Here is a 144,179-nt window from a genome sequence, read left to right as displayed (position 1 = left end):
AGAAGTTTAGCCAACACTTCAGCCAACAAAGAAAGTATACCGAAGAGCAATGGACAATCCTCAAATGCATTCGAGAGGAAGATGAATCTTTGCCAGACTTCATCACTCGCTTCAACTCAAAGAAGCTAAGTCTGGGTAATATCAGCGAAGATCTTGTTCGCGCTGCTTTCATCCAGGGCGCGAACGACCCAGAGCTCATCCGCACCTTAACGGGTAAAGATGGCATTCCATCCACATGGGATGCCATCATGACAGCAGCAAAACGCTTTGCGGAAACGGAGAAGCAACTGGGTAGAGATCTCCCCCAGAGCACAAACCTCTACACCCAGAAAACAAGAGAAGACAACGTCCTTACCGCCCGACTAAACAAAAAGCGGAAGCTAGGCATTTGGCAGTCAAGGGTAAACTTTGACACCTCATCCGGCTTGCAACATCGGTTAGGCGGAAGGGATAACGTACAGTCGAACCAGAACTCCAGATGGACGCCACTCACCAAAAGCGTCACCGAGATATTCGCCACTGAGGAGCTCCCATGGCCAAAGGCTCCAATAATCCGACATCGTCACAATGCTGATCGGAGCAAATACTGTGACTTTCACAGGACAAAAGGCCACAACACTGAAGAATGCATAGACGTAAAGGATTTGGTCGAAGCATTTGTCAGAGATGGGACGCTCGCGCACCTCGTGGCGCAATGAACGCTGAGCAGGCTGATGCGTGTAGAACCCCAGTTGGGGAAAACACGAATAAAATTGCAGCTTCAATGTTGGAGACTACATACTGCGTAAACAACGAGATCCCGAACCAGGTGCATATCGGCTCGATGGCACTCCCATCCCAACAACATGGAAGGGAGCTCAATTACACAGTTTGCATGTAGATCAATTCCAAATTTGTAAAGGCCCAGAGCCACTTCTAATGGAAATGATTCTCCTTAGAACATCGACGCTGATGATTTTACATTTATACTTATGAACTTTCCACACGGATATGCCGGTCTTCACCGCATACATAAGTGTGAAAGAAGTCGTTGCGTGGGGAAGGCGGCAAAACCCGCATAAACCCAAAAAACGGCAAACCTTCACGTAGGTCAGTTAAGGGTAAAGTTCAGTCATCCCACTAAATGAAAGTGTCGGTCTATCCGCACGAATCATGATAGAGGAAACTGAACACTAACCTATTAACAACCGCGCGTCGAACGGTTAATTTATTCAACACTGATATGCCGGTTTTCACCGCATAATTACGTGGAAAGTCGTTGTGTGGGGAAGGCGGCAAAACCCGCATAAACCCAAAAAACGGCAAACCTTCACGCAGGTCAGTTAAGGGTAAAGTTCAGTCATCCCACTAAATGAAAGTGCCAGTCTATCCGCACGAATCATGATAGAGGAAACTGAACACTAACCTATTAACAACCGCACGTCGAACGGTTAATTTATTCAACACTGATGCCGGTTTTCACCGCATAATTACGTGGAAAGTCGTTGCGTGGGGAAGGCGGCGAAACCTGCATAAACCCAAAAAACGGCAAACCTTCACGCAGGTCAGTCATAGGTAAACTTTGGTCATCCAACTAAATGAAAGTGCCGGTCCTAACCGCACAAATCATGAGAGGAAACCGAACCTATTGACAACCGCGCGTCGAACGGTTAACTTATTCAAAATACTTTAGAAAATTTCTAACAGGATGAGGAAAACCTCCACGCAGGTTAGATGTAGGTAAAGTTTAGCCATCCTACTAAGTGCAAGTGACGGTCCTACCCGCACAATCACGAAAGAGGAAGCAAAACTCCAACCTATTATCTACCACGTTCAAAGGTTAACTTATTCTAAACACTTAGAAATTTCTAAAAAGATGAGGAAAACCTCCACGCAGGTCAGATATAGGTAAAGTTTAGCCATCCTACTAAGTGCAAGTGACGGTCATACCCGCACAATCACGAAAGAGGAAGCAAAACTTCAACCTATTATCTACCACGTTCAAAGGTTAACTTATTCTAAACACTTGGAAAATTGCTAATTTAAACTAAAGTATGCATGAGCAAGTCATATAACGTTTATAAAGCAAGTAATCCAGTGAAAGTAGCGGTCTTACCCGCACAAAGATTTATATTTCATAATATTCATTACAAGGGCCGGGTAACTACCCGCCTACAAGAATATAAATCTATACAAGCTAAACCTATCCTAACAGTGGGAAGGGATCTTCAGGATCAAGCTTCAGGACCACTTCCACTTGGACCCGCACCATCAGTAGAGTGTGGCGGTTCAAGAAAAGCTTTAAGGATAGCTAGCCCATCATCAGCAGCGGCAACTTCGTTTACCTTCTCCACCACCGGATGCGGGAAGGCGGCATACTGATTCACTGCTTGGTCGTATACAGCTTCAGTATCCACATCAAATAAAGGGAAGTTGGAAGGCGGGATGCCTTTCTCAACGAACCCTAGACCAAGCAGGAAGCCGGCCTTTTCCCCATCCTCATGAGAAGCGTTGAGGGCTGCGCTCATAGCATCGTCATAAGACGTATCCGCAAAGACCCGATGCACAACCTACAAAAAGAAAAAAATACAAGTATCAAAACCTTTTCTATTTACAAAGAAAAGCGTAAAGACATTATGAAGTTAAGCTTACCTGAGACAACGCTTCTCGAAGAAGCCATTCCTTGGCAACCAGAGCCTCTTGGAGGGCGGCTTGAGCTTGGTTACGGGCCCGTTCGGCTTCACTTTTATTGAGGTTGGCAAGCAACACTTCTTTAGCCGCAGCCTCTTCAACGCCCTTTAGCTTCCGCTCAGTATGGTCAAGCACCCCCCTCTGGTCCAAGATCTCTTGGAGCTTCTTGGCGTCTTCCATCGCCAAGGCATCATGAGCCTGTTGGAGCGCCTCTAGTTTGGCTTTGAGTTCCTCATTCTCGAGGCGTAGAGGCTCAGCAACAGCTTCAGCCTTGGTGGCCCTCTCGGTTGCGTTCCGTGCAGTTTCCTTAGCCAGCCGAAGCTGTTCGTTAACAGCTTGGGCAGCCTTGGAACGGGCCTCGAGCCGGGCCTGAACTTCAACCTCGAGGGCCTTGAAGGCCTTCTCCTTTTCCGCAGCCACTGCGGTAAGCCTCCTATTCTCCTCCCGGACAGCCCGCGCCTGAGCTACTTCTTGAATGCGAGCTGCTTTTAACTTGTCGTTTTCACGACAAAGCAGCTCGACGCGCGGCTGCATCCGGGCCAGGAGAACCCGAAGCTCATTGGTTAGCCTACCCTCCTGGTAGCTAGCCATGGCTTCCCCCAACGCACCACTGGGAGCTGCGTGACGAGCCCACTCCACGCACTCCACAGGTGTGCGAAGGGTTGTTCCTCGGCGGATGTTCCATCGTGGAACATACACTTCATTGGAATCCGACACTGCAAAAAACAAAAAGCAGTCAGGAAAAGATGATATATATAAAAAAAAAAAAAAAAAGGCCAAAAGAACCCTACGCACCTGTAGGGTCGACAACAGGCCGATAGCCGCCAAACCCATCACCTGAACCCAAGGGAAATCCGTCCAAGAGGTCAGGCAGATGGGAAGGAGGCAGAGGTTGGCGAGAAGCCCCAAGCATACCTGAAGGATCGGTCGTCGTTGCCGATGACGGAGGAGGCATGGTGAAGGCCGCCGCGGTAGTAGAAACCAGCGGAGGTGAACTCACCGTAGGTGAACTCACAACCGTGGTCGCCGCTGCGGAGTCCGCAGAAAAAGTCACCGCCGGCTCAGTGAAAGATTCAGTAAATATGGCACTGACAGCCGGCGGTGATGTCATCACAGTTGGAACAGTTGGCTCAACGGGGTGAGCAACTGAACCAACGGAAGCAGGCGCAGCCGCCTGGGTCGTCGCCTCAGGTAGGCTGACCATGCCTACCGTCATGGGTCCGGAGGTACTTCTCCCCGCTCCACCCTGGAATGCGGTAGCATCCACGCCTGCACAAAGGAGATAAGTATTAATGATGGAAAGCTATGAAGTTAAAAATAAAGGAAGTTTGTACTTACGGGTTTTCTTGAGCCTAAAGGTGCGGAGAGGCGGGGACGAACCCGATGGAGCCGGCCTCTTTACGCCGCTCACCGTCGTCATCCTGGGCTCTCCGGAGGTGACAGTCGTCGCAGCCTCCGGAGCAGTGGTCTTATCACCACCAGGGTTCCCCGCCACCTCCTCACTCTCGGTCTCTGAATCAGACCGAGGCACCGGATCGGCATTGGAGGCCACCTTCGCCTTCCCCTTCCCGCCGGCAGCCTTCTTCTTCCGCACCAACGGAGGACCATCTGCGGATTCCTCATCAGAACACAAGATTAGAGGAATTCCAGCAGAGGTTTCAGCTTTGAGGGGTCGGGGGTTGAATAACGCCTTACCTGGCCGCCTGGCGCTCAGGATCTCGTGGCCTGGCGGGTAGACCTCCACGAACCGGTCCGCCGTCTGTTCAAGGATGGGCAACTCGTTCTCATCTAGAGCACGAGTACCCATCCGAGCGGGACTATCAGCCTCCCGCGGATACAAGAGCGACTGCAAGTCGTTCCCCTCTGAAATAAAAGAAAAACAGTTAGAAGACAAACATATACAAACAAAGAAGACAGAGCATACCGTAAGGGACAGAGTTCAAACCGTATTCAAGGACGATCGGGATCTTTTGCGCCTCCGCATCCTTCCACACCCGGCTCATCCCGAGCATCACCATCCCGGACTCCGCAAAGCGGTAAACCGGAGATTGGACTCGGGAAATCTTAGAGAACCATTCCGCCTCCTGGTAGTTGGAGGCGTGAAGGCTGGGGAGTGCTTGCCCATTCTTGAACTTCAGGGCAAGGGGGATGGCGCGAGCGGAGATATAAAAGAACTCCCGCTTCCATGAACGAAGACTGCGCTCGGTTGCGCAAATCTTCAAACCCTTGATCCGGGTTATCAGAGTATACCACCCCTGGATGCACCTCCAAGAGTAGAAGGTCATCAGGCGGTCGACGAAGGGCTCAACGCCCAGAATCCGGCACACCTACTCGAAGTGGCGAATCTTCGCGATCGCCATCGGGTGTACCTCGGTCAGGTGTACACCGTGCCTCTCCAGAACACGGTACACAAACTTCTTCAAGGGGAACCTAAGATTCCCATAAACAAAGAATGCGGCATATACCCCGATCTTGCCTCTGGGGGCATCATACACCGTCTGATGAGGTTCAGGAAACTCAGGCTCGAAAGACTCGAGCATGAACTTCCTGACGATGTACTGATATAGATCGACAGGCAGAGCACACTGGCACTCGCCAGCAGTACTCTTGTCATCGGCGTACACCCCAGCCTCCTGGGCTGTAGCCTCAAGATCGTGAGAAGACATCTTGCAGATATGAAAGAGAACGATTTCAAGAGAATGCTCGACTGAAAAGGTGAGTATTCGCCGGAAATCGTTTTGAAGATGAAGAGAAAAGTGAAAGTGTGGATTACAAAGGACCCTCTCCCCCTTTATATACTAATCGCAATTAATGCGATGAATTTAATGCGGAAGAGAGAGAAATCGCAGGTGCAATGAAACTATGACACGTGGCAAAAAGCAAGCTGGCAACAGCTGTTGAAAGGACGCGTGCCATTAATTTCGCGGCCACGCGCCCGAAAAATCGCGCCCACGCGCCTGAAAAAGCGTCTGGAATGACCATGTACTGTCACGTCGCCATAACTTCCTGCACGTCCTGACACAGTCAGAAGAAACCGTCGGACGACGTTTCAATAGTTTGGACTGTTCTTATCCTTTCACCAACTCTTCGAATTTCAAAATTTCAAAAAGATTCAAAAGCGGGAAAATACCCCTTACCTTGGCAACCAAGTAACTGTAAGACAGGTGCGGGTACAGTGTTAAGGCAAAACCCTTCACATACTTAGCACCTGCAGGGAATTGAAGCCAAGAATTCCACGGCAACCAAGTAACTATAAGACAGGTGCGGGTACAGTGTTAAGGCAAAACCCTTCACATACTTAGCACCCGCAGGGAATTGACGCCAGGAATACCTTGGAAGTAAAGTAACCGTAAGACGAGTGCGGGTACAGTGTCAAGGCAAAACCCTTCACATACCTAGCGCTCCGCAGGGAATTGAAACCAAGAAGGATCTTCTGGGCAATGCTTGCGGAAACGGGAATAACATCCCCGCATAGCGGGAACGTCGAGAACCACATTGTTTGAAGCTTCAAGATGGAATTGGTGGTTTTAACATAATTGATCACTGTGTTCAAAACTACCAAAACCTCATGGAGAATCCACACAAGTGGGACTCAACGCTCCTGACTTGCGAGGAGGTTACAGACCTACCCGCATCATACCCAAAGATCAAGCAGGAAAGTCGGGAATTTCTGCAAGTGACATAAGGACTTCCGCGGGAAGAATCCCCATGGAAAACCTTAAAACTAAACCCTTTTCAAAACCCTTTGCTTAAGTCCAAAAGTTCACCTCACTTTATTAAACATTCATGAGAAGAACATTGGACTGGGGGGACTTGAAGAGGTAGGTCCCAGCAGAGCCCAGTTGGACCCGCAGGACTCACCTTGAAGAGAGACGTCTGCGCAGAAACCAACTGGATCTGCAGGACCCACCATGCTCAGAGACGTGACGTCCTTACGCGCAGTACGCAAGCTGTTCCCGCAGGAAATGCCTCCCAATGGTGAAGTACTCCGCCTGTTCCCGCAGCTGCGGATACAAGCCATCAGGGAAGGCCACCCGCGCAGCAAGGCTACACGCACAAGGCACTTAGCTCTCAATAATTCAGTAGTCACCTGAAGGAATGAGCAAAGCCGGGAACAATCCCGCACAAAGGCGGGAGGGGGAATACTCCCGCCCAAATGAGCCAGTCCGTACGATACGGGAAGATCTTTTGTACTGTACCTGACGAGGTACGGGCAAAAGATCTGACCAAAGATACGACAGCCCATTGACAACAGTATGGCGAGCAGCATGCTCTTGTACTGTATGTCACTATTAGCCGCTACCTACTCACCAACTCCTGTCATACCACGTGCATAGCCGGCAGTTGGTGGAAAAGGAATAGTACACAGCAGGCCTGGTCACTGTCAGCCGCTGCCTACCCACCAACTACCAGCATGGCACGTGCGTAGGCCACAGTTGGTAGAACAGGAATACTATTCAGCCGGCTACACCTTCTTGGAAACCTACCTTCGGCTATAAATACCCCAAATGGTATGATCATCTAATCCCATCTCGTATCTTACATATTATACATGATAGCTGCTCTAGCAATCTCTTAATATATACTTATATTCAAGAGCAATCTAGTCTGATTCTCATGCCGGAGGGTGGTCACAAGGAGGAACCCCCCCTTCTCAGTGACGAGCTCACGGTGTCTGTTTTGCAGGTTATCAGAAGAACCATCTTTGCCGGATCTAACCCCTCGTGGGAAACATCTATTTAACCCCCAGATTACCCGGGGTAGATTAGTTCACATTTAATAAAACCTTGATTTTTACAGCCATGACAGATGTCCTCCACTCACCCTCTTCATCTTCTCCATCCTCAACACAAACCCATGACCCCACATTGTCTCTAAACCAAGAAATTGAAGAAGAAGGGGTTTCTAGGGTTAACCAGAATAATAATAATAATAATAATGAAAATAGGAATAATAATACTGATACTAATAATAATAATCAGCAGCAGCAGCAGTTGTCTTTGTTAGCGCTTTTATTGACTCTGTTTCGGAAGTCTTTCTTCAAGAACACGGTGGCGGACCAAAGGCTGGATCTTTCCCGGATGGAGATTGGCTGGCCCACCGATGTCCGCCACGTGGCACATGTTACGTTTGATAGGTTTAATGGGTTTCTTGGCTTGCCTGTTGAGTTTGAACCCGAAGTCCTCAGGAGAGCCCCTAGTGCCAGGTGTGTGATGAAATTGATTGATATTGTGATAATTGAAACTGTTGTTTGAATTGATAATTTGGTAATTTGTTGGATTTTTATATAAATTTCTGTTGAATTGTGACAGTTATGGTAGTTATGTTTATGGTTCACAGTGAATAAATTTATCACAACCATTTTTATAAAATCTCAAAAATCTTGGTTGTAACCCTGAAGGCCTAAACACATGCTTTATGCTTGATCATGATTTTATGAACATTTGATGTTTTTTTCTTGATGAGTTTATTGTTTTTTATTGAAATTTCGCTAGTTGAATGTGATTCTTTTGATTTCCATATCAAATGTTGTTTGTGGCGGTTATGGTAGTTATGTTTATGGTTCTCAATGAATAAGCGAATCGAATGTTTACAAAATTCTCAGAAATCTGATTTCAGCTGTATACACATGCCCTTTGCTCCAAACAACATTTGTTGATTGAAATTTTGGTGGTAGAATGTGATTTTTAGGTTTCCATATCAAATGTTGTTCATTTTTGCTGTGATGACAGTTATGGTAGTTATGTTCATGGTTCAATAGTCAATATAGATAATCAAATTTATGCATTTTTTACAGTTTTTGACATGATCATAAGAATCTTTATAGCACTTTCGGATCTTATTTTTAGTTCCCTATGATTGAATTCATGTACTTGAAGTCTTGAATGTGATTATTTCAGTGACCATATTATATGTTGTTGAACTATGTTGTCTGTGACACTTATGGTAATTATGTTAATGGTCAACAGTGAATAAAAACAAATCAAACTCATGGACTTTTTACAATTTCTAGGATACTTTATTCTTGTTTGTTGATGATCATAATCATATAAATCTCTAATTATGTGAAATGTTGCCATTTTTCTCTAATCTTTATTATTTGCAGCTTGTTCTTGATCTCTTCAAATATATGCCTAACAATTGGTTTCTTTCAATTTGCAGTGCTACTGTTTTTGGTGTTTCAACAGAATCAATGCAGTTATCATATGATTCCAGAGGAAATAGTGTCCCTGTTATTCTCATACTTATGCAACAACGTTTGTATGGTTTAGGCGGTCTGCAGGTCTGTTAATGTTTGTCCACCTTTTTTTCACACATCAAAACAATAACTAACGAGCAAGCGGTTGAGTTTTTGACTTTCATTGCAAACAATGAAATATTTCATCTCCAAATTTAATCTTCTTTCTCATTGTTTTTTCAAGAACCGTGGATTTTTTCAACAAAAAGCCGATTATAAATTATAATATGTAAGAAAAGACTTTAAAAACTGCTTCTTGAAACATTGAAAGTGCTTTTTTTTGTTTTTTTGCTAAGTAACCATTTTTCTTGCAGAAATGTCGAACAAACACTACAGTTTGCAAAAATAATTGCTTTTGGACAAAATATAAATAGTATATTCTTGCAACATATTTTGTCCAAAATACTTTATTCTTGCAACTGTAGTTTTTTTTATTTTATTTTTGAGTTGATTACATGGATGGTCCTTGTGGTTTGCTCATATTGCATTTTTAGTCTTATTTGTATATATATATATATATATATATATATATATATATATATATATTTGTTTTTCATTATAGGGGTATTCTGGTCATTTTCTAAATACTAAATAGAAAAGTTAATTTCCATCCACTGTGGACCATTTATGTTACTTTTGGGTGAAAATGCAATATGGGCAAACCACAGGACCACTCGTATCATTAACTTCTTATTTTTTCTATCTTTTTTTTTGTTTTTAACATATAATTTCTATATTTGTTGTGGTGTGTAGGCTGAAGGTATTTTCAGAATTAACGCAGACAACAACCAGGAAGAACATCTAAGAAACCAGTTGAACAGTGCTGTGGTTCCGGATGGTATTGATGTACACTGTTTGGCTGGTCTTATTAAGGTAAATAATTAACTAATTATCATTATATGTCATGTTGCAATTACTATTTTTAGTTTTATAATTAACTTCATAAGCTGATGATAATACTAATACAGGCATGGTTCAGAGAGTTACCGACTGGAGTATTGGATCCACTTTCACCTGAGCAAGTAATGCAGTGTCAATCAGAGGATGACTGCACCGCCCTCTGCCGCCTTCTGCCCCCAACAGAAACTGCCTTGCTCGACTGGGCCATCAACCTGATGGCTGATGTTGTTCAATACGAGCATGTTAATAAGATGAATTCACACAATATTGCAATGGTTTTTGCCCCCAGTATGACTCAGGTTTGTTATTTTAATAATTTTGTAATCTTTTATTGTGTGAAAACCAAAAAACCGAGCCCAAACGTGAACAACTGTTTGACTTTATGTTGTTTTAGAAACTGAACTTTCGGTTGGGTCTTGGTTATGCATGTGATTAAAATAGAAAAAAAAAATTTTAAGTGATTTATAAGAATTTAATAGATATGTTACCAAACGTATGAAAACTGATTAGTTATTAATTAAAAAAAGTTTTAGCCCAAATTCATTATCATGTTTTTTTTGCAGCCCAAAAATTTTAAGGAAGAATTAAATAAACTATTTGAATTTGATTGACCTTTTATTTTTCTTGCAGATGGCTGACCCGTTGACTGCATTGATGTATGCGGTTCAAGTAATGAACTTTCTGAAAACACTCATCACGAAAACCCTTCGAGAACGAGAGGATGCGGTTATCGAATCGTCTCGTGGGCCACCACAAGATCCACCTTCAGATGAAAACGGTGATCAGGGGCCGAGATTGAACCCACACGTGCAGCAAAACTATGATGAAAATGAAGAGAAAGAACATGAATTCATCACTGATGATGATCATCTTGGATACTTGACCGCCAGTGAAGAATCTGATGGAACCATGTCTGGGTCCAGTAGATCTTCTCCCATTGAGCCGAAGACTTACGTGGTTAACTGTATTCAGGAACCCAAACAGGTGGCTCAGTCAAGTGATCTGGACAAAAGCCGAGCTTTAGTCAGCAATCTAAGTTCAATAAATTCTGAAACCGAGAAGATTGAACCATGGTGTTGACCGAAAGACACGTTTGTATGGTAAGATTTGTTGAGTTCTTGTAATCTTGTGGTTTTTATTTCGAATGTGTGAAAATCTTTGAAACTGTTTTTGCATAGATTTTTCTTTCGGGAGTTGTGAATGTTATCGTGTAGTTGACTTTTGTTGAATTCTTTTTTGTGATCCATAATCGCAGTCCATAATGTTGACTTTCTGTATACTTCATTCATAGTGTGCTAACGCTCTGTTGATTTTGATATCATCTATAATCTTATCTTCATACGTCTGCATTCTGTCCCGTATAAGTGAAAACCGTTGACTTAGTTAGGTCAACTTGTGTATGATTCTTAAATACTGCATGTTTCATATTGTTCAGATCTCAGTTCTATGTAAGCAGCAATATACTATCTGGGTGGTTAGTAAAAGAGTGAACTCTTAAAATTGTGACCAAGATATCACTTAAAAATTAAAATAGTGTAGTGGTCAAGTTTTGAAAAAGTACTCGAGCAGAATGTCACCACATCAGCAGTTCAGCACCACTCCCCATCTCTCTCTCTTCGTCCTTCCTCCTGTCACGTTCATCGTCTGCTCACGTTTGGTTTTCCAGACGTTTATGAGTAGTCGAGGAATGGGGCAACATTAAGAGTAAATCAAGAACAATATTTTATGTTGTTCTTGAATATCTTGGTGATGTAATGTTTGTAAGATGATAATTTCGGAAATCTATTTTTTTTTGTTTAGCAAATACATGGTTATAAATTTTATATCATAGAATATCATTATTTATAGTGTAATTCTCGTTATAGTTCACGTCATTTTAATTTTTTCACTAAAACTTTTAATAGCAGTAATCCAAACCTCAATTTGATGGCACGAGAGAGAGTTGTAACGTTTCTAAGTATTTAAGATTGTATGCATAGAGGTGGATCTTAATGTTTTCGTGAAATTAGTGGTATAAGACCGAATGTAGCAGTAAACTATATCGTTTTAGTTATTTTTAAGAAAATAATATATCTAATTAAGTTATGATATTGTTAACAAAACATAGTGTTAAGTTGGTATCTAAACTTGATTATAGTAAAATTTTGTCAAATACATAGTAAGAAGAAACAAACCGTACATTTATATAATAATAATAACTATATTTAAACACTAAACATATTGCAACATAGTTGAGTAGAACATGATGACATGCACGTATTTAGGTAAGGTTATGAACCACACAATGTCTAGAGTTTGTGAAAAACTAAAAAAAAAAAAAGAAAATTGAATCTTAAACTGTTGCTACACGTCCCTCCTAGAATCCAACCTTTTATTTCAAAAGTTAAGACAATTTATACTAACTAGTGATTTACCCGCGTGTTGCGGGTGTTGCAGTGGCTGGTTAACGTGATTCCGATTGGCATTGACTGTTTATCACGGTACCGTAACAAAACCTAAAAAGTAATTAGTTAAGTTAACATATTTGAAATAGGAAACCAAAAAAAAGTAGCGGAACTCATATAACATATTATAAAAAAATTAACATATTTATTTGGTCGTTAAAACCCGACCGTTACAACGATAAGTCGACAAGAACTCGGTCTCTCAAGCCAACGCGGACCCGGTTAAGACAACATAGTCTTGTCAGAGTGGGACAACAGGGATCTCCAAATTGGAGAGGGCGGTGGCGCAAACACAAAAAAAGAAAGTCGTCGTTTTAAACAAAAGACATTTATTCGATCGGTAAAACTCGGACATTTTAACAATTGGATTTACGTAAACATGTTTTAAATACTTTTTAAAAAAAAAATACATTATCCACATCTATGTTCTAGATATTTGTTAATCAAATGATGTTTTTAAACGGGTTTAATTGCCCACCACAATGATGCAATGCTAGAAAAAAAATTGGAAAAAAAGAATTGTCTTGGAAAGGAATTGAACCCGGTCAAGTGAAGGATAAGAAAACATTATCTAATAGCCACTCATCCAACACCACCCTTTTTTTTTGCACAAATATCTTATATCTATTAAAAAATCTTTAAGCGGTTCCACCTTTAGGCACCGACCGTCAACTTTACTATATACTACATTTTTTCCCGCGCGCGTTGCGCAACGAATTCTGTTTTGTGTTGTATGTTAAGTTATATCGGTTTAGCTTCTAATAATACTGTTATGAAACCAACACACCGCATAGCAACCAAACATACATTTGAATTGAAGATATAAAAACGAATATTGTTATTGGTTAAAATAACACCAATACTAATGCCGGTTTTTTAACGGTGTTTTCCCATACATGAACTTTCAGAAGAATGTAACTAAATTATCATGAATCTGCAAAATAACCTAAATTGTAAAAAACCTTAAAGAAAATAAAATCCCAAGATTCGAACAAAACTAAGCCAAGCATGTGTGGTTTTGAATCTAAGTCAACCCTCGTCAAGCCATTCAACCAAATCACTTCGTTGGTTTAACTAATACTCTTTTAGAATGTATACCAAAAATAAGACTTAAAATTTTGTAAAAAGTATATGTTGCACCACATCAAAAAGAGGGAGCTTCGAACTTGAGTCCAACTAAAGAGTACAAACTTTATTTTTTATTTATTTAGCCATGTTTACTTTGGCCACTCCACCAAACAATCAACTTGCTTCTACTCTCTTCCTTTCAAGATATATAAAGAAATGATACTTAAAATATTCAAAAAAATTAAGAGAAAATTCTCAAAATGATCCAGATTAGAAGAGAGAAAAAAAAAATAACCCTAACTATATCAAGATTCTCAAAATAACTCTTAAATATGTACTAAGAAGACGCATTTGGAAAATAAACGACTATATTTTTTAACCAGTCAAAATGTGACACGTGTGAAGGTACTGACACACCAGACGAGATTTTTAAAAATCTCGTCTGGTCCGACCATATTTTTAAGTTAATTAACTTTTTAAAAACCGTCTCTCCAGACGGTTTTTTTATGTTTCTCGTCTGAAATTATTATTAATCCTAACTTCATGAACTTCATCTTCATCTTCGTACCTACAAGATCTAATATCATTAAAGAGGTTCTTTACACTGATTCTATGGTAAGTTTGTGATTAACCAACTCTATTATCATCCTTTTCAGTTGGTAGTATCATTGTTAACTGTAAATGTGTAATGTGTTGGTTACAGGTAAAAGAAAGCTGCAATATGTGTTCTTTTGATAGTGGTTTATCTCAGAAGTTTGACTCACATCTTTTGGATAAGCTTAATGAATCTCAATCAAGTGCAATTAGGCCGGGCAGCTCTTTGTAAAACCGAATGCTGTCACGGTTCTTTTGTGGAGCAGATATGGGGCCCGCCTGGAACGGGGAAAACAACAACAACTGTTGTTTATTCTTTTGCAAATGAACCGTAGGACACTTATGTGTGCTCCTACGAATGTTGCTATTATACAAGTAGGACATGAGGAAAAAGATGAAGATGAAGAAGATGAAGTTAGATTAATAATGATTTGAAGGGACTAGACGAGAAACATAAAAAAACCGTCTGAAGAGACGGTACGGTTTTTTAAAAAGTTAATTAACTTAAAAATATGGTTGAACCAGACGAGATTTTTAAGTGTGTCAGTACCTTTACACGTGTCACATTTTGACTGGTTAAAAATATGGTCGTTTATTTTCCCAATGCGTCTTCTCAGTACATATTTTAAGAGTTGTTTTAGAAATCTTGATATAGTTAGGATTAATTTTTTTCCCTCTCTCCTCATTTGAATCATTTTGGGAATTTTCCCAAAACTTAGCTGCGGCCCCAGCAGTGTCTCTTCCTCTATACAGATAATTGTGCTGATCGTTTTATTAAATAACCTTAATTTGGCTTTTTTTTTTGCTAAAAATCAATTTTTACTCATATCCATCAATTTTAGTGATACCTGAACACTTAGGGGTGAGCAAACGGGTCTTACCAGCAATACTTGATCCGAACCTAGTTAATGGCATTTTCAGCACCTGAAAATCAACCATATTGTAAATAACAATGTCTAATCGGTTCGGGTCTCACGAGTCTTACCTGGTTTATGCTCACCCATATGGACAGCAAACGCGTCTTACCCATCGTACCTGATCAGGACCCGACTCGAAACCGGTTAGTGATATTTTTAAAACCTGGTACTGACCCTATTATAATATAACCGGACATGATAAGGTCAGGTCTCACGGGTCACAAGTCACAACTCAAACGTGGCAAGTCTCTATCAAAGTTGACCCCCCAAAATACCATTGTTTTTCTTTTTTATCAGCTTGGTCCAAATTAAACCATGCAGTTTCGTTTACTTGCGGCACCGTCATCTGTCAATTGCACCGGAATCACCTTCTCTCTCCGTCGTAGCTACAATCGTAACCTCATTTTCCGTACCGGCACTTCGCCTGCGCTCTGCCGCCATCGGATCATCGTTCCATCCGCCGTCTCAAACAATAACCAGCAGGATCATTACGCTCTTCTAGGCGTATCAGCAGACGCTTCAGCAGCGGATATTAAGAAGGCGTATCGTCTACTTGCTCGAAAGGTAGTATATAATATTATATATTATATATCAATTGCAATTTGTTTGTGTGATTTCAGTTTATGTTGTTACTTAGGATGATCAATTTGTAATTACGCGTCAGGTTAGGGTTAAAATCAATCAACATTTTGTTGAAATTATGTGAATAATGAGAACCAGGCTTTGATTAACAGTTTGTGTCTGCTTATTTATATCAAATGTGTAGACCTTAGCCCCAAAATCATTGAATCCTTTAATATAGAATATGCTCATTAAGTTAGATTTTGATTTTTAAAAGGAAAGGTAATAAAAAATATTTCTAAAATCTGCGTGTGTCGTAACCATAGCTGTTGTCTGTTGACCTTTCTTTGACAATTTTATCCGTTTTACGAATGTCCTTACTGGAAACAACCTTGTTAGTATCTGTTATCCGCGTTCCAGAATCACTTTCAACAAGAGTCTATGCAAGGTTTCGTTATCAATAATAACGTCTTACAGATGTTAGTAGAATATCAATGTACCAGGTCTTACCAATGTTAAAATTATGAAAATAGTATCGGGCATGTATTGACTTGCTGTTTGACAGCTTATTGATAAGCTTTCCATTTTCTGTACTCGAGCTCATGTGATGAGCAAGAAGCATCTTACTGTATGCAAGCTAACCAAAAAATCCTTGACAGTTTATATCTACCATGTGCTTTTTGCTATTGTTTTTAGATGATATTGCAAATGAATATTAAACAAGATAACATAAAAACCACAAATATAATAAGCAAAGGCCGTCACTGTTGATGATTTCAGCTGACTAGAATTCTGTCAAGATATGTATTATGTAATCTGGTCATAACTGATGCACATAATGATGTGAGTTTATATTTCATTTGATAGTATTTCTAGTTAGCATGTGGCCATTATTTTTGTTCTTCGCGTTCCAACCACTATGTTACTTGTGGGATAAGTACTACTCTGGTACTTGATTTCACTTTGTATGGTATTTTCTGCTTATGCTTATTCTTTCACTTATATCACTTCAAAATGGGAACAATATTTGTTAGCCATAAAGCCATGTGCTCTCATTCAGCTCTCTTTCGTCTAGTCTTATATGGCACACACACGTGATAAGTATTACATTTGTCGTTATTAATGATAATCTACTCATGCCAGTATCATCCAGATGTTAACAAGGATTCACAAGCTAGTGAGGTGTTCAAAAGCATCCATCTTGCATATGAGGTTAGATTCTGTTTTTTGGATTTTAATATGTTTAATATCTGTATTTAGTATCACATGATAAGGAAACAAACTAGAATCCTTGTAACACTTTTTATTTAATCAACATATTTTTTCGTTAATGAGGCGTACCGAAGAAAACAGTAGATTATTAAGTAACTTAAATTAAGCAAAAGATATTACCCTTCGTTTAAAAGCATTACATTCTTTCAACTATTTAAAATCTGGCTAAAATCTGGCAGGTTTTATCTAATAACACAACAAGAAGCCAATATGACAAATCTTTCCAATATCAACCAAGCTGCAGCCCCCCATGGAGGACATACAACATTAACTTAGAAAATGAAATAAAATCTCACCAGTGGTCTAGTTTAAAAGAGAAAATGAAATATCACAAAGGGCGTGATTTTGATGTCACCAATGAAAGAGGTTCCTTCATTGATGTTCTAAGATCTGCATTTCTTTCTATATTCTTGCTGAAAACTATAGGGGCAAAACTGTCATTAACTTTTAGCAGCGTGACGGCTTTGCTTGACCCAGAACTGGACGGTGGGTATAAGGTGGGTTATCTGGTTGCATGGATGCTGGGGGGTAGAAATGGAATTTTGCTTAGTCTGTGCCTCTCGTTTGCTAATTGGGTGTGCGGAAAAGCAAGCGGTAATGTTGTTGCACAGGTGGCGGTATCGATGTGGGTCGGGTCAAATCTTGCAAGGTTTGCTCCAATTCCACAAGGTGCCATCCTTACCCTTCTCTACATGTCTATTAAGCTTCAGGCTGATCTAAACTGAAGCTACATCATAGTTTTCACCTTTTTTTCTTAGAGTAATGTTTATAATTTCATTGACAAAATTATTTGTATATAGTTAAAAATGCTCAGATTATGTTACTTATGAAAAAAAAAGGTTTTTTTTAAGTTCATGGTTACCTCATGATTTGACGTTCGCATGTGAAAATGCAAGACTGTTAATTAGTGGTTACTTCATGATTTGAGGTTCATATGTGAAAATGCAAGACTGTTAATTAGTGGTTACTGGTTACTGATGATTTGAGGTTCACATGTGAAAATGCAAGGCTGTTAATTAGTGGTTACTTCATGATCTGAGGCTCACATTTTGTTCAATTTTGTTAATAAATAGGTACAAGTTTTTTTTAAGTAAAAGAAATAATGAGGCTGTAATCAAACTATTCGACAGCCTTTTCTTTTAATTTGTTTTTACGTGACCCCGATACTGTGTACATGAAACTAGAAAAAACCGACCCATGACTTAACTAACCGAATCAAGCAAAAATTGACGTGGTTTTACGGTTTTGCATAAACCAAATTCTTTAGTTCGGTTTTGTGTGTAATTAAAACCGAAATTACCAAACCGAACCGACTTTATGGATTTTGATTTTTAATTATATTTTATTTTGAATGTTAAATGATTTGTGAGAATTTAACAAAGTGTAAACCAAATCTTTTAGCCAAAATGTAAAATAATCAATTAATTATTAATTATAACAAATATTTAGGCCAAAATTCTTTACTTTTGGTCATTCTTTTTCCGACTAAGGATTTCAAGCCCAAATGTAAAAAGCCTGAAAAAGGCGAAACCAAAACCCATTGGTTTTTAAAAACTCAAAGCCCGACCCAAACCAACCCCTAGCTAGTCTATAGTCCAAATTCACCCATTTATAAGCAAACATGTTAAATAAGATTATCTTGATTCTTGAGATGGCTATTAACATTAACTTCACATAAATTTGACAATTTATACATTGATGATACTAAGAGAAGAAGTAGGTTTGACTTTCTTAATACATGAAAACGTTATACGATAACGTGTTATTTTTAGTCAAACCCAAGGTTTAATGATTCTAAGAACTCTTCACTTTCCCATCTTGCCTAATCTGGTTTAGGTTCCTCCATAGATACTTTCCACTAGCCATGTCAACAAATCTCCATAATCCATTTTGAGCCATCTGAAATCCCATTAACACATAAAACAATGTGAATATGTTGTCATAGGTAGAAAATGGTCAATTCATGGAACAACAATTACCTTGATGATGCTAGATTGTTTGTTAATCGACGAATCATCGTCAAAAACATCGTTTTCGGTCTCAGATGAGGTTTGAACTGACTTCCAGGCCATGTAGCCGGCTAAAATTGCTGAGAAAAACACCAAAAGAAATCTCATGGGACACATCTTTTTGTTTTGTTGTTGATTGAGATTAGTTGTTTTTCTTTTAAGGTTGTGGTAGAAAGTAGGATATGATTTTGGAGATAGATTGATAACAGTTGGTGGTTGTTAATATTTGGTTAATCTTTTTGGTATATATTATAGGAGTAATGTTAATGTGTAGAGTAACGCGTCTCTGTATCAGTGGATTTGGTTTTGAATTTACGAAGTCAAAAGTTGGCTACACGGCCTACACCTACTACTCTTTCCTACAAGGGTACTAATGCCATTTTTTATTTCTTTTTGATATAGTCTTAAAACGGGTATTATTAACTATTAAATATTACACGTTATCTGAAGTGGTCCAGACTGGCTAGTCGAGTTACATAACTGGTTCAGTTAAGCACATTTGAAGCGGTCACGGAGGTGATTGTTTGATAAAATTAGAGAAGATTAAGTTAATGCAATAAAGGAGGTGAGAATTACAGGCTTAATTGATAATTTTGGTTAAAGATGTTTCTAGTGTAGTCTTGTGAATTTTTATTAAAGATGTTTAAATATTTTAAAATAACTTAGACAAATTTAATATATATATATATATATATATATATATATATATATATGAGTTTTGGTTATTATCTATATTTATTTATATAGTAAAAGAGAAGGTTGGCGCTACAAAACTGAAATAGTTTTAAGGACTTTCATATATATTAGATATTTGTGCAATTAAAAAGTGAAGTTGGTTCTGGTCTATTGGCTTTGGTGATGTTATTATATTAGATGGTGTTTTCTTGACTTGACCCGGGTTTGATTCTTGGCAAAAGAAAATATTTTCTTCATTTTATTCCATCTATGTCATTATTGGTGGGTCATCAAACCTCTTTACAAACATGAAAGCGGGCATATCAGAAGTGAACAACCAGTATTAGAAAATGTTGATATTTTATTTCTTGATTAAGTTTTTGATGTATACGTACAGAGGTTGCTATATATGTATAACTTAAAATGCATAAAACTTTCCTTTCCTTTGCTTTAGACCTTTCGTGTTTCATAATCATTTGTTTTAGTCATGTGTTATTCTTGGATAATTTCTAAGTTACTTCATGAGGTATAAATGTTTGGTAACTTATTTCCGAAACACTAATTGAACCATTTGAACATGCATTCTAATTGAAGAAGAGCCGGTATCTGAAAGTTGCATTTAACTATTATGTCTTTAAAGTCAAGTATTATTAATGATGATTTTTTAGGCAGATTCCTAAACACAATTTGGGTTGTTTATAACTTTATATGAAAGGAACGTCACTTTCTACGATGTTACAACCCCTGCGTTTGCAGCATAGTGGTGAATATTGGAAGCATAGAGGCACGCTTCACTCTGATTTTGCAGATTCCATTTGTAATATAGGTGGCGAGGAAATTTCGCTTTTTAGCGTGGCAACTTTTGTTGCAGCCATGTCTGGAACCTAAGCCTTGGGGAATTAGGTTCATTTGCCACTAAGTTAGCTGCATAGTGGTGAATATTGAAAGCATGGATGTATACTTCACCCTGATCTTGCAGAAAGAGTTGTAACATCATTGTTTTCTAACCTATGATGATCAACCTCGAGAGGAGTCAATTGACTTTCGGTCACAAGGATTACATGCCCGCCGCGGGTAAAAATACTAGTTGGTAAGTATAGTTGACTTGATGTGAAGGTACTAGCCAAAACAAATTATTAAATAATAACCAAGTTTCATAATTGTTTAATTTAAGTTAATTTGAATAAAATAATTATTAAATAGTAAACGTTATTCAAATATGTTTTATTATATTTTATTTGTTAGGTCAAATTATTTTACAAATTGGGACGAAAATGAGAAAAATGAGAATGATTTATAGCCACACAAAAAAACTTATTAAAATAACCATAACTCAAATTTAATAAAAAAAACAAAAAAAGTAAAAACACAAAAATGTTTTCACCATCTTCCTTGATAAAAAAAGACACATTGTTGTGAGAAAAATGTTATTGTGTCTTTTTTTGTTTATCATTGTCTTTTGTGTTTATTTCGTCATTGATTGTCTTTTTTTTTCGTGACACTGTGTATTTTTTTCTTGATATTGTGTTATATTACTCAACATTGTGTTATATTTTGCGATATATCATGTCTTCTTTTTAGTTATAATTGTGTCTTTTGTTCATTTTCGACATTGTGTCTTTTCATCGTTTTTTTTTGGACGAGAATGACGGAGGAAACATTTGAGTTTTTAATTTTTTTTCGTTTTTATTTATATTTTGAGTTGTTTTTTTTTAATTATTTGTTAAAGGGTTTTTTGTGTGGCTAGAAATCATTCTCACAATTCTTATTTTTGGGTAAGTTTGGCAGGAAGCTTTTAGAAGCTTCTAACTTTAAGTTTTTAAGAATAAAGTCTTACTCAATTAAAAACTTTGTTTAATTTAAGAAACTTGAAACTTTTAGGGTAGGAGAAAAAAACTTAAAGCTTAAAGCTTATAATAGTAGCGTTTAAAAAAGTTACAAACTTTTAGTATTTTAATTTACTTAAATAGCATTCCAAAATAAATATATTTACTGTTATTGTTTTTAGTTATGCCAATTTTAGTAAGTGGTATACGTTTTACTAAAATCTCTAACTATTCTGCCAACCATCTAAATATATTTAAAAAACTACAATTACCAGCTTCAAGCCACCGGTCACTAGGTTAGCTAGCAGCTAGTTTTGTCTTCATTTATATTTTAACCTTTTCTTTAGTTGTCTCACTTAATTTTAAAATTTATAAAATAAATCATTGAAATACTTAATAAAATCAAGTGACTCTATAGGAATAAAAGAAACACATCGAACCACGTTACCCTTCTATAAATTGAATCCAAAATCAATGCATTGTATTCGGCATCTTCTTTTGACTACTTGGCGCCTACCATATTAACCAAAAATCAATCAATGCATGATTTTTTAATACAAAACTGTGCAAAAATCCAAACAAAAGTCCAATCCGAAGTTGTTGATTTTGGTTCACATTTTGATCCATCCAAAATTGTATGATCAGATTCACATGATGAACGCCCCTACCATTCATTATTGATTATGTGATTATCGACTTGTTAATTTGTGGAAAGCGACTCGTTCAATATCTACTTTCAACCATTCATCTTGAGCCGACTCGTTCTCTTTCTATTTTTCCCGATCGAACCACACAGTGGCGAAACTTGACGAAAATGCCAGGGTGGATTCAATACGTATAAAAGAATTCATAATTAAGTGGGGGTGGCCGACTCAAAATCTCGGACGAAACGGATAAATTGACCCTACGAATACAAATTTTCAGACGAAACACGCATAATTTACACTACTGAGCAAGAAAATGGAGGTGGCCATGCCCATCCCGAGCCACAATACAAGCTTCCCCCTTGGAACCACACAGGTCGTGACCGTTCTTTCTTCTTGCCCATTTTCATTTTTTCTTACTTGGTTTTCTTGCTTTCTTTATTTACTGTTCTTACTCTAACTTGAAAATGAGCTTCTTTCTCTTGCTTGAATTCTTTCTTGCTCTTTCTTCTGTCAAAGGATCAGATACTTGCTTCATACCACTCCTGGTGAACTTGCTATCTAGTTTTATGGTGAACATTCTACCGACCAACTTGCTGACCAATTTTCCTTCCTCCTGGTCCACTTGCTATTCAGGTCTTCTTGCTACATGCCTACTTGATAATCGGACCATTTTACTTGATTTGCTGATCAAATTTTCTTACTACTTATAGAACACGAACTTGCAATCAAATAATAGATTCATAACGATCCGTGATCATAATACCCAAACCCTTGCTTGTAATCATGTTTCTTGAACCTAAAACAAACTTGTGATTTCTTTTCTCCTCCTTTCTTCACATAGCCCCGCAACTATCAGGGTTGCTCCCCTACTTTTTCAAAACCTCCAAACTCTGATACCAATTGTTGAAAATCAGGCCCATAAACACGAACACATAATTTTTATCTAATCCAAAATCGACTATTTTTTTATTATTATTTTTGACGCTTTAACCCGTTCAAGTTTTTTTTATCACTCTTGCTATTAGATTAGCTTTCAATGCATACAACACCTTGTTTTTTGCGATGGCCCAATAAGTTACACGAGTTTATAACTCATAATGTTTTATCCTTTTCACTTATCACTCAATTTTTCTTATTTTATTTTATTTAACTATAATAATAATAATAATAATAATAATAATAATAATAATAATAATAATAATTGTAAAACTGTATTCATAACTGGATTTATTTAGCTATTTATTTGATTCATTCGCCATATAGGTTCACTCTAAAAGAAAGTTTAATGCAAGATATATATTTAATTAATAATACCTTATCTTTTAACACAAGAAGGGTATTCTACAGTGCGTTATTTCATGTCCACAGCTTGCTTATCAGCGTGAAGTACGTGAAGTTTGTCTCGAGTGATAAGCAAGCTCTACAGCAGCTGTGGATGTACAATTTGTATGCTTTAAGACCATGTGAGTTGCTGAAGAAACACTAATTAAGTTAACCACAATTTTTTCACAAGTGAATTATATGTACTTTTAAAAGTCCAGTACATTCCTAGGGTTACATTTTAAAAGTCCACTACATATAATTCACTCATGAAAAAAGATTTATTCACGAGAAAGCTGAATACATTCTTATAGTGACAAATATGACATTGACCAATTCCAAATGTTGAATACAATTCATTCACGAGAAATACAAGTATATATTCTTGTGGTGACAAATGACAATCCTTTATTTAAGATAGAGGATTCATGAGGTTGTGACACATGTCCAGGAGGTAGAAAAGGAGATTCCAGATGGTAAGTCGATGATAAATGTTGGTAAAATGAGTTTATGTAATCCGCTATTTCAAATAGAGGATTCCACGTGTCAGATCCCGTTGACATGGACAAACGGTTGTCGAACAATCGTCCGACTTGGAGACACACGTGGCAAGCATGCTTGCGTGTACTTGTAATCCGTCATCTCAGATGAAGGATTACCTAAAAGCACTTATATTCTAGTCTACTACCTAAAATCACTTTTTTTTCTCCAAACCACATAAATCATCAAAAAAATTCAACCCTAATAACCATCGTTTGATCATACGATTATTCTTTGTAGTTCATAAAAAACTCTCTCAAAATTCCATACTTAATTCTTGCTTAAATAATTTGAGTTTTATCCTATCAAAGCATTTGGGAACCACAACTTATTTTGATCTTAAGAGTATAATCACGACTCTCAGCACACCCCTTGTTCGTCCGTGCTCCACATCCCACAACACAAACTTTGTGGGTGCTCTTAGTCAAACATCTCGCCATGTAAGTTAAAAGGAGGCGTCAAGAGGGGAGATGTAACCTAGTTATCACCCAAGAAATACAAAGTGATGGGATCCACTACCCTCCATCAATCATACCGGCTCTATGTGGCTATTTCATGGTACAACGTTTGTACGTAGGGCCTATTTGCTTTTCTGCTATGTTATTTGTCTATTACAAGTTGGTGTTCTTTGAATAATTTGGATTCAAGCTATTTGTTATTTATGTAAATGTGGCATGTCCACTCTGTTCCTATATTTTTATATTATAATTGAGTGGTTTCATTTGGATTGTTGTTGTAAATTATAATTTGTTGCTAATTTGTTTTACATAATTTTACATGTTCATTATATGGAAAACAAATCTGTTTTACATGTAAAACAAATCGGTTTAACTACACGTAAAAAGTTTGGTCTTACTTGTAAAACAAATTGTTAATAGGTTCTTAGCAGCAATACATGCACGTAGATGGGAATATGAGAACTTTCATACCGGTAGGTTTGATTGAATTTTAACAAGATTTGTGTTTTTGAGTTTGATTTGCAAGCGTTTGTTGTACGATTTTGTAATGTGGTTTTACCAAGGTGAGTTAAATTTTGCTAGTGATGAAATTATAGGGGCAGACTTTAATTTCGTTAAAATGTTGACTGAATTATTGGATGAGTTAAACATTGGTGCTTATAATACAAGTTATCACTTATTAGTAGAGATTACTGCATGTACATTTTTCATTTTTGTAATAACTGTAGCTGTCCTAGCTTATGACACAAAAAAGTAACGTTTAAAATCAAAGAAGATGTAAATCAGAAATTGGATTTGAGCATATTGGATTTCTATTTGAGCGTAATTATATTTGAGCATAATTAAAATTTGATCTGTTGATGATTTCAATTACTTCAAGCTTATCAATTTGAAGTTGTTACAATTTGCTTTAATAAAGAGTAGTAAAAATTGAAGAGATATGATCCCGGATCTGGCTCGGATCCGGGCGCAAATTTAAATTTGCCAAAAATGTCAAAAGTGAAAATGCTCAAAAAGGGGAACAGACGAGTCCAAGAATGCCATACATATAAAGGTACATCCGGAACCACCGTTAGTACCAGAGCTATGTGTACTAATAAACACCAACAGGGTAGTGTCACTTGTACCTCAGGTATGCATGAAACTATTGCGACAACCGCCCAAACGAGACAACATTACTAAGCAATGGGCCCTGTGCAAATTAAAACGGCATCCACTATGACGGTTGTAGATGGACAAACGGTATGTTTCCATGACATGTGGCCCAATAAACATTCCATACCCGCGCCTGTCATGAGGCTAACAACGTTGTTAGTTTCGTAGATCACAACATACTAATTCATGGATTCAAGATTTTCGGTTCACCACAACCAATAAAAACACCCATTTAGACACTACTAGAAAAATAGATGTTTTTCTACAACCGAATTGTAGGAAATTTGTTGGAAAAATTCAGTTTCTAACAATTTTCTAACAAAAAAGTTGTTGGAAAAACACATGCATGAAAATTATTTTCAACTGTTTTCCAATAACTTTTTTTACAAAATTGCTACAAAAACATGTGGTTGTAAACTTCCTACAACTTTCCTACAAAAACTATTCATAATCTTTATTAGATAATATTGTAGTAAAGTTTGAGCGTATTTTTTTGTTGAAAATCTGTTGAAACTACTTGTTGTAGGAAATTTGTAGGAAGTTTTTGTAAGAAAATGACTTGTTTTCTAGTAGTGAGACCCCGGTCAAACCCGCGTTTCTTCGATTGTTAATACAAAACTATCAGAATTAAATAAATAAATAAGTATAGTCTAATCCATAAAGGTTTATTACTGGATATTGACATTGATGCTATCCTGAGCTGTTACTTTTTCCCTTTGGAAATCCTCAAGGCCTATTTAAAGCCATAACATGAAGCACTACCACTACCACAGAGTAACCACTAGTCTGTAGTCATGACATTAGAAGACATTCTTCATATGAATAGTGGGAGTGGAGATTCAAGTTATGCCAACAACTCCATTTTTACGGTCTCTTTTTAATCTCTAAGTCAAATTTTTTGAGCATGCTATTAATTTTTCTAACTTATACTTTTAATAATGGGTTTGCTAATTGTTTTATTCTTACTTTCTTTCTAGAATATTGTGATGCAAAAAACGGCACCTTTTTTAAAGCGTACAATTAAGGGTATGGCAAATCAAGATATCTTCTTCGACCATTGTTTCATGGTTGCAGATTTAGGATGCTCCTCTGGCATAAATACGTTGTTGGTTGCACATGACATTATTAATACTGTCCATGAGTTGTGTCAAGAAAATAAACGTAAGACACCACTGTTTCAAGTGTGCTTAAATGACCTCTTTGAAAATGATTTCAATAATCTTTTCAAATTACTACCCGCCTTCTATAAAACCCATAGAAAGGACAAGTGCGAAAAAATTGGGCCTTGTTTCGTTTCAGCTGTTCCCGGAACCTTCTATGGAAGACTCTTTCCAGACAAAAGTTTGCATCTTATTCACTCCTCATATAGTGCTCACTGGCTTTCTCAGGTTTGTGTAGTATCTAACTAATGATAGAACATATGTCTAGAACATACATAAGATGGAATTAAAATATAATATAAGAGACAAGTTTTTTGAGAAACAAATTTGCATTGATGTGTTTTGCAGGAATCCTATTTAATCGATATCATATTTAGGTTATTTTGTGACTGTTTTAGATGATAAACTTCGGTTCATGTAATATGTGAAGGTACCTGAAGGCCTTGAAAATAATATGCTAAATATGTACATAGCGAAAACAAGTCCTTTAGATGTATTGCAAGCATATGGAAAGCAATTTAACACCGATTTTACAAAGTTTTTACGACTACGCTATGAGGAAATGGCACAAGGGGGCCGCATGGTTTTAACATTTCATAGTCGGAGTAGCCTTGATCCAACTAAAGATGAATGTAGCACTTTCTGGGAGTTACTCACCATGTCACTTCTCGAAATGCTTAAAGAGGTATAAAGGTTTCATGTATCCATATATTATATACTAACTTGAATTAACGAAGAATATGCTAGGCTAACTTATGCTTTCACTCACAGGGGTTGGTTCGAGAATCAGATATTAACTCATTCAATCTTCCATTTTATTTTCCACACGAGGATGAGCTTAGAAACATTATTGAAGCAGATGGTTCATTCGCTCTTGACGACATGGATATTTTTGAAGTCAATTGGGATCAGCATGATACTGATTGTAGCAACCGTGTGAAAAAGACGACTAAATTGATAAGGGCTGTTACAGAACCATTGTTTACTTCTCATTTCGGGAACTCCATAATTGACGAGCTATTTAAAGAAGTATGAAAAGAATGCGGCTGAACATTTAGCTACTAACGAAACAAGACACTTAACTGTCGTCATTTCATTGATAAAAAAATGAATGACAAATGTTCAGATGGGTATATGTTGTTTGGTTAACCTTGACAAATTCAAAGCGGGTCATGGATACGGGTCTGAAGCGGGTCAAATGGGTTGCAGAAGTTGGGTTATTTTATTTATTACGTTTATTTTATGTTGTATCAGGTCTATGATTGTGGTTTGAGTCGTTGGATGCATTACTAATTTGTAGGAGTCTTCTATTAATTTGTTCTCGTTTTCCAATTTCATCAATGAAGAGAGTCGATCAATCAGTTTGATCAATATATAGCTGTGTTATTGTGTTTTCTTATTAACCCATGATTAAGGTTTGATATCATGTTGGATTTCACTTTTTAATGATACGTACTAGAGGGTAACAACCAAGATTATTTACCTTCTTTGAGGGAGGAAATAAATAAGATTTAACTAAAAGCAGTATCTAAAATATCCCCTACTTTGAGGGAGGAGGTTAAGTTGAGTTCTTAATAATAAGATTTTTTTATATGTCCAATGAATATTTAATTACTCAACAAATTTTCCCTCTTCTTTTTGTTTATCCACCGCTTTTTATATTTATCTACGGCCGGCAATTTGTGTTTTGACAGGTATAAAGCGACTCACTTAACAAAAGTATCAAACATGAATACGACTTGTTTAATTACTTTATATGGCATGACTATAAGACAATTTTAAGTTTCATCTACCAATAAAGGAAAATGATGGAGTCTAGCCTCATTTATTTAAAAAAATAAAAAAATCACATACCGTACTTTTTTGATTAACAGATCTTATAATGTCTTAAACAGGTACCTAATTGTCATCCCTAATTTATGGTACGTACACGTAATCATACTATAAAATACGTAATAACTCAAAAAAAAAACTTTAGCTTTCCCAAAGGAAAAGATAATAATTTAATTGTCATTCAAAAGGGGTTGCGACGCAGCTTATTGCCCGCTTACATGTCTCTCTCGATTGTAATTGAATCCTTTTGTGAAATTATAAACACTACTGGTCGCTAATTAAATGAGCTAAATTGTATAAATCCACAAAGAGGCAGCCTCCACTTCCACAAGGTGTCATTCTAATCTGAAGGTTTCTTTCGATATAGTTAACATTTTTGTCATACCTGTCCACCCTAATCTCTATATATTTTTATTAAGGCGAATCAAATATGGTGACTTGTGATCCTCATCAAGTATTAGGTACCAACACAGGTAGTAGATCATAAACCAATTGTTGGTTGATAAATGAATCCTTTATCATAATTTTTAGTATGAATACTATGCCCAACCTGAAACTTGTGATTGGGCATAAGCACGTGCAATAGTACTACGTCAAATCACTTATTCGATAGGCTTTCAATTCTCCTTTCTTTTATTGACTTAATCTTTTTTTTATCACAAACACAGAGTCTAACATAATTAATTCGAAATCACAACTGTTTTGCTCAAGAACAATACATGAACAGTGGAATACAAATGAGAACGAGTGAACAACCAAATTGAGAATATTAACGCAACGATTTGACCAAATCAACAAAATCATGAAACTTTCAATGAAAGTCTAAATCCAGTGATAATTATTATTTTTTTCCATACCCTTGATATCTATTGTTTATATAATTAACAAGCTAGCCCATTAACCAAAGCAGCAAGCACCAGCCCAGCATCAAAAGCCGAAGTTGCCCAACATCAAGCTTAAGTTTATGTCTTCAGCTTTCAAGTCCACGAACTCTCCAAACACCAGCCCAAACACAGGAAAACACCATTAAACATCAAATCTGTTTGGATATAAAATTGATTGATACATGTTACATTTTCAACATTCTTAATTCTATCAAACAATCATGAAATTACAACCATCCTCATAGCTTTAAACACGCAAGATGTCGACAACACCATTCTCCTTAATTAATTCACAGTAAGTTACAGTATATTGAGTTATTTGATTTTATAAAGCATACGCCATGTCCATATGCATCACTATAGTTTTGGCGGTTGTAAGACGGTGGGCTCAAACCACCTTTCTCTTCAAGAGTTCAAGACACCTAAAATCAATCTTAATTCACTTTCCAATTTTAGATATAAAACCTAAGGAACTTTTAAGTTATTATACACCTTCAACTTGGATGATTGAAATTAACAATGACATAGAGAATATTTAATTAATGAATTAATTAACTACTGGTAGTATTGAAATTTATTTTTCTAAATTTTTTAATTTTGGATACAAAGTTGATGTAGCTTGGCATGTCCTTGAACTTTTGTAAGGTTTTGATACATATGCTCAAACATAACATATGGGACACCAAAAATGGTGGAAAGCATTAGTCTTGTGAATAAAGCTGCCCCCTTTATTCATTTCACAAGGAGAAAGAGACACCCACCCCATAATAATGTGGCCCCACAAATTATGTCTTTACCATGAGTTTTCTTTTTCTTTCGTCACATCTGAAAACGAGCCTAAACGGCTAAACCTAACTTTGTTATTAAAGAACAGTTTCGTTTATTCAACAATCAATATAAGTTGTATTGTATAGAGTTCGGTTACCTAAACGGCTAAACCTAACTTTGTTATTAAAGAACAGTTTGGTTTATTCAACAATAAATATAAGTTGTATTGTATAGAGTTCGGTTACCTATGATGTAAAGGGATTGATTTGACCGGTAATCTATATTAACATCTACTCAGTAGGACACAATGTTAGAGCTATATACTATTTTCTTATCCGAAAGTTAGTGGGTTCCTGTAAACCTGCAACCTACATACTAGGTATCTCTGGCTCGAACCTATTACATTTGACAATACACATGACCATGTATAATTAACTCTATATTTTAAGCAGTATCAAGTACATTAAAAGTCTTGCATCCTCTATTTCGACGACTTGGATCTTACAATACTAACCAAAATCAATGTATAAGAATAATTCGAAAACTATCAAAATGTCCAAGCCAAATCCTATATGAAGTTGAATTTGGTTCACATCGTGAACAAACCCTACTTAACCAAAATTTTATAACGCACATGGCGAGAACCCATGTCCATTCATTATTGATCATATGATCATGAGTTATTAGTTTGTGGAAGCCTGTTTAAAGCATTATTGCCATGAAGAACATGCACGTACAACACACCCCACCACTAACACTGGGACACGGAAAGGACCCATGCCATTAGCAGACATTCTTCATATGAATATCGGTGACGGAGATTCAAGTTATGCAAACAACTCCCTTTTCACGGTCTCGTTTAATCTCTGTGAAATTTACCTTTAGTATAATCAAAACGGTTCAAAGTTATGCTTTCATCAAGGGTTTCTCAAGTCTTTTATTCTTACGTTCTTTTCAGAAAATCGAAATACAAAAGGCAGCACCATTTATAATGCGTACAATCAGGAGTATGGCTAATCATGATGTCTTCTTTGACCACTGCTTCAGGATCGCAGATTTGGGATGCTCCTCTGGCAAGAATACATTGTTGATCGCGTCTAACGTTATTAATACAATTGAAGAGGTGTACCAAGAAAATAATCGTAAAATACCACAGTTTGAAGTGTGCTTAAATGATCTCTTTGGAAATGATTTCTACAACGTTTTCAAATTATTACCTGACTTTTATAAAACCCTTAGGAAGGACAAGGGAGATAAATTCAGTCCATGTTTTGTTTCAGCGGTTCCAGGCTCCTTTTATGGAAGACTCTTTCCCGACAAAAGTTTGCACCTTGTTCATTCATGTTATAGTATTCATTGGCTTTCCAAGGTTTGCGTAATATCCGATTATATATAACCATAGTGTGCGAATGATTTAACTAATTATAATTACCAAGAATAAACTCTGGAAAGAGAATTATACACTATTACACACTGGGTCCTTAGACGAAACATATATTTTGGATCAAAAAAATTGTATACATTGTGTTTATTGTTGATCAATTCCTCATAGTGATAATGGAAAACATGAATAATATGATAAACCTATAATTATATGTGTACCTGTTATAGCATGGAGAGTACTAACCGCATCGGAGAAGGATGTAGACGACATAGTTGTCAGGTTGATTGAATTCCCCTTTAGGATGTATAGTTAAGGATGGTGTTAGGGTTCTTGAGAGAAACCCGGTTTAGGAGAGAGGAGACACACAAATTGTTATAATGTGTGTGTGATTAGGTTATGATGTTATTTATTCTCTCTATATATATACACCCAAGGGAAAACCCTTTATTAGCTATTAAGAGTAATATGACCCATCAACAATTACCAAGCTAATATATAATAAAGTATAATTAATTATTTTGATCTATTATTATATAAATGATAATGATGGCCACATAAATAAATATATAAAATATATTTATTCTTACATTCTCCCAATTGGCCGAGTAATCATTTATTATGAGTACCTTCAACATATAAGTTATTTGGAGTTTAATAAAACTTATGAGTCCACTAATAAATATTCAATAACATTATTGAAAACAACGTTGTAGTTAATCAACATATTATGTTGTTATGACTTAGGTTGTTGTTATCTGTTCATTATGACTCCTTCATGAGATAGATTTATCTACTGACATAAGAATATATCCCGAAAATTACATTTTCTTATCTCTGAATTTGACAAAGTTTAGAGTAATATACCGGTTTGAATTCTCACTTCTTCTTTTAAATTATAGTCTTTCGTTTCTTTTAAAGATATTTTAATACTCTTTTAGATGTTTCACATTAATCTAGGCATATCTAGTGTGTTACAATTTTGAGTAATATCTGAACGAGTATAGACTTGAACCTACATAAGGCTTCTACTTAATGAAGCATTAGGTAATAATCTCAATGATCCTATTATCCTCTAAATAGAGCAATATTGTTTGTTACATGTGTAAGGACCCATTTAAGATAAAACTTATAGAATAAAACTAATGTCCCTTTGGGTCTATCTCAGAATGTTATGATATCTATTATGTAAGGGATATCTTTGAGATATTTCATATCAAAGTGTGTGAATAATGCTTTGACTTATGTAACATATACTTGTCAGAAGAATGTCATATATATAAGGACAAGTTTGTTTTTAGTTGCTTCAACTCATCTTGAGGTAGGTACATTAATCCACTTGGTTTTTGATGAAAATAATTGTATAAATATTTCATCAAATTTTGATGTTTGCATTAACCCATATATGGATTTTATTGACTTATAGACTAATCTTCAGTTTATAACATTTAGGTTGTTTTATGAGCATGTAGATATGTGAGTCAGTTATTAGGGAAAGTTGTTTTAATGTTCTTCTAACGTAGCTCTTTAACTATTATAAGCTACTTGAACAGTGATGATCCTCAAATAAATGTTTTATAATATAGGTTATAAGATTCTTTGATGATTTATTCCCTTTTGAATCTAACCTTTAATAATCAATTATGCTTCTTAGTGTCTTAACGTTTGTGTTAGGATTTAGTTTAGTTAAGAACACCTTTAGGTGATTCAACCAAATCTCAAAACATTAGCGACTTATGGAGTCAATTATGATTGATGATAATGGTTTAATTATAAGGGGTATGATCATTAAAATTTCCAACATCCAATTCAACTTTAGTTAGAAAGGTTACATAAGCATCAAATTTAGTAGGTTTTAAAACCTAGATGGCCTCCTAAGTTGATTATTGGGTAATTTTAAAAGTCTCAGTTTTATGGATTAGCTCTTAGTTAGGTTGCTATCATTTTCAGGATTCTAAGTGTGTAAGTTTGGCGCAGTATGGTGTACAAGAGGTGTAATTGGAGTTAAATTTGGAGTAAAATTTAATGACTCTCTTCCCCTGCCTCTTGTACTTTTGCCAAGTCATTATAAACACTTTTACTGCTCCTACTGACCTTAGAAACCTTTAGGAAATTAGCATACTTAGGGTCAGTATTTAAAGACCAATAGATTCTAACAGAGAAACAAGTTAATAATATAAGTTGTTGTAGTTTCTCTTGGTGAGGATTAATTTAGTAAGAAATCTGAATTTGTCCACGTTTAAGCAACAATGAAACTTTTGTAAGAGTAGTAGTAAATTCTAAAGAGATAATTTTTGATGGAATAGTGTTATGACGGAGCAGTGTCTTGTACAAGAGGTGTATTTGAGATAATATCAAGTTTTCACTCCCCCACCTCTTGCAAATCTTGTAAGTTATGATTGAGACACTTAAGGCTTCCACTGATCTTTAATATCTCTAGGTAAAATACAAGAGAAGTTTCAATGATGTACATGACGTGGGAATCTGTCATATATATGTTAGACTTGATTTGATTCCATTAACGTCCAGATGTCATAATAAACTTAAAGGACATATTTAGAAGAAATCGTATTAAGTATATATGAATGGATCTATTTAAGACCGCAGACCATAGAATACTGATTAGATACAAGTAAATAGCATTTTAAATGATAAAAGAATTATGTCTGAATATTCCGTTTGAATAAGTTTCACGAATGTCAGTGAAATATAACTTATGGTAAACCCATACTTATTCCTTAAGACAAGTAATGTTTAGGGCATTTAACACATGATTTAAAATCACTAAGAATGAGATTATATGAAAAATCACCCTCATCAACCATGTCATGATTTCTCATGAAATTTGGTTTTAATAGATGAATATTATAGGTCTCATTTGTCTTTCGTTAAATTTTTAGTTGCATTATAACAAAAGTTGTGAAAGTATACATTATCATCTAGTTCTATTTTATAAATGTTTCAATCCAGATGTTGATAACAAATAATATAAGAGTTTAAGGTAAGAGTGACTTTATGTTGGCTATGCAAACCTTATAACTGTCATAATGTAACTTAAGTATTGATACTAAATTCTGATTAATCTTCAGAATATTTAAGGTATCATAAAGTGTAATTAAAAGACAGTTTATCATGGTTCTAATAACCTTAACATTTAAAATTGTCACTAACACTCATGTTAGTTATTTATTGATTTCGGGTAAACATATAGAAGTAGACTCAACAAATCATGTGTTAATGGGAATATTAGGATTAGCATACTTATATATCATTATTATACAACTATCAATTTTAGCCAGTTGTTCTTTTGAATTATGGATAGTCTTGTAATGTCTATGCCTAATCTAATGGCATATTTTTGCAATGGAACTTCTCATTAAGAAACCTAAAGCTGGAAGTAATACTTGTATTTTGTTTATGAACCTTAGAATTATTCTCTTTTAGGTTTTTTGTGGTAGTGAGTTGAATATATAACATCTTATTTCTAGCACTAGACATTTCTTTTCTTGTACATATGTTGCTGATCAACACACTCATTTTCCTTTGGTACTTCTGAGTGTTATAGTTGATTCGTAAGGCACCAAATTGTACTGCTGAAAATTTTAGTATGTAATGTACTAAAAAATGTATTTATTTCCATGTGTAAGCCCTTAATTTTATAGGTCATGGTATTTTACATTATGATGTATTCGGTAATGCCATTTAACCTTATAGTTAGAATTTTCAAGAAAGAAGGCATGCATCTTATGAGTTATTTTGATTAGTCTTAGGAAAAACTAAATCAAGAATAACTCTAGTGATAACATTTATTTAAATAAATTATTGATTATCATTATTATAAGAGACATTATGATTGACGCATCCAATTTGTTATGCTCTAGTTTTTAATATAATGATTGTTATTAGAAAGAGCAGTAGGATAGCCATATCATGTCTTAATGAATAATTAAAATTGAGAAGAGCTAAATGTTATTAAAATTCTTTATGAGACAAAATTCAATTGTATTTAAAGATTAGAGTGGATGATTTGGATGAGATCGTTATTTATGAAAAAAAATATAGTGAGTAATATTATGGGATATTAAAATAATATAGATTAAAGTTTATGATCATTAGATTAATTAAGGATTACTATATTTTATTGAAGAACTGATCAACATGTGGTATCAGAGGATAATTATGTTTTATTGAAGATGTGATATGTCTATTATTAACATCAAACTGATAGACTATAATTAAAAGTTCTACTTAAACAAAAAATAAATCGCCTTTGGGCAGAATTAAAATTTATTTAAGTATGTGTGCAAAACAATTGTATCACATCACCTTTGGGCAGAAGTGAGACAACTTGTTCTAATTAAGCACGGGCTAGTTTTGCTAGATAAAAATGTAGCACATCACCTTTAGGCAGAAGTGAGACATTTGTATCATCTTAGGCAAAAACTAACAAAAGCTTTAGTTAGACTTGAATGATAGGGTAGATGTAACACATCACCTTTGGACAGAAGTGATACATCAAAATTCACTCAACTTAAGCTTTTTATGTTTTGTAAAAGGTTTTTAAGTTATAAGTATTTACAAAACATTTAATTAGTTAATAATAACCTGTTTAGTTTAGAAAAGTTTTGGTTTTCGGTTTTGTAATGAGTTCTCGATTCTAGTAATGAGTTATCTGTCAAATTATGAGATCTCGATTTTTATCAGGTTTTCGGTTTTTAATAAGTTTTCGGTTTTTAATGGGATCTCGGTTTTAATGAGATTTCGGTTTTGATAAAATCTCAGTTTGACCGAGATTTCGGTAAGTATTAAAATCCAAAAATTATTTAAGGTAATAATATTTTGGTTCAAATTGTTAGAGACTAATTTTATCTCCAAGATTTGTTTTAATTTTGAAATTTATATTCTTAATAATTATTCAGATTTCAAAAAATCTTTGGAGAAGTGTTTTTCAATTATTTTAGGAAAAACACAATCATAATCTAAATTTTAACCAAAATATGTATTATTTTAAAAAAACCCATGATGAACACGAAGAACATCACCGAAAAACCATAAATTTTTAACAGGTTTTAATTAGAAATCGGGTTCTATAAGTTTTAAAAAATTTATTTATAAACCGATTTCAATGAGTACAAGCATAAAAAAATTCAAAATTAGGTTTTATCAAGACTTTAGATTCAAGTTTTCCGGTTTAAATCCAGATTTAATGAAAAACCACGAAGAACCGATTAAACAACATCGCTTTGATACCACATGTTGATCATTCCTCATGGTGATAATGGAAAACATGAATAATATGATAAACCTATAATTATATGTGTACCTGTTATAGCATGGAGAGTACTAACCGCATCAGAGAAGGATGTAGACGACATAGTTGTCTGGTTGATCGAATTCCCCTTTAGGATGTATAGTTAAGGATGGTGTTAGGGTTCTTGAAAGAAACCCGGTTTAGGAGAGAGGAGGCACACAAATTGTTATAATGTGTGTGTGATTAGGTTATGATGTTAATTTATTCTCTCTCTATATATACACCCAAGGGGAAACCCTTTATTAGCTATTAAGAGTAATATGGACAATCAACAATTACCAAGCTAATATATAATAAGGTATAATTAATTATTTTGATCTATTATTATATAAATGATAATGATTGCCACATAAATAAATATATAAAATATATTTATTCTTACATTTATACATAGAAATTTAGCTAGCCAAGCAATCCAGATCATATTAGGTTATGTTATGAGTTCTGACTGTTTTGGATAACTTTAGTCCATGCAGTATGTGACCAGGAAAATAATAAGCTAAATATATACATAGCGAAAACAAGTCCTCTGAATGTATTGCAAGCATATGGAAATCAATTTCATACTGACTTTACAAAGTTTTTACAACTACGTTTTGAAGAATTAGTATGTGGTGGGTGCATGGTTTTAACATTACGTAGTCGTAGTAGCCTTGATCCAACTGGAGATGATTCTAACAGTTTTTGGGACTTACTCACCATATCACTTCTCGAAATGCTGAAAGAGGTAGCTTTAATTTGTGTAGCCAAATTTAACTTTTATTAAGAAAGAATATGCTATTTAGAGCTTCTAGTTAGATCGGCTAACTGTTATACCTTAACTACCAGGGTCTTGTTCAAGAATCAGATATTATCTCGTTTAATATTCCATTTTATTTTCCACATGAAGATGAACTTAGGGATATTATTCAAGCAGAGGGGCCGTTTTCGCTTGACAACATTGATGTTTTTGAACTCAACTGGGGTCAAGATGATTATACATATATGAATGAGTATACTCATGAATCCAACCACAACCAAGGAAAGAACACATCTAACTTAATAAGGGCTATTACGGAATCATTGTTTACATCTCATTTTGGGAACTCCATAATCGACGAGCTATTCAAGAAGTGTGAGAAGAATGCAACAGAACATCTAGCTACTAATATAACAAGGCACCTAAGTGTAGTCGTTTCATTAACAAAAAAAATGAATGATTCTGTTGTTCATATCATTTTGTTGGTTTTTAGGTTTTATGTGTATTCTATCATTTCTTATATGTATCTTCAACAACCTATCTATAAAATGTATTTATGTTGGTTAACTCAAGAGTTGTTAAAGCAAAAAATATCTCTACTAGCATACCGGTACCGGTGATACAAAAATAAATTTAAATGTTGGCCGACTTAAATCAATCAAATCATTTTGGAGACCAAGGTTCAATCTTCACAAACAATTAAAGAAAACCGAGATCTTTGTGATCTTTAGTTCGATCATAATGGCGTCCAACTTTTATCACCGGTGGGGTTTCGGGCGGGTGAGCTTTCCCAGGAACAGGAGATAACTTTGAGGAGCTTAAGGGCTCCGTACGGCTGGGTATGGCTAGCTTGCGGTGGCCTTTGCTATTGGGTCACCCCGTACGAAGTACCTAGGCAATTCTTTGTTTGTCGATCGTTAAAAAAATCAAATCAATCATTTTGGGCCATACTTTATTTATTTATTTTATTTGGGTCAAGTGAAAGCATTTTATAAATATTTGATCACGTGTCTAAACTATTAATGGGCCCAATATTAAGAGAACTGAATATTGAAACATTCAAATGCAAGTTGTACATTCATTTACATTTACTTGGGTATATATATACAAACAATTATAATCATCATAAAGATATACAGCCATACATTCCATAAATAAAATATTCTCACAATCATACTATAATGAGATGATTTGAACATATTCTCACAATCATACTATATTGAGATGATTTTTTAGGTCCCATGACCGGATCAAACAGCAAAACAAACTAAGTACTAGTCGTTCTTGGATCAACCTCACAACTAGTTGGCGGAAACAACTAGTTGGACCGAGATCTCGGATCTTGTACGTGTTAAAGAGAGCCGAAAATATAAAAGAAGGTTAGAGAGTTGAGAGTGTTTTTGGTTACTTGGATAAAAATGAAAGATGCAAGTGTTGTATTCACAATGGTTGGTTATGGAGAAATGGGTTAAGTGACCCTTTATATATAGGGTCATCATTTCTCCAACAATTACATTTTATCCTTACAAAATGAACGTACTGAGGTACGTAATACACCGACTCTAAGCAAATATAAAGACATACGCAATCCTAAAACTAATATAATAAAGAATATTGGCCCTACAATCTCCCTCTAGGATTGTGTATGTCTAGAAACCTTCAACAAGTTCCTTGTTTCGTCTTTATTTCTTGAAATCTAGTAGTTGTCTTGATCCAAGAGCTTGAACGAGATTGGATCTTCACAATTCTTTATTTTTCGATCTTGAAGACTTGAACTTCAATCTTATTTTCTAGGAAGGATCGGCAGCAGCAAATTTTAGAAACATCAAATGCGGGAGGCTCGACATCTAATTTTCCTTTGTTGACTTTCTTGTGTCGACTTGTTTCTTTGCTTTGTCTTCTGACTGATCTTCAACCGCCAACTGTCACGTTCTCGTTTTCTTTTAAGCGCTTCAGCATCTGCAACTTCAGTCTATGCAGCCCAGGTCAATTGATTTTGATTTAACTATCCATGTACAGCTGCACAAAAGTAAAAAACAAATAAGATTCGTTCACAGACCCTCTTGAGGGTTAAAGAAGAATTTTCCTATTCAAAGTATGTTCTTGGTATGAAGTGTTTGCCAGATAATTATGAAATTTTATTATATCTTGACTTTTCATAAAATACCAATTTCAGTCTCTCGACTTGTAAATGATCTGTTTAAGTCCTAGGTTTCCAACGAACTTTGCATAAACGACCTTGACAACAAAACACATGATTTTGAATAAAACAAAGATTTAACAAAATATGTTCAAATACATAAAAACTTAAAATCTTTTTGGAATTTTCATATATTATAATATTTTGAATATATATATATATATATACATAATATATTAAATTTGAAACATAAAATAAAACAAGAAAAAGATAGGAGTAAAGATGAAATTAATATTATATAACCATAGTATTTACAAAATTTTCTAACGAATTTAATATTTTTGCGAGAAAGATCACAACATGGAATCACATTGTTTATAATGTCCTAGATCACACTTTTATTTGGATATTATTATGCCAAGAACCCAAAGTCGATTGTAGATATGTTGGTCCACTTTAAACTTAACAAGTATTTTGATTTCACCGTGATACGTTAAGGTATAATTAGACACAATACTTGTGTGGTCCTCTGTTAATTCAACATGTTACAAACTCCATCATACCTCGGGCATAATTTATGTTCATCAGCATCACCCCGAATTGACTCCGACCCCCTAATGATTGATCAAAACAGTTAGAGCTTCTATAAGAGCTCCCTCTAAACGAGAGAATATATTTTTTGATCTTTTTCTGGTTTTCTTAATTTAAAAATATTCAAATAATATAAAATATTTTTAGTTATTCAAGAGACTTAATTTTTGTTTTTCTTAACAAAGGTAAAATCTTTTTGGTGAGTTATCATTAACTCATTTTCTCCCTCTAAAATTGTGACATATTTGAAAAATATTTACAAATTTATATACAAAAAGATAGATAGTTTGTTTTAATCAAAATTGGACGATGGGGCTTTAGTTAAAAGATCAACAAAGCTGTTGTCTGATGGACTATCCTAAACATACATTATCACATCATATAACAAAGTTGAAGAGATTCAAACCGAAACCCAGCAACAGATGCTGGATCCATTACTTGAGAAACGCTCGACAAGTTGCGGTTTATCCATTTGAACAAGGTTGGCATTGTTGAAGCACAAAGTATGAAACATTTCCCATTTCCTAAAGTTTGTCATCCCATGTCGCTTTTGAAAGACTCGAATCCGCTATTGAATGGTTTAGCATCAAATAGCAAGGGTTCGTCTCCCATTATATGTCGGGTGCAACCACTATATAAGTACCGAATACTCTTGATAGTCCTCCTTGATTGACCCTACATGCACTAAGCGTTTAAATAGACATGGGTTCCCGAGACTTAATTGTCTCGGGAAAGTCGACCGTAAATTGACCAAACTTGATTTTATTTTCTGAAAACAATTTATTTCTTGGCGACTCATCGCCTGAAGAATAGTCCTTAGGAATCCAAGCACAAGCTTGTTCCTTGGTTTTGAAGATTTTGGACTTTTGTTTTCTAAATTTTAAAAACTGTTTTTGGTGAATCCTTAGATTTTTCAGTCTTAGGATCCTTTTTGATTTTATCCTTTTTAGTTCTCCAAAAAGGTTTTCTCTTGTGTTTTACTTTATTGACTTTGGATCTCACATCCATTTCACTGGCTTCACTATCAGCTTGATCAGTCCTTGAATCTGGGCTACTAAAAGCACCTTTTGGGGACTGACTAAGCCGCCTTTGAATATCAAGTTGTTGCTTGAACCAGTGCTTGCAATGTCTTGCAAGGTGAGAAGAATGACCACAAACAAAACAACATTTCCTCATAGGAGCACTATAGAACTCATCAGAACTATAAAATGGTTGGTGTGGTGGGAAAGGTGATCCGTGGAAAGGAACATGATTATAAACACATTTGATAATTGGCCCCGATCATCAAAAACATTAGTGTAATATGGATCAACAAAGTTTTGTTTATAATGACCATAGTAGTTGTTATCAAAACAGTTGTATGACTGAGGATTTTGTGATTGATTAGTTGTTTGAGAAAATGATCTTTTATTTGGTGGCACATATTTACATGAAGTACTCGATTGATTATCATTTTCAAACACTTTGCTTTTACTTGAATTATCCTCAATCTTACAATTTGATGATGAACAACTAGCTATGTTCACTTCAATAGGCCTTTCCACTGACCCACTTTCTTCTACACAAACTGCTGAAGAAGATGAACTACCATTAGGACTAACTGAAGGAACAGCTGAATCAACAGTCTTGGGAGCAGCAGGAACGAATGTCTTTGAAATTGGCACATGACCAATACCATAGACCATTTCTTCCTCTGGTGGTGAGTTAAAATCGAAGTGAGGAAGGCTAGTATAGTTATCATTAAAAGGCGGTGGTACAGCAGAACTATCATAGCCTATACCAGTCTTTAATCTTAACTCCATTTGTGACCCTATTAGCTTGTTCAGCTTTTCAGATGCTAACTCAAAGTTTTCTATGGCACTTTTCTTTTGAGATAATTCAATTTCTAACTTAGAAATTTTAGCATTTAGTTCATCTATATGTTTTTCATGACGTTGACCTAAATATGTAGCAATAGTGACCTTTTCCCTAAGTTTTGCCATATCATTACCATGAGTGTTAATCCTAGTGGTATAAATCTTTGCAGCTTTCTTAAAATCATAATTCTGAACTTGAATGCTACGAATTTGTTCAAGAATTTTAGCATTATGGTTTCTATAGTGAAGAACTTTATCTATGCAAGCTTGTGAGCATAGTTTGTGTACCTCGGGAATGAGCGAGGCAGGTGTAGGAATCCCATTAGTGGAGCTTGACGAGGTGTTTGCTTGACTACTTCCACTTGCAGCACACTCGGGGATGATAGGACTTGCTTGACTGCTACCACCTGCATCACATGTATCATCTTTATTTTCTTTTGACTGATTGTTTATTCGAAGGTTGGCATCCATTGATTCAAAAGACTTGATGGTAGAAGTCAACTCTGAGAGTGTTAAGGTATCCGGGTTTGTAGTTCTCTTGATGGTAATCACACTGGTGTTCCATGCGTAAGGCAGTGAATCCAACAGCTTCATGTTGATCTCAGACAACTCAGGGATGATACCGACACTTCTCAATTTAGTAACGAGTGACTCAAATCTGTTGATGAGAGAGGCAATCAATTCTCCTTGAATATGTTTAAACTTGTTGAATTCTTCTTTTAATATGTCCTTTTGGCATTCCCTCATATTGAGACTCCTTTCAAGCTTATAATTGCAAGACATTTTTTTTAATGGAAGACAAGTAAAAAATTAAAAAGATTTTTTTTGTCAATGGGTCAGATTCAACGGTCAACAGGTCAAAGTCAATGAGTCAAAGTCAATGGTCAACAGTCAATGGGTCAACCCTTTTCTCAAAGATCAAACACTCTTGAAACAAAAACTGCTCAATAGCTAAGTCCAAAGTATTCAAATAGCAATTGTATTCAAATGGACAATTGTATTCAAATAACAATTGTATTCAAATGATGAAGGATTTAAAAACAATTTACTTAGAACTCGGAAGCTTGGATTTGAATACAATTTACATAGAGCAATTGTATTCAAATAACAACTGTATTCAAATGAACAAGTGTATTCAAATGAAAAATTGTATTCAAATAACAATTGTATTCAAATGATGAAGGATTTGAATACAATTTTCTTATGAACAATTGTATTCAAATGACAATTGTATTCAAATGAACAATTGTATTCAAATGATGAAGGATTTGAATACAATTTACTTAGAACTCCAAGGCTTGGATTTGAATACAATTTTATTGGAACAACTGTATTCAAATAACAATTGTATTCAAATGAACAATTGTATTCAAATTATGAAGGATTTGAATATAATTTTCTTATGAACAATTGAATTAAAATGAACAAAAGTATTTGAATTCCTCTTTTGGAATTTCACCAACTCACTTTCCTATCACCTTTCTCAAACCAACCCAAATACATGCATAACACTACAAACACAAATATTTTGAGATTCACACACCAAAACCAACCACTTTTCAACCAAACTTTATCATCTTCAACATGAACACACTTATTTTCTTAGAAACTTTGAAAAATTTATGAACCCGAAACCCACTTATTTTCTTTGAAAAATCCGTCTTTTCACACACAAGACCAAAATCCAAGGTTGTGACCCAAGATCTACAACTAGTAGAGCCCGAAAGCTCTGATACTAATTGTAGGTCCCGAAACCGGATCAAACAACAAAACAAACTAAGTACTAGTCATTCTTGGATCAACCTCACAACTAGTTGGCGGAAACAACTAGTTGGACCGAGATCTCGGATCTTGTATGTGTTAAAGAGAGCCGAAAATATAAAAGAAGGTTAGAGAGTTGAGAGTGTTTTTGGTTACTTGGATAAAAATGAAAGATGCAAGTGTTGTATTCACAATGGTTGGTTATGGAGAAATGGGTTAAGTGATTCTATATATAGGGTCCCCATTTCTCCAACAATTACATTTTGTCCTTATAAAATAAACGTACTGAGGTACGTAATACACCGAATCTAAGCAAATAAAAAGACATACGCAATCCTAAAACTAATATAATATAGAATATTGGCCCTACAGATTTGAACGAGAGGGAAAATATTTAAATTAATTTGAATCAAGTGAAAGTTGTGTATCATCTTTAATATGGTCCCGCAAGATGGACGGTCATGAGATAAGTCCAATCTTGTTTATGAGATATTGAAATCTCGGTCGTAACAGTGGTTTGGTGAGGGCATCAGCCAGTTGGTCATCGCCAGAGACGTGTATAACTCGTATAGCCTGATCATGAACCTTTTCACGGACAAAATGGATGTCAAGTGCTAAGTGTTTCATACGGGGTGAAATATGGGATTAACCGAGTATTGTGTAGCACTGAGATTATCACAAAAAATGGTTGGCATAGATGTTTATTTAAACCCAAGTTCTTGTAGTAATGATTTAAGCCACATGACTTCGGTGGTGGTTGATGCATGGAGCTGTAGGGGAGATGCATGGCGCATCAAAAGACCTGTGTGAACCATACCGCGTAGGTAATGAAGGACTCGTTTAAGAGAAATCCAATGTATAGATGTAGGAACGTGCATAAACTGAGACAATTTGTTAACCGTAAAAGAGACATTCGGTCGGGTGAGAGACAGATATTGTAAGGCTCCAACAATAGCTCGATAATCAGTTGGAGAAGATAAAGACGTTCCACCATGTAGCGTAAGATGATTAGAGCAACTAATTGGTGTAGAAACCGGTTTGCAATCACTCACATTGGCACGGTATAATAGATCAAGAATGTATTTGGTTTGTGATAAAAGAAGACCTTTGGGGTGGGGAATAATTCGACACCGAGGAAGTATGAGAGATTTCCAAGACCTTTTAGAGAGAACTTGGCGGCAAGAGAAGAGATGAAGTTATCAATGATAGAAGGAGATGGGTCGGTGACAATGATGTCATCGACATATACAAGAAAATAGATGGGGGAGTGCCCTGATGTGTGAATAAAGTGGGAAGAGTCAGAGATCGTAGGCGAGAAGTTTAGAGATTGAAGATAGGTTTTGAGTTCTTCGTACCAAGCTCGTGATGCTTGTCGAAGGCCGTAAATGGCTTTACTCAATTTGCAAACGTGAGTTGGGAAGGAAGGGTTGATGAAGTACTGTGACACTCGTCAATTTCAGGTTAACTCCGTTAACTCAAACTCCGTCAATTCAAACTTAAGATCACTTGATCTATAATGCACATCTCATTACATTTAAAATAAGGTTTTAAATGACGCTTGACAATTACTACATGGTAGTCTTTCGGGATTGCACCGAAACGCAAACGAGTTGACGCAAACAATTGGTGAATAAACGAAAAACAACCAAACATTAATTATGTGATAATTATGTGTTAGGCTTATGTGCTATGTGATAATATTGTTTAAAACACTAACTCAAGATGCAAACAAGTTACTTTAGGCTAGAAAAGTAATACTTAAAAGTTGAGGGACCTACGTGTAACATATTATTATTAATAATAATAAAACCCTAACCCTCTCTCCCTCTCTCTAAACCCGACGGCAGCCCCCCCTCCCCTCTCTCCTTGCGATCGGCAGCCACACCACACCCAAATCACCTTCGTTTTTGCTTGGTTCTTCATAATCGGAGCATCCCACACTCGTTTCTAAGCATCTCTCACGTTTCTCTTGGTTGTTTCTGCGTTTTTAAGGTATAAACATGAAACCCTAGCTTTGTAAATTATGTATTAAGTGTTTATATGCTTGATTTTGATTTGAGGATGATTGATTATGCGTTGGTTATTGGTTTAGATAATCATATGTGATTTTGAACGGTGAAAGATTTTTAAATCATTGATTATTTGTAAACCCTAGAGGGTTACTACTGATTTTTATGGTTAATGATGTTTATTGCATGTTTAGGATGCATGTTAGACGATTGTTTGTGCTTGCTGAGTTTTGACAGCAGAGATTGTTAAACTTGAACGACATGTAACTTGTTAAATATAAAAAGCAAACTGAGCTATTTATGAGCCTAAAAGGTAGTACTCTGAGTCTAGTTTCCAAAAAACCCAACCACGCCTAATTTGGAGGTGTTTTGGTTATTCAAACGATTTAAATGTGATTAAAGGTCTAAACTGGTACTGGACAAATTGTAAGTTATGTTTAGACAACTGTAACTAAATGTTAATGTGGAAATTGGTCGAGGTTTTTAACACTACAGGGTACTATGTTGAGTCTAGTTTCTATGAAGTCCAAAATTGTAATTTTTGGACGAGTAAAAGTTAACTTTTATTATTTTACAAAACTGAAGTGCAAATCTGAATTGTGAGACCTGCTGTTAGGTTGTTTTGTAATTATCATATCTTATGAACTACAAGACCAAATGGGTTGGTTCCACTTCTGGAAGTTAACTTGTTGAGTTAAGAACCTAACCCAATTGGTCTTGCATTAATTGGATTTTTCATTTAACAGGAATAACAAATAACATTCTGTTGCGCATGATTTTGACTGCTGTTAGTTAACTCAACAGAGAACGATGTGAGTTAAGAAACGCTGGGCACGGTCGCGGTAACATCAATTTAACCGCAGCAGAACTCCAAACCCTGTTGAATGACAATGCGGCGGCAGCTCTAGCCACACATGTTCAGAATCAAGCTGGAGGTCCAACTGGAACGTGTACTTTCAAGAACTACCTGGATTGCAAGCGCAATTCGTTTAAGGGCACTGAGGGAGCCACAGGTTTCCTGCGTTGGGCTGAGAAGGCCGAATCAGCCTTTGAGATGTGTAACTGTCCACTTGCCAGTAGGGTCAAATTTACTGCTGGAACACTGGAAGATTCTGCTCTCACTTGGTAGAATTCGAATGTGCAAATTCTTGGATTGGAATTGGCAAACGCTATGAACTGGGAAGAGTTCAAGAACATGATGCGGGAAGAGTATTGTCCTAGAGAGGAAATCGCAAAGTTGGAATCTGAGTTTTGGTCATTGAAAATGGTGGGTTCCGAGATTGAAGCTTACACCACTCGTTCTCACGAGCTAGCAGTAATGTGTCCACGGATGGTAGACCCGCCGAGTAAGAGAATTGAGATGTACATCGATGGGTTGGTACCACAAATTCAGGGTATGGTGACGTCTTCCAAACCGGATACAATTCAACAAGCGATCCGGCTAGCTCACAAACTGACAGATCAGGCAGTGACCCAAGGTGCGTTACCCCCTAGAGGTTCAACCTCTAAAACCCGTGACAACCCGAGCACTGACAACAGCAACAACAACCCGAGCAATGGAAAGAGAAAATTTGACAACACCAGGTCCTCATCATCGAACCCCCCACAGCAACAACACTATCGTAAGCCCGAACTCACCCGGAGTTTCATTAATCAGGGTCCCAATAACAACAACGGTAGCGGGCAGGGTTCGAGCGGCTATGCTGGGAAACACCCGAAATGCAACAGGTGCAACTATCACCATGCTGGCCCGTGTGACCGTGTCAAGTGTCTGAGATGCGGAAAAATGGGTCATCAGGCCAAGGAATGTAGGGGAGACCTAGCGGCAAAGGGTGCTCCTAAACCACCATATGTTTCGAGTGCGGTCAAGAGGGTCATTTCAGGAAGGATTGCCCCAAACTAAAGCAGAACGAGAACAATGGAGGTAGCAGCAGTGGCGAAAGCAATAGTAAAGGTAGAGCTTTCGTCATTGGATCGGGCCAAGCCCGCAGCGACCCGTATGTGGTGACCGGTAAGTTTCCTGTAAACGACGGTTTTGCTTCTGTTTTGTTTGACACTGGAGCTGATAGGAGTTTTGTGTCGAAAGCCTTTAGTAAACTCTTAGACTTAATTCCAACCCCGTTAGATGCTAGGTTTCCTGTTGAATTAGCTGACGGTAAGTCTATAGAAACATCTCACGTACTTGCGGGATGTAAGTTGAAACTGTCAGGTCATACTTTTGATATCGACCTCATACCTTTTACACTTGGTAGTTTCGATGTCGTTGTCGTCATGGACTGGTTATCTGAGAACCGAGCGGAGATTATATGTCACGACAAGATAGTCCACATCACTACCCCTTCCGGCGAGATCATTTCGGTCCAAGGCGAGAAGCGCGGCATGACCACCAGCGTCATCACCCTCATGAAGGCGCAGAAGTATCTACGAAAGGGTCATCCAGCAATTCTAGCCCATATTGTTGAGAAACCCGCGGAGGAGAAGCGAATCGAAGATATACCGATTGTGCGAGATTTTCCGGAAGTTTTCCCGGAGGATTTGCCTGGACTCCCTCCTATTCGACAAGTCGAGTTCCAAATCGAATTGACCCCCGGTGCGGCACCCATAGCACGAGCCCCGTATCTGCTCGTACCGGCAGAGCTTCAAGAGTTGTCCACTCAACTGCAAGATTTGCTGGATAAAGGTTTTATCCGACCTAGCTCATCACCATGGGGAGCCCCTGTCTTATTTGTCCGAAAGAAGGACGGGACTTTCCGCATGTGCATCGACTACCGAGAGCTGAACAAGGTGACGATCAAGAACCGTTATCCCTTACCCCGAATTGATGATCTGTTCAACCAGCTTCAAGGATCGAGTTACTACTCAAAGATCGATCTGAGATCTGGTTACCATCAATTAAGAGTGCGCGAAGAAGATATTTCAAAGACGGCTTTCAGAACTCGGTACGGTCACTACGAGTTTTCGGTCATGCCTTTTGGCTTAACCAATGCACCAGCCGTATTTATGGATCTCATGAATCGAGTATGCAAGGCGTACCTCAACAAGTTTGTGATTGTTTTTATTGATGATATCCTCGTCTACTCCAAGGACAAGACTGACCACGAAGAACACTTGAGGTTAATTCTGGAACTACTGAAGAAGGAACAACTGTACGCTAAACTCTCGAAATGCGAATTTTGGCTTCGCGAGGTTCACTTATTAGGACATGTGATCAACGAGAATGGTATCCATGTCGATCCCGGTAAGGTAGAGGCCATCAAAAACTGGGAAGCACCCAAGACTCCGACTGAGGTGCGACAATTCCTAGGACTGGCCAGCTACTACCGACGTTTCATCGAGGGATTTTCAAAGATTGCTCAACCCCTCACCGCTTTGACTCACAAGGGAACTAAGTACAATTGGAGTGACGCGCAAGAATCCGCTTTCCAACTGTTGAAAACCAAACTCTGTAGCGCCCCTATTCTAGCCCTTCCCGAGGGAACGGAGAATTTTGAGGTACATTGTGACGCATCGATACAAGGTCTCGGTTGCGTGCTGATGCAACTCGAGAAGGTTATAGCCTATGCCTCTCGACAACTACGGATTCACGAGAAGAACTACACGACCCATGACTTGGAACTCGGAGCTGTAGTGTTTGCTCTTAAGATATGGAGGCATTACTTGTACGGTACCAACTTTACCATTTACACCGACCACAAGAGTCTCCAACATATCTACGATCAGAAGGAGCTGAACATGCGACAGCGTCGTTGGGTCGAGCTGCTTAAGGATTATGATTGTGCCATCAAGTACCACCCTGGCAAGGCCAATGTAGTGGCCGACGCTCTCAGCAGAAAAGAAACCGATAAACCTAGGCGAGTGCGAGCATTACAACTTACGATTCACGCCAACTTACCCGATCAGATTCGCGATGCGCAACTCGAAGCCTTGAAAGATGATAATCTCCCATCAGAACTCATGCTGGGCATGAACAAGCAACTTGAAACCAAATCGGACGGGGTCCGATATTTCGAAAACCGGATTTGGTTTCCACGATACGGAGAGTTGAGAACTCTAGTGATGGACGAAGCACACAAGTACCGATATTCTATCCACCCTGGCTCAGATAAAATGTACCATGACTTAAAGGCACTCTACTGGTGGCCAAACATGAAAGCCGACATTGCCACCTACGTGAGCAAATGCTTGACTTGTGCAAGAGTCAAAATAGAATATCAGAAACCATCTGGCCTACTACAGCAACCGGAACTCCCAATATGGAAATGGGAGCACATTTCAATGGATTTTATCACAGGATTACCCCAAACACCGACGGGATGCGATACCATCTGGGTGATCGTTGACCGGTTGACTAAGTCCGCACACTTCTTAGCAATCAAGGAATCAGACAAAATGGAAAGACTGACTCTCATCTACATGAAGGAAGTAGTGTCTAGACACGGAGTGCCTGTGTCAATCATTTCTGATCGAGATTCCCGTTTCACTTCGCACTTTTGGAAGTCACTACAAAGCGCACTAGGCACCCGCCTTGATATGAGCACAGCCTACCATCCTCAGACGGATGGGCAAAGTGAGCACACCATTCAGACCTTGGAGGACATGTTGCGTGCATGCGTGTTGGATTTCGGAAAAAGTTGGGAACCTCACTTGCCTTTGGTAGAGTTTTCGTATAATAACAGCTCCACGCAAGCATTAAGGCAGCGCCGTTTGAAGCGTTGTACGGACGGAAGTGTCGATCACCTCTCTGCTGGGCAGAGGTGGGTGATAGCCAAATCACTGGTCCAGAACTAGAACTTGAAACCTCTGAAAAGATTGTTCAAATCCGAAACCGCATGGCAGCAGCACGAGATCGCCAAAAGAGTTACGCAGACAAGCTCCGAAAGCCTCTTGAATTTCAAGTGAACGACCAAGTATTACTCAAAGTCTTACCTTGGAAAGGTGTGGTTCGCTTCGGGAAGCGAAACAAACTCAATCCACGATACGTTGGTCCTTACCGGATAACTGAGCGCATTGGTCCGGTGGCGTACCGACTGGATCTACCAACGGAACTCAGTAGTGTACACAATATATTCCATGTATCTAATTTAAAGAAATGCCTATCCGATGAAACCCAAACAGTCCCTTTGGACGAATTGCAAGTTGATGAACAGCTACGCTTCATCCAAGAACCAGTCGAAGTTTTGGATTGGGAAACCAAAACACTCAAGCATAGCAAAATTCCAATCGTTAAGGTTCCTTGGAACTCGAAACGTGGACCGGAGTTCACATGGGAACGCGAGGATCAAATGATGAAAAAGTATCCTCACCTTTTTGAAGGGTTGACCAAACACAGAAAACCACGAAACCCATCAAACCGTCAGAAATCACCGGAGGTATGAATTAAATTTTGGGATGAAATTTCTTTCTACTAGGGGATGATATGACAAACTGAAATTTTTTTTCTTGCTTTCTCAGACACCCATCGCGACTTGACTCAAATTTTCGGGACGAAAATTCTTTAACATGGGAATGATGTGACACTCGTCAATTTCAGGTTAACTCCGTTAACTCAAACTCCGTCAATTAAAACTTAAGATCACTTGATCTATAACGCACATCTCATTACATTTAAAATAAGGTTTTAAATGACGCTTGACAATTACTACATGGTAGTCTTTCGGGATTGCACCGAAACGCAAACGAGTTGACGCAAACCGTTGGTGAATAAACGAAAAACAACCGAACATTAATAATTTGTTAGGCTTATGTGCTATGTGATAATATTGTTTAAAACACTAACTCAAGATGCAAACAAGTTACTTTAGGCTAGAAAAGTAATACTTAAAAGTTGAGGGACCTATGTGTAACATATTATTATTATTAATAATAATAAAACCCTAACCCTCTCTCCCTCTCTCTCTAAACCCGACGGCAGCCCCCCCTCCCCTCTCTCCTTGCGATCGGCAGCCACACCACACCCAAATCACCTTCGTTTTTGCTTGGTTCTTCATAATCGGAGCATCCCACACTCGTTTCTAAGCATCTCTCACGTTTCTCTTGGTTGTTTCTGTGTTTTTAAGGTATAAACATGAAACCCTAGCTTTGTAAATTATGTATTAAGTGTTTATATGCTTGATTTTGATTTGAGGATGATCGATTATGCGTTGGTTATTGGTTTAGATAATCATATGTGATTTTGAACGGTGAAATATTGTTAAATCATTGATTGTTTGTAAACCCTAGAGAGTTATTACTAATTTTTATGGTTAATGATGTTTATTGCATGTTGGATATATGTCGTATACTTAGGATGCATGTTAGACGATTGTTTGTGCTTGCTGAGTTTTGACAGCAGAGATTGTTAAACTTGAACGATATGTAACTTGTTAAATATAAAATCAAACTGAGCTATTTATGAGCCTAAAAGGTAGTACTCTGAGTCTAGTTTCCAAAAAACCCAACCACGCCTAATTTGGAGGTGTTTTGGTTATTCAAACGATTTAAATGTGATTAAAGGTCTAAACTGGTACTGGACAGATTGTAAGTTATGTTTAGACAACTGTAACTAAATGTTAATGTAGAAATTGGTCGAGGTTGTTAACACTACAGGGTACTATGTTGAGTCTAGTTTCTATGAAGTCCAAAATTGTAATTTTTGGAAGAGTAAAAGTTAACATTTATTATTTTACAAAACTGAAGTGCAAATCTGAATTGTGAGACCTGCTGTTAGGTTGTTTTGTAATTATCATATCTTATGAACTACAAGACCAAATGGGTTGGTTACACTTCTGGAAGTTAACTTGTTGAGTTAAGAACCTAACCCAATTGGTCTTGCATTAATTGGATTTTTCATTTAACGGGAATAACAAATAACATTATGTTGCACATGATTTTGACTGCTGTGAGTTTGCTGTAATGTTTTGATCATTGTGAGAAATCTATGTGGAATAAAAATACAATAAAATATGTTCTGGAAACCTAACCCATGTATGCTTTTGTGACAATTTTTGGTGAATTAATTGAGATGCTATGATCTGTTTAATAGAGTAATCTTTCAAGTAGAATTCTGAAACTAGCTGCTGAACTTTGTGAAAATACATGAAACGTGCTAAGTACTAGATAATTGTTATGTTTTGACCAAATTGCCCTTGCGGGGAATAATTGCTAGTAATGTACAATATTAATACATGATATGTAAGTAGTTGTTCACACATGTAACGTATCATCAATGTGCTTGTTAAGACACACACAATTCACAAACGAAACACGAAACGTATTTTATGCATAGGAATTATGTGCCGAGTCTAGAGACTCGATAATAGTTCCAACACTTAGAAAATCTCCTTGTTGTTTTAGAACGCTAGTGAGGGTTTTCTGTGACGCGCATCACTTGGGTGACTTGTTTTTGGAATTCTTCGCAAACAGTGAGTTTCACGTTCCCCTTTTAACTCTTTTAAACGCTTTTCACTTGGGGGAGAATACATACTCCGAAACGCTTTTAGATTTTGTTATTAGATTATATATCACTTGTAAAGGCTAAGTGGCAAACGAAACAACTGAAGTCCTACACATCGAACCGTTTAGTATTGGTTAATAGCGAGTCACTGTTGAGTAGTCCTACTGGGTTTGACAAACCCCACCCAACGCTAAGCTCGACTGGAGGTCGAGTGGGTGTAATTTTGGCTAACACATTACCATGGTCGGGATAGACCTGGTGGCAAGGCACATGATAAACAGTCAGCTTCGGTGTCGAACACTTAGTAATACTTGCTTTATAGGCTAGCTACCTATAGATATATAATTGATTTAACACTATCTGGTAACGCAAAACGCTAAACACAAAACGCTAAACGCTTTATTTTATATAAACTTGTGAACTCACCAACCTCGTGTTGACACTTTTAGTATGTTATTCTTAGGTAGCCGAGGCGGGCGCGCGGTATAGGATCATGCATTACTTTGAACGCTTTCGTTTATGCAAAACTTGTTTTTAAGCTGTTATTATTAATTGGGTTTTTTTTAAGTCGTCCTGCGTGACGCAACACTTGGTTTATGGCTTTACGCTTCCGCACTTATTTACACTTAAATGTTTTCGTGGTTTGAAAACTTTATTTATGGTTTGATTATAACTAATGATTCCGATCCTGTTAGTTCACACCCTCTGACGGTAAAACTCCGTTAGTGGATTTTGAGGGTGTGACAAGTACGGGGGTTGTGCCATGTAAACGTCCTCGGTCAAGGTGCCTTGAAGAAAGGAGTTATTTTTGTCGAGTTGTCGAAGGTTCCAATTATTGGAAACAGCAAGAGAAAGAATGAGTCGTAAGGTAGCGGGTTTTACGACGGGACTAAAGGTTTAGGCATAATCGATACCGGGCCATTGGTGAAAACCTTTAGCGATGAGTCGGGCCTTTAGACGATCTACTTGTCCATTGGATTTGTACTTGGTACGAAAAACTCACTTACACCCGACAAGATTAGAGGCAGACTCGGATGGAACTAGACACCATTTGTGGTTCTTTTGAAGTGCCTCGAATTCCTCGGTCATGTTTTTTCTCCAAGAAGGGTGTTTGAGGGCTTGAGTTATAGTGGTTGGATCATTTATTGAGCCGGTAGTGGCGGTGTAGAGGTGGAAGTCGAGGTTGTGATAACGAGGGTTGGGTTTACGGGTTGTTGGTTGCGATGGGGAGCTGGGAATAGGGGTGGATTCAACAAATAGTGGTGTTGAGGTATTGGGTTGTGGGGGCAGTTGGTGATCATTAACTGTGGAACTGTTTTAAGGTGTTGAGTGAGTAGGTGAAATTAGTGGGGTGGGCTCATTATTTGTGGTGTGAGGTAAATTAATAGGATTGTTCAGAGGATTTGGACGTGGTGTGTCACTTGGTTCTGTTTGTTGGGTGGAAGGATTATTTGGTGTGGGTGATTGAATAAAAGGTAATCATGTGGTGAGATTGGGTGGTTGGAAAGTTGTCTGGTTGGTGAGGGTAGGAAATGGGAATTCATGTTCAACAAAAGTGACATGTCTATAGATATATATATTTTATTTGTGTGTGGTTCGAGAGCGTAGTATGCACTTTGGGTGGATGAGTACCCGACAAAGATGCAAGGTTTGGAATGAGAGTGTAGTTTGTGTGGAGAATAGGGGCGAAGCCAAGGGCAACTAAGACACCCAAAACTTCGAAGCTTATTGTAGTTTGGTTCGTTATTAAAAAGTCGGTGGTAGGGAGAAACATTATGAAGGGTGGGTGTAGGGAGTCTATTAATTAAATAAGTAGCGATGGTAATAGCGAAAGGCCAATATGTAGTGGGTAATTTAGCATGTGTGAGGAGAGATAGCCCGGTTTCAACAATGTGTCTATGTCGCCGTTCGGCGAATGCATTATGTTCGGGTGTGTGAGGGGGATATGTGAGGTGAGATATGCCTTTTGATTGGAGATGAGAAGTGAGTTTTATATATTCTCCTCCATTGTCGGAAAAGAGTTGTTTGATTGTAGTTTGGAAATAGTTCTCAACCAAGTTTTGAAAGCGAATGAAAGTAGAGAGAGAATCCGATTTATTTTGAGTGGATATAACCATATGTATTTAGTGTAGTGATCAACGAAAATAATATAATATTTGTACCCATCAAAGGATGTAACGGGTGAGGAACAAACATCGGAAAAAATTAATTGTAAAGGTGCGTTTGAAGATAAAGTAGATTGATAAAATGACAATTTATGACTCTTGTTTATTTGACAAGAGTTACAATTATTTGCAGATAGAGAAATGCAAGAAACAAGAGATGATAAAAGTTTAACAAATAAGCATGGGGCCCACATAATTAATACAACAAAACATACAAAAATAGGGCAAATGAATAAAAGCATAAACATACTATTAATATTATGTGCAAGCTTGTATCCCGCGTATATGAACAAATACAATTGAGTATGGGGCAATGGTTATCGGGTCGGCTAGGTTTACTTCGATTGGATGATATATTGTCGCTCGGATGACTCAATCTATGATGCCAATGGTTGGAGTCGATCTTGTGCAAAGAGAATAAAGATGGTTGACATGAGGACCGGAGTTCATAAACGCCATTACTTGCCATGCCCTTAAGAAGAGGGATTTTGGAACTTCGATCCTTAATAACAAAAGCACAATCAAAAAAATTAATTAGAAAGTTATTATCATGACAAAGTTTAGAGATAGATATGATGTTTCGAAAGATAGAAGGTACACAAAGAACGTGTTTTAGTATAAGGGGGTAGCTTGTGTGTGAATAATAAGAGAACCAATATGAGTGATAGCAAGGGACGAACCGTCACCAATTACGAGTTCCTCGGTTCCATCATATGGAGCATGGAGAGACAAGGTATTAAGTTCGTTGGTAATGCGGTGTGATGTCCCGCTGTCAAATAACCAGTTTTTTGAAGAATTACTTTGAACACCCATCATGTTCACCTGTGGAGTTTGCTTCCCTTGCATGGAACAGTTAAAAGGTGGTATAGTGGCATTAGGAAACTTTTTGAAAGCATTGCAAGTAGCAACCGTGTGGCCTTTTGTGTGGCACCATTGGCATCGCCCAAGAAAGGGTCGGTTTCCAACAATTTGTTGATTGGGTGTAGGTGTTGGGAGTAGACCAGGGCTGGAGTTGTTGTAATGAACAGTCCATTGTTTGGGGCGATTTTGGGCCGCAAAGGCCGAAGCCGGTTGATGTAGTTCAGGTTTGTTGGTGGCGGCGGCTTGGGTGATGGCGAGTTATTGGTTAATGAGTTTTTGTGCAACTCATTGAAAGTTATCGGGCTATCACGGACGTGAACAGATTCGATGGTGGATTTGTAGAGATCTTGATCAAGCCCGTTAAGGATGGTATCGGTGACATCTTCTTGGTCAATTTTCGTACCAAGAATTGAGAGTTCGTCCACAATGGTTTTTAAACCTTGAAGGTAGTCGGTAATGGACTGATTTGGGATTTTGAGACATTGATTCAAGAGGTGTTTGAGTTGTTTGATGTGACCTATTGAGGTTGAAGCATATGTAGCCGCCAAGATTTTCCAAGCTTCAGGAGATGATTCAGCATTGACAATAATAGGTATAATATGAGGAGCTACCGACAAGGGCTCCGAAGAGCAACCGGTCCTGCCGGAACCAAGACAGATAGTCCGCATGGGGCTTAACCATGCCATCGGTGGCGGTGGTAGGTTTAGGAGGAGGATGCGATCCGTCTATGAACTTGTAGAGGTCAAGTCCATGTAGGAGAGCCTCGATTTGAGTCTTCCAACCGAGGTAGTTTGTAGAAGTGAGTTTTAGAGAAGTGGGAAAGCTAACAATGGTGAGACTGGTGGAAGTATTGTTAGAGGTGGTATTGATGATGAGAGGTTGCTCATTATGAATAGTCATGGTGTTGGAAGTGAAGGAGTAATCGGCGAGTAAGTGGCGGAAGCGGAGGTAACGGCCGTAGGTAGGGTTTCACATGGAGGAAAAAGTCGTGGGATTTAGGAGAGCTTTGATATCATATTAAGAGAATAGAATATTGAAATATTCAAATGCAAGTTGTACATTCATTTACATTTACTTGGGTATATATATACAAAGAATTATAATCATCATAAAGATATACAACCATACATTCCATAACTAAAATATCCTCACAATCATACTATAATGAGATGATTTGAACATATTCTCACAATCATACTATATTGGGATGATTTGAATGAAAGGGAAAATATTCAAATTAATTTGAATCAAGTGGAGGTTGTGTATCATTTTTAATACCCAAGACCATGTGGGTCGAATTATATTAGTTCGTTTAAATGCCGAGGAGGCGTGGAAGTTAACTAAACAACGGTCACACGGTTATGATCTAAGCGTTGTGATAACCAACTTCGTGACATTTTAGTAGGTTTATGTAGGATCGATCAAACATTTTCAACGTAACCGTTCTTTATTTATTTGATAGATGATAGATTGTTTGTGTTTGTTTCTCTTGTTCACTTTATTTTGCTTATTTATTGTTTTCAAACAAGTATCAAACATGGAACATGATATTGGTTATGCAGAGTACGATTGCTGGAGTGATTATGATTGGGTTAGAACTCGTTAAACAACGACAACTACAAAAAAGGGATGGATCGAGTTTATCTCTAAAAAAACTTGAAATCATTCCATAGCATAAGAGCATGTCTGGGATTGAGTTTAAAAAAGTTTGTTGGCATTTTTAAAAAGTCATTTAAAAAGTCAGGATTTTGGGCTTTTGAAAAACAGTTCTTTATCCTTTTAAAAAGTTAAAATAAAAAAGATTTTGTAATAACCAATTAGATGTTTTCAAACTCAATCTCAAACATGTTTTAAGTACTACATTTATTTATATTACATTTAGAATTGGATGCAAACTTTTTTTTTTACCAATTTTCTAACCCTTTTTCCAATAATAAATCTTACTTTACTAACCCTAACGGGCCAAAATGAAACTGAGTTATTAAATCGATTAAATCAATGCTTTTGTTTAGAAATATTAAATTGAACATCTTTTATGTTCAACACTTACCCGGAAAGTGGAATAGTTAGAATTGGAGAGGTCAAACTTTGAGAATTTATGAAAAGTCAAACCATCTAAAACTTGAGAAATTAAGCACCAAAAACACGAATTGGGGGTAGATTGAGTTGAGCAATCATTCAGCATAAGCCAGCGGTCGTTTATATAGGTTTGCTTGAGTTTTAAGGGGAAGAAATCATCATAAATGCGTATTAATTGCAAAATAACTAAAATGGTCAAAGAAATCGATTTTTAACAAAATTATACCACTTCGTGTTCCTTATTACAAGGAATCAAGGGGATATGCTTTGGCATGATGCAATTACATATTCCAGCCATTCTAGGAAGAAGATACCCAAAATCGGGTTACCAAAAAAACGAAACCGACATTAAAGTCTTATCCAAAACATTGATGCCATTAGTCCTTAGGCATTGATATAGGGGTTTTTTAGTAGCCTTTTACTGGATATTAAAAGACGGGTCAAGTTATTCTATAAAGAGAAACAAAAATGAGAAGAACTTATAACTACATAAAAAACCCCTAAAAAATTAGTTAATTAATAAAAAAAATCATTACTTAAAATTTAATAAAAAAACGAAAAAAGTAAAAACACAAAAATGTTTCCACCGTCTTTTTCGTTCTAAAAAATAGACACAGTGGTGAGTGAAAAAGATCATTGTGTCTTTTTGTTTATTATTGTATTTATGTTTATTTTCATCATTGATTGTGTATTTTTTCTTTGAAATTGTGTCTTTTTTTTCTTAATATTGTGTTATATTACTCAATATTGTGTTATATTTTGTTTGGAATTGTGTTATATTTTGTGATATATTGTGTATTTTTTTTAGTTATAATTGTGTCTTTTGTTCATTTTCGTCATTGTGTCTTTGATCTCGGCATTTTGTCTTTTCGTTGATTATTTTTAGAATGGAAATGACGGGAGAAACATTTTAGTTTTTTAAATTTTTTCATTTTTATATATATTTTGAGTTATAATTTTTTTTTATTTTTTTGAATTTATTTTTAAAGGGTTTTTTTAAATTTATTATTTTGAATTATAATTTTTTATATTATCTCACATTTCTCATTTTCGTCTTCATTTGTATTTTAACTTTACCTATTAGGGGGGAGGGGTGGTGGATGTGGTGTGATCACTCATCACACACCCCACCCAATTATATTGTGCCACATCACCAACCCAAATTCATCACATGTGATGGTTTTTTACTAGGGGTGGTGTTGTGGTGTGATGGTGTGTGATGGAATTTTTTATTTTTTATTTTTTTTTGTAACTTTAAAAATTAAAACAATATTTAATAGAACTTAAAGATAAAACAATAGTTTAATAGAACATAATTCAACTTAAAATTTAGAAATAAAAACTAAAAGTTACAACGAACGTCTACTCCTCGTCTGAATCCGGAAATTCCAAACCTAAAGAACCTATATGCGCAACAAGATCCCATCTCAACCGATGATGAATATCTTCATCCCGCAAGTCTAATTGGACATCATCGGGAATGGGAACATAAGTCGGAGGATCCGGTACCCAATCTGGAGAAATTGCATTTCCATCTTCTTTTATTAACATATTGTGTAATATGATGCATGCATACACGTAGCTATAGATCGTGGGTTTTTTCATTGCACGAACCGGTCGACTGAGTATGCACCATCTACCCTTTAAAACACCGAAAGCTCTTTCGACATCTTTTCTTGCCGATTCTTGCAACTTCTTGAACGCCTTTTCATTGGTCTTGACAGGAAACGAAAAGGCTTTCACAAAAACAGACCATTGCGGGTAGATACCGTCGACAAGATAGTAGTCACGTCTGTAATATCTCTCGTTGACAAAGTACGGACAGAAAGGTGCGGTGCCATCTGTTACGCTCTGAAACAACGGTGATGTGTACAGAACAGTGATGTCGTTGTTTGAGCCGGGAACACCAAAATAAGAATGCCAAATCCATAAATCATTTGGCGCAACCGCTTCTAGTGAGATGGTCGGTCGTTTGATATCACCCCTAACATACGCCCCTCTCAACTCCCGTGGACAATTCCTCCATTCGATATGTGTACAATCGATGCTACCGAGCATCCCTGGAAAATGCCATCTAGCCTCGTGTGCGGCGTAAAGACGTGTAATGTCGTGTCTTGTTAGTTTTCGTAGAAACTCTTTGGCATACAATTTTATAATCGCGTTACAAAAGAATTGTAGACATTTACGTGAAGTTCTCTCTGACATTTGTAAGTATTCATCGAATTTGTCGGGTGGGTTACCTGTCGCTAGTTGACGAATAGCGGATGTGCATTTTTGAAGCGGCGTAAAACTTCGTTTGCTTCTCGCGTCGTAAGATTCTTGAAACCATTCTTCGTTTGCTTCGACGTCGGCTACAATATTTAAGAATAAAGATCTCGACAAATGAAAGCGTTCCCTAAACGTCTCGTCGTTGTACTTCGGCTCCTCCACAAAATAGTCGTTCATTAGCATGTCGTGGGCATGTATACGATCACGCTCCACCACCTTTTTCTTTGGACGGCTCAGGCCTTCAAGTTCTTTGTATAGCAACGGGAACCATTCGAGAATTCCATCGTCCGAAGACGAAGAACTATCGGTGTCTAAGGGCATCGAGTGTTTTGGAAATTCCATATTTTTTTGTTGTGAATGAAGGGGAAGTTTGAGAGTGTTTTTGAGTTGGATTTGGTTTTGATTTGGATTTGGTTATATTTTTGTTTTGGTTTTATATTGGTTTTTTTTATTTAACCCCCCCCCCCCAACGGCTAGATCCCCACCCAACGGCTACATTCCTTCTTGGAAATCACCCCCACCAAGCGTGATGGCCATCACGCAAAATACCCATTTTCGCGTGACCATAGGACCGGCGACGGTGTGGCTTTTCTCATCACGCGTGACGGGGAGGCCACCACGCACCGCCCCGTCCGCCCTTAGGCCATTCGTAATGGGCGACATTTAGGGGCGACAAAGGGCGATTTTGGGGGGGGGGAGCACCGCCACCCGGGCGATTTTGGGGCGAAATGGGGCGGAGGCAGGAGGATTTTGTCACCGGAAGGAAGAAAGAAAATATTATTATTATATTCATATGTGTTATATATATATATATATTAGTATTTGTAGCCCCTGCATAATTACACCACAAAAACAAATTCCAACCTCTTCCTGACTGGGCGACACGTGTTGCAATTCGCCCAAATTTGTAGCTCATCCACTACGCATAGCCTTAAAAGACTACCTTTTAGTAGTTTATATAACCTCTTAGTGGTTAAAAGTTAATCTTAATGTAAATGGTTAAATAGATAATATTAAGTCTAAATGATTTTTAAAAGGTTATTAAACAGTCTCATGAAAAAAAATCAGAGAAAGATAATAATAATTATGTTTGATTTGCACACACTTTTAAGTATAAGTTGTAGTGAGCGATACCAACACATGCTACCGGGAATACCATAACTGCGCACTCTTTAAGCTTTTTGAAGCATGTGTCAACGAGCTACGTATCAAGTAAACATGATAGTGTTGTCATTTTATTGACCACAAAAATTTCTATTTAAAGTGTTCAGATCACTCTGTCGTTCTAAATTTCTAAACCTTCTATGACGTTAACAATCTTCAACCGTCTACTTATTTGGGTCTTATCTAGATATATATGCTTTCATATTTTAATATTATGGAAAGTTGATGCATTCGTTTATATAAAAATCTATGTTTTCTATGACATCTTAATTAAAGGTACGATTTTAGGAACAGAAAGTATTGCATAGATAGCGGTTGAAATTATACTATAGCGTGAATGTTTAATAATAAAAGTTTGTTTCCAAGAATTACAATTAAAACAACCTATGATGGCAAGAAGTTTTATAAGCATCTTTAAATAAGCAAACAAGCATACTCAGTAAAATCCTGCATATAACATCAAGGGTGTATAAAATTATAGCGTACTGCGTACGGAGGAAAAAGTTAAGACTTGGTGTGACAGACTTTCGTTGTAGAAATATATTGCTATTTCCTGTTAAGTATATATATGTGTATTGTAATTATCTGGCTATTGGGTTCTTACAATATGATCCAAAACCAATTCGAAATGATAATTTGATTCCGATACAAAAAATAATCCAAAAAGCTAAACCATGTTAGTATGTTACATCCAGAATTATAGGTGTCGGTTTCATAGAAATACTAAACAACATTATCATGACATGACTTGTGGAAGGCCTATTTAAAGCATTAATAACATAAAGGACATGCAAGATCAGGGTAAAGGAAAGTAACCATGACATTAGTAGATATTCTTCATATGAATATTGGCTATATATGGAGATTCAAGTTATGCTAACAACTCCCTTCTCCAGGTTTCTTTTTAATCTTTTTAAGTCATATGATTTGAAAATACTATGCAAGTCTCAAGTCTGCATCAATAATGCATGGTTTCTCAAGTGCTTTATTGTTGCTTACTTTTCAGAAAATTGTGATACAGAAAGCTACACCAATTTTAAAGTGTGCAATCCAGGATATGGCGAATCATGGTGTCTTCTTCGACAATTGTTTCATGATTGCAGATTTAGGATGCTCATCTGGCATGAATACATTGTTGGTTGCATCTAACATTATTGACATGGTCCATGAGGTGTGTCAAGAAAATAACCGTAAGACGCCTCAGTTTCAGGTGTGCTTAAATGACCTTTTCGGAAACGATTTCAATAATCTTTTCAGATTATTACCCAACTTTTATGAAGCCCTAAAGAAGGACAAGAGAGAAAAGTTTGGTCCATGTTTTATTTCAGGCGTTCCAGGTTCCTTCTATGATAGACTCTTTCCTGATGAAAGTCTCCACCTCGTTCACTCCTCCTATAGTGTCCATTGGCTTTCTCAGGTTTGTATGATATCTAATTGTAAGTATATAATAGTCTAGACATAATGCAATGTTTTTGTTAGATAACGCAATTGTTTCTTTCAAATGCAACAACTTCACCTAATGCAGTTTTTTTGTAAAATAAATGTTGCTTTAGACCAATTTTTTAGTAGTATATACACTATTACATGCACGTTAATACAGCCTATTGAAATAAGTAATATAACCCCAAAATCCAATCGGGTTTTATTCCAAGAGTCCAATCAAAGTCTAATAAGGTTGCAACCAGGAGGTAATTTTCAAATTTTACCGAGTACTATAAAGTGTCAAAATGTTATACAACTTGGCCGATTTAGGATTCCACCTAATTAACCAATTGAGATCATATTTGGGTTCTTAATTTATGACTATAGGTACCCGAAGGCCTTGAAAATAATAAATTAAATATACACATGACGAAAACAAGTCCTCTAGATGTGTTTCAAGCATATGCAAAGCAATTTCATACCGACTTTACAAAATTTTTACAACTACGCTCTACTGAAATAGTGTGTGGTGGACACATGATACTAACATTACGTAGTCGGGGTAGTGAAGGGATGGCAATGGGTCGGGTTTAGGTATTCCCAAACCCATACCCAGTTATGAAAGTCCATCCCAAACCCGTCGAGTTGTAATCGGGTAATTACCCGTCGGGTTTCGGGTTTTCCCATCGGGTTTCGGGTCTCTTATCGGGTTTTGATAAAATACTTGTCGGGTATACGCGGCTCAAAACCCGCTAGGTTTGTACCTGGTTTTGACAAAATATAAGTAATCAATTACAAAAATGGTTACCATAAAGATAAAATGTCACAAATAATTGACATAAACAAGTTTTAACAAATAATATATTTGGAATATAGTATATATATAATATAATAAGCTATATCGGGTACATCGGGTATATAATCGGGTAAATGGGTTTATGTTATCGGGTATATTAGAAATCCCAAACCCGTCCCAAACCCGCGAAAAATTTCAAAACTAATCCCAAACCCTTCCCAAACCCTAATGGTTCGGGTATTACCCATCCCATTTAAGTCGGGTTTCGGGTTTCCCAATCGGGTTCGGGTTTCATTGCCATCCCTAGGGTAGTCACGATCCAACTAGCGACGATGGTAGCATTTTATGGGAATTACTCAGTGCATCACTTTTTGAAATGCTCAAAGAGGTATGTTAGCGGATATATAATATATATTAGTTATGATATTGTGTATTATTGATCAGCTGTTTATGAAAGTACTATGACGATGATTGCAAAGCAAGGAAACTTCACCATATTGTATCTCATATATGATATAGAAAATTACAATAAACCGTAACTAATATATGTTTAACACGCAGGGGCTGGTTCAAGAATCTGATATTATCTCATTTAATCTCCCACTTTATTTTCCACATAAGGATGAACTTAGGAACATTATTCAAGCCGATGGATCATTCTCTATTGATAACATGAATATTATTGAATTCAACTGGGGGCAAGATGATACTGATTACAACGATAGATTTATCAGGGCCATTACAGAACCACTGTTAATCTCTCATTTTGGGAAATGCATGATTGAGTCGTTATTTAAGAAGTTTGGGAAGAAAGTGGCAGAATATCTAGCTACTAAGAAGATAAGACAATTAAGTGTTGTCGTTTCATTGACAAAAAAAATAAAATATTCAAATGTAGTAGTGAACCGGGTTAATTAGGTGGCGGTATCCAGGTAGGTTGGATCAAATCTTGCAATGTAGAAGGTTTAAGGAGGCTGTAATCAATTTCACCAATTCATTCAACGAGTGTTCATGTTAACTTGTTTTTACGTGAACCGGATAAGGTGTGCATGAAATCAAAATAAGCGAACCCAAACAAATATCGACTGTTTAGTTTTATGTTTTCGTAAAACTAGATGTCTGGAATGTATGGTTTTCATTTTTTTAATTTTGAATTTTAAGTAATATATAAGAATTTAACAATCGATGTAATCCTAATATTCTAGCCCAAAATATAAAGTAATCAACTAATTGTAAACTCCTAAATAAAGAGAGAAATTAATAGAGAGATACGAATCAAATCATCCGTTAGTTATTCCGACATGTGAATGCAATTATAAAGTTCTATTCTTCTTACTCGTGTAACTGTTCGGTTATATTATAACGCTTATAGTATGACTTTAATGAAAATAACTTAAATGTTCAAAATAATGATTTTAATAAGGTTAATTATATTCTATAAAGGTTTGAGCGAAATATTACCAACTCACAAAAGGATTCAGCATCTAGACATTGATATTGTACAATTCACTATAATTGTCATATAAAGTAAAAACAAAATACTTGATAATAAAGAGTAAAAATAAAAGCTTGGTTTAAACAATGCAAGCAAATGCATGACACAGGCATCTAAATTCTTACCATGTGTCTTTCTCTTCATTACACCAATGTCTGGCACTTCATTACCTATGCCACGTTTTATCAAATACAACCTCCCTCAAATCAATCTACACTATTATGTCCTCTACAATTTCCTACATAAAAGCTGATGAGTTCTTTCATCATTCTTCACCACCTCTCGTGATCTAAACTTTAATTATAAAACCCAGCTAACAAATAATTCTACTTAATTGATTCGAAGTTTATTGCAAGAAGCTTGAAGTTTTTTTCATATATTTGTTATCTTCGTCTCTATAGGTGAGTAATTTACATATTTACATTTACAAGTGAAGTTGTGCATTGTCTCTTATACCATGTGTTTTTTATGTTTGTACCTTGCTTACATCATGAAGGCTATCTGCGTCACTGATCTTTCTACGTGTCTATTTTTTGTTTAGCCCACAATTGACCTTCATATCACATAAAAGCTTCTCTCACTTTCACTGAACCGCCACACAGCCTCCGCCTCCGCCGTTCTCTTATGTAATCGATCGATGTAGATGGTGATTCTTGAGAGAGAAGCAGAGAGGAAGTGTTTGCCTGTTGTTGCAGGCGATTCCTGGCAGTGGTTTCATCGGCTTTGGCCGACGAATGACCATTACCGGTCGTCTATGGTGACAGCGAAGGCGTCTCTGTTATCTCTCCCTACTTGGGCGGCGATTTGTGCTTCTTATCTCTCTCTACTCATATATTTGTGTTGCTGCCGGGTTCACCCTAGACGACGGCGCACGATGATGGAGATGGTGATTATTATTGTCGGGCTCCATTTTGGAAGACGGTGATTGTTCATGGCGGTGGTGGATCTGTGTGTTGTTCCCACCGTTTTATGGTTGCACAAACATGCCACTTCCGTTTCTCAATCGCTCTATGATCCATCCCGTAACTGTTCTCTGATTCGATTTTCTGTCCCTTGGTGGCGGTGGTCTAGCAGTACGCGATGGTGATTGTTTGCATTGTGTGTTATTCGTTAGTAATTTTCTCACAAGCAGATGTGCTTTTTTATTGATATTTTTCCCATTGAGTATTACTCTTTTAAAGTATTTTTTTTTTGTCCTTTTTATATGGTTTCCATTATAGTTTGGATGTCAGTGATTCATTTACTTTCCTCTGGAGGATTAGTTTTCTTTAATAGTGATGTTAATTGGTGGTCTTTCAGATTTTGGTTTTTTTGTTTGTTTCTATGGTTGCATGATTTCATTCTGTCAAAAATGTTTTTCTAGAATTTCTTTTAATTTTTATAATTGAATTCACTGAACATTTATCACTGCCTGTTTGTGTTTGTTGTGATAATAAATATGTATCTTTATGTTATGTGTTGTTAAGTGTTGTTAGTTTGGATGGTATGTCATGACATCATGGTTGTGTTTGTTTCATAATATTCAGTTCCTGATCACAATGTTGAGTATTCTTTGAAAAGTTTAGAAATCTATGTCCAAGCACTTTCATGTTTCATGTGTTAAGTGGGATTATTATTTTTCTTTATAGTTTCTATGCGTGTACAATGGTTTTGGGTGACCCACATAAACCCAAAAAGGAAACCAGTAGTTTCATACAAACATTCAAATCAATCAACCATACCCCCGCAACGCGGGGGTCAAACTACTAGTTTATATCTAAAACCCAAATTGGTTTATTTTTGGGGTTTTTAAAAGAGCTGGGTATTTACCGAGGTTTAAACTAAAGAAGAAGGTTCATGAATCAATTAAACCTTTGATTTACTTATTCTTAATTAACAAGGAAAAACCCTTAAGAAAATTTTACTAATATATCTTTCTTGACATACATGTTCGACAATTTTCTTTTAAAGGAAAGAAAAGTTTGGCGGTTGTTTATTGTTGAGGAACTCTAATATAAATACTCAATACAAAGTTTTTATCATTTAAATTATTTGTTTTATTAAGTTTTTCAAAAGTGTAGTCAAGTATTTACACTTTAACATAAAGTTTTAATATATAGTTATTAAAAGAATTCAAAGAGAAACAGAATGTTTGTAAACATAATATTATAATATAAAATGTATTTAATTAACTAGTTCCTTAAATATACCGAAAATACATTTTTAAACTTTTATTCTCTTATGCTTAATCTTATATACAATATATACTAGTTTTTATCCCCGTATTACGGGGTTGTTTTTATATTGTTTGTTTCTAATATTTATTTATTTTTTGAATTTTTATTATTTTTATTGTATGAAAGTTAATAATATACTTATGGTTTGATGATAAATTGTTTAACAAATAAATGAGATGTTATAACCCGGTTTAAAAGCTATATGGGTTTGATGAGTGCCAAGACCCGTTTATTTATTTTTTTTTACTATAAAATTGGTTTTTTAATTATAAATAAGATATATCTTTTTTTAAATAAATCGTATATTAATTTTTAGTATATCCCTACTTTATAGGATTTTTATATCAAATATTTGGTGAGATTAATTTTTAATTTACTGAGATGTTATAACTCGTTTAAAAAATATCTGGGTTTGATGAGACCCATACCCGTGAATTCGGGTCAAATGCATGAGAAACCTCCATTTAAAAATCAAAACAAATATGGTGACTAAAAAAGGGGGAGCGACCACATCGCGACACGTAGGATTTTAGAGCTTTCTTTTATATATTATAGCTATAAACTAAATATATATAAACAAAACTTTTAAAAGCTTACTGGTTGCTCCATACATTTTCTCAAGCCATCGTATTATCCATTTGACTCGAAATCACGGGTATGGGTCACACCAAACTCAGATAGCTCTTAAAATAGTGATAAAATCTCATTAAATTAAAAATTAATTTCACCGGATATTTGATATGAAAATTCTATACAAACAGGGATATACAAAAAATAATATCCAAATTTAAAATATATATATATATATATATATATATATATATATATATATATTATTTATAATTAAGAAACAATTTCATTGAAAAAAAATAAGCGAGTCATAGGTATCACTAAACTCAGATAGCTTTTAAACCGGGTTACAACATTTATTTATTTATTAAACTCTTTCATCATCAAATTCTAAGTATATTATTAACTTCCTTACAATAAATAAAATTAAAATCCAAATATATATATAAATATTATAAACGAATAATGTAAACAACCTCGTAATAGTGGGGATAAAGCTAATAATAATTCATAAACTATTGACTTTATATTACAATGAATTTTTCAATAACATATAAATATATTAAGATCTGAATAGACACAAATTACAAATTTATTCTACGAAGACGGACAAAAATGAGAATGATTTATAGTCACACAAAAAACCCTTCAAAATTAAATAAAAAAATCATAATTTAAAATTTAATAAAAATGAAGAAAGTAAAAACACAAAAATGTTTCCACCGTCTTCCTCGTTAAAAAAACGATCTTGAGGGAAAAACATCATTGTGTTTTTTTTGTTTATCATTGTGTTTTGTGATTGTTTTGGTAATTGATTGTGTCTTTTTCCTTAACATTGTGTCATTTTTCTTTGATATTGTGTCATTTTTTCTTAATATTGTGTTAAATTTTAAATTACTCAGCATTGTGTTATATTTTGTTCGGTATTGTGTTATATTTTACGATTTATTGCGTTTTTTTTTGTTATAATTGTATCTTTTATTCATTTTTATCATTGTGTCTTTAATCTGGCCATTGTGTCTTTGTCGTTTTTTTAACAGAAATGACGGGGAAACATTTTGGTTTTATAAAAGTTTTTCGTTTTTCATTTATATTTTGAGTTATGATTTTTTTATTATTATTTTTGAATTTTTTAAGGGTTTTTTGTGTGGTCGATAATTTTTTGCACACTTCACATTTTTGTCTTCTTTTGTTTTTTAACTTTACCCGGAAAATCATTATCATTATTTATAATATAGGTATAAGTTTTGGAGAAGTGGAAAAGCAAATTACTCCAAGACGTTAGATTTGCTTGTAACCATTCGGCTATTTAAAGCGAGTTTTCATGACAAGTCCCCTATTAATAACCCTTTTTTTCGATACATGCAAGCTAATGTTTATCAAGTTGAATTTATATAAGTGTGTCTACTTTAAAGTAAATACATGCTAATCATTAAGTTATTTTAACTCGAGACATATATACATATAGTCATCGGTACCGTCACTATATATGTTTAAGAATACATTCTTGCGTAGAATGTGGTCTGGTGTGTTTATGAAGGTTGTGAACTATAAAGTATATATGTTAGAAAATATCTTGGGAGAATAAGAATTAATTTATCGGCATGTTTTGTTTGTACTTTACAATATGATACAATTAAACAGATTATTGGTTTATACTTTCATGAACTCACCGACTTTATGTTGACACAAATATATTTGAGCATGCATTTCAGAAAAAGAGTATTAAGTGTCGTAGAAGGTATTTGGCATAAAGAGTATTTGACACATGAAACTCTGATAAAAATAACAGTCTTGTTCAAGTTTATTGTATATTTGTTTCTAAAGACTTATGACTTCCGATGTGATTGTCAATAAAGAGGCTTTGTTTTCGTGTAAATCCAAATTTTCGTCACGCCCTGGTTTTGAGTGTCACAAGTTGGTACCAGAGTCATAGTTTAAAAGATTTAGATGCTAGTATTTAACATCTAAACTTAAATTGAAATTTATGTAACTTCAAGAGGTGCCAAATAATTGTCAAATAGCCAAATACCTTATAAGAAAGGGAAACTAGATACATTTACTTGACTACTTAACGGATGATAACTAGAACATATGAATAAAGGTAAATGTTTAACCACATCTAGCTAATGTTGGCATAAGCAGTATTTAACACAAGGAACTCTGGTAAACATAGTCTTGTTCAAGTTTGTTGTACATTTGTTTCTAAAGACTTATGACTTCCGCTATGATTGTCAATAAAGAGGCTTTGTTTTCATGTAAGTCCAACTTTTCGTTGCGCCCTGGTTTTGGGGTGTCGCACTAATCATTATCATTAATTAACAAAAGGATTTAATTTCTTAAATTCATTATATTGTGCAAATATATTCCGACCCAAAAATTTCCAGCCCAAATGGTTAAAAAAACTTAAACCGAACCGAACCTAAACCAAAATCGAATGGTTTTTAATAACTCAAAAACCATATTTTTGTTTCTTGCATGGTTCGGTTTTAGCTCAAAACCGACCCATGCACACCCACGGCCCATAGTCCAAATTGTCTCAGTTATAAGCAAACGGTTCTAGTAAGAAGATCATCTTGATTGTTGAGATGGATATTAACATTAACATTAACATTAACTTTAAATAAATGTAGCGATTTATACATGGATGATACAAAGACTAGAAATGTTTCTATTTTCTTAATAAATGAAAACTAATGGGTGTTTGGGATTTCTTAATTTAATAACTTTAGAGAATAAGTTATAATGATTTATTCCCCTCACAACTTTAACTTATTCAAATACCTTATACCTTTTTAGAAAAGTTAATAAGTCATGATTAGGGTAAAATAAGCAATCCCTAACACCCCTCGGGACTAGGGTCACGATAAGGTTTGACTTTTAGTCAAACCTAAGGGTTAATAATTCTACTTTCTAAGAACTCTTCATTTTCCCATCTTGCTTAATCTGGTTTAGGTAACTCCATAGATACTTTTCACTAGCCATGTCAACAAATCCCCTCAATCCATTTTGAGCCATCTGAAAATCTCATTAACACATTAAACAAAATGAATATATTTTTTCGTAGGGAGAAAATGGTTAATTCATAGAACAAGCATTACCTTGATGTTACTAGATTGTTTGTTAATTGACGAGTCATTGTCAAAAACATTGTTTTCGGTCTTAGATAAGGTTCGAACCGACTTCCAGGCCATATAACCGGCTAAAATTGGTGAGAAAAACACCAACAGAAGTCACATGGGACACATTGTTTGTTTTGTTTTTGATTGAGATTTGTTGTTTTTCTTTAAGGTTGTGTTGGAAAGTTGGATATGATTTGGAGATAGAATAATAGCAGGTGGTGCTGGTTTAGGTTTGGTTAATAGTATAACGCTTATAGTATGACTTTAATGAAAATAACTTAAATGTTCAAAATAATGATTTTAATAAGGTTAATTATATAAGGTTTGAGCGAAATATTACCAACTCACAAAAGGATTCAGCATCTAGACATTGATATTGTACAATTCACTATAATTGTCATATAAAGTAAAAACAAAATACTTGATAATAAAGAGAAAAAATAAAAGCTTGGTTTAAACAATGCAAGCAAATGCATGACACATGCATCTAAATTCTTACCATGTGTCTTTCTCTTCATTACACCAATGTCTGGCACTTCATTAACTCTGCCACGTTTTATCAAATACAACCTCCCTCAAATCAATCTACACTATTATGTCCTCTACAATTTCCTACATAAAAGCTGATGAGTTCTTTCATCATTCTTCACCACCTCTCGTGATCTAAACTTTAATTATAAAACCCAGCTAACAAATAATTCTACTTAATTGATTCGAAGTTTATTGCAAGAAGCTTGAAGTTTTTTTCATATATTTGTTATCTTCATCTCTATAAGTGAGTAATTTATATCTAAAACCCAAATTGGTTTATTTTTGGGGTTTTTAAAAGAGCTGGGTATTTACCGAGGATTAAACTAAAGAAGAAGGTTCATGAATCAATTAAACCTTTGATTTACTTATTCTTAATTAACAAGGAAAAACCCTTAAGAAAATTTTACTAATATATCTTTCTTGACATACATGTTCGACAATTTTGTTTTAAAGGAAAGAAAAGTTTGGCGGTTGTTTATTGTTGAGGACAAACTCGTTAAAAGGTTATTTTCATACAAAAATATAATAAACATGTCAAACTTGCTTTCCTCAATCTTTTCTCATATGTCAGGTTTATCCGTCTTGCCTCTCATCAATTTTAGCAGTTAACATGTTGTCACTGAATAGTTGGTTGTCAGATGATGCATCAAATTCCTTTGCTAGTCTAACTAAATCGGATTTGGCTTTGTTAATGTCGGATAGTAACACCTTTAACATGTATTTTACCCTCAAATCGTTTAGTTGTCGTTTCTGCCTTGGACACTCTTTATAAAATCCGGATGTCCATTGATACTTCCCTTTGTAAGTCTCCATGTGTCTTATAGCGAACACACCACAATCGAGTACGTTGTTTTTTGTTCTCCAATCCATTTGCAGCCTATTGATTTGTGATATTTCCAACCTTGGTGCAATCAGGTGCTTCTTTCTTAACAAGTACATGCAAAAAACATCCCTCTGCGGGCAAACAACGTATTTTATTATTTTTTTTAATATACTCATTGAATCAGTTTATTGAATGTTTAAATGTTTACTAGCTTTTCTGGGACACCCTTGTATCTTACTTCCAAAGCTTTTTTTGTAGCATCTGTTTTTTCTTGAGCTGTTTTAAAGGTAGCATTTTTTGATATATCACCGTTTGCCATGTTGTCAATCAGCACGATTGTACCTGTTTTCAAATTGAAAACAACCACATAGAAATGGTCTTAAAAAATTATTGGCACAACAAACAACGTAACTGGGTCGAGAGACTTGTATTTATGTAAAGCCAATATATTGTCAAGGTTGTCTGTGAAAACTTCCAGTATCTTATAATTGCTGACGTTAGCTTCCTTTAAATAGTAAATGCTTGGCTTCATGTATCAACAACAAATTTTGATATGATTAATATTTATATATATTTTCTTAGCATATATAAAATTAAGGAGTAATACTTACTATAAGCGTTGACGTAGCAAAAAATCTTAACGGGGATAATTTTTCATCTCTCTTTTTCTCTTCATGATTCAACAATTCGGTGTAAATGTCCATAGCACCAGCCGAGATGTATATATCCGGACAAAAGCATTCAAACACAAATTTGAAAGCAGTGACGGATTCTGACTTGTAAATCACTTCAAATTTATGTTTATCAGAGAAATATCAGAAATAACAAATCGTGAAACAATCCACTCATCAGTTGTTATTTTTTCAGTCATTCCAATTTCCCGGTTCAGGTAAGGTGATTTCAAGGCTGTTTCTAGTCTTTTTTTCTCTTTCTTCTCGCTGTAGTTTATCAATTTTATGATAACTTGCAGCTGGTGTAGGAGATGTAGCAACAAGGGTCAATTTTTTTGATTTAAACTCAGGAGTTCTACATTGTGCTGTTTGATTGAAAAAAGGTGTGTTCCTTATCACTGAATCCAAGTCTTCACTGTCGTATTCATAGTTTTCTTCAACATTAACATCAACTAGCCCTATAGTACAACTAAGTTATAATATATAATTTTTTTGTGTGTGTTTTTTGTATATATAAAACTTTTTTGTTAATACCTTGAGTAGAGTCGTTGATATTTGTTCTCTCACCAATTTCTGCATTTAATTCTTCCACTTCTGTAACTGCATACCATTTTTTGTTTTTAAATTTTTTTTTGTTTGTATATTATCAAAATAACAAAAATTGTTTTTTAAAATACCAGGTTTTTAAATTGATTACCTCGAATGAGTTCTCCTATTTGTCTTTCAGCAAATTCTTGGGTTTCTGGACCTTGACTGTATATCTTTTCTTCATTTTTTTCTTCAACTTCTGTCACTACAATTTTATGGTAATGATTTTTCACTTTTACTTTAACATAATCAATAGTTTATAATAAAAATTTACCTTGAATTATATCAGCAGTTTGTATCATACCATCGTCGTTCTTAAATGCCTTGTTAACCACATATGTCATTGGAACTTTTTCTACAATTTGAAATATTGGTTTATAAAATTATTGAGTTTGATCTCCCTAACCTTAGAACTTATTAGAACGTATTAAGAACACATCCTGGGATCTGCCCTTACCTTGAGTTTGATCTCCCTCATCTGCAGAGCCATCCTGTGTCTCATTATCTTCAAACAACTTTTTTGTGTTTGAAAGATTTTCTAATATCAAATGAACAAGATTTAGTAACGTAGCAAAATAAAATTAATATATTAGAAAGTCTTAGAAAATATAAAAGAGACGATTATTTTTACCTTGTGTTTTTCGTTGCTCTTTGGTTACTCCCATTTGATTCTCAACGAGCTTTTCTACTTCTTTTGTTAAGCTTTTTGGATTCATATCTTCTTGTTTATTTTCTGCCTCGTTGGTTACTCCCACTTGGGTTCTCACATCTACTTTGCTCACATTATATTTGTTATTTAAATACATAATAAATAAAAGAATTTGAGATATACTGTAATAGAATGTATAAGAACATATAATTGAGATGTTTTTTTGTTACCTTGTTTTACTCTTTGTTCGTTGGTTACTCCAACTTGATTCTCAACATTTTTTGGTTGTTCATGGTCTTGTCTCACGTCTTCTTTCGTGTCACGTCATTTTTCATACATAATAAATACAAAAAGTTGATAAGCATAACGTATAAGAAACACCATTTTAATAGCAGATTTTTTTTTTACCTTGATTATCAACATTTTTTGCTACCTCATTACCCTAATTCTCATCTTCTTGGCTTACATCTTGTTTTATCACAGCATCATTATCATCTTTGGTTACATCATCTATTTACATAATAAAAAAAATAAAAATTAATGGTTTAAACGTTTGAGAACGTATAAACCAAATGTATTTTTTTTACCTGTATATTGTTGTTTCTAATTTTCTTCTTCCCACTGATTCTCTACATCTTTTTGCTCCTCATTGTCTTGTGTCACAGCAACTTCCTTTTCTACCTCATTGGCTAAGGTTTTTGGATTTTCATGTTCTTGGCTCACATCAGCTTTGTCGTTTAAAATACTTAATAAATACCAAAGTTTTCTAACTGTAAAACGTATTAGAACGTGTATTCAAGATGTTTTTACCTTTGTTCTGATCTTTCTCATTTTTTTCTCCCAACTGATTATCCACTTCTTTGTCTTTCTCTTTGTCTTGTTTCATATCATCATCATTGTCTCCCTTGTTGGCATCTCATGAATCCACACCACAGTTGCTTTGACTTATTGAAAGATTAACTGCTGCAACTATAATTTTATACAGTGGTTTTTGGTTAGGTATTGTAGTATACAATTAAGGGAAAAAATGGTGTTTACCTAATTTATTTAGGCCTCCTCCTTCAGATTGAGATCCAAATGGTGTTTCTTTTGAACAATGGTTATGATTGAATTTAGCTTCCCAAGCACAACACCTGTCAAATAACCATATATTTGTTCCATGTCTTTTTACCAACTCACTGATTTAAGAGACAATTTTATCAAATTCCACTAATTTTGTGTCCATTTCTTTGTTCCAATTCTGTAATATATATTTTCGTTAATAATTTTTTTATAATGAAATGTTTTGTATGCTTTATAACTGTTACCTGTTCCTCTTCGGTGAAAGGTTCTTTAGGAATATATGCAGACAATCCAGACAACTGTGGAGGGATAGAGTAGTAGTCTATTATTTCTTGAGTTGCTGTCCCTATAGGCATCATCAAATTTTCTTCAACATTTTTTTCATTTTGTTCTTTATTCGCAGTTTCATTTTTTTCTTCTTCATCTTGATGATTTTCCACTCTTGTTGCATGTTCAGTCACTTGATGATTGTTAATTTCTTTTTCAATGCAAGCTCTAGTGATCAGCAGAACCTTATCTTTTTCAATTTGTTCAATATTTTTGTTCAATATTTTAAGGAACATCATCAACTGCTTGGGTATTTTTTTCAAATTAAAAAATCTAATTTTTGCATCAGTAGTGCTATTTTTAACATTAGAAAGTAATAGTTACTTACCATGATCATTTTCAAATTTTTCATTCTCCTTTCCAGCATCAATGATCATCAGAACATTATCCACATCAGTTGCATTTTTTCCCACTAATTGATCATGGCTTGTTTTACCTTCACTCACTTGTTCATTGATTATTTCTTTCTCACTACAAGCTCCAGTTATCATCAGAACCTTATCCTTTTCAGTTGGTTTAATTTTTGAATGACCATCATTCACTGTTTTAGGTGTTTTCAAATATAAAATAATTTATTATAGTATCAATAATTATATTTCTAATATTAGAAATTAATAGGTACTTACATGAGTCTTCGTTGTCTTCCTCGGCATCAGTTAATGGACCATTATTATACAAGTAGCTATCCATGCTCATAAGAGTTGCTGAGGTTATGTAGCTAATTGCTGGTCTTCTGATTGGCTTCTCAAATGCTCCATGACGTTTCTGATACTCATGTGTGTAAATCACTGCAAGCAATGTTGCCGGACCATTGAATTGTTCTTGTTTTCTGTTTTCTTTTATACCTTTCCAGTCGTTTTTTGATCTCTTCAAATTATGAATCATGTAGCTGCACCAATTCATTTTTGAGATTCTTGAAAAGTCATCAATCGATGTGACAAACATTAAATTCACTGTTGTAGATTTCGTTATCAACCCAATGCATGTTTTAAACAACACAAGGAAATTCAGTTTGAACTCTTCTCGTTTTCCATTATGTTTTTCATTCTATCCAACACAATTTGTATACTTATCCTTTAATGCTTATAAATTGGTTTCTAAACATATCTGCACAAATGCTTGAGCCTATTCTTGGTCTGTTTTTTTCTACCACTGTTTCTCCACCAATTGGTATCCCAAAAGCCTCGTGAACTAATTGTGGTGTTATCTTAACAATACGGTTTCCCATATTCAGTTCATTCAAATCAGGATCATAGTTCCTAACCAACCAATATGCCAGTCGACCAGGAATTGTGGTAATCTTCATTTTTAACAATGACCCAAATCCCATTTCTTCAATCCATTTTTTTTCTTTTTCATTCATCACTTTAATTGCTTCATAGATATTTTCAGGTGCACACCTCATCCAAAGTTTTGTATCTATATATTCTTGAAAACGTTTTCTACAACGTGTTGTTTGAGGTTTTTGCTTCTTGGCTTTTTTCCTTGGTGTCTCAAAGTCTGAATCAGAGTTGTCTAACACTCTTTTTTTTCCCTTTTTTTTCTTATTTTCATCTTGCTTGTTATCGACCTTTTTCTTTTTACATTTCAGTGATCTGATTGGTGTTTCAAAGTCGGAGTCATAATTTCTATCTTCAGCTTGTTTTGTTTTCGCTTTCTTATTTGCAGGTTCGTGCTGTTTTTCCTCATTTGCATCTTCATTTCTTTTTTTTTCGACGTCTTCATACACAAAATTATGACCAGTGTTAACCAATACACTATCTAATACCTAAAATTTTTTAAATGTTCTCATAATTTCTGTCGATATTTTTTATTAACCCAACATTTTTTTTAATAAACAAATTTGAACATAAACATGTTCTATTTCATTTCAACAAGTCTCAGTAACAGCTTATGATAATTTTGTTTATTGTAACATATAACTAACAACTAACAACTTCAAACCTAATTCAAATATGCGTTCTAGGTTAACAAAATAGAAGCTATATTACCAGATTTTTGCACGTTCTGATGTCGGTCGTTAATTGCTTTTGACCTTCGTTCTTTATCCTTAACCACAAGCTTAGTTGAATTAGGATTTCCTGCCGAGCTCACATTTAGTTTCATTGTTTTTTTGTTTCATTGGTCTTTCGAACTAATCGGTCTATTGCGAAAACGTAATCTGAGGGTTTTATGAAAATGGATTTGGGGAGGGAATTTGGGGGAACTGATTCGCGAAGGTGGAGGTTAAACTGCTATATTTTATGGACGGAATTGCCCTTTTGTTAACCGGTTTATTGTCCATTGCAAGTTAATTACAATTATGTCACCGCCTCCTTTTGTACGTTCCAGATTGTCTCGTATGTAATGTATGATAACCTATTAGTGTACATTAACCACCCCCTATATAGATATATATATATATATATAGAGAGAGAGAGAGAGAGAAAAGTTGCAATACAATAATCCTTAATGTACCTTAACGTACAAGAATACATGTATTCACAAAATTGATCCATAAATCTCATCTCAACATCTTGGAATCACCAATACATACCTAATTAATCATCGATTCACAAAAAAAAAACATATTTGGATGGTTAATCGATCAATTTTTTACATTTTTTCACGAAACCCTTTTTTGAGCGTTTTATGAGCATTTTAGGTTTTCGGATGAGCGTTTTAGTATTTTTGCCTTTGAGCGTCTCGCATACCTATCGTACGTTAAGGCATTATTGTACAGTATCTCGACCCTATATATATATATTTCAAAAGGTATGTCCGATTTTACTGTTCTCTTATTTTAATGCTTCTTCGTCTAGATATATACAACATGATGTGTAATCCTACTTTAGTACGCCCAATAAAAAAAATAATGGACTCTAAAATCCAATGTATACTTTAAGCACGTATCAGTTACATTAAAAAATCGACTACTTGACTATTACAATATTAACCAAAAAAACCAATGATGGTTTTTAATATGTTATTACAAAATTGTCCAAATTAAATCCAAATTATCCGAAGTTGTTGAATCGTGTATCCATCCAAAATTCACGTGGCAACACCTCTGTCCACATATATAGATATAAAATGTGTGTTGTGAAAGAAATGGCCAATACACATACAAATGTGTTATATTAATATCGTTTTCATAAATAATATATTGCTTGATATAATAATAATAATAATAATAATAATAATAATAATAATAATAATAAAATGATTATGGCATCATCAATTATAATTATATATACAATGATTATGGAATCAATCAGTGCATAGCCATTTGTTTAGAATCGGCCAAATTTGGCTCGGGTCCATAATTCATAAATCTCATATGATCATTCATGGAAGTTGTAGTCGTCGCATATTGACAAGTAACTACATAATAAGGTTTCGTTTGAGTCGAGTTTTTTTGTGCTACCTCAGGCAGTTCAATTACCACCATGACACTTTTAGACATTCTACATATGAATAGTGGCGATGATGATTCAAGTTATGCAAGAAACTCACTTCTCCAGGTATATCTTAATAGTCTCTTTGCCATTATAATTCACATTTAGATCCATCCCATGAATATATATAACTATATAAGCATATATGTTATGTGTCTTATGTCCAAGGCTTGATTCAAAACTACTATCGAGCCGGGGGTCTCACCGGAAGCAGCCTCTCTATCCCTATGGGATAGAGGTAAGGCTGTCTACATCTTACCCTCCTCAGACCCTACCATAGCATTGCTATTGGTGGGATATACTGAGTACGATGATGATGATGTTTTGTGTAACAAAATATAAAAATTGTTCTAGCTTTTGCATACAACAATGGACTTCTCGAATTAGTGCTTCCTTTACAGAAAATTGCAATCCAGAAAGTGGCACCATTTTTAAAGCGTTCAATCGAGGGTATGGCTAATCAGGATGGCTTCTTCGACAATTGTTTCGTGATTGCTGATTTGGGATGCTCCTCTGGCATGAATACACTCTTGGTTGCATCTAGCATCATTGATGCAGTCCATGAGGTGTGCAAGGAAAATAATCGTAAAACACCACAGATACAAGTGTGCTTAAATGACCTCTTTGGAAATGATTTCAATAATCTTTTCAAAATATTACCCAACTTCTACAAAATCCTTGAGAAGGACAAGGGAGAAAATTTTGGTCCATGTTTTGTTTCAGCGGTTCCGGGTTCCTTCTATGATAGACTCTTTCCGAACAGAAGTTTACACTTTGTTCACTCCTCTTATAGTATTCATTGGCTCTTTCAGGTATATCTAGCTCTATGACAATCGTGTACGATATGATTATAATTACATATACGAGCAATAAAATCAGAATAAAAATATACACTAATACATGTGGGAATTGAATATAACCCGGGAGTGGCCTATTCGAATTGATGTTATATAACTCGGTTGCGCAATAAGGTCTTCAACTAATAAAATCTGGTGCGTAAGATGAAAGTATATATTATTACTCTTATATGATCCAGTTTTTCAAAAGAATCATGATACTCAATCTATTAAAACGAATATTGCGCAACGATTTATCTGTTTCTCATAAAACCAGAATATATTAGAATGTGTTTTCGTAGTAGTGATAGAAGATACACTTGTTTAGGAAACCTAAATGTACTTTTGATTTTTTAGAAGTAAATTATAGATCTTCATACATGTATTTATATCTCGGAATCCAACTTAACCACACAATCAAGACCATATTTAGGTTATTTTGTGACCATATTTCTGGATGCACTATATATGTGAAGGTACCTGAAGGACTTCAAGATAATAAATTAAATATACATATAGGAAAAACAAGTCCTTTAAATGTATTGCAAGCATATGCAAATCAATTTCTCAGAGACTTTACAAAGTTTTTACAACTACGCTCCGAGGAAATAGTACATGGTGGACGCATGGTATTAACTATACCTAACCGGAGTAACATTGATCCAACTAGTGATGATTGTTGCGAGTTCTGGGAGTTACTTACCTCATCACTTCTTGACATGCTCAAAGAGGTATAAGGTTTTGTGTATCCAAATTCTAACTTAAAGTAATGTGTAGAGCATTATAACCAAAGTTAGGTTCTAGTTAACTTCATCGACTAACTATTTATGATTTAACACGTAGGGATTGGTTCGAGAATCAGATATCAACTCATTCAATCTCCCATTTTATTTTCCGCACGAGGATGAACTTAGGAACATTATTGAAGCAAATGGATCGTTTTCTGTTGACTACATGAATGTTTTTGAATTTGAGATGGATGAGCATGACACTGACTTCGACAACGATGGAGAAAACACAGCTAAATTAATCAGGGCTATTACAGAACCTTTGTTTGCTTTTCACTTCGGGAAATCCATAATTGACGTGTTGTTTAACAAGTTTGGGAAGAAGGTGGCGGAATATCTTGCCACTAAAGAAATAAAAGACCTAAGTGTTGTCATTTCTTTAACAAAAAAATGAATTGTTCAAGTGTTTACATTGTTCGATGGTCCGTCCATCCGTCCATGTCTGTTGGATATCAAGTGTTCTATGAGAATGGTTAGTATACCAGGATGTTTGGATTATGTTGTGCAACTGTGTGAGATGGTGCTTGTAATCATCAATATTTACACTATATGTATTAACAGTTTTTTATGGTATTTTGGCCATGAGCAATTAAGTCTTTTACTATCTTTTTTCTCAAATTCAAAAACCAAATCCAATTTATAATTATGATGTTCTAGCTCAAAAGATTACAAGGAAGTTCACCATTGATCTTTTAGAACGGCTAACTAACACACCTACCACTTCTAGATCTACCACTTTTGTCCACCGTCTAGTGTTAGGATGGAAGGGCAACCGACACTAGGGACATTCGGCTCTGGTCCTTGACAGTTGGTCATAAACCAAGTCAATTAGGGTATCCCTAACTTTTGGTGTAGTTTATAAACATTACCCTAATATAATCGGAAGCCTCACTACCTCTTGAATAAATTTGACTCGCTAGTGCAACCCTTGATGTAAGTCAATTTAAACAAACCATGTAAATATCTTATGTCTTGTTTTCTTTATTGTCTCCGGTGTGTTCCATGTGTGCTTTTGTGCAATCCATCAGCAGTAGCTAGATCATCACCGATCTGAGTAGATCAACAGCCATTCAACATAAGTCAAGCCATAACAGCAGACCTCAATTCGTACATGTTACTTTCTTGATGTTCGACCAGAAGTTCAACAGCGCCAGGAACATAATTCAATTAGGTCAGGTTGTTGATACAAGAATTTTGATAATAAACAATACAAGAATTGCATAGAAGTTTTTTTAATAAGTCGCAATGGCCACCTAACAAGTAGTATCAGAGCTCACACTCTTTTTTTGTTTATCATGGCAGAAGAGGGAAAATCGAAAGTTATATCGGAAAAAGTTGCATTGGCCGTTGTTGGGAGAGAAACCAAAACACATTATCGATGCAGATTGAAAGATACTGGATCGCAGGCTTTGGGAGGGATCGGACTTCTGTTGGTGAAGGGCATTTTCTATAATGTCATAAATGAAAAGATCACGTCTCGGTTACTGAATGCCTCATCCAATGTAAGATTATAACAGACAAAACACAAATAGTTCAATAAGCCTACCATGTCATGTTATGTCACGTCAATTTTTTTTAATACCGCTCATTTATAAGAAAGAACAAACCTACATGATTATCCTTTCATTTTACGCGAGAAAAGTTAAATATGCATGTATCTCATGTCAAATACATATAAATTTCATTTCCCATCATTAATAAAATCCTCATACACAGTAGTTATGACCACAAACCAGATGTTCTCATTCATCTGGTGCGCCCTAACTTAAAGATCATATACGATACACACACGTTTCTCTTTATCTTTCCTTTTTTCCTTGTTCTTCTCATTATCGTTCTTATTTTGATTTTACAGCAACATAAGATGATCCCCTCGCCGACTTTATGCTCACATGTAAACCCGGCTTGTAAAAGCTCCAACTGGTTCAATTCTGTCAGCATACGGTTCGACCATAACACATGGATGCGATATAAAGATTCTTTGACCATTTTTCCTACAGCATCAACACTCAACTCCTTCAGTGATTACAAAGAATGTGCAATAAATTAATATTATTCAAGAAGATAGGGTCTTTACCTTCACATGGGTACTTGGGAAGGAAGATGTTCTCAAAGTTTCTTGTGTTTCATCCATTATTTTATGTGTCGGGATACTTAATATAAAAGCAGCTTGATCGGCTGTGGCGGCCATAGCTGTTATCCTGTATCCACTTTCCCATCTATGGTGGATACCTTCACTTGGGTAAAGAAAATCAAGTTCTACAACCTAGAGCATTGTAAGTGTGCTTTAATATATTATTTGTGAATAATAATACGAAATAATAATACAAAATAATTATGATAATAATAATAATAATAATATAATGATAATTTAAAATAATAATAACAATAACAAGACCTGTTCAGAGAATCCAGAGTTTCGAGACATCACAACTCCCCAACGACTGCCAGCTGTAGCCATTGAAGTCACATGAAATCCTTCTTTCCATTTTTTGCTGATCCATTTAAATGGAAATGATTCACTCACTTTATAGGATTGTTGAGTGTAAGGTGTTCCTGAAATTACACAGAAGTTAAAAATATATAAACATATAAAAGAACAGTTGGTTGATGCCATGTGAATAATTAGTTATTGATAATCAGTTTCATACCAAATCTACAGCAAAAATGATTAGTAAATTCTCTATTTTCTTCACAAAATGTCCTTCTCAGTCATTCTATCAATGAATTTCTTATATAACTGAATTTGTCATATACAATAACATTTTATTATCTCATCGTTACACAAAGTCAAACATACAAACATCCAAACACAATTTATTCCGGTCCATCTTATTACAGATGATTTTTCTTATTCGAATTCTTCAATATCACATATTCATTTACAAAACACATAAAATAAGGCCCGTTCCATTTTTTGAAAAAAATCCCTTTTAATTTTTTTCCCAATTTTGCCTATAGAAATAGTTGCATAAAGTAAAGCCTAGATTAACTCATTTGTACATGGGTTAAAATTGCATGCTTTACAATAAGACAAACTACAATCTAACCTTTAGACATGACAACCAAAGAGCTTTCATTGGCTGCACCGGCAATGGAACTGATGTAAAAATTCTTCTCCCACTGTTCCATAATCCAGTCCTAAAGAAAAATTTCTAAAAACTAGGTAAATGTATAAATGAAAAAAACATGAAATTCAAACAGCAAGAAGGATCATCAAAATTACAATAACCTTGTGAAGGAAAACAGGTGAAATGTCATAAACTTGGGAACTAAATCCAGTTCCTGCATCCATAATTAAGGCCCAAAGATTTGAGGCTGATGCCACACAGCTTATGTATAATCCGTCTTCGTTACCCTTTTCTACATGCTGGCGAAGTCTTGCATCTACGACGTTGTAGTGATATCTGCAAAAAGAAAGATTATTATATTAACCAAAAATACTAAACAATATCTTCGTTGTTTGTACACGTATTATTGTTCATTTAATAAACAAGTACAAAAGTTGAGTAAACGAACACTAATCATAGTTATCAAATGCGCTTGGCGCACTCAATGCGCATAGACCTCACCTGGGGCCTAGGCGCAAGGGCCTGAGGAAAAATAAGCGCACTTAAATAAAAATTAAAATATATTATGTATATGAAAAATTATACTATTCTTCAAATAAAATAAACAAAAGCTATTATATAACATTTAAAATCATCAAATTAGTACCAAAAGTTCTAAAATAGTCAAAATTCAAATGTAATTCTAAAACTTGAATAACAAAATGAATCAATATAATGCCTCTGACTTCTCCTAGATCCAAGTTTCAATAGCAATCCTTGCGTTTCTTTTGCTCGGCTTTTATGTTCCCATGTTCTTGGCATAGGCAATGCTGAAGCGCTCACCTAGGAACTAGAAGCGCATTTATTGAGCCCTGCCTGAATTATGGGCCTAGGTGCAAGAAGCGAGGCTTTTGATAACTATGACACTAATATTTCTTGTTTTTAACCAATGAATAAATGCGAAAGGGATGAGCTTATCCGTTTATGGAATTCTATTTACGCCAACTTTTAAAGTTCCTTTTTAACTGCTAATATATATATATATAGGATCAGGATCATGAGAGAACCTTTTTGAAATTGAGAACTATGAGAACCATTTTGGACCACAAAAAACCCAAAAATAAAAAAAAATACAAAAATAAAAAAAAGTAAAAAAACCAAAATTCTTACTTTATCATCCCGGTTTCATAAAAAAAAAAAAAAAAAAAAAAAAAAAAAAAAAAAAAAAAAAAAAAACTCAGTTTAGCTAAATTATATACACATATGTATAATATATACATATATGTACATTTACATGTTTTTTTGTACACATGTGTATAATTTAAGATAAATGATATTGTACATATGTGTATATTACGTAACTAAAGATTATATAAAATTATACATACGTGTATAATACGACGTTTTTTTTTTTGTTTTTTTAAATTTTTTTTTACTTTTTTTAATGAAACCGGAATGAAATATAAGAATTTTGGTTTTTTTACTTTTTTAAAATTTTTATTATTTTTTGTTTTATGATTTTTTTAAATATTTTTTTAAATGTGTTTTTAGTGGTCCAAAATGGTTCTCAAAGTTCTCAATTTGCAAAGGGTTCTCTTAGGATCCTTACCCTATATATATATATATATAGAGAGAGAGAGAGAGACGATAATATAATATAATATTTCTTTATATATCACTGAAGTATAAAAACATAACCCACCTTTGTTTCATCGGTCGACGCGCGTTATAAACAGAAATCCATTGTGTGGCAGGACTACCTAATCGTACTTTCTTTTTAGGTTGTTCATCTTCTTCTAAATTAATTGGCAGTCTACCCCGTTTTTGTCCAACCTAAATAGATAAAAAAAACACATCAAAAAGAGATTTATATCAAACACTATATATATAAATAGGACCATATGATAAAAAGGTACTAAAATGTATGCAATTTTCCATTTGAGTTGTCAAGGTATCAAACTCTTTTTACGCATAGAAAACGACTTTTTGCATGCAAGTAACAAAAACTTAGTCAACAGGTCATGTGTATGGCCATGTAGGAAGGCAAAGTGAAGTGATGTGGCATACCACATGGGCCAACGAAGTGATGTGTCATGCCACGTGTATCGCCATGTCTGCAAGTTGAGCCGCATCTGCTTAAAGGGTCAAAAGGTCCTCTTGTATGCATAAAAAAAAGCCGGATACAATTTGCCTAAAATGGAAAATTGCATAATATTCTGTTTGTTTTCATGCAATTTGCCCACAAAATAAAATGAATAGTATTAAAATGCAAATAAACCTTAAGTGCGCCGTCAATTCTGATAGGTCTTAACGATGTCACGGGTTCAATAAGGCTCTCAAATAAAGAAATAAGCTTTGAATAATTAGGCTCCTCCTCATATTTCAAATTTGTAACCGCTTCAAGAAAATGTTTAAATGGTGCGGGACAAAAGCAACACATCAACTCGGGAGATGTTGCCATTTTCTTTTTACAAACAAGAAAACTCTTGTTGTCTCCCTGTAAGATTAAACCAAAAAAAGTTAGAACAAAACTAAAAAAATAACAAAGAAAAACAAAAAATAAATAATAAGAAATTAAAAAAGTGAAAAGACAAAACTGACCTGGTAACCTTGCCATGGTAACCTTCCTTTAATGAGAAATATTAATGTGTATGCAAGTGACTCAAGATCATCCCTTCGGCTCCCAGTTCGACCTAAATGTGCATGCACACTTGCATATCTAATTGTACCTCTGCAAAAAAAACATGTGTGAAAATTTATATTAAGATATAATCATATAATACATAAAAACTGCACATGAAGTGACAAACCTGAATATATCCGGCCGTTGATCATATTCAACATGTTGACTAGATGTTGACTCTTTCCATTTTGATGCTGAAATAGTGACAAATAACACATTAATGACAAACTAATGATATAGAATATAAAGAATCTTAAATTAAGATATAATCATACAATTACAAAATAAAGTAATAAATCATATAAAGCATACCTAAACCAAGATCAATAAGATATAGTTTCTTTTCATCCACGGATCCTTGTTGACCAAGTAAGAAATTTTCTGGCTTCACATCTCCATGTACAAATCTTCAATTTACAAAAAAAACAAAAAAAGGTCAATGGTATGGTCAACAAAAAGAAGTCTTTAAACTTGCAGCTATATTGTGATTAAAAAAATGCATACCCCTTCGCGTGAAGCTTTTCGAGAATTGATATTGACTCTACGGCAATGCAAGCAACCATACTTGGTGACATTCTGTTAAGGAAATAAAATAAATCATTAGTGAAAAATCATGCACGTGAGAAGAATAATAATATAAGATATTAAATAGAAACTAAATAATTAAATAAGCTTTCAGCTTACGATTGGCCTAAAGAATTCCAAACATCCCAAAGACTAGGCCCAAGCATGTCCATAACCTGCAAACACAGCAATGTAAATAATAATTATTCTATCATAGAATGAGTGTTTTGTGATGCAGAGTCAAATTCAAAGCTCACCAGAATGTAAAAATCGCCTTGCCGGCCCTTATAGTGAACCCATGGAATCCCATAGCATCCATTCAATGTGCTTTTGTAATAGAAATTAGTTCACAATGTCATGTTGTCAGAACTTGAACTTTACACATAATATTAATTTAATGACTCCAAATAGTTTTTAGAAATAATAAATAACTACATACCTGTAAACCTGCCACTCATAAGGAGGACCATAGTTGCAACCTTTACTATTACGATGCTCTAACTTTAATGCTACCTTGAAAGCCGAATTCCAAGAAGCATTAAGCTTTTGGTGACACTAATAGAGTTATTATGAAAAGCTTATATTCGTTTTCTAACATACCTCGACTGCATCGGGCCCGGTTCTTCCTGTTCCACCACTTACCCTCCTACCAACATAAACTTGACCAAAACCACCTTTCCCCAATTTTCTATCTGTCTTATATATAGGAGAATTACCCACTTGCACCTGCATCAAACCAATAAAACGGTTTAATTTACAACTTTTATGCAAAAAACATAAGTTGATTAAATGATTCTTGTGAATTAGTATTGTAATAATTAGTTTGAAAGCGTTTTGGTCATGATCATTTGAATACGAACGGAGCTTGTTCATGATCATTCGTTTAACTTTAACTGAACAAATAAGCAAGCACAAACAAATAAACGAATGAACTTTTTTTTGTTTGTGTTCGTTTGCTAAGAAAATGAATGTTTTCGTGTTCGTTTTTGAACGTGTGTTAATATTCTAGCCGAAAGGTTCACGAATACAAATGAACATAAAGTAACAAGAGTTAAAAGTAAACGTGAATATCCAAATTGAAGTCTAAAATATCATGTGTTCATGTTCATTAATTTAATTAAATGAACAAGAAACCGGTTGCAAAAAAAAAATACTTATTTACCCTTTCAGGCACAGCAGGTGTGTTTCCTTCTTCTTCAACTCCCATTATTTTATCAGCACTTCCACCCTCCATGCCAATATCGTTACCTGCAACCACGTCTATCCTATTTAAACCAGGTTCACCAACCACAAGAGCCGCAGGGTCAGGACGAATACCACAAGGCGGTTCCTGGTCCAAACCAATCAATCTAGCACCTCTGCCTCTACCTCTAGCTGTCAGCCTATTACCACCAGCATCACCTCTTCCCCTTCCACCACCAGTCTTCCTTCTGGTTCGGGTAGGTGCAGCTACGCGTTCCGTTTGGTCAATCGGTTGAGCAGCGGGCTGGAGATCACCGAGCCGTTTTGATCTCCGTGCTCCACTTCGAAGTTGTGGCATCGTCACCCATGCAAGTTATATCAAACGCATATCCCACATGGCCCGTTTAAGCCTTGAAGAAGTTATCTATAGTCCTATACAAAATAAACAAACAGGTATAAATAACGTTGCCAGTAAAGGTAGTGTTACGAATCCACAAGTACAGCAGAACAAAGACTGGAAAAAAAGTTGCTTAAACAGAAAGCATTTTAGATATTTATACAGATTGTAACATTTTAAAAAAAAGTACTAGCTAGTAGATATTTATAAAGATTCTACAACAATATAATTGAAATTTGATTCCTTTGGGACCAAAAATCTAGCAAAGCAACAGCAGCATACATCATAATATCAAATAATATAAATCCAACAGCAGTAACTCACTCACTGGTGCTTTTAGAATCAAATCAAATCAATTCAGTTAATAAATCAGCTTCAATGAATTGAAATAATAAAAGCAAACAGTAGATCGATTATACCTCAGGATGTGGAAAATATAGATGATCGGAGCAAAATGCTTGATGAATTAACGAATTTGAGAGATGAAACCCTAAGTTTTATGAGTCGATCGGCTATTTAAGCTCCGTGAATTGAGTTGTTTAGCTTAGCTGATGAATTGAAAAGAATTCAAAATGTTCTGCAAATAAATAAGGTGAAATCTATTGGTTAGGTTAGAATTAATTAATGATGAAAAATGAGATTTGAAATTGAAGAAGAAGAAGAAGAAGAAACGTATACATACTGTATCGGTATGTATAATAATAATCGGCATATGTGTTGTGTTGTGTTGTGTTGTGTTGTGTTGTTTGCGTCTTTCGGTGTGTTTTTATGTTTTTGTGTTTTCTCTCTCTGTAGCCCTGGTGTGGTGTCCAATGTCTTTTTTTATATTTAATTTAATTTAATAAAAAAATTAAGTTTTTTATAAAAAGAAAAGGCAAAAAATAATAATAATAAAATAAGTCGATTCAATGTATTTTATATTTTGGTAAACATATTTTTCATATTTAGGTAAACACCACGGTTATGTCTTTTCATGATTTTGAGTCGACACATAAAGCATTGAGCATGAAGTTACTCATTAATTCTTTTGATTCTATAATCTGATTCAAACTCATTCTCACATTTACCTATTACATTGCATCTGGTAGGCTTCGTTAATTTTCTTGTTTTTGTAGAGGAAATAAGATTTGAAATTAAAAATTATTTTATTTGATGTGTGAATATTGTTGTAAGTTGTAACAATGGTTAAAATTGTGTGTTTGAATTAAAGGGTGAGATAATTGTAGATCGTGAGTGCTATACTGCTATACATTACAAATATGGTTAAATATTGATATGGTGTTTGATTCGTTTGACCTGATTCCAACTTATAAGTAAGTCAGATGTGATTGAAAGAGAAAAGGTAGTAGCTAGTTGTAAACGAGTGCATTTGATGTTTATTTGTCACGTTCAGTGAACAAGCTTTGTAGAGTACATTAAATGTAACGATTGTGAATCTTGTTAGATGACGAATATCTCTTTTTATGTATTTGTTTGTTTTGTGTAAGATATGTGAAGAAACACTAATCCGCTCCCCGGGTATGGGTCCTGGATCCGGTGAGTCCACAGGGTACAATACGATAATTACTACCACGATATGAGTAAGGCTTCCTAAAGTCCAGTGACCGGAACCTGCAAAACAGACACCGTGAGTCTCGTTACAGGAAGAACAAGAGGGGGGTCTTCCTGTAACCACCATCCGGCGTGAGAATCAGTAACGTTCGTAATGAAGAAAGTACTGATGTATAAAGACTAAGTGTAGTCAGAATATATGTGAGTGAATGAATACCTCATACCGTTTGACAAGGTATTTATAGCCGAAGGATGATGGAAGATCATTGGGGCAGCTGTCCTCTTCTAGAATATCTTTTATAACCGCCTAGACACGTGTCTTCTTGTGATAGGTTGGGCTATACGTCCCATGTGCATGGGTATAACAACCTGGATACGCGTCACCAAATGATAGGACGGATTGCACCCTGGCCATGTGCACGGTTATAACAACATGGCCAGGTGTCCTTTATTCATTGGTTAATATGTTATGTATTTCCCAAGTTAGAATCGTAAGCTTTCTTCTAGAGAGTATTTGAGTAATGACAGCTGTCCTGCTGGCACTGTCCTCCAGTTGTTTAAGCGGACAGACGTCCTGTCTTGCGGATGACTTTTGAGGACGCCAGGATGCTTCCGCGTGTGTTATGAGAACGTTCCTCCTTATTCGTAACATGCGTGTGGCCCAAGTGTCCCGCGGGTGGTTTATAAGAGGGTTCTCTATGACCCGTGGGTAGTATTTAAGGGTATTTGGGTCTTTTTGATACCCTACCTCTACAAGTCCCCCCAGTCCAATGTTTATTCCGCGTGAAGTCTTTGTGCGGGTGAAATTTCTGGACTTAATGTATGTTTTGGAGATTTTTGTTGTTCGGAGGTTAGGTAGAAAATATTTTCTGTTGTATGGATAGTCACGAAAAAAGACAAGTTGAGCACTCGCAGGCGCATGAAAAGATGATGGAACGTTTTTTACGGCTGTCACTGTACCCGACTGTACAACTTTTTCTCTTTTTCGAATTTCCCGCGTGACGTGGCAGTCATTAGTTGGTTGGTGTTTTTCTCTCTCTACTGTTCATGTCCCATCGCATTAATTGCGATGGGTATTAATAGTGGGAGATATCCTCTATTTGAAGTTTTATCGTCTTTTATTCTCTAACCATCTTTTTGCTTTCTCTCTGATAAAGTACCGATCTTTCTTATATTCTTTCCTTAAATCTTTCTATAATGTCGAATATTCAAACTGAGGTTGACGAGATAGAAGCTTCATGGGATTATTCTGAATACGAGAAATTGCTGGAGACTTATGGCATTCCACCGGAGTGGGGGCCGGAATTTCCAGCCCCTGGTTCCATAGCCAGTTTTCCACCGCCTGGGAAAATGGCTGTGTATGCTGACTATTTCGTTCATGGGAATTTCTGTTTACCCATAACGAAATTTTTTTAGAGGATTTTAACTGCCTTTGGGATCCATTTATCCCAACTGCATCTGCGTGCTATGATGCGAATTCGTCATTATGAATTTATATGTATAGCACGAGACATGGTGCCTCATGTTGATCGATTTCCGGATTTTTATCGTCTTGCCAACCGGAGCGGTTGGTATACGTGTCAGGGATTTTCCGATCGAAGCCTTGGGTATGAGGTTGAAAAGTTGTCCACTGACTGGCGTAACAAATTCTTTTGGGTGTCTGAGGATGTGGTGCCTCTGTCAATGGTTCGCCGCCCAGTAAATTCCGCCATTCCTGACGTTGTTGCCGTTGCTCATGAGGGTCAAGAATGGTACCGTGTACTCACAATGGAACCGACACCCATGCGAGCCTTACCGGAAGAAGCTCTAGTTTGGGCGGGCATGAGCCGCTTGTGGCCAACAGAATTTATGAAGCCCATTTTTGTAGACTTGAATAAGCGTAAGTTTCCGTTTATTGTCTCTTTGTTTGCTTGAATATTTTGATAATTTGTTTTCTATCTTTTTTCAGGCCGAAGCTCTATGTTCAATGCCCTTTTTGAAAACAGGGGTTGTGTCCACAAAAGTATCCGCGAGGCGGGGGACCAACCTATTCTTGCGAAAACTAAGTCCCATTTTTTGTTTCCGAAGAAAGTTCGGGCTGAACCTGTGACTTCTAACGCCACCTTTGAAACAGGTGTGTATATTCTAAACCCTCCTCATCTTACTGCCGTTACTTCGGACGGGATAGTTGCCATCTTATCGTCAAGTGATGACGATGGTAACATTTCTATGTCTTCTGCTTCCGAAGAGGAAAAGGATTTCGATACTTCTGAACCTTCCTCTGTCTCAAATTTATTGGCAGAATTGGAGCAAATGAGAGTTTTCTTAGCCTCCCAGACGGGTCGTACGAACGAGAAGGCTGTGGACACTGAGGCGGGACCGTCAAAGAAAAAACGGAAAATACACCGTCCCAAGAAGCCACAGTATAGCCTTGCTGACCGTCTTGACACTGTTGAAGGTACATGCCTGCCTTTAAATACTGTATTATTATTATTTTTTTTTTATTGTATTTTGCTAAGTATAAATCTTGTTGTGTAGATTCGTTGATTTTTAGTGAAGATATATCTGAGAAGTTATCAACACCTACTCCTCATACTGAAAAACCATCATCCCCTTTGACAAGGGGAGAGGCGGAAGATAAACCATTTACTCCGCCTGATGTTGCTGACATGGAGGATCAGCCAACTTTCCCCCAGGTTACTGTAGATGAGGGAATGCCAACTCCTCCGGTTGATACTTCAACGGAAGGAGCTAATGTCCAGTCTGAATCTGATACTCGTTTTGACTATCTTTTTCAGGCTGGAGGTGCACTGACGGCCAGTAAGACAATCCTACTGCTGAGGAGGAGCATACTGACGAGCTTCCACGTCAACCTCCTCCTTAACAGTCTTCTTCCACCCCGGCTCGCCTTAAACCCTCGGGTTCCCGTTATTACGGGGATACGGGCTTGGGTGACAAACACGAGTTGTTTGTCCCTCCGTGGGGCATTACCAATGGTTCTCGGTTTTCCCAACCGAGAACTTGTATGGAATTTGTCGAACATTGTGTGCCCCTTGCTGAGATGGCATATCAGCGTGATCTTTCCCGCCACGACCTTCATACAAATGTTGCTTATCATCTGGCTAATGCCTTAGCCGGTAGCCAGGAGGTCTTAAGTGAGTGGCGTACTCTAGGCGGGAAGGTGGGGGAAGCTCGTCGGGCGGCTGAGATTGCCAGGAAGGAGGCTGAGGAGCATCGCGTTGCTGCCCAAACCGCCAAATGGAAACAGTTTGATGCGGAAATCGCCTTGAAAAACGAGCAGGATCGCAATGCTGAGGCTGCCCGTCGATGGAAGGAAGCTTGTGAAAAGCAGAATTCCATTCTTGAAGCTGCTCGAGCTAAGGCTCAGAGGGAAAGAGACGAGTTGACTCATGTTCAAGAGGCTAATACTTCATTAGAAAATCAAGTAGCCCTTCAAGGTGCGCAAATTCACGATATCGAAGCGGAGCAAAAGCTGCAGAAGGAGCAGGCTGAACTTAAAAGTGTTGTTGAAATTCAAACTGCCTATGACTCTCTTCTTCAAGCTCATGAGGAAACCACTACGGAAGATAAAGAGTTCCGAGCGCGGGCAGAACGCGCGGAGCAGGAACGTCAATGGTTCCTTACTCGGGAGTTGATGTTGTAATACTTTTATCGTTTATTGCTTTACTCATGCCTTTTGATATTGGGAACTTACGTTTTTGCCTTACTAGGTCGTCCGCCATATCAAAGGAAGCAAGGAATTGACTGACAGTTTTGCTAATGTGATGGCTGCTTCCTCGTCACTCGGGCGTGTTACGAGTTTTCATGAAGGGATGAGGTATGCTCAGAGCAAACGCACATTCAAAGATCATCCTCTTCATGGAGTTGACGTCAAGCAAGCCCGAGTTATGCGGGTAAAAGAACATGATGGCCTAGGGTTTCCGCTTCAGCAGATGCTTCCGGAGTTTGCATTCGCAGATGATGGCCTGCAACTTTTAAAGGCCTATCTTGGGGAAGACTCTGAGGATGATTCTTCGGAAGACACGTCTATGAAGGCTCCAGAAGACCCGTCTGCCTCTAATCCTTAGGATAGAATTACCATTTCTGTAACTTGTAAATTTTTCCTTTTTCTTCCTGTATTTTTTTTTTTTTTTTGAATCATTAATGAGGAATATATCTTTTGTCTTTTGTGGATATTCTACTCTGTTGATGAAAATATTTTTAGGAAATGTTTTTGATATTTTTTATCTCTTGAGAAGATTTTTCTGAAATCTTGACTTTTTGAAATGTTTGAAAGTTTGGATAACTATGACGACGTGGCGGAGAGAGAGACTTATTGAGGACAACTGATAAGACGTTCATGACGCCTTTGACAGCCTGTTCTTATTATCTTGAATTTCCCGCCTGACGTGTCAGCTATCTGGCGATCCGCGGTTTCTCTCTCCTCTGTCACTTTATGGATTGCATTAATTGCGATGGATATAAATATAACCCTTGTGACTTCCACTTAATCTTTATCACTTTTAGATTTTTTTTCAAATTTTTCAACCTTCTTTTAGATTTCTTCCCTTTTTATGTGATTTCTTCATCTTGCTGTTATTCCGATGGCTAAAGAAAATAAGAGTACCCCTACTATCAACGAGGTTGTCGTTTGTCTTGAGGAAGAAGACTATAACGATGTTGTCAATGTTTATGGATTGACGACGGAGTGGGAACCAGAACTTCCTTCTTGTGGTTCTATCGCTACTAACTCGCCTCCAAAGAAAATAGTTGTATACATAGACCACTTTACCACGGGAAACTTCCGGATTCCGGTTACTAAATTTGTTCATTCGGTGTTAACGACTTATAGGGTTCATCTTTCCCAGATCCATCCCTTCGGGATGTTAAGGATTCGACACTTCGAATTTTGTTGCCAGACCCGCAACCTTGAACCATTTGTTGGCATGTTTGCCGTTTTTTACAAGATGACCTTTCGCGATGGGTGGTATAGCTTCGCGACTGTGGAGAAGAGGGTTATAGAAACGGAATGGCTCCGTAGCCTCCATGGCTGGAAACCTAAGTTTTTCTGGATCCGAGAGGACGTTATTCCTTTCGCAATGCATAGGCAGAAGGCAAAAGAGGCTATGCCAGTAGTTGTGGCTTCCGCCCATGAAAATCAGCCATGGTACCAAACGCTGATTTCCACACCGACTCCCATGCGCCTAATCCATGAAGGGGCGATGTTGTTTGCCAAGATGAGCCGTCTGTGGCCATTTCCAAATCTGGAACCGTATTACGAGGAGACCAACAAGAGTAAGTTTGTTGTTATCTCTGTTTTGTCATTAAGAATTTTCTGATTTGTTTCCTTGCTTTGTGTAGGTGAAGGTTCTGCCTTTAGCACCTTGTTGGATCGCAAGGGAGGAATGATGGTGCGCCGCCCAATCGACAAAAGGGATGCATCCTTTCTTAAGCGCACCCATTCTAATTTCGTATTCCCCACCGCTTTCCACCCGGAACCTAAAGTGCTGAGGCGATGTATGCTAAAGGTGAGGCGTATGTTAAAGAATGCATCCAGAAAGGTGAGGGCATTTTAAGACCCAAACCTATGACTGCTCTTACTTCTAGCAGAGTGATTGTACTATTTTCGTCTAGCGAGTAGTCGTCACTTTGTGAAGAAGGTAATTCAACTGATGCTAATAAAGCTATGGACTCGATTGTATGTCTCACCCGTCAACGAGCCGCGGCCGATCAGGCAACGAGCCATGATGATGTTAACGCTAGTGCGGAAGTTGAGGGTCCGGGACCCGATGATGCTAATGTTGGGGGTGAACGTCCGGCTGTTGACGCGGACGTTTCCAAGGCGGCGGGTAAGCGCAAGATGAATCCTGTGAAGATTGCCTTGAAGAAGAAGAAATCCAAGAAAACAACTCCTTCCGCCTTGGAAGCTTGTTTGGAACAGCTTGATGCGGAGGATCCTTCGTTAGGTAAGCCAAGTTTCTCTGTAATGTTTTATCTGCTTTTGATTGGAGTGTTCCTGACTCATCATTAATGTTTCTCAGTGAATCTGGATAACCTATCGAAGGATATTTCCGGCTTGAAAGAGTCATCTGTTCGTCCGCCACCGCCACCTTCAAACACTGCTTCTGATCCGGTTATTGTGGCGGACGACTCCCCATTGAAGAATGAGGGGATCAATATGACTGATCATGTCAAGATGTTGCCTCTTCACAATGTTTACCGTTTCAGGGATCAAGGGGGCAAGAGTACCTTCCCTTATGCTTCCCTAACATCTCCTACTCCTGAGGAAGAGAACCCCACCCCTCATCAACCTAACTGGTCCTTACGTCGGGATTCGACATTCCGCAACGTGGACACATGTTTTGAAATTTTGGAGGAGTGTCTTCCTCATGGTGAAAAGGAAAGACGTCTCCTTAGTATTCGCCAAGAATTACTAAACTAACATTCTTATTATTTGGCGAATACTATGTCCACTACTCATGAGATAACCAGAGATTGGTTGGCGATGAATGAGGAATGGGATGAACTGGCGGCTTCTGCTTCTGATGCTAAAGGAGAAGCCCTTAAAGCTATAAATGAAGCTAGGGAAGCCGGCCAGGCTCTGGAAGCGAAAAAGGCTACGCGGTCCGTGGTTGAGGAAGCCAGGGTCGCTCTTCAAAAGCAATTGGATGAACATGCCAAATTACTGAAAACCCTGCAGGCTGAATCAGCGGCCAAGGACAAGCGCTTATCTGATCTTTACACCAAGAGCCAGAACCAATCCTTGGAATGTGCTCAGCATAAAATGGAGCTTGTCCGGGCCAAGGCGGACCAAAAATGGCTATTGGCGGAAGCTATTCCCAAGGTATGTACTTTTTACATGCTATAAATAATCTAAGTGTTTTAGAGATGCTTATGTATGGTTGTTTTAACAAGTCATTGCTGATGTTCGAGCAAGTGATGAGCTTGGGAATTGTGTTGCCATCCTCTTGAAGGCTTCTAAACAAGCTGGTCGTCAACTAGGTTTCCAAGAAGGTTACCAGTTCGGCTCAACTTCCCGGCTTCCTGAAGAGTATGTCTTAGCTGGTCAAGATACTGATGCCATCCTTAAGCAGAAATCAAAAGACTTCGACTCGTTGAAATTCTCTTTGACTGATCAGATATCCGAACTTGCTGATAAGAAAGGCAGTATCCAGCACCTAAAGACTCTTCTCGAGCTTGATGAGGAAGAAGAAGAAGAAGAGGAAGATGCAGGACATGAAGATGCCGCGCCATAGATAGAATTTTCTTCTTTTTTTTTTGTAACTTGATCCTTTGTAATCCCATTTGTGTATATAAAGAAGTTTTAATTTTGTATCCGCTACACTTTGTTTATTTTGTCATAATATAAGTGTTTTTATAGGATCTTCTTTGCGTGCCAATAAAGGATTACATAACAATACCAGTCTCAAATGACTTGAAACGAAAATTTTCATAACTAAGGCATAAGCCAACTTACAAGAAACGAAATTACAAAGGTTTTTAACGTCTAGTTAGGCGCACAGGCCAAAAGAAAAACCAACTAAATGAAACATTTTTTCAGTTGGGCCCCATTCCAAGTTCTAGGGATCTCCGTCCCATCTAACTTCTCTAACTTGTAGGCACCCTTAGATAAAACTTTCTGAATTTTATAAGGTCCTTCCCAAGTTGGGGCCAACTTGCCCGGAGGCTCTTGCCCTGAGGCTTCGTTATTGTAGAAGACAAAGTCTCCCGCGTCAAATTCACATCTTTGGATCCGCGAGTTGTAGTACTTTTGCAACTGTCGTTTGTAATTATGCACGCAGATCGATGCCATTTCCCTTCTCTCCTCAAGGAGGTTAAGGTTCATCCAGAGTTCATGATCGTTGTCCTCGATCATGAGGACTCTGGCGGATGGGATTCCGATTTCGGCCGGAATCATGGCCTCCGTGCCATAAGTCAAACTAAAGGGGGTTTCGGAATTACTAGAATTCTTTTGAGTGCGGAAAGCCCACAGCACGTGGGGTAGTTTATCGACCCAACCCATCCTTTTAGTTCCTAGTCTGGCCTTAATTCCTTCTTTGATAGTCCGATTGGTTCTTTCGACTTGACCATTCGCTTGCGGGTGGGCTACAGAGGTAAAGATTTGAGAGATGTGCAATTCTTTTAACCATTCTTGAAACCCACTGTCCGCGAATTGGGTCCCGTTGTCACTAACGAGCTCTAGAGGGAGGCCAAAACGGCATATGATGAATTCCCACAAGAATTTTTTAACACTTGCTGCTGTTATAGAAGCAACTGGTTTGGCCTCCACCCATTTTGTAAAGTAGTCGATGGCTACTATCAGGAACTTGATACGTCCAGGGGCTTCAGGGAAAGGTCCCATTATGTCAACTGCCCATTTCTGGAACGGCCAAGCTGAAGTAACTGGGACTAATTCGTTTTTTGGTCGAAGCGTGTTAGGCGCATGGCGTTGACATGAATCACACTTTCTGATTTCATGTACAGCATCCATATGCATCCCCGGCCAGTAATACCCAGCATTCATTACCTTTGCTACAACCATCCACGGACCCGCGTGAAGACCACATATGCCTTCATGAACCTCTCTGATTAAGTAATTCGTGTCCTCGGCATCCACACATCGAAGTAGTGGTCCGAGGAAGGAACGTCGGTACAAAACACCATCAAGAATCTGATAGTTCAAGGCTTTGTACTCTATCTTCCGGGCCGTTGCTTTTCCTTCCGGATTGCTCCAGATGACAAGTATGAAATAATAGGTGTCGTCCAGGATTCTACTCCTGTTTGGATCACTAAAACCTGATGTTGCGGAACAGACGGGCGATTTAATACTTCAATGCGGATGTCCTTGGCGAAATGTTCGAAGTTCGTTGAAGCCAATTTACTGAGAGCATCCGCTGATTTGTTTTCACTTCCCTTTATATGAATGACTTTGCAAGAAGAGAACTGAGGCATCAAATCCTTTGCGTGTGACACATATGAAGCCATGATATCGTTTTTTGCTTCGTATGTACCATTGATCTGTCCCTCAATCAACATGGAATCCACTCGGGCTTCTAAATGTTTAACCCCGAGCTTTTTGGCAATCCGCAAGCCTGCCAAGAAAGCTTCATATCCTGCCTCATTGTTAGTACTTTTGAAGTCCAGCTTTATGGCATATGTAAAATCATGGCCTTCGGGATTGACCAGCCTGTGGCCTGCGCCACATCCCTCATTGCTTGAAGCTCCATCCGTGAATAAGGACCAAATTTGTCCCAATTCCGGAGGTGCTCGTGGTTGTTGCTCGATTAAACATTCTTTTTCTTTGTGATGCGGAACTTTTGTCACGAAGTCCACCAACACCTGCCCTTTGATTGCTGGCCTAGGTTTGTATTCTATTGCATGTTCACCTAGTTCGATGGCCTATTTGGCCAGTCGGCCAGATAATTCGGGCTTACTGAGAACATTTTTGAGCTTGTATCCGGTTAAAACATTGATGGGGTGCCCTTGAAAGTACCTTCGGAGGCGTCGGGCAACATAGACCAGTGCCAAAACAAGTTTTTCAAGCATGGAGTATCTTGCTTCCGGGTCCGATAATGTTCTGCTGACGTAGTAGATTGGTGTTTGAATATTCTTTCGATCTGTCAGGAGAACGGCTCCAATGGCAATGTCTGACGCTGATAGGTATAACGTTAAAGGTTCCCCCGCACAGGGTGCTGTTAACGTGGGCAGCTCCATCAAACATTTTTTAACCTCCAAAAAAGCTTGTTCTGCTTCCGCAGTCCAATTGAAATGTGCTTTCTTAAGGCAATTTCTTAGTGTTGAGATAAATGGGTGAGATTTGGCTGCATGGTTTGCCAAGAATCGATTCAAAGCAACCAAACGCCCATTGAGTGTCTGAACTTCCTTGAGAGAGGACGGGGAAGGCATGCGGGCTATAGCTTGAACTTTGTCTGGGTTAGCTTTGAAGCATGCATCCATGACAATCACTCCCAGAAATTTTCCTTCTTCCATTCCAAATGAACACTTGGCTGGATTCAATTTCATGTTGATACTCTTCAAAGTGTCGAATGTCTCTTCGATATCTCTCAACATTTGATCTTCCTCAACGCTTTTGATTACGAGATCATCCATATACACCTCTAGATTTCGACCGATTTGACTTTCAAACGCCATATCCATCAATCGTTGATATGTGGCTCCCACATTTTTTAGTCCGAAAGGCATCATTTTATAACAAAAGGTTCCTTGATCGGTACAAAATGCTGTTTTATCCTCATCACCCGCTGCCATGCGGATCTGATGGTAGCCTTTGTAGGCATCCAGGAAGCACTTAAATTTGAATGGTGCCACAGCATCAACTTTGAGATCTATTTCGGGTAAAGGATAACAATCCTTGGGACATGCTTAATTTAGGTCCTTGAAATCGATACACATTCTCCATGCCCCATTGCTTTTGGGGACGATAACTGGGTTGGCGACCCAAGTTTGGTAACGAATTGGACGAATGATCCCTGCCTGCAAGAGTTCCTGGACTTGTTCATTCATTGCTTTTGTTTGTTCCGGACCCATCTTACGTTGTTTTTGAACAATTGGCGTAAACAATGGGTTTACCCTTAGTTTGTGTTCCGCAATGTTCCGCGGGACACCCGTCATGTCCGCAGGTTTCCATGCGAAAACATCGACATTCTTTGATAATAACTGTTTAAAGAAAGTCCGCACTATCTCGGAGATAGCAGGTCCAATTGTTACAGTTTGATCAGGGAAATCTTTGTTCAAGACCCACTTTTCCGGTTCAGTTCTCAAAGTTTGTTTTGGGATCTTGCTGGGCTTTGAGCTCTTGGTTGCAGAGCAGTGCCTATTAACATGAATTATTGCGATGCTAGTACAAGTTGGGACTCCCGCTGCACCGTGTGTCGTGGACGGATGAGCATTGAAATCACCAATCGCTTCTCGCCCAATGATAATGTCATGTTTTAATGTTGCCGGCAAAACCATAAATTCGACCTCCTCGGTTCTCGAATGAATTCCATCGCTCAGGGTGACTGGAAATAAAATTACACCCCGCGGATGCATTATTTCTCCTCCGAATCCCGACACTGGAGCGTGGATGGGTTTCAATCTTTCGTTATCTTCTTCGTCAAGCTGATCAAAGAATTGTTCATACATGATATCTGATGTGCTGCCGGTGTCGAAGAAGACGTAATGAGAACGATAGTGTCCGAAGAGAGCAGGGATGATCAGGGGGTTCTTATTGTTCGGGCCTCCTTTAATTCGAGGGAAGATCACTGGTTCATTCTTCCACTCTTCATCATCAGATTCTTTTCTATTATTCCCTGTATGGAACTCTCCTTGTATCATATGAACATTCAAATCTTTAATTTGTTTCTTACTCGGGCCTTGGATGTCCCGAACAGGTGTTTTTCCATTGTCCGGTCTTCCATTTTTTACCAAATGTTTGAGCTTTCCAGATTTCATAGCCGTTTCAATTTCATTTTTCAATGTTTTACATTCATTCGTATTATGACTAATGTCATCATGATACGAACAGTGCTTAGTAGCATCCAAGAATGATCTTCTTGTTAATGGATGTGGCTTTCTAAACTTTATATTCTCTGTAGTGAGAATTTCAGCGGGAGTCTTTGAAAGAGGAGTCCAGTTATTGGGACCCAGGTTTACAGGTCCCGCTTTGTTCTTGTTGCCTATGAGGGATCTCGCATCAAATGGTTTTGACGCTTCCGCACTTGGCTGAAGCCTTGACCATATAGGGCCTTTCGCCTGTCTATTAGGTCTCGGATCCTGAAATTCAACTTTAAATTTTTGTTTCGTGTTATCATTTCTCAATGTTTTCTCAGTGTTAGCATACACCTTTGCGCAGTCATCAGGTCGTCTCACTCTTTTGGCATTCCATCTCTGCCCGTAAGCGTGCGGACTAAATCGTCACATTTGACTTTTTTGCGGAAGGCACCACGAAGCATGTCTTTACTGATTCCACCGATGTTCAAACTTTCGTCATTGAATCTGGTGATAAAATCTTCTATGGATTCGTTATCGCGGCGGACAACATCCAAATTTCTGATGGGTCTCGCGTATGTTTTTTCTGTTGACTGAAGTGTTGGGAAAATTTTTTCACCAAATCATCCCAACTAAAAATTTCACCGTTAGGTAACTTTTCAAACCATTCTCTTGTTGCCCCTGTTAGTGTCAATGCGAACATGTGACACCAATAAGGCAGCGTCCAACCACTAACACCACCTACCGTAATAAAGTTTTGGAGATGATCACTTGGATCAGTCATACCATTATACTTACCCACCGATGTAGGTATCTTAGCATTAACGAGAAAGGGTGCTGTGGCAATACTTGCTATGAACTTTGATTTTTCAGCGAAGGCCGCGGGGCGGTATGGTTTAGTAAAGTCTCGTTCCGCATTGCTATGGTATTCGGTATGGCAGACTATGTCATGCGGACGACTGCTTTTTTCCTGAGAACTCATCCTACTGTCTCCGGTATACATACTGTAATCTCCCGGGTGGTAGGATGAATCGTAATAATCAAACTCATCTAAATAAGATGGCATCCGTATATTTATGCGAGGACGAGGACGTAGCCTCGGAAGTTCGCCAAACTCTAGTTCCATCTGTTGACTGTAACGGGTTTGACTTCCTCGCACTGTTAGTGGAGGGGAAGGAGATCCCCTAGGGGATTCCTCATAATCCAAAGTGCGGGCGTGAAGTTGCTCGTTACGCTTTCTATGCTCATATTCAGCCACCAAATTTTGTTGCTACACTTGGAACCACTTTTCCGGAGTCAAGGCTCCTCTGGATCTGGAATTACGTCTATGAGATCTCGCCACGTCAGAGTCACCTGAATCATTTTCCAGATCCAATACTGACCGCTTTCGGCGAGTTTCTTCCGTAATCCGTCTGAGATTACCCAAATTAGAACCTTCCGGTGCCGAGGCCCGTCCCATATCTGGGGGGTGGTACCGGTTGGTGCTGTGACGTTCTCTAGGGTAAAACCCCCAGGTGTTACATCAACGCTCCGTGACCCTGGAGTTGTGACTCGCTCAAGAGTACGGCCACTTGGAGTCGTGATGCGTGTAAAAACACTAAGACCCGGAGGTGCTTCTGTGTTAGTTACACGTGACTCAGTTGCAGGGGTTCCCGTCGGCCCTTCAGGAAGTTTACTCATATCAAACGAAACAAAAAACCAACGAAAACTATTGTTGTTCTAACACAAATCACGGATGGCGCCAATAAAGAAACACCGATCCGCTCCCCGGGTATGGGTCCTGGATCCGGTGAGTCCACAGGGTACAATACGATAATTACTACCACGATATGAGTAAGGCTTCCTAAAGTCCAGTGACCGGAACCTGCAAAACAGACACCGTGAGTCTCGTCACATGAAGAACAAGAGGGGGGGTCTTCATGTAACCACCCTCCAACGTGAGAATCAGTAACGTTCGTAATGAAGAAAGTACTGATGTATAAAGACTAAGTGTAGTCAGAATATATGTGAGTGAATGAATACCTCATACCGTTTGACAAGGTATTTATAGCCGAAGGATGATGGAAGATCATTGAGGCAGCTGTCCCTCTTCTAGAAGATCTTTTATAACCGCCTGGACACGTGTCTTCTTGTGATAGGTTGGGCTATACGTCCATATGCATGGATATAACAACCTGGACACGCGTCACCAAATGATAGGACGGATTGCACCCTGGCCATGTGCACGGTTATAACAACCTGGCCAGGTGTCCTTTATTCATTGGTTAATATGTTATGTATTTCTCAAGTTAGAATCGTAAGCTTTCTTCTAGAGAGTATTTGAGTAATGACAGCTGTCCTGCTGGCACTGTCCTCCAGTTGTTTAAGCGGACAGACGTCATGTCTTGCGGATGACTTTTGAGGACGCCAGGATGCTTCCGCGTGTGTTATGAGAACGTTCCTCCTTATTCGTAACATGCGGGTGGCCCAAGTGTCCCGCGGGTGGTTTATAAGAGGGTTCTCTATAACCCGCGGGTAGTATTTAAGGGTATTTGAGTCTTTTTGGTACCCTACCTCTACAATATGTTATGTATTAAGTCATGTTCTAGTGGTCTTGTGCGTTCTTTTCATGGTTGTATATCTTGACTATGATATATTATTATATGGTTTAGGCTAGCAATGGTTCATATACTTTGTGGTGTAGAATTTGATGAGCTTCTGATTTAAAAAGATGTACATCTATAACATGGAAGCTAAGCAAAACCATAAATGATCAATAACATTGGGAAATCATGGACTCTAATCCAACAAAATCAAAACTCATATATTATTAAGTATATAAGGATTCATATGTTAACGGCAATGAAAATTCATTTGCATCTCATGCGTGAGTCGTCTTGTTTTGTACTAGACAGTTTTTCAAGATTGGACCACAACCTCAAAATTTTTTTCTCTGACCATACTTTCTAGATCCATATTTTCGATTCTAAAGAAAATCTAGATATGTGATATTTCTACATTTATCACAAGATAGGTACGTTATTACAGGTGTTATGTTACATCTATTACATTATGTATTTAATAAATGTGTTTTTTTTTGTTACAATAGAGTTTATTAATATGAGTCTAAACTCTAAACCATCTAGAAATTTTATCTTGTTAGCTTGTTTTGACTAATTTTCTTCGTATGTTCTTGAATATTCGGTCTTATTGTTTTTTTACAAATTTTAAATACTTTATTCTTAATAAAAAAAAAGTCTACAAATTGCCAGTACCAAAATTTGCACAGTTTTCATTCATTCTTGACATATATATAGAAACTAGGTTAGATACCCATGTATAATACGAGTTAGAATAAATAATTTATATTCAAACGACGATACAATAATAGATACAAGAATCGTGTTAAACTGTTATATAATTATGTATTATACGATATAATAAATTGGATAATAAACAATATGGAAAAATCTATATGCATGTTGAAAATTCCTAAATTTATAAATCTTTCATTGTATAAACAATTTTAGTTTTATTTATAAATTTACCTTATCTATCTCTAGATATATTTCATGTTTTCATTTTTATCTCTGTATTTTTAACAACATATATAGGATATTAAACTACACAAATACATGTAAATATCCATTTGTATCTATCTATTCTAAATTTATGTAAAGTGATTCTACTATTGGATTTCCTTTTCTTCATTTGTTTTAGTTCACGAATAATGGCTATGAGCTTTGCCTTTAGGTTCTTCGTGTTCTTAGCCGATTATAAACAGCTAAATTCGGTTTATTCGCTTGTAACTCAAGATGAATCATTCTATATTTTGGCAATTTTGACTCGTTTACTTTTGAATGGATTGATTCGAGTTGCGTTTAATCAAATTATTAGAAAAAAAACTTATATTACATACTTATGGTTTTGGAAATGAATTTTAGACAAATCTTTTACAGAAAATATATCAAAAATTAAATTTTGTAGAACAGCCTGTCCCGAAGTGTTTTAAAACATTAACGATTTACAAAGTGGTTTATCAATGAGAGAAGATTGTTTAAGAGCGGTTTTATATAATTAAATTCAGTATCCTATATCTAGAATAAAGCAAAACATTTTTAATAAGTTATGAAAGTCAGATTTACTTGCAACAATCACTTTTTTCTAGCAATTTCGTTTACTAGTAAATAGTGCATCAATTTTGAATTTTTATACAAATAAAATTCAATCTATTTGAACCATTTCAGAGACAAGCATGGTTATAAAAAAGGGTCCGGACCGGCCTATCTAACCAAGAACCGGCAAAGTCACAGATCCGGTTACAAGCAGATAAACCAAAAAATAAATAACTAGCCAGTTATTCGTAAACCAAAAAACATGTTTTGAGAGGGAAAAGAAAGGAACTGAACAAATATGTCTTGATGATATTAAATATTTATTTAAAACTGAATAGCTGTACACAATGATTTATGAGCTAGCTAATGATAAGTTTGATGCAATACCTTTTATAGATGTTGGTTTCTTCTTTAATTTATCGCTCGAGCAATAACTTTACCTTAGAGACCAATGAAATAAGACCAAGAAGCTTTATTACACAAAAGATCTTTGAAGACATCCTTAAGTGATGACAAGTAGCACAAAGATTGAACAATTAGGTATCAAGAGACACGACTATATTTTTATTTATTATATTAAGGATATATGCATTTAACAAAGAGTATTTGAGATGTATAGAGAATTAATGACAGAATAATATTAATGAGAGATGAATCATTGAGAGAATGTCACCTCAAACTTATGAAGTGTATGGAGATCTATAATCGGTGAACTCAGTGGCGGACCCAGGATTTTTTGTCAATGGGGTCCCAATTTTTCCGGTTTACAAAATTTTTGGGTCGGTCTTTATTCGGGTCGGGTCGAGAGGAGGAACATAATAAAACACGAAAATATGGTGTCATCGGAAACAAGTAAGTAGAAAGAATATAGATTAGAAACTAGATAGAACATACACTTTTAATTCATTTTTATTCATACCCGAAAAACATAAGCGTAAGCTATATATATATGGTCTTACATGAATAACCAAGACATGAAAAACTAACTCTTACACAAATAAATGATTAATTATAATATACATACACAAGATAAATAATTTAAGTATATGTAAAACTCATGTTGTCATTATATATGTTGCATTGTGATAATGGTTATATGGGATAAACTAACGAAAAAACACAAATACTCTAACTAAATAACTAATATTGACTAGAATATTAAAAAAACAACAAAAACTGGGTATGGTGAGGCTTGAACCTGCAACCTCTCAAAGAAAAAAAAAGGGACTTTTCACTAGACTAGTTCAACCTTAATAGTATAGGTTCCAAGTATTAATTTTTATGGGGTCCTTACAAAATTTAATATATCGTTGAGTTACTATCAACAAATATAGTAATGAATATCACTCGGTCATCATTAACACTATGAGTAAGCATGAGTCAGTTTGTTCGATTATAGGCTAAGCCATACCTATAGTCTATGTTCCATTTTTTAGTTTTCTATAACTATCGATTTTGATTACTTTTCAAATAATTCGGCTTTATGAATAGATGGTTAGGTTAAGTTGATTTGATTAACCATCGGACAACCTTGAATGCGAATCAATTTATAATCCAACTATATTTAAGCTCAATAATCTTTCCAATTCTTTGTATGCCATTGCATTTGTCTTTGTTTTCTAATATCTTGCATTCTTGCTAGTTTCTAACAAAATTTCACTGTTAAAAAAAATAATATATCGATTTGGAAAATATTTCAAACGGAGACCAAATATCATAACAATTTGGTGTTACACCCATAGTTCAAGGTCCTAACATGTTTATATCTAATAGTCCACGAGCAAAAACAAAAATTCCCAACGAACAAACAACCAAACAAAAACAAATTTAAAACATTGGACTTCCTTCACTTTATCATCATATCATCATCTTCAATTCCATGGCTGCAACTTCTCTTCTATCTCTCTCCCTCCCAAAACCAACCATACTCATTCCCAAATCAACCGCTTCAATCGTAACTCCTTCAGTCACCGTCACCGAGACCCTTGATCAAAAATTTGGCAGGAAAGGTATCAAGTTCTTGGAAAACGATGATGGGACTCAAGTTGCTGAACTTACGGTCCGAAATGGTAGTTCGGTGAAGGTTGGATTGAATAATGCACATGTAACTTCATATAAACCGAAAGTTTACTGGAAAGATGATGGTTTTGAAGAGGTTTTGTACACTACGTCGGCTAAGAAAGGAGGGATTGGTTTGGTGATTGATAGTGTTTCTGATGATTCAAAGTCGAAGTCGAAAGGCGTTGATTTGTTGCAATGGGTTGTGAAGGATGCTGATTCTGACTCCATTGATGCTGTGCAGGTGATGCATGCTCTTGTTTTAATTAGTTGCCAAGGTTTAATCATTAATGTGTCTTATAAGTAATATTTTAGATTGTTGGTTTAGTCGTGTAATTGTTATTTTATTGATGATATGATTTGTATGATTTTAGTACATAAATATGTTTAAGTGAATGTTTTTATTTTTTTAATAATTGGTGAATTATAAAAGCGGGATTTAATTACAAGTCGTTTTTATGTTGTCAATATGAGGATAACATTACTAAAACGAATGGTTCAAGTTATATATAGATAGCATAAGTCAAGTAGGGGTCTCAATTTCCAACTGGATTGTCATATATAACCAGTTATCTAGTTGACTTCTTTAACCCATTTAATTAAACATGTCGACTTATCAACCTATTTCATTTGGCAAATCGACCTGCTAAACTGTTTATGACATGTTTAACTTATTTTTAACAACCCATCAACCTGATTAACATGTATACAACTTGATTACCGTTGTTTGACACGTTAGGAAAAAATAGGTTAGACGAGTCGTGTTTACGTTACATAGATTTTAAGTGTATGCGGGAGTAAGGTTGCAAAAGTCGCTAGGCGGACCCTAGACGGCCGACTGGGGAGTTGGGTGTACTCGGAGTACTCTAGGAGTACTCGAAAATCGTAAATATAAAGAAAATTAACTTTTGGATATTATATATAAATCAAATATCACAAGTTTACTAATATATAACAAAATAAGTGAATATCAATATAAATAAGATAAATACATTTGTAAATTCTAGATTATTTTAAAATTTGCTAATCATTAGTTAAAAAGGTGATATTCTTTTTTTAATATTATAGAAATATGAATTATGTTTTATATTTTATGTTAAAATAGGCCTAACTTGACCAACTAGATGTGATTCTGACTGAAGTTGATCACCTTTGATCAATTCTTAGTAATTAAGCAGAGTTAAAGAAACTCCCATCGGCGCCAAACCTTGTAACGAGTACTCAGAGAGTACTCGGCCTTGTAGACCTACTTTTACAACATGACGTGGGTTAGGCCTAATAAATATAAAATGAATAAAGATATGGTTCAACCCGTCAACTCGACACATTAACACCCTGTTGTGTTGAGATATATATGCTGCCTCACTTTTTTATGTATTTGTCTTAACATTAAAGGGAATTACTTGTGCAGGTAGAATTGAGTTGCACCACTAGTGGAACCCTTGACATAACCTATGTGATCACACTCTATGCTCTAAGCATGGCAACCGCGGTTATAGTAAAAAACAATGGTCGAAAACCTGTTAATCTAAAAACCGCCATACTTAGCCATCTCAAATTCAAGAAACGGGGAGGAACCGCCATCGATGGGCTCAATGGTTCCTCATATTGCACTCACCCTCCTTTATCTTCTCCATTTGAGATTCTATCACCATCCGAAGCAGTAAAACCAGAAGATCCAGCCTGGTTTTCCTTCGGGTGGGAACCCGAGAAGAAAGTAGGAGTTTGGAGTGTACAAGATGTACCCATCACCATTTTGAAGAATAAACTTAGCCGAGTTTATGGTACCCCTCTTGAAGATAGATTAAAGGAGTTCTATAACACCATTCCATCAAAGTATGAGACACTTGATCAGGTAAGTTTGAGATTTATTTATTATCTTAAGTAACGAAAATTATTATCGTGACGTCTATAAATCCTTGTCCTTTTCTTGCAGGGACGAGAATTGTTCTTTAGAGTAATAAGAATCGGATTTGAAGACATTTATGTGTCGAGTCCTGGATCACTATCCGAAAAATATGGGCAGGGCTACTTTATTTGCACGGGTCCGGCTTCAATATTAACTCCGATCACGATTGAACCTGGTGAAGAGTGGAGAGGGGCACAAGTTATTGAGCATGATAATTTGTAAATAAGTATGACTATATTTATTTTTATTAATGTCAAAAACTTGTCATAATTCATTTCGTTATGTACATGTTCCAAGGGTATTTACATACAAAATTTTGAAATGAAATTATATATTCAAATGAATCTTGCAGTTGTAACCGAATCAACGAACGTAACACGTTCATTTTATACTAACAAAAGAAACGAATGGATATGAAATGCAAATAAACTAGTTTTCGTGTCTGTTTATTGTCTTTTGATCCTTTAGTATTCATATATTTATTTTGTCTTTAGATGTGGTGAAGAAATTGCACGTTGAGTTCATGTTATATTGATAGCCTAAAACCAAGTATAACATAAAGATTAAAGATTTAGTTCATGTTATGGTACTAGCAGAAAACCAAGTGCATCTTTCGTTTCAACAAGAAAGTAATCATTCAACATAACAAGACTCATGTGTGTCTTTCTGTATACAATAACCAAATTCTTTGTATTGCAAATAAAATGATACAATTACAATAAAGAGGCAAGTACGCGGGCAACAAGCTGCGTCGCCACCCCCCTTTTGAATGGCAAAACCGATCCTACTGAAAACAAAATTATCATTCTTCGGCGTAGTTGAATTACTGTGCACGACCCGTTGAACTCTTTTTAGAAACGTGGCAGCATCGGGGGTAAGAGACACACGTCTTCTCGTGCTTAACAATTTTTCCTGCTTCTGCCTTTAGCACGGCCTGCCTAGCAACAAAATCGGTGCCCCTAAGCCCTACAAGAGGGGGCACCCCCGTAAGGTCCACACAAGCATGCATCCCCCGCCCATCCAAACACAAGAATGTCCGTTGGTCGAAGAGTAGACCTTCCTTCACGCGGATCCGACAAGAAATTCACAGAAGCCTCTTTTCTTGCCGAGATTCCCGCCCGTTTTAACACATCACAAATGACATCCCTGACCATTAAACGATATTTAATAATCGCTCGGTACTCCACTGCTGACATATGCTGGCCTAACCCTTCGATGGGGGTGACAGTCAAAAAGTCTTGAGCATGAGGAGCCTGAAGACATTCTAATACCGCTCTCTGACGAGAGGACATGCCAAACTTTTTTCCCAAACTTTGGACAGTTTTACTATAAAGGGCACTCGCCAAAGCATTTTGGGCTGGGGGGTGTCCTTATTAGCGAACTCGCCAAGATCCAGATCGGGAATAGAGTTGTGCAAATAATCCAGCCATCGCACACCCAAAATCGGAATCTAACCCATCAACACCACAATCACGCAAAATGTGGTCCTGTAACTTTCAAGATTGTGCTCTTTTAGTGTTTTGATAACCACAATTAAGTGTGTTTGTAATTTACAATATTCACCCATGGTTACAAACAATAACTTGGTTAATTACTTCAAACTTTTACATATAAGTTTCTAATTATAGACGGTAACGATAACCAATTGTTTCGCCAATTATCTCGCCTCTAGGAACCCCAACCATTCTCATTCAACTCACAACTACCAAACAACAATCGGATAACAAAAAAAACCAAACAGGTTTCAAAATCTCACAACAAAAAACACAAATGAAACCTAGTAAAACCAGATAATAATTACAATAAGGGAATGGCAAGTTCCCAACCATCTAAAAAACCATCCAAGGCCACCGCAGGCGGCGGTGGCCCATCTTTGAAGTTCGCTAGGCGAACTTCAAGCGGCCATTACGTCAACTTATCAAAAGATGACGTTGACACGTCCAACGACTCAATCGGGGATTACACAAATTACACCGTTCATATCCCTAATGAACTTCCTGAAGCATCAGTGGCTACAAAAGCCGAAGAACAATACGTTTCGAATTCGCTTTTTACCGGAGGTTTCAATAGCGTGACACACGCACATTTAATGGACAAAGTTATTGACTCCGAGGTGACCCACCCGCAAATGGCTGGACCAAAAGGGTCTTCATGCGCAATGCCGGCTTGTGATGGCAAGGTGGTTAAGGACGAGCGAGGTGTCGATATCATTCCATGCGAATGCCGGTTTAAAATTTGTCGAGATTGCTTTTTAGATGCGCAAATGGATACCAGGTTGTGCCCGGGGTGTAAAGAAGCGTATAAAACCGAGCTTGATGATGAGGCGCCACTCGGGGCGTTATCAGTTACTGGCCCGGATGGTAAGGATGGTAAGCGGTCGTCGTTGGTGAAACGAAACCAAAATGGGGACTTTGATCATACCAAATGGTTGTTTAACGAGACGTCGGGGACGTATGGCGTTGGGAACGCGTATTGGCCGACGGATGGTGGTGGTGGGAAAGACGGTGGTGGCGGTTTTGAGGATCCGGAGGATAAGCCGTGGCGACCGCTTACTCGGAGGCTACCAATGCCTGCGAGTATTATTAGTCCTTATAGGTTATTGATAGTTATTCGTTTTGTAGTTTTGATTTTCTTTTTGACATGGAGGGTTACTAACCCGAATGATGATGCAATGTGGATGTGGTTCATGTCGGTTATATGCGAGATATGGTTTGCATTTTCGTGGATTCTTGATCAGATCCCGAAGCTTTGTATCGTGAATCGGTCCGCCGATCTCCAACTTCTTCATGATAAGTTTGAAGTGCGCGATGAGGTTAAAAACCCGAAGGGTCGGTCTGACCTCCCGGGTGTTGATTTCTTTGTATCGACCGCGGATCCCGAGAAAGAGCCGCCGTTGGTCACTGCCAACACCATTCTCTCGATCCTGGCGGTTGAGTACCCGGTTGAGAAGCTCGCATGCTACATATCGGATGATGGTGGGTCGCTTTGGAATTTCGAGGCGTTGGCGGAGGCGTGTAGCTTTCGGATTTGTGGGTCCCGTTTTGTCGAAAACACGACATCGAACCGAGAAATCCCGACACGTATTTCTCGTTGAAAGGTGATCCGACAAAAAACAAGAAACGAGCGGATTTCGTTAAAGACCGGGGGCGGGTTAAACGCGAGTATGACGAGTTCAAAGTGAAGATTAATAATTTGCCGGATTCGATAAGGAGAAGGTCGGATGCGTTTAACGCGAGGGAGGAGATGAAGATATTAAAGAACATTCGGGAGCGTGGGGTTGACCCGACCGAGCCAATAAATATCAAACGGGCCACGTGGATGGCCGATGGTACTCATTGGCCCGATACATGGGCTAACCCAAGCCGTAATCATGCCAAGGGCGATCACGCGGGTATCATACAAGTAATGTTGAAGTCCCCTTCCCCTGACCCGTTATTAGGGTCAGGGGAAGAAGGCCTTTGCGACTACTCAGACGTTGATATAAGATTACCAATGCTTGTATATATGTCACGAGAGAAACGATCCGGCTATGACCACAACAAGAAAGCCGGGGCGATGAACGCACTAGTGCGTTCATCCGCAGTACTATCTAACGGACCGTTTATCTTGAACTTAGATTGTGATCATTACATATACAACCGCATGGCGGTTCGAGAAGGGATTTGCTACATGATGGACCGTGGCGGTGAAGACATTTGCTACATTCAATTCCCGCAACGGTTTGAAGGAATCGACCCTTCAGACCGTTACGCCAATCACAACACCGTCTTCTTTGACGGAAATATGCGTGCGCTAGACGGGCTACAAGGCCCATTCTACGTGGGGACCGGATGTATGTTTAGACGTTTTGCATTATACGGTTTCGACCCCCCGAAGGTTGACTTGTCAACACCTAAGAAAAAGGACGGTGCGGGTTCTAACCCGCCCGCCGAGACACAAGCATTAAAAGCATCCGATTTTGACCCGGACCTCGATGTTAATGAACTCCCGAGACGATTCGGGAACTCAACACTTTTGGCGAATTCAATACCTGTAGCCGAGTTTCAAGGCCGCCCTATCGCTGACCACCCAGCGGTAAAGTATGGGCGCCCTCCAGGCGCCCTACGAAACGCTCGTGAACCTATCGATGCCGCAACCGTAGCCGAAGCTGTTTCTGTAATTTCTTGTTGGTAATTAAATAAAATAAAATAATAAAGATACTCTCGTTATTCATAAAATAAACCCGCGTTGTTTTAAACAACAGGTACGAAGACAAAACCGAGTGGGGTGATCGAGTGGGTTGGATATACGGATCAGTGACCGAAGATGTGGTGACCGGGTACCGAATGCACAACCGCGGGTGGCGGTCTATATATTGCCTGACAAAACGAGACGCTTTTCGTGGCTCGGCCCCGATAAATCTAACAGACAGACTCCATCAAGTTCTCCGTTGGGCCACCGGGTCCGTTGAGATTTTTTTCTCGAGAAACAACGCGTTTCTAGCGTCAAAACGGCTTAAATTGCTGCAGCGTTTAGCGTACATTAACGTTGGCGTTTACCCCTTCACGTCGCTGTTTCTCATTGTGTATTGTTTCCTTCCCGCGCTCTCGTTGTTATCGGGTCATTTTATAGTTAAAAATGTCAATGCAACTTTCTTGATCTACCTGTTGTTGATGACATTGTGTCTGATCGGACTTGCGATGTTGGAAGTTCGGTGGTCGCAAGTTTCGTTAGAAGATTGGTGGCGAAACGAGCAGTTTTGGCTGATTTCGGGTACGAGTTCACATTTAGCGGCGGTCATTCAAGGGCTTTTGAAGGTGATGTTATTGCTCTAAGTAATGTAATTGGTGACAATTGATTATCACTCCTCCTGGGTAAACAGTTGTGTTTAGCTGGGTAACGGGTCAGGTTGGATCAAAACACGTTAAGACCGGGATGGGTTCGAGTCAGGAGGGGTTCTTTTAAAAAATAGTTATCTTGGTTCGGGTCACAAAGTGTTGTTTTTGTAAAAAAAAATGTTATTTTGGTTTGGGTTAGAATGGGTAGTTTTGAAAAATAATAATTTATCTATATTGTAACAGGTGATGGCAGGAATCGAGATCTCGTTCACTTTAACCGCAAAGGCAGTTGAAGATGCCGATGATATTTACGCAGAGTTATATCTGGTGAAATGGACGTCGCTCATGATTCCCCCAATTGTTATCGCGATGATTAACGTTATTGCGATGGTGGTAGCATTCTCGAGGACGATCTACAGCATAACACCACAATGGGGGAAGTTTGTGGGAGGTGCGTTTTTCAGTTTTTGGGTGTTGGTTCATTTGTACCCCTTTTTTAAAGGGCTGATGGGAGGAGGGGGAAGACACCCACGATTGTGTATGTGTGGTCCGGGCTCACTGCGATCACGCTCTCGTTATTATGGGTTGCTATAAACCCAAGCGCCGGCCCGTCCAGCACGAATGCGAGAGGATCTAGTTTTAAATTTCCATGAAAGAATAAGATGGTTGTTTGTAACATTAGTGTAAACCATATTAGAACAGGTTGTGCAGTTGATTTTTTGGTTTCATTACAGTAGTTGCTTTTTAGTTTTTTTTTTTCCTTTTTTGAATTATGTTAGTATGACATTTCAACTTATAAAGAAAAACATCATAGTCAATATCTTCTAGTGATTATAACTAGAGAAAGCACACCTACACTTGTAATCATTTAAGTATTTTCTTAGGGTACTGTTCGTGATTCTAAGCTTACAAGATTGCTTCAGGGAACATGGTTATAGCCTTATAGGCAATGATCATGTCTTCGTAGAGATTAGACATCAAGCTGGGGCGGAATCAAGGGAGGGTCAAAAGGCCCTTTGACTTTCGGTCACCAGAATATGCAGGATTTTTTTATATATAATGTGAGTATTTTTCTTTAAAAAATATGAGCGGTACCCCTAGCTATAATCGGTGTATTATTGGGTCAACGTCTACCTTGTCTCGCCTATTCATAGATAGTCTTCTTAAGGGTTCAAGATCATCTCAATTAGACCGTCAAAGTCTCTTTCTCGGATGTATGCCTGAAGCATCCATCTTGGTTTTTGACCCATTGATTGTTTGCCTCAACTTGTATCACAGATCATTCATTTGATATATATATAAATGATCTGTTGTCTGTTTTGATTTTATCATTAATTTCATGTTAAGCTTTTGACTACAATTACTCTTGTTATAATTGATTTTTTGAAATAGTTAACAGTATGGAATAAGACTGAAAAATATAATTTGTGCTAGATGAATTCAAGATAAATTCCACTAATAATCCAAGTGGGTCTAGTAAATTTACAATGTGATTAATAAATACTCAAATGCATGGGAAAATTTGAAACATTTGACTAGGGTTGTTCACGAACTGAGCCGAACCGAACGCGGGCTTGCTCATACTTAGTTTGGTTTGAAAGCAACCGAACCAAGTGGATAGAATTTTAAAAAACGAGCAATATTTTTATGCTTGAACTTGTCTTGGTTTAAAACGGAGCGCCTTGGTTTGGATTGGTTTGCTACAAACTTTTTAATTTAAATTTCTAAAAGTAAAAAATATCATTAATTCAAGACTTTAACTCCAAATTGTCTAAACTTCCAACTCTAAAATGTCTAAAACTCAAAGTTAACAAAAAAAATATATTAAATGAACTGGTAGAGTTTAAAACTGAATTTTAAAGCCAACACAAAAAAGAGAAATTTCAAAAACTTTAAAAATACTTTATTTTATTTGTATATATATACATAATATATATATATATATAATAAAAATAATTCAAGCAAAACCGAATCAAACCGAACTGAGCGAGGCTTCGCTCGTGCTTGGTTTGTTTTCAAACCGGACCGAGCCGAATGGCTCATTTCCAAACCGAGTCGAAATAGAACGTGCATTTTTCGAGAAATTTTCGAGTAAGCAAAGAACGAACGGCAAGCAGTTTGGACAGCCCTACATTTGATAGGGTAACGGGTATTATGGTACATGACTAATTAAATAACTTGTACCCAAAACGGTTTACACGTGATGAACCTGTATATATTAATATATATATATATTTATATAGGATTGATTTCTTTTGAGAACCATTTTGAGTTTTAAGAACTCGAAAGAACTCAACGTAACAAATTTATATTTTCGAATTTTTTTACACATGTGTAATACGTAAATGTAAGTGATGTACAAAAAATTACAGTATTTTTTTACACACCGAATCGACTTTTTACACATGTGTAACTAACGTTTAAATTTGTGTAATTATCAAAAATATTTATTCTCTCTCCTGCTTTATTTTTTAATTAAATTTAATCTCAGCCACATATTTCATATCATTTAATTAAATGTGTGGTTTAAAATTGAGTTTTTAAAGTTCTTAAAACTCACCATGGTTGCCAAAATAACACTCCCCTATATATATATATATATATATATATATATATATAATCAATTAAAAAAAAGAATTCCATCATAATCAAGCATTCAAACCATAGTTTCTTGGTAGGTTTAGTCATTTTCTATTAATTTATGACTAGATTAGTGTGTAGATTATGAATTTATGACTACATTATTTGGTTATTCCTATGGAGAAGAATCTAATCCATTGATGACTTAAGCAGTGACGAGAATTATTCCCACTGATGAACTCACTGGTCCACAATTGCTTCTACTTATACCACCACCCCTAAATCACACTTAAAAGCATTATTAAAACATTAAACATACCTATGGCTGCCGAAACCACCACCACCACCACCCAATCTCCGCCACTCCACGACCGCGTTGCAATCGTCACCGGCGGCTCTCGCGGCATCGGCAAAGCCATCGCCATCCACCTCGCCTCCCTCGGCGCCAAGCTCATCATTAATTACAACTCCAGTTCCACTCAATCCGATCTACTCGTCTCCGAAATCAACTCCAAGTTCCCATCCCAATCACACTCTCCACGCGCTATTTCCATTAAAGCCGACGTCTCTGACCTAACTCAAGTCAAAGCCTTATTCGACGCAGCCGAATCCGCCTTCAATTCTCCATTACACATCGTAATCAACGCCGCCGGAATACTCGACTCCTCATACTCCTCAATCGCTAACTCTTTAACTGAAGAATTCGACCGTACGTTTGCGGTTAACACGAGAGGCGCGTATTTAGTCTGTAAGGAGGCGGCGAATCGGTTGAAGCAAGGAGGTGGTGGGAGGATTGTGTGTCTGACGTCATCGATGGCGGTGGCGTTGAGGCCGGGGTACGGGGCGTACGTGGCGTTTTAAGCGTCGGTTGAAGCGATGGTGAAGATTCTGGCGAAGGAGCTCAAGGGGACCAGGATTACGGCGAATTGTGTGGCGCCCGGGCCGATTGCGACGGAGATGTTTTATGAAGGGAAGAGTGAGGCGATGGTGAAGATGGCGGTCGAGCAGAGTCCGTTGGGGAGGCTTGGCGAGCCCGAGGATGTGGCTCCGTTGGTCGGGTTCTTGGTTAGTGACGCGGGAGAGTGGGTTAATGGTCAGGTTGTTCGGGTTAATGGTGGTTATATATGAATGACGGATTTAGGGGGTGTTTGGGATTGTTTATTTTCATCACTTTATAACTTATTAACTTTTTGAAAAGTAATAACAATTTAGATTGTTTAGATTATAAGATGAAAAGTTTCAAAAGTTATAAGAAGATAAAATAAGGAATCCAAAACACCCTTAGTTGCCTCACTTACCGAACTTGACCCCTGTTATTTTGAGGTCATATCGGGTGTTTGAAGTTTGATAAATCTGTATTACTTTTGAGAATGTGAATTTGCTTAATAAATCATGATTTTAATTACTTTTAAAGTTTTTGTTTATTAAATCAAATAATGTAGACTACTTTGGCGATGAGTTCGGTTTATTCGAATAAAATCGAACAAATTTTTTGTTTGGTTTTGTATATCCTAGGCTTATTAAATCTAATCGATTACTAGGTTTTAACACTTTATATTGGCTGAGGAGAAGAACGAAACCTTGTTTATAAATGAGTAATTACCTTCTCTACTAAGACTTGTTTAGGCTTGGTGTGTAATTCGTTGGGTTAAAACAAAACCGTGAGTTTCTAGATAGAAAACCCGTTAGAGCCAAAATGTATAATATCCTAGCACCGTTTGTAAGGGCCGTTGCAAATTTGCATTTGCAAAGCCCGCCGGATAAATGGCCGATTACACAACGACACAATGTAGTCTGGTAAATAATATTATGCCTGCAAAAATAAAGCCCAATTACTTCACAATATGACGTGGATCTGCCCAAATACATAGTATATTAGTTATTAGAGTATCCACTATTACAACCCAACCCAACCCAACCCAACCCAACCCAACCCAACCATTTACTAAAAAGTTTATTTCTCTTTTCCACTTATACAACTAGGGCTGTTCACGAGCCGAGCCAAACCAAGCGAAGGCTTGCTCGTTGCTTGGCTCGTTTACAACCGAACCGAACCAAACAGCTGAAATATGACAAAATGACAAAGAATAAACATAAATGTTTAAATTGTATTAATGTAAAACTTGAGAAAGGGTGTATGTTTAGTAAAAATGAAAAGGGGGGGGGGGTATGTTTAACAACACCTTGAAATTCGCGGTTTTACTGTTTTAGGGTTAATTTGAGATCAACTTCCGATTTTAATAGCGAATGGCACAAAATTTCCAAGTATCTATTTTTTCGATTTTGACTTTTGAGTCAAGGAGATTGTTTTTACTTCAAAACATGCCCTTAAAATCTTAAATTGCACGATCAAAAGTTGCGGTCCCAGTGTTGAGAAAATGTGTTTGATAAATTTTGTGCAGATTTTTGAATGAGTACAACGAGCAAAGATCATATATTGGTCATTTTTGTCTTCTTATAGTTCTCTAGATACAAAAGTTATGAAAGTGTGAACGATTCTATTGTGATAGATTAGGCTGAGTCATGGGCGAATTTACAATATCAAAACTTCGGAATTAAAGGCACTAGAGAGATATTGGGCTTTGTTACAATTGCAAAGCCCTCTAGCAAACTTGATCCTTATTATCAGCCCAACAATAACAACAGAGCCTATATATTTAATTACAATATTTAAATAAGGTTAACCCATTTTTAACCTTACAAGGATTAGTGTTTTTCTACTCAAACCTTAACCTTTATTGGTCAAATGGTCGAAACCGGTTATTGCCAATAACAGGTTACGATTCCTAACCAATATATTTAGATTTAAAACATCATGTAGAAATGCATTTTTTTTAATAAACATCCATGATCCCAAGTTCCACATTCTCACTGGCGAAGTTTCGTTGAGGCCCAGGGTGGCCCCGGCTGTTATGAATGCATCTAAGCCCAATCATAAAGTCCATTTCAACAGCCCATTTCAATGGTCCAATAAACCTTGGTGCGTGATATAAGCCGGGAAACAAGAGTAAAAGAGCATAAATGAATATTGTAAGAATGTTTGGCTTCTTCTCCCCATCTCATACTCTGTGAATCTGTTCTCCCATCTTCTTCTAGTTCTGTATTAGTTTTGGTCTTTCTATCTTTATCTTGTAATCGCTCTGTTAAAACAATAGCTATTTGGTTAATTCAATAAGAGTATGATTTACTAATTCTCGTTGTGAAATAACTGTTCACTTCACCGGCCCCCCTGTTTTTTTGCACAGTAGTGTAAATGTACTCGTTTTCGGTCGAAATTTGACCCCCCCCCCCCCACCCGGGTGCCTCAGTCCAAGCTTCACCACTGCACATTCCACCGATCCATGTTAACATTTCATCTCTGTTTCTAATTTCTTCTCCTGCACATTGCCAATTTATTGTTTTCTTAACTTTTTTGTTTTCATGTTTATTTCAGTTATTTATTTCCATGCATGTGTCTTTAGTTCATTACATGTGATTTGACCCATGATTAGAGATCAAGGGTGTAATGGGTCGGTTATTTATTAAAAAAAAGTGAACTTTTGTAGGTATTTTATTTAAAGAATAGTAAAATGAAAGGAGAAAACAGCTATTTCTACGTTGGTGGGGTGGTAAGGTAATTAAGGTGTATAATAGGTGGTTATGGGTTTATAGGGTAATATCTTAGTTGTTCGAAAAAAAGAAAGGAGATAAAAATAAGAGAAATTTTAATGTTCTAATCTCCAATATGTGAGTTAAGAGTTGTTCCAATGTTAATTCAATTTCTGCAAAATTGAATAGTGAACTTCATAACCTAAATTCAGCGGTAAATAGAGCTTGTTCGTATCTCGTGTGTATAACTCGACTTATTCATAGCCTCTATCAAGCCTTACCGCTCGTTTTATGGTGTTTCTGTATCCAAACTAATCGTAGACTTATCATAATTTCGACTGTTTGATATGAACGATGCTCTACTTATAACTTGTTTTGTAGTGAACGCGCGTGTATTCATATATAATATATGTTAAGGCTTCTTCTTAAGATTACTTTGCCTTGAAATTTACATAGCAATATATGAGTTGTTGCATGTTGCCTGTTGGTACAATTATACGAGTCGTGCCAATTCATATCAACATGCCATATGCAGTACCACATCACATTAGGGTATGTTTCATACTTTATAATACATAACGTACACACCATTATAGCACAATTGTGCTTTCCGGTGCTACAAACAAGAATGGCCACACAATATATGATACTTGATATCCAGAAAAAAGAATTTAAATGTGAAATTAATGTGAATGTGGTTTCTTCTTATCTCCATCAACTGCTATTATTGCTGTAACAGTTGAAGGTGTCCCAGTGCCTTTATTTTTGAGGTACACTCACTTATTATGGTCTCCTCTTGCTTAGCATTTATACTTGTACATCGTGCTTGTTTAGTTGTTGCTCTAGGTACATTATAAAAAGGCAAAAACATTTTTTTCAACATCATAAAGTTGGAACTACAACTTTAAATGCGTGATGGAAAACCTTGGGATGTATGGCATTGTGTTTTGTAAATCAATCAATCAATCATACCCAGTAAAATCCCACCAATAACATAACTATAAGTAGGGTCTGGGGAGGGTGGGATGTAGGCACACCGTACCTCTATCCACATGGATAAAGAGGTGGCTTTCAGAGAGACCCTCGGCTCTAACTTACATATGTATGAAGCAATACAAAGAAAATCAGAGTTCAAAAGTAATAATAATAGTAATAATAATAACAATAATAATGATATTAATACTATTTATGTAGAGAAAAATATTATTATGGTGTGTAACTAAAATAAGGTAAATAGAAGCCCTAAGGTATTCTTTTCTCCCTAAAAATCCTTAACTTTAATTCTACTTCTCCAATAATTCCTATCCTCAACCATGTCCTCAGAGAGGTTTAGGTCTATCAAATCATGCTTAATCCTCTCATCCCAAGTCAATTTAGGTCGGCCTCTACCCCTTCTCCCCTCTATAGTAATGTTTTCTATGGAACTAACAGGATTCGTCGTTTGTCTTCTCTTCACATGTCCAAACCATCTCAATCTCCACTCTCTTATCTTGTCTGCTATGTTCGCCACCCCTAATCTCTCCCGAAACACGACGTTTCTTATTCGGTCTAACCTTGTGTGCCCGCACATCCAACGTAACATTCTCATTTCTGCTACCTCCATCTTCCGCACTTGTGCCTTCTTGATGGCCCAACAATCTATTCCATATAGCATTGCAGGTCTAACTGCAACCCTATAAAATTTTCCCTTTAGTTTAGTTGGGAAACTCTTGTCGCACAGTATACCTGTGGCTGCTTTCCATCTACCCCATCCTACCTGAACTCGATGGGTCACATCACTGTCTAATTCCCCATCGCTCTGAACAAATGATCCTAGATACTTGAACTTCGTTACCTGCGGGACCACCTGCCCTTCAATGGTAATCAGCGCATCCTCATTGTCATTTACCCCTCCAAAAGCACAGTGGAGGTACTCCGTCTTAGATCGACTAATCCTTAAACCTTTTGTCTCTAAGGCTGTTCGCTGGATATTTGTAAATGATCATGGGAATTATTATCTCTTCGTGTATTCTATTCGTCTCATTAAAGTATCATGATTTTAAAAACACAAAATTAAAGGTAGGGTATATTGAATTATTTTTTTTCCCTTACCAATTTGACACTAATGTTTTTAGAAAATTGAGTCCATCAATATTGTTTATTAATCTTAGTTGTGTTTGTTTAATAAGGTTAAACTTGAAAATTGGTTAATAAATTTTGAAACTGGATATTTATAATGTGATAAATAGAAAAAGAAAATATTGACACTTTTAATTGGATGAAGGAAGTAGTAAATAATAAGCCTATAAGGGTAAATAATCGGTGATGTATAATCAGTTATTATTATATATTATTGGAAAATTGGATTTTAATAATCCCAACTTAATGCATTTGCTGATAATAATCCCAACTTTGAAAGTAGCTGTCACTGGTCCCAACTTTCACACTATTTGTTTTCATTGGACCTCCGTTAAAAAAAACTTAACGACGTTATGTTTTTTTCCAAATTTCAAACTGATATTTTAGGGCTTTTGATAGGAATGAGAAAACGAGTCGATTGATGTAAAACTTAACTTGAAACGACACTTCAAACAGCTTGATTTTTGTTAATTAAAAGTTTAAACATCGAAATTGAAGCTTCCTTTAGTCGTTTGGACCACCGTTTGGAAGTAAGTTTTACATCAATCGACTCGTATTCTCCTTCCGATCAAAAGCCCTAAAATATCAGTTTGAAATTTGGAAAAAACATAACATCGTTAAGTTTTTTTTAACGGAGGTCCAATGAAAATAAATAGTGTGAAAGTTGGGACCAGTGACAGCTACTTTTAAAGTTGGGATTATTATCAGCCAACTGCATTAAGTTGGGATTATTAAAATCCAATTTTCCTATATTATAAAAGAGAAGTTTGGTGCTGCTAATCAAGTGGCGGCCCCAAACTTGTCCATGCCATTTTGACTTTTTTTTTAGTATTAATAGCATAGCGAACGTAATGAGAATCAACCTAACGTCAATTTTTATTTACGTAACGAAAACAGACTAAATTCGTGTAAACTCGTTGCATCAACGTTCGGGGTGACAATGCTAGGGTTTTGATGTCATTAATTTTTTTGTTTTACTTCCGGTACCATAACGAACGTAACGAAAACTAACCGAATGCCAATTTCCTTTTTAATTTTTTGTTTTAGTTCCGGTACCGTAATGAACGAGAAAGAAACCGACAAATTCGCGTAAAGTCACTGCCTTTTGTTTTAGTTCCAGTACCACCGTAACGAAAACCGGCCAACTGTCATTTCTGTTTTAGTTGGTATCATAAGAAAACCGACTGAATTCACATCGACTTATCATCTCAACGCTCGAGACCGACAACGCTTGAGTTTTACCACCACCCAGATTTTATCGAGCTGCCCGATGCAACGCGCCGGGTAAATTCCTATAGTTAAGTTTAATGGCAATATTCTCACCAAAATGATAAAAGAGTATAGATTTTAAAAGTCATTTTAACAAAGAAATAACTAAGAGATAACTTGGTAGAGTAGCTGGAAGCACTAAAGGAAATTGCAGTAAACAATCGAGGATGGTAGTTAAAATGTCCTTGTAAGCGCCGGGTCGGGTCCAGAACCAATTCTTTTGTGGACCTCTAAGCAGGATGGTAGTTAAAATGTCCTTGTAAGCGCCAAACTGACCCTTTACCTTTATTATTTTGTTTCTTTTTTACATTTTTGGTTTTGCATAATTATAATATGGGGAAAGTAAATACGGTGTTGTCATACGTAACTCATCAAAACTAGTAAAATTAAAAACAGTCAATATAATTTTTTTCCCGATCAGTACCATCGATAATCTATTTCTCAACAGTGAATCTCTGACCCACTATCTCCAAAGGCTTCGATCTGAAATTAATGCAATCCTTAATCGAAACTATATTTTGACTTGTGCCTTTTTCTTTGCTTTGCTTTAACGTTGGAATCTCTATTGTCGACTGAATACCATTTTGCATCAATATCATCAATTAAGTTTGATTCAAAAGGTTTCTTCTCTTATTAAACTTCTAAATATGTTTAGTTGTGTATGTGTTGTATCCACACAAAAGTTGGAATATTTATATTCAATTGATGTACAGCTCATTATTTATACTAGGAGTAAATATGAATGAATTGAATTGCTAAAAGAAAAAAGATCATACGTAATCAGAGATTCAATTGGGAATTAGTATATGATGAAATCAATAGGGAGAATACAAATCAATTTTAAAATTGATTGATTGCTAACAACCAATTGCAGTATGAGAACAAAAATTTTGAAAAAGTCTTAGATCGAATCATCAAAGCCTTTGGGGACGGTGAGTCAGAGATTAGGCGGTTGAGAAATTGATTATCAATGGTAGGGATTAAGAAAAAAAAATTAAAATTTGACTATTTTTAAGCAAAATTACGTAGTTTTGGTGAGTTTCGCGTCTAAGCTTACACGTATGATAGCACCGTATTCACTTTCCCCTTATAATACTTATAACTCTAAATCAAAAGCCTTTTAAGGCAAGGTAACACGGTTCATACCACCCACACCGTTTGTCTATCGAACCGCTGCAATGGACTTGTAACCCAAACTGACTTTTCATTACAGCTATTGTCATCTTTATAACGAAAAACTTTTAACATAAGCTAACACGGTTCGAACCGGCCTTGTAACACATACCGACCCTTTATGGGTTAGGCCCTTTTATTATAGTTTTCTTCTTTTTCATTTTTGGTTAACTCAACGATAATCATTTCGGCCGGTCCAGCCAACCTTGTCACTGGAATCCTATATGTTAAAGGCTCCACCATTGTAGCAAGTAATTCATACATATTATTTATTCCAGTCTCTTTTACAGGTTTGTTGTTTTTTGAAACCTTAATTAGCTGTAGAGCCTAGATTATTGTTATCAAACCTGCCAACCGGAAAGTGAACACCGGCTATAGCAACTCTGGTTTGTCGTTTTTCATTAGTTCAACCTCGACATTTTTATCAAACCCATAAAACCGGACCATGAACACCAGTTATAGCAACTCAAAAAACCATACACAACATACAATCGGTTTTTACTTCTCTACATAAAAAAAACAAAGAAAACATATCTGAACCATCAAAATTCAGGACCACAGCCAATCAAAACCATAATACAACTCACTATCCTAAACAAACAATATCAGATCGAAATCATACAAAAACCCATTCTTCAGTGTCGATGAGAATGCTTTCTACTACTATAATACACCTCCCCGCTCCTTCGGTTTCTTCTTTCTAAAATTCTGAATAATAATGATACCACCCCTATGGCAGCCATTGCATAGAAAGCTTTATAAGGAGCCAAATCTAAACCCCAAAGATAGCAACAATACCCGCCAATCAAATACACAAACCCTTGTCTTATTTCATAACCTCTCATTCCCGGTATCTGAAAGAACACATTAAACTCGGGTTTCGAGTCACAAATACCGTGTGAAATGATACCCATGCAGAGCACGGAATCCAAAAACCATGGGAAGTTGTGGCCCATGCTTAGCCTCTGCAAATATTAAAAGTTTTGATAAGAAACGATCAAAGTCGACCATGTTTGACCTTAATATCTATATATTGCATGGTACCAAGTCATCGATTTATACAATCAGGATGCTGCGTCAGCTAATTCGAACAATTATCACACCACGTCAACATATGCAATCATAATATGGGTTGCAGACTTGCAGGTAAATGTTTTAAAAGATTTCACGACATTGCAACTTATGTGGTCAAACCTCTTAAAAAGGGCAACGGTTAATGGGTCAAAATAGCAAAATAAAAATTAAAAAAAAAATTGCTAAAAGAACTGGTCAAAACAGTTTTATTTAACCCATAAATATCCAAATCATTTTACTCAAGATATTAGATAATTGTTAAATACAATAACGTTTAATCATATTTGACACACTGATATAGTTATACAAATTATAAGTTTTGAACAAAAAGTATTTCATGTAGACCCAACCGTCATGAAAATAGTATAACACAGTCATATTCACACTAACTATTTTAAAATCAAAAATTTTGGACAAAGAGTGTTTCTAGACTTCAAGTCAACCCAACCCAACCAAAAACAATATAGCTTTTAGGTTCTAGTCATGTGCACCACACATAAGGGCTATATGGTCATTTTACTTTTCTTAATTGAAAGAAACTAAAGAACGAAAAGTATTGCGAGTCAACCCAGCCCATATAAAAAATTATCTTGGTTGACCAGAAACGTGAAGGAAGTGAGAATCATTGATTTTACCTCCAACCAAGAGACAAGTGAAGGAAGAAACATTAACAGAGAAAGAAGATGAAGGATTAGCAAGCCGTGGCTGTGATGGAAAATCTCTAATTGTGTGTCACCATAACTTCTCGCAGAGTCCGGGGTACTGGAACTGCTCTCATCCACAGGTAATCCCTCCTCTGATCCATCATTTTTTAAATTGGATGATTTCCCGCCATTTCCAAACCCATATAAATCTTCACTACGGGCCTTGCTGGATGCTGTAAAATAACTATAACAGAAAAAGAATATTTTCAGTTGTAAAATAATTAATACTAAAGGTATCAAGATGCGGGCCGGGCTCGTTGGTAACATAAAATGCTTTATTGTGAAAATATAATCGTGTTCCGGGTAAAACCGATCTGGCCCGTTTCAACTTATACAAAATTACTCGTTTTGACCGGTTACAACCCGCCATTTTAAATATCAAATAACAATAACAAGAACGAGTCTATTTGGGTTATGTTTTATCCCTAACAGAGCAAAAGTACGGGTGTGCAAAAAAAAAACGAAAAACCTGAAAACAGAACCGCGACCTTAACCGAAAAAAAACAAATTGCTAATTTAGGTTGAATTCGGTTCGGTCACACACATTTCTAACTCGAATCAGTTTGGTTTTCGGTTAGTGCCAAAAAAGCTCAAAATCAAATAAACCGATATTCAAACCGAATGAACACCCTTATTTTAAAGGGCCATAATGAAAAACTTGTGTTTAAAGGAAATGATACAAAATGGGTCAAGCGAACCGAAAGTCACCCAAAAGATATAACCAGCTAAAACACGTTATGCAGAAAAAAAAGTGTTTTGTATTAATATTGTTTTCACTAACTATTTATTTCAGAAAATTGAAAAAAAGTGATCCAGGTCAACCGGCCCATTTTGACTCATTCAAAAAGTTCCAATTTTAACAGGTTGACCAACCCGCCCATTTAGTTAAGAGGAACAGAAGTTATGAACATTACCTGCACAACGCATAGTGACAACACATGATATGTGAGAATACAATAATAAGGAGACCTAAAGCTGGATGGACAAAACACACCAAAGCAATAGCAAGCAATGATGTAGCCAGTGATGGATTGGTATTTATGACCCTCATTACCTGTCACACATTCAGAAAAAAATAGTTAAATACTTCTTTGATGGTAAAGCTAAAGCAATATTTGGACCTCTAGAAACCAAATAATAATTACCTTAAATGAGAAAAAACTAGTGGAAGAATCAAGTATCCACCATCTCCACCTGCAAGAATATACATGAAATGAGTTGATTTGATTTATGTTCATCTTTAACAAACCAAATGGACCCTATCAAAATATTAGCTAAAAAGGAAATGAGTTAAAAGTCCCTATTACATATATAGTAGGGAACTACAAGAACCGCATAATTCATTTGCACCTTCTGCTTTACCATGATACATAAGGCAGTTATTTAACCGCTTACCCTACTCTCTAACTCCCATTATATTTGTACAAGTGAATTTTGTGGTCCTCACGGTTCTGTACTTAACACCCATGTGGGTGGGTGTGTAATTGTGTAAATGCATACATTGTGTGTGTGTGTGTGGGAGGGTTATACACAGAAGATATGTTTTTGCAACAAAAGGAACAAAAAATGCATTCATTTTTTCCATTTAAAAAAAGACAAAATACAAAAAGATGGTCAAAATGCATTGTCTATTCATCTCTTTTAACATTTTGAAAAGACACATAAACAAAATACATTATTTATAGAACCTTCACATGTGTTGGTTATGTGTATCATGTGTAGGTAAGCGTTTTAATGTCAAAAAGAACATATGAATAAATTAGTTTAATGATTTATTTGATGTATATAACATAAACAATTGCATGTGACACGTAAAAGTTGTTAAAAATATTAACTAATAGATAAATTAAATGATTTAGGTTTGTTCCCTTTTTCTTGTAATACTTTAGTCTTTTGTACTGAACATTTCTTTATATATAGGGAGAGAGAGAGAGAGACTGACCTTGTCTTAAAGAAGACATGAATTCTGGCAACTGAATGAGAGAGTGCTAGGGTAGTTACTATCAAAATAACAATGGTCCCATTTGCTATTAGATAGCAAAGCATTGAGACAATAAAGAAACTACCAACCGAAGGAAATGACTTTGCATCTAGACAAGAGTAAAGCAAAGCAATAAGAATAGGTGAAACAGCAAGTAGAATAAATGGCATTGGCACTCTTAGATTTGATTCTACTGCAGACAGCAATGAAGGAACAGGTAAATCAAGCTCCCATGCATTTGCTTGCCTCATTAGAGCAAAATATACTACAGCAAGTGAGAAACCAATAATCTGCATCATAGAAGAAATATTATATTATGTATTAATTCCATATATACCCTTACAAACTGGAAAAATATCATATAACCCAACTATAAGTAATCTTATTTAATAACCACTCTATCACTTTCCATTATATTTGTTTAAACCCTATTTTTTTTTTGGATTTGGACAGACATCGACAATAAGAATAAGAAAAATGGGCATATATGAAATTTTAGAGTTTTAGAAAAATAAGGGTACTTTGGTAGTTTATTATATTGTACTTAAGGAATTGGGTATATTTGATATTTTAACCTACTTCATAGTTCCAAATTTAGAGAATGGTGTTAGAGGGGGGGGGGGTATGAAATTGCTCCTTATATCATATAGATAACATGTAAACGACTTATAAAAATTACCTGGGAGTTGTATAAAAGAACAAATCTTCGACCAGCAGAAGTTATAGAAACAGCAGCACTAGTTTTATAAGAACAATGTGGATCAACCTGCATATAAATAACCCCTTTAGAATAAAACTTGAAGAGTTGTTTAATTATATAAACGCATACTGTATACATGTGACATGTCAACCTACCAGTAACAAAACATTGGTCTGTTCTGATCCTTGAGTTGAGGTCCAAATTGCAGGTGATGAGTCCACTTCAACTGTACGGGAATATAAATTAGGAAAAATGTGAAGACCGGATGTCGTGTCCCGTGCAAGGGCGACAGGTGGAAAGCATCTGAGCTTGCAAAGTCCTTCAAGAAATAAAGAGTAACCATCAACACAAAGTTTATAAGAGAGAGTAACGATTTAAATGTATTAAAAAGACAGTTATCTATTTAAAATTGAGGAACTTTGAACTTTTTCTATTTTGAGTTACCAACTTTCAATGTTTTTCTATATTGATTGGTGGGTGTTGCCAAAAATATCGTTTAGACATCAAAGACGATTGTGGTTGAAATAAATGTCATTAGGGTTGTTCAAATTTCAAAAAGCTCGTGGTTCACTAGAAATCGGCTGATTTTAATAGAGATAATTATAACCCAAAATTATAGCCCAGATTTTACATCAGCCCAAACTTTTGCATTAACGAGCTGAGCCGAGCCGTCTCGTTTCACCTCGAGCCCGAGCCCAACCTGGCTCAGCTCATTTACATCCCTATATGTCAAAACATGTCTTGTTTGTCCATTTTTTATTCGTGTAGTGACAAGCATTTTAGTAGGTTGTATGCATTAAGAAAGAGTTTGTGCAGCCTTCAACCTATTTAACCCTGTTGACTTTTAGCTAGAAATATTATTTAATCCGTTTGAGATATAACACTAAACATTCTTAAGTAATGGATCTGTATTGCCACAGGTAATCTATAGCAAAAAAAACAGTACAGAAATAAGCACGAAAAGAAGTCTCACCGCCATTATCCATATCTCCAGATTCTTCAACAGGAAGTCCTGATTTTTTTATCCCACAGCCTGTAGTTTCCAGAGACAAAGTAGTAGGCAAAAGCCCTAAGCTGATACTGAATGTAAGATTTATTACAATAGGATGATCTTCCTTAATGAACATGTCCTGCAACATTTTGATTCCAGTGGGTCCCACCTCTACATATCAGTATATCACGAAGCAATGACAGATGAATAATGCCTCATAAGAGACAGTTGTGTGTGTATTTAGAAGATGAAACAAAAGGAGTTAAGAGTCCGGAGTAATGGATATGGGTAGTAAAAATGGGTTGTTTTCGGATTGGTTTGTTATTTAATTCATGCAATGTATAATTGTATATACTTGTAGAAAATACTAACCTTATGAGAATACAAAGACTGAAGCAACGATTTAGGTGAAAACTTTTTACGCCCTTCCTCTGGGTTGAAAAATTGCCCAACCGCCATTGAAGCTGCAGGTGGAGGTCTCCCTGAAACAGTCTTTATACATACATTAACTGTCAGTTGCTTGCTTAATAAAATATGTGAGTGATTATATATTTTCCAATATAGCATTGGCATGGTGAGATCGTTTTGAACAATTAAAACAACAGTATTTTAATCCCAGACTAATTGGGGATGCTAAAATGAAACTCATAATTCAACAAGAGAGATGAAACAATCAAGACTCGTTCTAAAGAAATATAATAAAATACTCTTAGTAAATATAGAATGCAAACTAAGTTAATTCCCAATAGATCATTACTTGGCCGATGAAATCCAAACGCATGTTACATTAGTAAAAAACAATATATGTCAGTCATTTTCAGAGTAGAAATGATTACATGATTAAAAACAGAGGACTCGTCATATGAATTTGAAAATATCATGTGAATTGCATTTTCTGTTTTGATACACAAATCAAATCAAGCACATTGAACAGTTAAAAGTCTAACTGTGAATCCAATCATTCACAATAGGTCAGCATTTATATCTTCGTCTCCAACAAAAAGTTAAAAGAATACTAAAAAGAATAAATTTGTAGTCATCTTTGGTGTGTTTTGAAAAACAATTGATTTGCCTATAAAAATGGCATGGTTTATGTGACATGGTTCAGTATAGGGGATGGATCTTGCGAGAAGTGATATTACAGCGAGAAGTGCGAGAAGTGAAGGTATAACTCCATTAATCCCTAATTTCACTCCCTTTCATATGATGTTACATACATATATGTAGGTTGGTTGTATTTATGTCTTGATTACACATTCAAACCTACCTACAACATATAAATGTACCGAGCCACATTCAAACCTACGTACCTACACACATATGAACATACATACACATATACAAACATACGTATGCATATACAAACATACGTACCTACACGCATACATATGCACCTACACATAAGAAATGGAGTGAAATTAGGGATTAATGGAGTTACACCTTCACTTCTCGCACTTCTCGCTGTAAAAAAATTCTGAAATAATCCAATACCTATATATATATATATATATATGACATCAACTCAAGCTTCAAAATACATAATAAAACTTGGATAATGAAGGAAACACTACCGGGCTTGGTGCAACTGAGATTGTAAGGAATCTGAAACCATGCATATCCTTAGGGTCCAACCAAAATACAGCTGATGGTGGTGGCTGTTCTGTCTGACTTCCAGGTTCAATCTACAGACATGACATTATATTCAGTACCGTACGCAAAAATATATAATTTAATTAAATTAAATTATATAGCTCATCAAAATGATACTTATAGTCTTACATCATGTACAGCATAAAACTAAAGATTTTCCAACAAAATCACATAATTGCCAGAATCAGATGAATATAATATGTAGAGGTGGCGAGATTGGCAGGTTGGGTAGCAGGTCAAAACGGGTTATTTTTAGTACGGTCAAACATGCCGGGTGGTTTGGTTGACCCGTAAACATTTTTTTCTACTTTTAAGATTCTTTATAGCAATCATTCTGTTTATTATTATTATTACAATAATGATCTAGATCTTTAACAAAAATTAATATGCTTTGTAACTGAAAGTGAAAATGATTCATAGTTAATGTTTATAATAAAGCAGAAAAAAAGGGTAAAAAGATCTATAATTAAGAAGATATTAGGTGAGGGTTTCAGTACCTGCCTTGGCGCTGCACCTGAAGGAATCTGAACCATTCTTGAAGTCACTTCTATAACCCTTTTGTTAAGAGGCAAATCTGAATCAGAAGTTCCTTTTTCAGGCCAAAGATGAAGTCTAATCCCATAACAGGGAAGAAGATTTGTCACAAGAGCAAAGTTGGTTCTTCCATTTGACCCCTGATAATAAACGACAAAATGTCACTAAATTAAACATTTAACGTAACTTAAGGTTTTTAGCCAGATATTAATAAATAAAAGTTATTTTCCAATAAGTAAATATGGATCTATATTGCCACCTTCTATGTGTTAGTTAATCTTGAATAAAAAGAATAAATTGAATAAATCATGGGTCAATAAAGAGTATTTCTAGGAGGAGTGATCCTAGGAGCAAGATTAGGTTCTGTTATTATTTAGTCTTTATGGCTGAATATTTTGTGTCTTATTTTTAGCAAATTTCCTTTCTTAGTTACCTAGCCTACCTAATATAAAAGGGGCAGTCCTGCAGCATTGTAATCAACACAAACACAAAAATACTTTTGTTTGCTTTCTTTCAAGCAATAAGAATCGGGCTGTCTGTTTTGTTTTCTCTTGTTCTTGATTTGTGGTTTTGATCCAATTGTCTTCAATTGGTATCAGAGCACCAGGTTAAGAGTGTTCAGTTGCTTGAAGGCTCAGTCTTTTTCGACGGACAGAAGAAGAGAGTATCTCAGAAAGCAACAGAAAAGGCATGGCAAATCCAGCAAACCAAGGAGGACCAAGAGAAGCAATCCATGGAGGACCAAGAGAGCATACCTTGTCATTGCAATGCCCGATTTTGACTCCCTCAAACTACACTATCTGGGCTGTCAAAATCAAGGCTATTTTCAATATACATGGTGTTTGGGAAGCAATCGAACCAAGGGCTGGAGTCGAGGTTGATCCGAAGAAAAACAGCCTTGCGATTGCATACTTGTATCAAGCAATCCCAGAAGAACTAGTTTTGCAGCTTGCTCATCTTGAGCAGGCAAAACAAGTTTGGGATGCTTTGAAGGCAAGATTCATCGGAGCTGAACGAGTTCAACAAGCCCGTTTGGGGCTGTTAGAAACAGAGTTCGAGGCATTGAAGATGAAGGAAAGTGAATCAATAGAAGACTTTGCTGGAAAATTAGGAGAAATCGTATCTAAAACAAACAGCCTTGGAGGGGAGATGGAAGAAAAGAAACTAGTTCGCAAGTTTCTTGGGGCTGTTCCTGATCGGTTTCTACCAATCGTAGCCTCAATCGAACAATTTGCTGATCTGGATACTATGTTATTCCAGGAAGCAATCGGGAGATTGAGAGCCTATGAAGAAAGAATAAAATCAAGTACTAAAGGTGGCGACCAACTCCTATTATCCTATGAAGATTGGCAGAACAGAAACCGCGATCAAAAGGGTTCTGGTCGGGGACGTGGGTCTGCTGGAAGGAGTAATAGAGGCCAAGGGAGAGGCAGAGGTCGATCATCTTCGAATGGTGCGAAAGCTGAAGAACGACAGCATTCAAAGGGGAGGGATAGATCAAACTTGAAATGCTTCCGATGTGATGGGAAGGGCCATTTCTCGTCTGATTGTCCCACAAAACGAAGAGATGAGGCAGCAAATCTTGTACAAGAAGATGGACCAGCACTGTTGATGACAGTTCATTCAGAAAGCAAGAAGGAATTTGTTTTTCTAAATGAAGATAAAGTGATTCCACAGCGGTATGATCAAGAATCAAAGGAAGACCACACATGGTTCCTTGACAATGGTGCAAGCAACCACATGACGGGTAATCGTGCAATCTTTTCCAAACTCAATTTCAACACGGTTGGAAATGTTCGATTTGGAGATGGTTCATACGTGAACATAGAAGGAAAAGGAATGATTATCTTAGCATGCAAGAATGGTGAACAAAAGATTCTTGAAGATGTCTATTACATACCTTATCTAAGAAGTAATATTCTTAGTTTGGGCCAATTTACAGAAATTGGATATTCGGTTCTCATGAAAGATGAGTACTTATGGATGCGAGATGCAGAGGGGAGACTCATCATGAAGGTGCTAAGGTCTTCAAACCGGCTGTACAAGATTGATTTGAAGGTGGCAGATCCGGTTTGTTTGCTGTCAAATTTGAAGGACGAGGTTTGGGTATGGCATGCCCGACTCGGGCATCTCAATTTTGACGCCATAAAGCTGTTAGAAAACAAGAATATGGCAATAGGAGTTCCAAAGATTGAGCACCCAAAACAGGTATGTGATTCTTGTCTTATTGGGAAACAAACTCGAACCCCTTTTCCTAATCAAACAAGTAATCAAGCCAAGAAGCCTCTTGAGCTAATTTATGCAGATGTGTGTGGTCCAATCTCTCCCTCCACAAAAGGTGGAAACCGGTATATGTTTCTAATCGTTGATGATTATAGCCGGTTCATGTGGGCTTATTTGATCAAGACAAAAGATGAAGTCTTTGAATGTTTTAAGAGATTCAAGAATCAAATGGAATTGGAGCTTGAAACAAAAGTTAAGAATTTGAGAACGGATAATGGTGGTGAGTTCGTTTCTCGTGCCTTTGAAGACCTTTGTAATCAAGAGGGGATCACACATCAATTCTCCGCACCATACTCACCACAACAAAATGGTGTGGTGGAGCGTAGAAATAGATCCATTTTGGAGATGACACGGACTATCTTGAAGGCTATGGAACTTCCACAAGATTTATGGGGAGAAGGAATAAGGCACTCTCTCTATATCCTAAATCGAGTTCCTACAAGAGCTTTAAAGGACAAGACACCGTATGAAACTTTAAAGGGCCGAAAACCAAACCTAGATCAACTCAGAATTTTTGGGTGTGTATGTTATGCAAAAATAATGACTACACATCTGAAAAAGCTGGATGATAGAAGCCGAAGACTAGTGCATCTTGGTGTTCAACCAAACACTAAGGCATATCGACTTCTAGATCCAACAACAAATAAGATCTTGGTGAGTAGAGATGTGGTGTTTGAAGAAGATACAAAGTGGGATTGGTCAGAATCATCAAGCAACAGTGCACCAGAAGTTACAGAATTTATTGTGCACACTGATTCTGAAACAGAAGACTTCTCATACCTTGATGCATCTACGGCTGACCTAAACCAGCCATTGGATGATCAGAGTCATGAAGAAAACAATTCTTTTGTTGATTCTTCAACTGGGTCAGATTCCAGCAGCCCCATGATGGCAGTAACAGGTAGAGGACCTATCCTACCAAGGGAACCAACTAATAGTGAAGGCGTGGGAGACCCATCTATGGCTGAAGATGAGGTGTTTGATGACACTCCAATTCGGGGTTATAGATCTATTGGTGAAACTTATGAAAACAGCAACATAAATTTACTCCTAATGGAAAATGAACCCAGAAACTACAATGAAGCTGCAAATAAAAAGGAATGGGAAGTAGCAATGCAGCAAGAATTGAAGTCGATTGAGAAGAATGACACGTGGAAGTTGACTGATCTACCACAAGGTCATAAACCCATCGGTTTGAAATGGGTATTCAAAGTAAAACAAGATGCAAATGGAGCAGTTACAAAACACAAAGCACGCCTGGTCGCAAAGGGGTATGTACAACAGTATGGGGTCGATTTCGAGGAGGTGTTTGCACCGGTTGCAAGAATGGAGACCGTGAGATTGATCCTCGCATTGGCAGCCTACTTTGGGTGGGAAGTACATCATTTGGATGTAAAATCTGCATTCCTCCATGGAGAATTAAAGGAGGAGGTGTATGTAACCCAACCGGAAGGCTTTGTGAAGAAAGGAAAAGAAAACCAAGTCTACAAACTAAGGAAGGCACTCTACGGTTTGAGACAAGCTCCTCGAGCATGGAACACACGCCTAGATAACACCTTAAAGTTGTTGGGTTTCATAAGGTGTAAACATGAGCATGCTGTGTACAAAAGGGTGACAAACAAACAATTGTTAATTGTGGGAGTGTACGTAGACGACATGATTGTCACCGGGGGGAGACAATCAGATATAGCAACTTTCAAGAAGGAAATGGAAGGCCGTTTTGAAATGAGTGATCTAGGATTACTCCAATATTACCTTGGCATCGAGGTAAGCCAAGGAAGTTGTGGCATATCTATAAAACAAGCTGGGTACGCTCGCAAACTACTGAATCTAGCAGGACTTGCAGATTGCAATGCAACAAAGTTTCCTATGGAGCCTGGTTTGAAGCTGTCAAAGAAAGATGTTGGAGCTGAAGTTGATGCAACCGAGTATAGGAAACTGGTGGGGAGTCTTCGGTACTTAACCCACACCAGACCAGACTTGAGCTACTCAGTTGGGTTCGTAAGTCGTTTCATGCAATCGCCACAACAAACACATATGCAAGCTGTCAAACACATTTTAAGATATGTTAAAGGGTCGACTGAACTTGGGATACACTATCCTAAGAATGGCAGCAAGGAAATTCTCGGCTTTAGTGACAGCAGTCACATGACCGATCTAGATGATGGTAAGAGCACAACAGGCCTTGTTTTCTTTTTCAATAATGCACCGGTAGCATGGAACTCTCAGAAACAGAACACTGTAGCTTTATCCTCGTGTGAAGCTGAATTTATGGCAGCCGCTACCGCAACTTGCCAAGCACTTTGGTTGAGAGGCTTACTTGCTGAGATAACAGGCTGGAAGGAAGAAATGGTGACCATGAAAGTTGATAACCAATCCGCCATAGCACTTATGAAGAATCCGGTGTTTTACGGAAGGAGCAAACACATTAACACGCGCTACCATTTCATACGGGAGTGCATTGAGAAAGAGGAGATAAAGGTTGAACACATCAGTGGGAAGTTGCAGAAGGCAGACATTCTTACAAAAGCTTTGCCAAGGCAACAATTTGCTGAAATGAAAGAGCTGTTGGGAATGAAGATTATTCAAGATTAAAGGGGAGATTGTTAGTTAATCTTGAATAAAAAGAATAAATTGAATAAATCATGGGTCAATAAAGAGTATTTCTTGGAGGAGTGATCCTAGGAGCAAGATTAGGTTCTGTTATTATTTAGTCTTTATGGCTGAATATTTTGTGTCTTATTTTTAGCAAATTTCCTTTCTTAGTTACCTAGCCTACCTAATATAAAAGGGGCAGTCCTGCAGCATTGTAATCAACACAAACACAAAAATACTTTTGTTTGCTTTCTTTCAAGCAATAAGAATCGGGCTGTTTTGTTTTCTCTTGTTCTTGATTTGTGGTTTTGATCCAATTGTCTTCACTATGATGAGAAACTAACACCAATAATATGTCAAAAGTAGGTTCATTTTAAAGGTTGCAAATAGAACTTTTAAAAGATACAATATGTTTACAGAAATATTTCATTTTTTGTCAATATATTCATAATACATTTACATATGCGTGCATGCACACACATGAAACACTAAGGCCATGGGTATACCTTAACGCCCAGGGCGTTAAAGCTGATTTGGCAAAGGTTAACAAGTGGGACACCACTCTCTTCATGGGTTAAGGGGCGTTAAAGACAATATGGGTTAAAATGTTAACAGGCTTTAAAATCCTCTACGTTCACACACTATAATCTAAGAATTGTTTTCAAATTAAATTGAGGGGTGTTAAGTGAGTGATGTTGCGCCTAGGTGGAGTTAAGGGGCATGAATATACCCCATGGCCTAACAATACAAAAGTGATGACTGGTAAGTTTTTGGTTAGTGATTCATAATAGGAGAGATGTATTTGTAGAAGTAATTACTTAACACGGAAGGGTGTTTATGTCCATTCATTTGACATAATCAACTTTATTTGACTTCCAAGTGAAGGCCGATTCATGTTTAACTGATCGGCATGTATCCAACTTGGCCAAATAATGGCATCATCATTATTCTGTTCTGTTATATATAAACAGTGTGAACAAGTATTGAAATCTGCAAAGTAATGACCAACCAGTTCTTTTATGTCCAACCAACGTCTTCTGCCATCCATTGCTAAAATAGTTACTGTCGGTGTCTTGATGTAAAGATCCCTTTCAAGTCCCTCAGCACTCCAATGAATTTTACTGGGACATGCAGTAATTTTCTTTTTCTCAGATCCTGTATGACCAAACAAGTGATCTTTTATACTTCTCTATAATGTCAAAGTGCAAGTACCACATTAGTTGGACACATAAAAAGTACTCAATCTTTCCAGATTAAATGAGGCTTTTAAGTTTTGGTTTTGTCTGTACTAAACTAGCATCTAGCCTTTTTATAGCATGTAAGCAATATTATATATATTTTAGCTGTTTAAGAAACTTAAGGACAACTCCTGTTGACAATCATTAATGTTAGGCTATTAGCTAGATCAGATGAGTGTCATTCCAAGTTATCCACCAGATTTCACATACATTAGCTTTAACTTCCGCAATAAATATATTGTTTGAAAATCTTCTTAGATGTTAATGCAAACTGCGTTTTAAACGTAAGTAATATAAACAGTAGATAGTGGCAATTTGCCTTCATAAAAAGGGGGGAAAGTTTGTTTTATCTTTATATTTTCAGGGGGAAAAAAAGATTCATTTGTTTGAGGTTGAGATGTTAAAATCAACTCCAACAGGACATAGAATATAAATTCTCTTACAGTAACCAATACAAAACATTAACATTCACCTAAACACCATTAAGTTTTCTGGCTTTTTAACAATAAGTACTACTTTTCTGTTTAATAAAGGAAAGAAAAATAGAAGTATTGTATTAATGTACCAGGAAAATTTCTCTCTTTTTGCAAAGGATGATGTGGCAACTGCTGATGATAATCATATTGCTTCGACAAACTTCCTGGCATTCCACTTTGAAGCATTTTTGTAAATATTGTTAGTCTTTTCCTTGTGCCAGAAATTGGGTGACCCGTTTCAGGGTCTACCAAACTAAGAAGAGTATGTGAAACCTAAAACTCATTCATCAGATCAGACCCGTTTATGATATGATGATTTGAAAAATTATAAACAAAATGTAAGACTCACTTGCACAACAAGTTGATTACACCATAAGATAACCTGGTGCTCCATTGATAGCCATACATTCTTTACTCCCATGCTACTAATCATAAAACCATTAATAGATGGCACAATACCATCAACAGATTCCAGCTTTGTTCTTATCTACATTGAGAAAACCTAAAAAAATAAATCATGCTGCAAGCCTAATTGTCAATACACTACACGTATGTAAATTCACAGATAATGCACAAGTAAATTTGTTTATTTTTTCTCGTATTTGTAAGGGTGTAAAAATATTTCAAGTTTGTAAAAGTGAGAAACAAGTAGAGATTTTAAACTCATAAGCGTAAAGAAATAATATAAAAAAGATATTCCATGCTTGCAAACTCATAATACATTATTATGAGGATATTCCCCAATGGAAAAGGTCCACACTAATAAGGTAAAGATTTAAGCAATTTCTACACACTTTTATGTGTGTAGTTTTAACAGGGTTATCCATATTATTGTAAGTTTATGTTCACTAATTGATTGGATTGCAACCTTTGTATGCTTATAATGAAGTTTGGAACTAATATCACCTAAATCAAAATAGACAAACGAATTTACAAAAACAAATAATCACCTGGTGATCATTACTACCACCAGAAATGGAAATAACAATCACTCTAGATAACTGAGGAGCTGTTCTTGAGGTTTCAACCTCATAACCCCTTCTCCATTTCTGATTTATGGATTCATAATAGTGACCCAATGATGGTTGCAGTGCTATAGGAGGCGATCTGGAACAAAATTATACAAAAATTACAGATTTACAGTACAATTATGACACTATCAGATGCATGAAAACTAAAAAAAGGCCAATACAAGTAATAAAACTCACTGATGTGGAGCTGCTAGTGTAAGAATAGTTTCAACTGCTGATTTTCTCAAATTAGGGTGCACAAGTGCAGCTCTTGCAACAAAACCACCCATCGAGTGACCAACCAATATGACACTGTTGGGCAGACTACTAGATTCAACAGCACCATCTTTTATTCGAGCATCTTGAGATTCTTTATATTGATCCAGAATCTACAGGCAGAAGCAGTTATTTGAAACTTATTCTCAAAAGAACATTACATATAATATGTTTCTCAGCCTGTTTCAAAATTCAAATAACTAATTATAGGTGTTTTATGCAAGGATAATAAAACGGATACCCTATGAATGGCATATACTACATATTCTGTGTGTTCTTCGAGTATTTGACCATCCATTGCAGAATGTTCACCTTCAAGGTCAACTGCAAACCAGTCAAGCCTGCGTTTATATTGGTTAAAAGGTGGAATATTTGTTTCATCCATCTCTACTCCCTCCTCAAACGTTAAGGAAGCTTCTTGGTACAACATAGGTTCAGGTGGGCCACCTTGAAAAGCCCTGTCAGACTCTGCTGCCAATGACCTGACCTGTGAGAATTAGTTCAGAATAATAATGCATGTTACATATCTTGAAGATAGGTGGTTAAATGAGTAATGTATATCATAATTCATAAACAATATACATGAATTTTATATTGTTTTTGCTGTTGAAACTTGAAAAAGGCCCGATTCACGGAGTTTATATCAATTACATATCAAAATAAACATAAATTCACCTGCTTGTAGCTACCTCCATTGCCAGGGATGAAAAGAACAGGAACTCCACTAAGTTGTTTAAGATGCTCATTAAAATCAATTTGTTTCCATCCTTCATGATACAAATACAGTCCATACTTCGAAGAAGACAAACTTTTTGTAGCTGATATTGGAATGTAGGTTGGGTACATGTATGTCATGGTACAGCCATTCAAAATCGGTTGCAACAAATCATATATAGCAACGAGAACAATCCCAATGGACAGAACAACAATTGTTACTAATCTAAATTTAGCCTTGAATCCTTCCATCTTTTGGATTTACGGCAAGAAAACCTTCCCTTAATCTTGCATCCTTCAATAACAACTAAACAGAATTAATAAAATACCAAATCATCAATAGATCATGTTTGCTATAAACAATATCAATCTACTTCTGAACTTATTGTATCTAATCTTACTATCACCTCTGTATAATATTTTTGCCTATATTGAGTACCAGTGGATCAGGACAGGCAAACAAAATTGATAGAATATTGAATTATCAATACATCATGTTTGTTATAAACAATATAAATCTGTTTCTGAACTTCATGTGTTACTATCACCTCTGTATAATATTTTAAAACCTGTATCGAGTACCAGTGGATCAAGGACACGCAAACAAAATTGATAAAACATCAAATCATCAATAGATCATGTTTGTTATAAACAATATAAATCTGGTTCTGAACTTATTGTATCGAATTTTAATATCGCCTCTGTATGACATTTTAAAACCTAAACTGACTGTCAGTAGATCAAAAACAACCAAAGAAAATTAACAGAATATCAAATCATCAATAGATAAAGTTTGTTATAAACAATATATATCTGGTTCTAAACTTCATGTATCTGATCTTACTATCACCTCTGTATCACATTTATCAACCTAAATTGAGTATCAGTAGATCAAGGACAACCAGAGAAAACTAATAGAATATCAAATAAATTATCAACAGAATAACAGATAAATGTTTGTTATAAACAATATAACTCTGCTTTTGAACTCCTCGTATCGAATCTTACTATCACCTTTATACAATATTTTTAAAGCTAACTAGAGTATGAGTAGATGAAGATCAAGGACAGCCAGAGAAAATTAATAGAATATCAAATCATCAACAGATAATGATTGTTATAAACAATATCAATCTGCTTCTGAACTTACTGTATCAAATACTTATAAACCTAGAGTATATCGAGTATCATCTTACATATTATTATAGTTCTAGAAATACTAGCAAATAATAACAACCTGTAAATTATTAACGTCACAGTACGCAAAAGAGAATTCACCAACACGATTAACTAACTGCTGATTGTATGTAGAAATTAGGTGCAACAACTGCATCAATATTCGATCTCGAATAGTCGAATTATAATGACCTATAACCTAACTTACGGTGCATCAATTCAATCGTCTGAGCTATAATTTGCGTTAAATCCAAAAGCTGGATCTGCAATGGAACGTACCTTAGAAGAGAGTATGAATACCGTGATTCAACACAGGAAATGTGTGTGATTGTGTCGATGAGATGTTGAGCTTTGATTGATATTGATTCCTCCGCCAGCGATTGGAGCTGTTGGATTTTCCAGTGAAGCGAGTAAGTAAATCTCAAGGGGTTTAGGGAGTTAATAATTAATTAGACATGAAAATTGGTTAAATAATTAATATTCGTGTAATTAAAAAGAAGAAGAATGTTGTCTTTATTGTCCATATAGTTTCAAGTTTCAACCCTTTCCTCCCAAAAATTATCAAGACTTTGTCACCAGAAAGGTAATTAAAGTTTTTCTCTAATAGTGTTTTGAACTATGAAGTATTTCAAAGACGGAATGTTAACTGTTTATTGACGTTTTATGCCTTATTCACTCAGGATGGCCATTAGAAAGAAACTCATCACTATGGGAAAACCCCTTGAGTCAAGTTTCAAACCCAAGGCCTCAAAAATCTCAAGCCTTAGACCCTTAACCATCATGTCCATGTCATTATACTAGAAGGTCAATTGTAAAGTTAAAACCTTAAGGCTTATAAAACAGTGGAAGAAGCAAATCGATGGAGAAACTATTGGTCAAAGAATAAACTGTTGGTGGTAGTTGAAGTTATCGATCATTCAAACATTTATTTTTTTATTCACTTTAAGTTATCAATTAATTGTTGCTGATTTGGGTGAGGAGAAGTAGATTTGTATGTTAAGGATATGGATGTGTATAGATGCTCTAAATGGAAGAAACCTTTTTTTACCTCTAATTTTTAGGATATGGAATTTGTAGAGAAGTTGACTAGGGAGCTACTGAAAAGTTAATTCAAACACTAATTACCTATGCCCTGTGTCTCATTGGGATATCTTCTCAATTTGATTATCGAATGGCGGTCTCAAAACAATGTAATAGTCAACACCCTTCTAACGGGTTATCTTAATGTTACGGGTTACAAGTCATA

The 144,179-nt window shown here is 36.5% G+C and overlaps 10 protein-coding genes and 3 pseudogenes across 12 annotated transcripts; 9 read left to right on the top strand and 4 right to left on the bottom strand.

The window, feature by feature from the left end:
* Nucleotides 1-7,448: 7,448 nt before the first annotated feature.
* Nucleotides 7,449-11,075, top strand: LOC143545715 (rho GTPase-activating protein 5-like). Its single transcript, XM_077037550.1, has 5 exons — nt 7,449-7,876; nt 8,833-8,953; nt 9,662-9,781; nt 9,877-10,107; nt 10,439-11,075. The coding sequence occupies exons 1-5, from the start codon at nt 7,473-7,475 to the stop codon at nt 10,886-10,888; spliced, it is 1,326 nt and encodes a 441-aa protein (XP_076893665.1). The 5' UTR covers nt 7,449-7,472; the 3' UTR covers nt 10,889-11,075.
* A 4,007-nt stretch (nt 11,076-15,082) lies between these two features.
* Nucleotides 15,083-17,674, top strand: LOC143545714 (uncharacterized). Its single transcript, XM_077037549.1, has 3 exons — nt 15,083-15,395; nt 16,536-16,604; nt 16,844-17,674. The coding sequence occupies exons 1-3, from the start codon at nt 15,147-15,149 to the stop codon at nt 17,387-17,389; spliced, it is 864 nt and encodes a 287-aa protein (XP_076893664.1). The 5' UTR covers nt 15,083-15,146; the 3' UTR covers nt 17,390-17,674.
* A 633-nt stretch (nt 17,675-18,307) lies between these two features.
* LOC143545712 (uncharacterized) lies at nt 18,308-19,278 on the bottom strand. Its single transcript, XM_077037548.1, has 2 exons — nt 18,644-19,278; nt 18,308-18,563 (listed from the first exon to the last, which is right to left on the bottom strand). Exons 1-2 carry the CDS (start codon nt 18,788-18,790, stop codon nt 18,459-18,461), a joined length of 252 nt encoding a protein of 83 aa, XP_076893663.1. The 5' UTR covers nt 18,791-19,278; the 3' UTR covers nt 18,308-18,458.
* Nucleotides 19,279-25,875: 6,597 nt separating this feature from the next.
* Nucleotides 25,876-27,625, top strand: LOC143545692 (putative methyltransferase TCM_000331). The gene is made up of 4 exons (XM_077037531.1): nt 25,876-26,163; nt 26,272-26,682; nt 26,885-27,139; nt 27,226-27,625. Exons 1-4 carry the CDS (start codon nt 26,089-26,091, stop codon nt 27,487-27,489), a joined length of 1,005 nt encoding a protein of 334 aa, XP_076893646.1. The 5' UTR covers nt 25,876-26,088; the 3' UTR covers nt 27,490-27,625.
* Nucleotides 27,626-30,716: 3,091 nt separating this feature from the next.
* On the top strand, nt 30,717-38,615 carry LOC143545698 (benzoate carboxyl methyltransferase-like). The gene is made up of 6 exons (XM_077037535.1): nt 30,717-30,791; nt 30,898-31,314; nt 35,683-35,691; nt 37,119-37,358; nt 37,460-37,855; nt 38,607-38,615. Exons 1-6 carry the CDS (start codon nt 30,717-30,719, stop codon nt 38,613-38,615), a joined length of 1,146 nt encoding a protein of 381 aa, XP_076893650.1.
* A 20,970-nt stretch (nt 38,616-59,585) lies between these two features.
* LOC143545691 (uncharacterized) lies at nt 59,586-60,709 on the bottom strand. The gene has a single exon (XM_077037530.1). It carries the CDS (start codon nt 60,707-60,709, stop codon nt 59,627-59,629), a length of 1,083 nt encoding a protein of 360 aa, XP_076893645.1. The 3' UTR covers nt 59,586-59,626.
* A 1,651-nt stretch (nt 60,710-62,360) lies between these two features.
* Nucleotides 62,361-64,832, top strand: LOC143545697 (S-adenosyl-L-methionine:benzoic acid/salicylic acid carboxyl methyltransferase 3-like; annotated as a pseudogene). The gene is made up of 5 exons (XR_013137478.1): nt 62,361-62,592; nt 62,703-63,113; nt 63,506-63,640; nt 64,222-64,302; nt 64,476-64,832. The product of XR_013137478.1 is annotated as an S-adenosyl-L-methionine:benzoic acid/salicylic acid carboxyl methyltransferase 3-like (transcript).
* Nucleotides 64,833-72,075: 7,243 nt separating this feature from the next.
* Nucleotides 72,076-81,570, top strand: LOC143545711 (S-adenosyl-L-methionine:benzoic acid/salicylic acid carboxyl methyltransferase 3-like). Its single transcript, XM_077037547.1, has 5 exons — nt 72,076-72,092; nt 79,380-79,471; nt 79,807-80,217; nt 80,718-80,972; nt 81,085-81,570. Exons 2-5 carry the CDS (start codon nt 79,397-79,399, stop codon nt 81,421-81,423), a joined length of 1,080 nt encoding a protein of 359 aa, XP_076893662.1. The 5' UTR covers nt 72,076-72,092; nt 79,380-79,396; the 3' UTR covers nt 81,424-81,570.
* Nucleotides 81,571-82,660: 1,090 nt separating this feature from the next.
* LOC143545710 (casein kinase 1-like protein HD16) lies at nt 82,661-89,516 on the bottom strand. The gene is made up of 17 exons (XM_077037546.1): nt 89,325-89,516; nt 88,489-88,940; nt 87,927-88,052; nt 87,766-87,839; nt 87,584-87,653; nt 87,447-87,502; nt 87,267-87,338; nt 87,075-87,169; nt 86,890-86,956; nt 86,681-86,810; nt 86,358-86,576; nt 85,782-85,912; nt 84,262-84,436; nt 84,080-84,170; nt 83,428-83,585; nt 83,107-83,295; nt 82,661-83,023 (listed from the first exon to the last, which is right to left on the bottom strand). The coding sequence occupies exons 2-17, from the start codon at nt 88,864-88,866 to the stop codon at nt 82,964-82,966; spliced, it is 2,091 nt and encodes a 696-aa protein (XP_076893661.1). The 5' UTR covers nt 88,867-88,940; nt 89,325-89,516; the 3' UTR covers nt 82,661-82,963.
* Nucleotides 89,517-107,733: 18,217 nt separating this feature from the next.
* On the top strand, nt 107,734-110,292 carry LOC143545690 (photosynthetic NDH subunit of subcomplex B 2, chloroplastic-like). The gene is made up of 3 exons (XM_077037529.1): nt 107,734-108,321; nt 109,489-109,932; nt 110,014-110,292. Exons 1-3 carry the CDS (start codon nt 107,899-107,901, stop codon nt 110,206-110,208), a joined length of 1,062 nt encoding a protein of 353 aa, XP_076893644.1. The 5' UTR covers nt 107,734-107,898; the 3' UTR covers nt 110,209-110,292.
* A 1,307-nt stretch (nt 110,293-111,599) lies between these two features.
* Nucleotides 111,600-115,653, top strand: LOC143545689 (cellulose synthase-like protein D4; annotated as a pseudogene).
* Nucleotides 115,654-117,680: 2,027 nt separating this feature from the next.
* LOC143545688 (NADPH-dependent aldehyde reductase-like protein, chloroplastic pseudogene) lies at nt 117,681-118,511 on the top strand (annotated as a pseudogene).
* Nucleotides 118,512-126,012: 7,501 nt separating this feature from the next.
* Nucleotides 126,013-143,340, bottom strand: LOC143545709 (uncharacterized). 2 transcript variants are annotated; one of them, XM_077037544.1, is made up of 19 exons: nt 143,213-143,340; nt 141,719-142,052; nt 141,285-141,530; nt 140,966-141,156; nt 140,708-140,864; nt 140,107-140,244; nt 139,847-140,030; nt 139,053-139,198; nt 133,129-133,305; nt 132,553-132,663; nt 131,354-131,473; nt 130,964-131,120; nt 130,146-130,309; nt 129,970-130,056; nt 129,252-129,580; nt 128,455-128,503; nt 128,224-128,363; nt 127,241-127,493; nt 126,013-126,496 (listed from the first exon to the last, which is right to left on the bottom strand). In XM_077037544.1, the coding sequence occupies exons 2-19, from the start codon at nt 142,007-142,009 to the stop codon at nt 126,167-126,169; spliced, it is 3,270 nt and encodes a 1,089-aa protein (XP_076893659.1). In that variant the 5' UTR covers nt 142,010-142,052; nt 143,213-143,340; the 3' UTR covers nt 126,013-126,166. The 2 variants fall into 2 exon arrangements, with proteins under 2 accessions (XP_076893659.1, XP_076893660.1); XM_077037545.1 differs by lacking the exons at nt 126,013-126,496; nt 143,213-143,340 and having other exon boundaries at nt 127,330-127,482; nt 141,719-142,413.
* Between the last annotated feature and the right edge of the window lie 839 nt (nt 143,341-144,179).

This window comes from Bidens hawaiensis, unplaced genomic scaffold (genome assembly GCF_021521415.1).
Source record: "Bidens hawaiensis isolate Kalapana, Puna unplaced genomic scaffold, B.hawaiensis_p1.1 tig00013993_1, whole genome shotgun sequence".
Lineage (NCBI taxonomy): Eukaryota > Viridiplantae > Streptophyta > Magnoliopsida > Asterales > Asteraceae > Bidens > Bidens hawaiensis.
The sequence above is the reverse complement of the archived record's forward strand: the minus strand, read 5'-3'. Positions and strand labels throughout refer to the sequence as shown.

What these genes read in the sequence shown, in the direction of transcription:
- LOC143545715 (XM_077037550.1), top strand. Translation starts at nt 7,473, where the DNA reads ATGACAGATGTCCTCCACTCACCCTCTTCATCTTCTCCATCCTCAACA. An exon ending in AGGAGAGCCCCTAGTGCCAG is followed by an intron (nt 7,877 to 8,832) that starts GTGTGTGATGAA and finishes TTCAATTTGCAG; the next exon opens with TGCTACTGTTTTTGGTGTTT. An exon ending in TTGCCCCCAGTATGACTCAG is followed by an intron (nt 10,108 to 10,438) that starts GTTTGTTATTTT and finishes TTTTTCTTGCAG; the next exon opens with ATGGCTGACCCGTTGACTGC.
- LOC143545714 (XM_077037549.1), top strand. Translation starts at nt 15,147, where the DNA reads ATGCAGTTTCGTTTACTTGCGGCACCGTCATCTGTCAATTGCACCGGA. An exon ending in ATCGTCTACTTGCTCGAAAG is followed by an intron (nt 15,396 to 16,535) that starts GTAGTATATAAT and finishes TACTCATGCCAG; the next exon opens with TATCATCCAGATGTTAACAA. An exon ending in GCATCCATCTTGCATATGAG is followed by an intron (nt 16,605 to 16,843) that starts GTTAGATTCTGT and finishes AAAATCTGGCAG; the next exon opens with GTTTTATCTAATAACACAAC.
- LOC143545712 (XM_077037548.1), bottom strand. Translation starts at nt 18,790, where the DNA reads ATGTGTCCCATGAGATTTCTTTTGGTGTTTTTCTCAGCAATTTTAGCC. An exon ending in AACAATCTAGCATCATCAAG is followed by an intron (nt 18,564 to 18,643) that starts GTAATTGTTGTT and finishes ATGGGATTTCAG; the next exon opens with ATGGCTCAAAATGGATTATG.
- LOC143545692 (XM_077037531.1), top strand. Translation starts at nt 26,089, where the DNA reads ATGACATTAGAAGACATTCTTCATATGAATAGTGGGAGTGGAGATTCA. An exon ending in CCAACAACTCCATTTTTACG is followed by an intron (nt 26,164 to 26,271) that starts GTCTCTTTTTAA and finishes CTTTCTTTCTAG; the next exon opens with AATATTGTGATGCAAAAAAC. An exon ending in TTCTCGAAATGCTTAAAGAG is followed by an intron (nt 27,140 to 27,225) that starts GTATAAAGGTTT and finishes TTTCACTCACAG; the next exon opens with GGGTTGGTTCGAGAATCAGA.
- LOC143545698 (XM_077037535.1), top strand. Translation starts at nt 30,717, where the DNA reads ATGCCATTAGCAGACATTCTTCATATGAATATCGGTGACGGAGATTCA. An exon ending in CAAACAACTCCCTTTTCACG is followed by an intron (nt 30,792 to 30,897) that starts GTCTCGTTTAAT and finishes CGTTCTTTTCAG; the next exon opens with AAAATCGAAATACAAAAGGC. An exon ending in TTCTCGAAATGCTGAAAGAG is followed by an intron (nt 37,359 to 37,459) that starts GTAGCTTTAATT and finishes CTTAACTACCAG; the next exon opens with GGTCTTGTTCAAGAATCAGA.
- LOC143545691 (XM_077037530.1), bottom strand. Translation starts at nt 60,709, where the DNA reads ATGAACGACTATTTTGTGGAGGAGCCGAAGTACAACGACGAGACGTTT.
- LOC143545711 (XM_077037547.1), top strand. Translation starts at nt 79,397, where the DNA reads ATGACACTTTTAGACATTCTACATATGAATAGTGGCGATGATGATTCA. An exon ending in CAAGAAACTCACTTCTCCAG is followed by an intron (nt 79,472 to 79,806) that starts GTATATCTTAAT and finishes CTTCCTTTACAG; the next exon opens with AAAATTGCAATCCAGAAAGT. An exon ending in GTATTCATTGGCTCTTTCAG is followed by an intron (nt 80,218 to 80,717) that starts GTATATCTAGCT and finishes ATATATGTGAAG; the next exon opens with GTACCTGAAGGACTTCAAGA.
- LOC143545710 (XM_077037546.1), bottom strand. Translation starts at nt 88,866, where the DNA reads ATGCCACAACTTCGAAGTGGAGCACGGAGATCAAAACGGCTCGGTGAT. An exon ending in GAAAAGCTTCACGCGAAGGG is followed by an intron (nt 87,170 to 87,266) that starts GTATGCATTTTT and finishes TGTAAATTGAAG; the next exon opens with ATTTGTACATGGAGATGTGA. An exon ending in CGTCGACCGATGAAACAAAG is followed by an intron (nt 84,437 to 85,781) that starts GTGGGTTATGTT and finishes TTCTTTTTGCAG; the next exon opens with ATATCACTACAACGTCGTAG.
- LOC143545690 (XM_077037529.1), top strand. Translation starts at nt 107,899, where the DNA reads ATGGCTGCAACTTCTCTTCTATCTCTCTCCCTCCCAAAACCAACCATA. An exon ending in ACTCCATTGATGCTGTGCAG is followed by an intron (nt 108,322 to 109,488) that starts GTGATGCATGCT and finishes TTACTTGTGCAG; the next exon opens with GTAGAATTGAGTTGCACCAC. An exon ending in AGTATGAGACACTTGATCAG is followed by an intron (nt 109,933 to 110,013) that starts GTAAGTTTGAGA and finishes CTTTTCTTGCAG; the next exon opens with GGACGAGAATTGTTCTTTAG.
- LOC143545709 (XM_077037544.1), bottom strand. Translation starts at nt 142,009, where the DNA reads ATGGAAGGATTCAAGGCTAAATTTAGATTAGTAACAATTGTTGTTCTG. An exon ending in GTGGTAGTAATGATCACCAG is followed by an intron (nt 140,245 to 140,707) that starts GTGATTATTTGT and finishes TTCTCAATGTAG; the next exon opens with ATAAGAACAAAGCTGGAATC. An exon ending in GGTTGGACATAAAAGAACTG is followed by an intron (nt 133,306 to 139,052) that starts GTTGGTCATTAC and finishes GTTTATTATCAG; the next exon opens with GGGTCAAATGGAAGAACCAA.